Consider the following 144,179-nt stretch of genomic DNA (forward strand, 5'->3'; position numbering starts at 1 on the left):
TGCTGACACACTCCAGCCACATGAGGTCTAGCATGGTCTTGCATTAGGAGGAACCCAGGGCCAGCATATGGTCTCACAAGGGGTCTGAGGATCTCATGTTGGTACCTAATGGCAGTCAGGCAGCCTCTGGCAAGCACATGGAGGGCTGTGCGGCCCCCTCAAAGAAATGCAACCCCCCACCATTACTGACCCACCGCCAAACCAGTCATGCTGGAGGATGTTGCAGGCAGCAGAACGTTCTCCATGGCGTCTCCAGACTCTGTCACATCTGTCACATGTGGTCAGAGTGAACCTGCTTTCATCTGTGAAGAGCACAGAGCGCCAGTGGAGAATTTGCCATTCTTGGTTTTCTCTGGCAAATGCCAAACGTCCTGCACGGTGCTGGGCTGTAAGCACATCCCCCACCTGTGGACGTCGGGGCCCTCATACCACCCCCATGGAGTCTGTTTCTGACCATTTGAGTGGACACATGCACATTTGTGGCCAGCTGGAGGTCATTTTGCAGGGCTCTGGCAGTGCTCCTCCTTGCACAAAGGCAGAGGTAGCGGTCCTGCTGCTGGGGTGTTGCCATCCTACGGCCTCCTCCACGTCTCCTGGTAGCGCCTCCATGCTCTTGACAGTACGCTGACAGACACAGCAAATCTTCCTGCCACAGCTCACATTGATGTGCCATCCTGGATGAGCTGCACTAACTGAGCCACTTATGTGGGTTGTAGACTCTGTCTCATACTACCACTAGAGTGAAAGCACCGCCAGCATTCAAAAGTGACCAAAACATCAGCCAGGAAGCATAGGAACTAAGAAGTGGTCTGTGGTCACCACCTACAGAACCACTCCTTTATTGGGGGATGTCTTGTTAATTGTCTATAATATCCACCTGTTGTCTGTTCCATTTGCACAACAGCATGTGAAATTGATTGTCAATCAGTGTTGCTTCCTGAGTGGACAGTGTGATTTCACTGAAGTGTGATTGACTTGGAGATACATTGTGTTGTTTACGTGTTCCCTTTATTTTTTTGAGCAGTGTACATTGTGCATTGGCTTTTCTGACCTATACAAAAATTTGGACAATGGAATAAGGACAGTGATACACGTCCACGTACGTCAACTGTCACCAACCATTGTGGATTTTAGACATTGGCTCCTTGAAGAGAGATAGAAAGATATAACCTAGATAAAGATCTTATGAAGAACACATTGCCCTTTGTTTACCTACAATCACAACGACAATGCACACAGGGCCGATGGATTTCCAGCTGCCTCCACAAACAGCTATGTGATTGATATGAATATTTATGAATGTTACTCTCTCCACAACAAAGGAACCCATTGGAGAAAATGTTACCCCAAAACTAATGTCCACATTCTGAGCACAATGACTGTCTGTGTATTGCTATAAACAGAGTTATAAGTTATAAACGCATTTTATTAATGTATGTATTGTCGTGCCGCTCCAGCTTTACCGGCAGAGGAGTAGCTGAAACTGGAGGTTTGAGACTAAAACTTTTTCTAGACCCCCAACTAATAGGAGAAAATGTGCTTACCTATGCATATAAGTACAATGGGGGAGATTCATCAAAACCGGTGAAAAGGAACAGTTGCCCAGTTGCCCATAACAACCAATCAGATCGCTTCTTTCATTTTGCAGAGGCCTTGTTAAAAATGAAAGAAGTGATCCGATTGGTTGCTATGGGCAACTTTTTCTCTGGACAGGTTTTGATAAATCTCCCCCCATTATGTCATAAGGGATCTATAAACAATGGGGGAGATTTATCAAAACCTGTGCAGAGGAAAACTTGCCCAGTTGCCCATAGCAACCAATCAGATTGCTTCTTTCATTTTTATGAAGGCCTGTGAAAAATGAAAGAAGCAATCCGATTGGTTGCCATGGGCAACTGGGCAACTTTTCCTTTGCACAGGTTTTGATAAATCTCCCCCCCAATATAGACATCAAGTATTCGGTCTTATAGCAGAATTACATAGCTGGGCAGTTAGCACTGGAAATCCTATACTACCAGGGTGCCTCCAGATGTTGTAAAACAAACTCCCAGCATGCCTGGACAGCCTTTGGCAGCCTTTTGCTGTCCGGGCATGCTGGGAGTTGTAGTTTTGCAACACCTGGAGGCACCCTGGTTGGGAAACGGGGAGGAATTGCTCTGGAGGAATTTGTGGACCATGTACAGTGGTCCCTCAAGTTACAATATTAACTGGTTCTGGGACAACCATTGTATGTTGAAATCATTGTATGTTGAGACCAGAACTCTATGGAAACCTGGTAATTTGTTCTAATGGCACCAAAATGTCATCCAAAAATAGGAAAAAGTCAAGAAAAATAAGTAGATAACTAATACAGATAAAGCAAGTTCTTCCATATAAAAGAAAGAAAGAGCTGCTAGGAGCTGTAATCACTGTCTATGTCAGCGTTTCCCAAGCAGGGAGCCTCCAGCTGTTGCAAAACTATAACTACCATCATGCCCGGACAGCCAAAGGCTGTCCGGGCATGCTGGGAGTTGTAGTTTTGCAACAGCTGGGGGCACCCTGCTTGGGAAACACTGGTCTATGTAGAGGACAGGAGCTTCTTCGGGGTCCTGTACAGTACAGGCAATGTCCTAAAAAAGTAATGGAGTCTCCCTCACCTGGTGTCCAAAGGAGAAGCTAACCCTGGTACAGGTAAAGTGTACAGAACATGTAATACCTCCCTGTACTGTAGGGGGCACTACCAGACATCAGTCAGTGCATACGCTTCAGTAATACAGGGGTTTTACCAGTGAATGTCCATTCTGATTGGTCGGTTCTTCCAGCCATTGACAAGTTTCACAGATCTGGACTGTCTGTACATTGTATGTTGAGTCTGGTTTCAACTTACACTGGTCCAGAAAAGACTATCGTATGTTGAAACTATTGTATGTTGAGGCCATTGTAAGTGGAGGGATCACTGTATTTGTATAAGAACCAGATACTACCACATTTCTACTGTAGTGGTCACTCACAACTATGGGACCCATGGTGGTCAGCTGATAACTAAAAGGTCATCATTTAGAGAATGTAATACAAAAGGGGGTAAGAACAGTATCACCCCTGACCACCGGTTATGTGTTACATTGAAGCCAAACTCTATTGAATGACACTAACCTGCAATAACTCACAGCCTGTGGACAGATGTAGCACAATTAATAACATTTGCAGTGGATTTTCTTTTTTCCGCAGAGTAATCTCTTCTTCTGAATGGACTGAAATGATAAAGAGCGTCTCTCACTCTAGAGGTCCTGTTCTGTCTTGGACTACACAGACATCCCATTGGAAACCGTGTGATGCTTAAAGGGGTACTCCGGGGGAAAACATTTTTATTTTTTTAAATCAACTGGTGCCAGAAAGTTAAACAGATTTGTAAATTATTTCTATTAAAAAATATATACCCTGCCAGTATGTTTTAGCAGCTTTATGCTAGAGAGGAAATTCTTTTCATTTTGAATTTCTTTTTTGTCTTGTCCACAGTGCTCTCTGCTGACACCTGATGCCCGTATCAGGAACTGTTCAGAGCAGGAGAAAATCCTCATAGCAAACCTATGCTGCTCTGGACAGTTCCTGACACTGACAGGAGGTGTCAACAGAGAGCACTACGGACAAGACAAAAAAGAAATTCAAAAAGATAAGAATTTCCTCTGTAGCATACAGCAGCTAAAAAGTACTGGAAGGGTAAAGATTTAATTGAAGTCATTTACAAATCTGTTTAACTTTCTGGCACTAGTTGATTTAAAAAAAAAAAATAAAAAATAAAAAGTTTTCCACCAGAGTACCCCTTTAACTTCTACAGTGGCAAAGCTGCCAAGAAAATGTACTTTTACTGCCAGGTCTTTCAAGATTGGATGGTCCAAAGATTAGATAAACTCGCAGCGAGTTTTGTTGCCATTCACTTCAATGAGTCCACATGAATCTGCACTAGCAGCAGATATGCATATTGATGGCAGACCAATTGAAGTGAATAGTGGTAAAACTCGAAACGGATCTCCCGCAGTGGGAAACCTGCTGGGAGTTATCAACATGTGCAAGGACTTCAAACAGAAATCAATTGAAAGGCATTGCACATGGTTGTTTCATTTTTTTTGTCAGGCCTGTCCACAGGTTGGGTGTGGTATTGCAACTCAGTCCTATTCACTGCAACAGAACGGAGCTGCAACACCAGAAATAACTCAGCCAGCTGCTTTTAGAAGAAAGTGGCCATGTCTTTTTATGGCTGGTTTGTGAATTTGCTCAGGATAAATGGATTGGTAAGAAGTGATCATATTTGGTTGTTAAAGGGGTACTCCGCTGCTCAGCGTTTGGAACAAACTGTTCCCAACACTGGAGCCGGTAGCGCTTGATGTCATAGCCCCGCCCCCTCATTACGTCGCACCCCACCCAGTCAATGCAAGTCTATGGGGGGTCCTTACGGCTGTCACGCCCCCTCCCATAGACTTGCATTGAGGGGGCGTAGCTATGAAGTCACAAGCTCCCGGCTCCAGTCTTGGGAACAGTTTGTTCCAAACACTGAGCAGCGGAGTACTCCTTTTAACAACCAAATATGGAGTACCCCTTTAACAACCAAATATGGAGTACCCCTTTAAGGAATAGTTTAGGTGCGGGACAATGAACTCGTGTCGTTTCTATTTATCTGCATTGGTTCCTCTAACACATTGGTCTTCAAACTGTGGCCCTCCAGATGTTACAAAACTACAATTCCCAGCATGCCCGGACAGCCGTTGGCTGTCCGGGCATGCTGGGAGTTGTAGTTTTGCAGCATCTGGAGGGCCACAGTTTGAAGACTGCTGCTCTAACACAATTTTATATGGGTTTTGTGTGGTCAGTATTACAGTCAGGTGAATATTTGTGCTATCAACCTCTCAGAGTGACTGATGCACTTAAACAATAAAACTGTAAGTGAATAAGCAAACTTAATATAGTTCTATAGATATAAATGATGTAACTGCTGGGAGATCAATACCTACCTAGAGTGTTCTGCCAATGTAACAACAAGCCAATACAAACAGATTGTGTCACAACTGTGATGGTAGGTTACATTATAGTCCGTAAGAGGTCAGTTGTGGGATTCCCCAGAAAACATGAGTTCTGATCTCCCACCTATTTGGCCAATGAACGTAGAGAGGGGCTACTACACATTGGGTGGCACAGTTGCCTGAAGAGACCGTACAACACCTACATGGTATTGTGCATGTGTCCTATTAATTACAATATGACCTGTGCACAATACTCTCTGGGCATCATATGGTTACCTTGGCATTGGTGATGCCCTGTGTGTAGTAGCATCTTTCAATGCTCAACATCAGATCATGCCAGGGATTGGAATTGAAACAGAAAAAAGGGCAGTCCTCGGGTGTTCTATTCTGGGATAGTCTGGAAGAGTACAGTGACCCCTCGACCTACGATGGCCCCGACATACGATAATTTCAACGTGCGATGGCTTCTCAGAGGCCATCGCATGGTGAAGGCAGCATCAACATACGATGCTTTTGTATGTTGGGGCCATCGCATAAACGGCTATCCGGCAGTGCAGACTGCTTCAGCTGCCACAGGATAGCCGTTTACAGTGCCCCGTGTGGTCCGCTGACGATCACTTACTTGTCCTCGGGGCTCCGGCGCATTCCTCTTCGGGATCCCCTCCATCATAGGCCCTCTCCATCGTCGTCATCACGTTGCTGCGCACGCCGTCCCGTCATCCAATAGGAGCGGCGTGCGTAACGACGTGATGGCGGCAACGGAGAGCGAGGATGCCGGGGAAGCAGAGGCCTTGCCAGAGCGTCGGGGACGTGGCGACATCCCGGGCAGTGGTGACGGTCCGGAGCGGCGGGGACAGGTGAGTACAACTTCCTCTAACAGTGGTCTACACCCTGCGGACCCCCAGATGTTGCAAAACTACAACACCCAGCATGCCCGGACAGCCAACGGCTGTCCGGGCATGCTGGGTGTTGTAGTTTTGCAACATCTGGAGGTCCGCAGGGTGTAGACCACTGTCCTATACTTTACATTGCACGGATCCCTCAACATACAATGGTTTCAACAAACGATGGTCCATTTGGAACGGATTACCATCGTATGTTGAGGGACCACTGTATAGGAGGGGGGGGGGGGGGAGTAAGGAAGGGGTGGGGACAGTAAGGAAGTGGGCGGGGCAAAATGACAGAGAAGGAGAGAGAAGAAAAGGGGGAGAGAAAAGGATAGGGTGTAAATGAACAAAATAAAAAGGGTAGATAAGACTATGTGTAAAATATTAACAAAATGTATTAAACAGAAGTGGAGGAGGTCAAGTAATGAGGTACGCTGGGCCCTAGAAACCACCTACCTAAAAACATATAGGTTGAACTTGATGGACACTTGATGTTACTATGTAGGTACATGTGCTCCATATCATGTACATCAGATATTAGTAATGGAGTAAAGGAGTCTTGCTGCTATTTGTAGCCTGGATCTTTCTGGCTTCATAGAATAAATTGGATAAAGGAGGATAAACTCCCCTATCTAGAGATCATGCAGTTACCTCATGTAATCCTGATACTCAAAAGAGTTCACCTTAGGAAGAAAAGACTATTAATAGCATGTTATTTTCTGACCTGTTATTGCACTACAACACACAGACATCACAGTGCAGGGTAAAGACTCTACATATCCTGGTTTCATGGTCTGAATGAATCCGGTGGGATGATTCTCAGTGGCTCTTACATAACCTGCAGCATTACACTCACCCGCTTGTCTTCTGCCTTCACGTACTAATTCTGATCGGTACATACCACCCCTACAGTAATCTAAGACCTGTAAAATAATATATCTTTAGTGTTTGTTATACCTTCACCAGAAGCTGTACCATAATGACAGTTGCAATAGTATATATAAAAAAAACCCCTATTGTTTAGAGTCTACAGCTCCTAAATGCAGAACGAATTAAGCGTACTTCAACAATTTTACAAAATCGCAGTAAAAAATAAAAAAATAGCATAATCTTACTGCAAAATTACAGTAAATGTGTGTTGTTTTTACAGTTATTTCGGAAAATATTGTAAAATACTGCTACGTGTGAAATTTTTTTTTTTTTAATTCAGTTCGGAAATTCGGTTCTATTTCTCCATGGGATTCTGCTGCACCACGCATATGGCAAAACTTCTGCATCCGAAACATTGATACGGAAATTTCAGCCTCTGCAGAAAGATTTGATAACCGACATTGTCCGTTCTTTCTGTAGAATCAACTGGAAAATGTATTGGCATCTTTGAGACAGCGCATTTTTAAGTCCTAGTACCAGCTTGTTTTTCCGGTGCCTCCTGAAAATGTCCTCCTGAAAAGTTGGGGCCTTAAGACTTTTTTTTAAAGAGTACTTGTCACTAAATAAAACTTTTAATCTAGTGTTCATTGTGTAATTAGCAGACACTTTCCCATTCACTTGCTTTTAAAATTAAACTCACTTAAATATGTTTAAAATAGAAAATAGAAAAAAAAAACTTCCACTAGGTGGCTCTGTTCTGTTTCCTGCTGCAATTAATACAGTGAGTTTGGTCTCCTCCTGGCCTGGCAGGAGTCCAAACTCAGGAAGTGTTTCTCTGCACTGAGATTGATTGACAGCTGCACAGAGCCTCACTGAAAGCTGCAGAGCTTGAGGTCTTCTATTCATCACAGCACTGCAACAATGTGAGGGTGGTAGTGGTCCCCCAGCAGGCTTCAGTGATGTCATGACTGCTTGGAAATGCCCACTTTCTCCTGTTTGGAGATTGCACTATGTGAGAAAGAATAAAGGTAAGCTACACAGCTTTTTAAAGTTCTGAATTTTTAAGGGTGGGAAGAGTGTTAGGAGTAGTTAGGGAACATAGACTGAGTTAGTTTAGAAAGTTTACTCTTTACCTTATTTATATTTGGGATTCTTGCTTTTCGTACTTAATCATCTATTGGGAGGGTGGGGGCAGGGCATTCTTTTGCTCCCTATGTTCTAAAATGTTTCCCCTATTCACAGGATAGGGGGATAAGTGTCTTATTGCATCTCCCCTCGCCCAATCTCCTGTATAGGGCCCCACTCTCACAGCTATACTTACCAGTCCTTGGAGTGCTACGTCTCCCTCCTTCTATGACAAGAAGGAGTGACACCCTCTCAGCCAATTACCTATATAGCCGGTGAGTGGATGATCAGTCAGGCATTCCTGCTCATCTCGTGAGGGGGCCGGAGAACTTTGGGCACTGATAAGTAGGGCCTTATAAAGGCAATCGCAGGGGGTCCCAGTAGTCAAGCCCCCTGTGATCCCCTGGAGTATCTCTTCCAACATCTGCAGAACCCAAAAAACCCTTCAACAATAATCCACATTTTTGCAATTTTTAATAAAAAGCGGTTTCTTTTTAATGTGTTCAGTAACAGCAAATTATAATACAAAAACAGTTATTTACAGTTGCATACAATTGATATGAATGATGCAAACAATGCAGATCTCTCTACACAGGACAGCTGCAACCTCTGATACTCCAAGGAAAAACGTACACGTAGATGAATATGTAGAGAATAAATTAAAGGTCCCTTACTTCATGTTTGAGGGAGGGCAAAATAAACTGTACAGATTTTTGGCTTAAACTCAATGTGCCATACAGTAGGGATTGTATAATATTACAAAATGGTTGAATATGTCTGAGCTGCAATACCAGGTATAGCCTATAGGCAAGTGTGGTGCTTGTCCGTACCTGTACCTGTAAAACTGGCTGAAAATAATGAAAAATGTACACATGCTTCTAAAAGACTACCAGAATTAGCTTAACTAATAACAGTGTACCACAAAGGCCAGGATTTGTGGACGGTAGAAAACCAGGCATGCATATGTACTAGTTCAAACGCAATGCAACATGTAGGTGGCCACAAACTACCAGAGCCAAACGTCTATGAGATTGCTGCCAATAGCAGGCAAAGTGCCTAAAAGATGGCACCTAAAAGTGCAGCCCTCCCCATTAATGACATCTAGCTTTTAAAGGGATATTCCAGAGACAAAATGTATCCCCTATCCATGGAATAAGCGTTTAGGAGGTGGGGAGACTGAGCATACAATCTTCCAGCTGAATGAAGTGGTGGGTCAGCATTTGCACCCAGCTGCTCCATTCATTCTCTATGGAGCTGCTGGAGATAGCCAAGCGCAGTGTTCAGCTATGTCTGGTAGCTTTGTAGAAAATAAATGGAGTCTGAGTAATTTTCCCCACAGCAACCAATCACAGCTCATCTTTCACTTTACCAGAGCTTGTTAGCTGAGCTGTGATTGGTTGCTATGGGAAAGGCAGAGGTAAAAAACAAAAACAAAGGGGCGCTCTCTGGGAAGATAGTAGGAGGAACGAAGGGGCCCAAGTCACCTCCCCGTCTTGGGTTTCGTCATGGTCCGCCAGGGGATTCCAGCAGAGCAAAACAAAAACCCTCTGCGGGGAGAAGGATGAGTGGGATCTATGCAGTGTGCGGCTTACTTTCCCCTCTTCCGTATCTCCAAGGGTACAGAAATGTGGATGTGAAGTAAACAGGTAAAAATAGGGGATTTTGGGTGGAGCGCTTCTGCTTGTAAAGAACAGGACTCAACAGCCGCGGTTGCACAGGACAAAAGAATTTATAGAATAGAAAATGATAGGACAACGCGTTTTGGCGCTAACAAGTGCCTTCCTCAGGTCCACAGAGATCAAATGAGCTCAGCAAACACCTACAGGATGCACTCATTTGATCTCTGTGGACCTGAGGAAGGCGCTTGTTAGCGCCGAAACGCATTGTCCTATCATTTTCTATTCTTTAAATTCTTTTGTCCTGTGCAACCGCGGCTGTTGAGTCCTGTTCTTTACAAGCAGAAGGGCTCCACCCAAAATCCCGTTTTTTCCTGTTTACTTTGCTATGGGAAAGTCACTCCATTTTTTTTTCTCCCACACAGTTTGATGAATCTGGGCCTCTGGGCGCACATGCCCACCCACTGCTCCATCCAGCCCGAAGAGTAGGGGACCGAGTTTTTCAAAATTTCAGGGGCCCCAAGAAGTAAAACCCCCCACAATCAGACACTTATCCCCCATCTTCTATATTTTGGTGACTTTTGTGACTAGAATACCCCTTTTAACCAATAATAGAGGCTAGGCTGATTACTACAAACAACGTAAGCAGCTATTTTGTGACAACGGGCTTTATGCAGAAAAACTAACACAAACAAGGAACTGTTGCCAATAGCAACCAATTTTCAAGTGTTTGAAAAATTACATTTGTAACTTGATAGATTGCTATGGACAACAGCTGTTTGCCACATACGCAAAACTTTGTTTCCCAAGCATTAGCTTAATTTCCTTTTCATCAATGGGAAAAGGGTTGGACGAAACAAAACCTAGTAAATATAATTCCTTGCATTATCTTTTACCAATTTTTTTTTTTATATGCTCATCAGATTTTTATTCCATTTAATGCATATATTGAACACAATGATATGACCGATTCAGTAAACTCCTATAGTGCTCGTAGCGGCAGCCGCAGGTAGCTGTCAAATTATCTTTTGAATCAATGTCTATGCAGAGGACTAGGAACACTATCAACAAACCAAAGCCCATTCAGCTATTAAGATGTAAAAAGAAATTCAGCAGAGAATGTTTGATATAATCTTATAAATAAAAATCTGGTGGGAATATTCACTTTAAAATACATGTGGTTAAGTGGGAATTGAGCTTTCTGTAGGAGAGCAAACAACCCAGTTTAGTAGTTTATATACTGCAAAAGCTTATCAAGCTTAAAGGGGTACTCCGGCGGAAAACTTTTTTCTTTCCTTTATCAACTGGTGCTAGAAAGAAGATTTGTAAATTACTTCTATTGAAAAAGCTTAATCCTTCCAGTACACTACAGAGGAAATTCTTTTCTTTTTGGAACACAGAGCTTTCTGCTGAATCACGAGCACAGTGCTCTCTGCTGACATCTCTGTCCATTTTAGGAACTGTCCAGAGCAGCATGTTTGCTGTGGGGATTTTCTCCTACTCTGACTGTAGTACAAGTACATTTTAAGAACTGTCCAATCTGATGAAGGGGTAGTTTCACCCCGAAACGCGTCATTGTTTTATTGCTGTACATCAAATAAAGTTGCTGCACTTTGCCACTTTATGACCTGAGTGTGAACACTTCCTTTGGGATCCCGGGCCCCTGCTGCCAAGGTCGTTTTTTTTCTTATTTGTATCCAGTTCTTAAAATGGACAGAGATGTCAGCAGAGAGCTCTGTGTTCCAAAAAGAAAAGAATTTCTTCTGTAGTATTCAGCAGCTAATAAGTACTGGAAGGATTAAGATTTTTTTTAATAGAAGTAATGTACAAATCTGTTTAATTTTCTGGCACCAGTTGATAAAAAATAAAGTTTTCCACCAGAGTACCCCTTTCATTCGAGGAGAAAAATCCATTAAACCAACCTACTAAAGTTTCACTTTTGGCAACAACAAAGAGGAGCATTTTCAGTATTTGGAGCCATGAAAATGAAACACATTCAGCAGTTTCCGTCCTTCGGTTTGCACTAGTCTTCAGTGTGCAATAAAGTTTGCTCCACTTGTATACACTACCTAAATAAAATGCAACAAAGCAAAAACCACCAAGCTCAGGTACAGCAATCGCTAGAGGTCATGGGGTTTTTGCCCAATTAGGACAAGGAATCCTTTGTTTCTCCGTATTTTACACACACAAGTGAAATGTCAAACTCCACAGCTTTGTTGTTGTAGTAAAGCGGAGGCTAAATTAGCCAAACCCTGGATTCTACAGTAAAGTATTGTAGTCTCCTGCACTTTGCATGAAGGAATTGTTCGATCCTTTTCTGGTCTTTTTGGTGCCACATGGGTAAGTTAAGTTCTTGGCAAACTCACAAGACAAAGGCTGCATTGGGCAAATGTACTGATACTTTCCCTCTCAGATATGCAACTATGGATATTGTGAAATAAGATTCAACAATTTTAGAGTTGTGTATGATTAGGAGCTTGGAAGGTGCGAGTCCAAGATGGTGTAGAGTAAAGCTGGTGCTAGATAGCTGTTGGTTGAATGCTCAGACACCCCGAACGCTGGAGCAGACGCCGGGAGCTCGGGACGTCATAGCCCCCCCCCCCCCATAACGTCACACCAAGCCCCCTCAATGCAAGTCTATGGGAGGGGGCGTGACGGCTGTCACGCCCCCTCCCATAGACTTGCATTGAGGGGGTGGGGCGTGACATCATGAGGGGGTGGGGCTATGACATCCCGAGCTCCCAACACCAATATATGCATTCAGAACAGTTTGTTCCAAACGCTGAACAGCAGAGTACCCCTTAAAAAAAAAAAAATTTAAGTGCAAGTGAGGCTTTGTTCGCACAGTGGATTTCAATGGAATTCTGCTTTACCGTACACATGACGGAATTTCCCAATTTTGGCTTCCACAGAAACCATGAACATGTTCGTTATTTCTGCGGATTCTGCACGGATATGCAAATAAAAAGTGCCAGAGGACACTGTATAGAGTAGCTGTATGACAATTTGCTGCTGTATGATAAAAGATATTTCAGGGGCATATACAGATGTAGCAAACCTAAATTTGATATTTTATGCATCACATGCCATCAAAAATAAATATCAAATTCAGAATTTACTATAATTGCATATGAATATGCACAAACAAAAAAAACAGATTTCCCCTTTAACAATAAGGTACATTTAAATAGGAAGGTGCTGCTACAACCTACTATAATTATATATATATATATATATATATATATATATATATATATATACATACATACATACATATACACACACACACACACACACACACACACACAGTGGTCCCTCAAGTTACAATATTAATTGGTTCTAGGACGACCATTGTATGTTGAGACCAGAACTCTATGGAAACCTGGTAATTGGTTCTAAAGGCACCAAAATGACATCCAAAAAATAGGAAAAGGTGAGCATTAAATAAAAATAAGTAGATAACTAATATAGATAAAGCAAATCCCTACATATAAAAGTAAGAAAGATCTGCTGGGAGCTGTAATCACTGTCTATGTCAGTGTTTCCCAAGCCGGGAGCCTCCAGCTGTTGCAAAACTACAACTCCCAGCATGCCCGGACAGCCAAAGGCTGTCCGGGCATGCTGGAAGTTGTAGTTTTGCAACAGCTGGGGGCACCCTGCTTGGGAAGCACTGGTCTATGTAGAGGACAGGAGCTTCTTCGGGGTCCTGTACAGTACACACCGTGTACTCACCTGGTGTCCAAAAGAGCAGGTAACCCTGATACAGGTAAAGAGTACAGAACATGTACTGTAGGGGGCTCTACCAGACACCAGTCAGTGCAAACACTTCAGTAATACAGGAGTTTTACCAGTAAATGCCCATTCTGATTGGTCAGTTCATTGACATGTTTCACAGATCTGGATTGTCTGTACATTGTATATTGAGTCTGGTTTAAACTTACAATGGTCCAGAAAAGACCATTGTATGTTGAGGCCATTGTAAGTTGAGGGATCACTGTATATATATATATATTTATTTTTATTTTTTTTATTATTATTATTATTTTTTTTTTTTAATAAACATTCATTTTGGGGCATGGTTTTTTGCAAACCTCACCCAAAGGTTTTTGGGGGAATTCCTGGGACTTTTGGGATAGGGGCTTAAATGTACCAGATTTTTACGTACGTGGGCATACCAGCATAAGGAATAAAACTATTCCTGTATTTCCTATGCAGATATGAATGAAATTATGCCTGGATGTATCTGAAGTGAACATGTTTTTTTTTTTACTACTATTGACGGAGGAGAGTTCCAGATGAAAGTTATGGCAACTATGGTAAAGTCTATTCCTTGGCCATACTACATGGTGCCCTAGGTAGGAATGTCTTTACTGTACAGTATTGTCCCCTAACCTGTGACACTAGAACCATGATTTTCAGGACATAGTGAATCAGAGTTGTCGTTCTGCAACATTTGGAGAGATGATTGGAGAACACTTATGTGCCTCAACAAAAAGGGATCGGCCAGCATTTATAAAACAGATTGGGAGAGATTCTGAAAAACTACTGTAATTTCTGTCCCAGCAATATTATTCACAACATTTTTTCCTCCACTCATTTTCAAAGGTCTGTTGTGCAGCTTAAAAAATATGTGAAAACTAATTTTCGCGCCACTATTGATTTTTTCGCGCCAATTTTTTTTTCCGCGCACATCGGCAATTTTTCCATCTAAATTGCAGATTTTTGTTCCAAATTGTACATCCCAGAAAATTCTGGTGGAAACATCTCACAAAATATTCCATTGTTACTAGTGCCCAGACAAGCGATAACTGTATATATAAAACATTTCTGAGCTTAAAGGGGTATTCCAGGCCAAAACTTTTTTTATGTATCAACTGGCTCCGGAAAGTTAAACAGATTTGTAAATTACTTCTATCAAAAAATCTTAATCCTTCCAATAGTTATTAGCTTCTGAAGTTGAGTTGTTGTTTTCTGTCTAACTGCTCTCTGATGACTCACGTCCCGGGAGCTGTGCAGTTCCTATGGGGATATTCTCCCATCATGCACAGCTCCTGGGACGTGACATCATCAATGAGCAGTTAGACAGAAAACTTAAGAAGCTAATAACTATTGGAAGGATTAAGATTTTTTTTAATAGAAGTCATTTACAAATCTGTTTAACTTTCCGGAGCCAGTTGATATAAAAAAAAAAATGTTTTGCCTGGAATACCCCTTTAAATGTGAGTGCAGGTGCAGTGACAAAGAAAAATAAAATAAAAAATATTTATTTTTTATAACATTTTTCAATAATTATTATTTTTTTTTATAATTACTTAAACACCCCCCCCCCCCCCAAAAAAAAAACTAAGGAATAAAAAAAAAAAAAAAAAAAAAAGCAACAACATTAACTACAACCAGATCAAAAACCTGGTGTGAAATTTTTGAAGTAAATTGGACTCTCACCCCTTTGAAAATATCATGTAAAGCAGACAATATACTTGGACACTCCCACATTTACAAAACTGACGTGAACAGTGTAAACCGCAAAATTCTTTGAGAATCTCCCCCATTGTGTTTGTGTTTTTTTACTTAGATCAAAGATTTTAAATTACCGAAATTTTTTTTAAATAAAAAATTTGCCCTGTATAGGAAACTTATCTAACATACTTTCATATTTGTGATCCATTACATTCAGGCCTGATGCAGAGTACCATCTGGGAAGTAAACAAACAATGTAATACTGTGAAAAGTAGTCAGGATATGTGAAATGGAGAGTTGGGTTTTAATCCATGCCCTTATGGAGAATCTGATTAATAAAAAATAAATAAATGAAACACCAATTCACAAAAAAGCTAAAGAAACATTATATAGTGTTTTCTACCAATATCTCTGCATATGTAGAATATTACTTAATATGGGTGGCAGTTACATACGTTGTTCAGGTGTGCAAGAAGTTTAAGTGTTTTAGGAGAATAGGCGCTGGTTAAAATAAAAAAAACTAAAATCACAAAAAAATTCTGACATTAATTAGGGGTGGTATATGGCTAGAAGGAACGAAGCGCAGAATTCCTATATGAATCACACTACAATCTACTAGGCCTAAAGTAAAAGAATCACAAAAAATAAAACACATTATACACAATAAAAACAGATTACCAGTGATATTTTCCGAATGGTCAAATAAAACATGCATAAAACATGTAAAGCAACCCAATAAAATAGTAATATACTTACAAATAACATTGGCATACCTATCACAACACTTCTGTCCTCCTCTACCATTCTATTAAACCCTACACTTCTATTGCTATAGAGGAGATCCCATTCAGTTATTCAGAATATTGAGCGTGTATCTTTCCCTATGCATGATATACAGTGTGACTATTGACATGATGCAAACCCACTCATTTGCCTGAAAGTGAACCAACTTGATGTGCCCATAGCGCCAGATTTTCTGTATTTTACTTTTCTGAACTAGTTCTCATGAACTAATGATTAAGGGTTTACATGTATGTATTTCACAATACAGTTTCAGCTGCCTACTTTATCAATAAAGGGGTACTCCGCTGCTGGAGCCGGGAGCTCGTGATGTCATAGCCCCACCCCCTCACAACATCATGCCCCGGCCCCTCCCATAGACTTGCATTGAGGGAGCAAGGTGTCACGACACGAGGGAGCAGGGCGTGAAGACATGAGGGGGCGGACAATGACGTCACAAGCTCCCGGAACAGGCTTCAGCATTCGGAACAGTTTGTTCCAAACGCTGAGCAGTGGAGTACCCCTTTAACTTAGGCTGAGTTTACATTTGCACTAAATCTCCATTTGGGAGTTCAGTTGCAGAATCCGTTCCAGTGAAAAACAATTGACCTGATGGTCCATTTCACAACTAACCCCAACAGGTCAAGATGACTGACTGTGCATTCACACGCTAGTAACTAGCAGCAGGTTTCCCACTGCGAGTTAGGCTACCATTCATTTGAATGGGTCATTGGACAGTCTGCAATAACCTGCTACTAGTTACTAGCGTGTGAACGCACCCTGAATGGGGTCAGTCAGGTGGCCACTAGGGTTCCCTATACCATCCAGAACATAATCCTGTCTGGCTGCAGCATCATCCTTGTCCCAGCTGAAGCACAAACATGGACAAAGCCCAATACAGATACAGAGCATCATGTAGTGATTGGGTGACGAGACCCAGTACAGCAGAGAAAGGGTGGGCTTATTGCTTGCCTCTGACTCACCCCTCCTGAACAGTGGATGTCAGAATGGGTGAGCAGCATAAGGGATTGATTTGTGGGCCAAATACAGAAGCTAGGCACACCAACAAAAAAAAAAAAAAAAACACGACATTAAAATAATCTGCATGACCTGGTAAGTATTGTTTTTTTTCTGTGATGACCGGTACGCTTTAAAGCTCGAACCAGACATAGTGGAGACTTCGCACCTCAAGTCCTACATGGCAAAACCTACAAAGTTCTCAGCAAAAGAATGTATGGCACTGTTAACTGATGCAGGTCAGCACTGTGGAAAAGATTCCCAAATCTTCAGAATTTCTACTACATCTGAACATGACCTTATCCAGTATATGACAATATTTTACAGAAGATATGGCGTACTTAAATTGTATAAATCCACTAGACCAGTGTTTCTTAACCAGCCTTTGGCTGTCTAGGCATGCTAGGAGTTGTAGTTTGACAACAGCTGTAGGCACCTTTGTTGGGAAACTGTGCACTTGACAGAATGGCTGTCTCCATTGAATGTAGGAAAGACCCAACAATCAGTAGTGTTCTAATAACAGACACTTTACCTAAATTTAGAGCACATACATGGTTTCATTTTAAGGGTACGTTCATGAACTGATCCGCAGCATACTTAACGCTGCCGATTGGCCGACAATGCACTTGCGTCCATTGTGGCTTCTCTCGGCCTAGCTCACTGAGCAGGGGGAGCGGCCGCGATGTGTGCGAGTACACTGCGCATGAGCGTCTGCTCGTAGCACGTCTGCTCGTAGCGGTAGATTGACGATATGAGCAGGCACAATTTAGGGGTCCATCACCGGCGGATCCACATCGTAAAATACGCTGCAGATCTGTCCATATGAATCTACCCTAAGGGTAACTCTCACAAGGACAGATCTTTTAAGCCTGGGCATCTAGTTGAGCCAAAGGAATCTAGATGCGACTCTTGGCAATGCAATGTGTGAAGGAAAAAAAGCAGGTGTTTTCAATAGAGCATCTTATTTGTAATCCTATGGCTTGTCCTGGTGACAGATTTTATTTAACAAGTCTATGCACACCTTTCCATCCTATTGCAGGTGTTTCCCAAGCCCAATAGTGAAGTGTTTAGTATCTTCTTAATCTTTCCGATGTGATATAATTATGGTCAGTGCATCAGGCATCACCACAATTGTCATTTGTATGGGATATCCTCAAATCCTGACCTGTTAGGGATACTTTTAGAGATGAGCGAACTTACAGTAAATTCGATTCGTCACGAACTTCTCAGCTTGGCAGTTGATGACTTTTCCTGCGTAAATTAGTTCAGCCTTCAGGTGCTCCGGTGGGCTGGAAAAGGTGGATACAGTCCTAGGAAAGAGTCTCCTAGGACTGTATCCACCTTTTCCAGCCCACCGGAGCACCTGAAAGCTGAACTAATTTATGCAGGAAAAGTCATCAGCTGCCGAGCCGAGAAGTTCGTGACGAATCGAATTTACTGTAAATTCGCTCATCTCTAGATACTTTAGGACTGTGCTTGGCAAACACTACTTTGAATTAAACTGCATAAGAATTTTGATTAGACTTTTCCAACCTTTTGGTACTGTAGCTTTCATGCATTTAAATACATTGCAAGCTGCTTAATGCCATTCAGTGTCAATGCTATCAGATGAGCTCTTGGCCCAGTCTCCGGTCCCACCTAAATTCTTATCTAAGCTGATATAATCAGATTTTCACTCTGTCTGTAGTTACACCTATCTTCTCCTTAATCTGAGCTGACAGAGAGCCTGGCTGCTGGGATTGTCAATGAACTGCATTAAGCAGCTTGCAATGCATTGCAAAATCTGCAAACTGCAGAAGCAAAACTGTCGAAAATGTGTGTTCTTTAAAATCAAAACAGACATGTTTTTGTTTCAAATAATACATACCAAAATAAAAAAAATCTCTCTTTCTTCACTTACATTAACTGGTGCCCTAGAGGCATATATAACCTTCTGAAAATGCACGTCCCAATTCTGGTGCATGTTACATGCACGGTCTGCAAGGGACAGCACTGGAGCTTTAAAAGAGCATGTTCTAAATGGTCAAAAAAAGTACCAGATATAAAACTAGTGCATAAGTGAATAGAGAATTTTTCAGAAACTACACAATTGGCACAGAATGGGGAGAAAGTGGCTCCTTCAAGACTTAATAAACCATTTTTCAACGTTTTGTATACTTCTACATTCAGCATGTGGCACAATTACATGGAGAAAGAAGGTTATGTATGTTATAAAAAAATAAAAAGAAAAAGAAATAAAAGAACACATTTGGCAATCAAGGCTCCACTGATCAAATACATGTTAAGTAAGTCATTTATTTCCAAGGATCAGAAAATTGGTTGCATTGTCTACATTGTAAAAACTATAGTAACCCGCTATACATTTTGCCGGTTAAAACTGCAGCTAACATCTAGGTGGGAGGAGGGGAAAGGAGGGGAGAGAAGCATTGCTTAAGATATATTGCATACAATATGTGAAATCAACATGTAAATGAAAGGGATTTACTGAAAGGAAGAACAAAAACAAAAAAAAAAGGGAGGTGTATTATTACAAAGACCCAGGAAACAGAATTATAACCACAATATTTTCTCTGTGAAAAATACAACTATTCGTGAGATAAAATGTACAATTGATTTTTTTTTTTTTGTAAAGAAAAAACAGTATAAAGGAAAATAGTTTTCTTCAAAACAGGGAAAATAGTTAATGTCATTTTTATCCATTATAATATAATTTGACACAAAAAGCAGTCAAAGGATTGCACCAACTCCGCGTTCAGTCTCCTGAACCAAAAGAAACTTGTAAAAGGAGTCCGTAAAGCATAACATTTTTTTCTACCATTTTTTTTTTTCAGTATTTTTTTTCTTTTTTTTTTTATCACGGTGGCTATCATAAAGTGATGTATCGCAAAACTCTGTTTTACAAAATGTACAATATTTCTAAATGCAGTGGACTGGAAAATAAAAATGCAAGTATTGTTTCTGTACCTCCACCTTATACGTTCTTGTCTTTTTAGGATGGGAGAAAAATCGGGCAAGGGAGAAGAGTAAGGATTCCCCCCCCCCCCTCCCCCAATTATAGTTTGTTTTTTTACAGAGGAAAAAAATTTAGTAAAGCAGTTTAAGTGTTAACGCTACAGGTAATAAAGTAATTCATTCTATAGTTTAGTGCATGCTGTATAATTTTGCCTGGAAACAAAAATATGCAATAGGCAAAGAGTTTACGAAATGAATGGGCAGGAGAAACGTGCTGCTCGTCTCCAAGGAGTTGGGTGGATATTACCGTAATTCCCAGCGTACTCTATGTAGATGTGAGACATAGCTGTATAGTCACCAGAGATCAGCCAGTCATGTATACGCCACATAAGTGTCTCTTGGCTCCTTTCTGGATGTTAATGCTGTTTGAGGGGAGGGAATATACTAGGAGGAGAGCTGTGAGAGATGTAAATAAGGTGGTGGGGTATCCAGAAAGTAGAAGAAAAAAAAAATTAAAATAATAAAAAAAAAATTAAAATAAAAAAAAATTTGCCAGGCTTTAAGAACATGTCTGTTGCACCCGGCTCAAAAGTTCACCAAATTTTTCAAAGAGATCCTCCACCCACTTCATGTTTTTCAGACAGTGGTTAACAAGCTCCGCTTGCTGTAGGTCCCGATTTGATTTCTGAACAGAGGTAACCTGAAACGGGAGGGGGAGAAAAAAAAAAGAAATTGCGAACTGTAAGAATGTAATGTGCACAGCATATGTAGGAGATAAACACTAAATAAGCTCAAAGCTGCCCCCTAATGTTTAAAGTTAAAACTGAACACACTAATATATATATATATCTATCTAAACGGGATGAGTATTTAACTCAGGGAGAGTTCACCACTCCTGGTGTGACGGAGCTTTCAAGGGCCACTAAGCACTCCGCAGGCATTCTGGGTAGGGGAATATGCAAATCAGCTCATTACATCACCTTTTCAGGCGATGTTCCCTGGTATCAGCTTAGCTCCAGTTACGGAATATAAAAAGCTAATCGGGATTAATGCCAATTAGCTTTTTATATTCCGTAACTGGATGTAAGCTGATACCAGGGAACATTGCCTGAAAAGGTGATGTAATGAGCTGATTTGCATATTCCCATATATATATATATATATATATATATATATATATATATATATATATATTTATTTATTTATAATTATTTTTATTTTTTTTAATCGGTATTCCCATTTGATGTGACTGCATATCACTAGAATGCACACACATTCACAATTAACCTCCTACATAACCAAAATGAAAATAAGAAGCTGTAATGTTGCTGCTTCGCCATTTTTCTATGCCTTGATGTGCAGGAAACTTAAGTTGGCCAAATCCACTTTAATAGAGCTGTGCTGTGCTGCTGTTTAACCCCTTAAGGACTCAGACAATTTTGGCCTTAAGGACTCAGACAATTTAATTTTTACGTTTTCATTTTTTACTCCTCGCCTTCTAAAAATCATAACTCTTTTATATTTTCATCCACAGACTAGTATGAGGGCTTGTTTTTTGCGCGACCAGTTGTCCTTTGTAATGACATCACTCATTATATCATAAAATGTATGGTACAACCAAAAAACACTATTTTTGTGGGGAAATTAAAATGAAAAACGCAATTTTGCTAATTTTGGAAGGTTTCGTTTTCACGCCGTACAATTTATGGTAAAAATGACGTGTGTTCTTTTTTCTGAGGGTCTATACGATTAAAATTATACCCATTATTATATACTTTTATATTATTGTTGTGCTTAAAAAAAAAATCACAAACTTTTTAACCAAATTAGTACGTTTATAATCCCTTTATTTTGATGACCTCTAACTTTTTATTTTTCCGTATAAGCGGCGGTATGGGGGCTCATTTTTTTGCGCCATGATCTGTACTTTTTTTTTGATACCACATTTGCATATAAAAAACTTTTAATAAATTTTTTATAATTATTTTTTTAATAAAATGTATTAAAAAAGCAGGAATTTTGGACTTTTTTTTTTTCGTTCACGCCGTTCACCGTACGGGATCAATAACATTTTATTTTAATAGTTCGGACATTTACGCACACGGCGATACCAAATATGTCTATAAAAAATTTTTTTTACGCTTTTTGGGGGTAAAATAGGAAAAAACGTACGTTTTACTTTTTTATTGGGGGAGGGGATTTTTCACTTTTTTCTTACTTTTACATTTTTTTTTACACTTGAATAGTCCCCATAGGGGACTATTCATAGCAATACCATGATTGCTAATACTGATCTGTTCTATGTATAGGACATAGAACAGATCAGTATTATCGGTCATCTTCTGCTCTGGTCTGCTCGATCACAGACCAGAGCAGGAGACGCCGGGAGCCGGACGGAGGAAGGAGAGGGGACCTCCGTGCGGCGTTCTGAATGATTGGATCCCCGCAGCAGCGCTGCGGGCGATTCGATCATTCATTCAAATCGCGCACTGCCGCAGATGCCGGGATCTGTATTGATCCCGGCACCTGAGGGGTTAATGGCGGACGCCCACGAGATCGCGGGCGTCGGCCATTGCCGGCGGGTCCCTGGCTGCGATCAGCAGCCGGGATCAGCCGCGCATGACACGGGCATCGCTCCGATGCCCGCGGTTATGCTTAGGACGTAAATGTACGTCCTGGTGAGTTAAGTACCACCGCACCAGGACGTACATTTACGTCCTGCGTCCTTAAGGGGTACTCCGGTGGAAAACTTTTTATTTTTTTTATTTTTATTTAAATCAACTGGTGCCAGAAAGTTAAACAGATTTGTAAATTACTTCTATTCAAAAATCTTAATCCTTCCAGTACTTATTAGCTGCTGAATACTACAGTGGAAATTATTTTCAATTTGAAACAGAGCTGTCTGCTGAATCACGAGCACAGTGCTCTCTCCTGACATCTCTGTCCATTTTAAGAACTGAACAGAGTAGGAGAAAATCCCCATAGCAAACATATGCTGCTCTGGACAGTTCCTAAAATGGACAGAGATGTCAGCAGAGAGCACTGTGCTCGTGATGTCAGCAGAGAGCTCTGTATTCCAAAAAGAAAAGAATTTCCTCTGTAGTATTCAGCAGCTAATAAGTAATGGAAGGATTAAGATTTTTGAATAGAAGTAATTTACAAATCTGTTTAACTTTCTGGCACCAGTTGATAAAAAAAAAAATTCAAAAAAATATAAAAAAAAAGTTTTCCACTGGAGTACCCTTTTAAGTGCTGTGACCCCTTCATTCTCAGGATTAGTAAGGATTCCAGAAACCAGATGCCCACCGATCATGGGATGACAGCATATTCTAGAGATGTTAACTTCATGAGATGGGAATATCCAAGCGTTTTTCAGGACTTTTATATGGGCAGCCTACCCTTAGAATAGGTCTTTAAAGGGGTACTCCGGCGCTTAGACATCTTATCCCCTAACCAAAGGATAGGGGATAAGATGCCTGATCGCGGGGGTCCCGCTAAAATCGCCGTTAAAATCACGTTCGCTCTGGGTCTGAATACTGTCAATCACGGGGCCGGAGCATTGTGACGTCATGGCTCCGCCCCCATGTGACATCCCACTCCACCCCTCAATGCAAGCCTATGGGAGGGGGCGTGACAGCTGTCGTGATGTCACGCTCTTCCGTTCCCGTGGTCGGGAGCCAGAACCTCCAGTGCTGCCGGAAGCAGATACAGGTGGGTGCTGCATGCTATATTGCGGGGGTCCCCAGCGATCAGACATCTTATCCCCTATCCTTTGGATAGGGGATAAGATGTCTAGGGGTGGAGTACCCCTTTAAAGGAGTTATCCAGGACCAGAAAAAAAGCCAATTTCCTCCCAAAACAGCACCACACATTCTCCATGTTGTATATGCTATTGCAGCTCAGTTCTATTTAAGTAAATGGTGCAAAGTTGTAATACCAAAGACAACATGTGGACAGGTGTGGTGCTGTTTTTGTTATCCTGGGTATTGTAGAGGTTGTGCATGGTATTGCAGCTCATCCTCATTCACAGCTGCAGAGAGCTACAATACAAGGCAGAGCCACAAAAAAAAAAGTATGGTGCTGTGTGTGGTAAACCATGCCGAATATGCAGCGCTCTCATGAACACTGCTGAACGTTCAGTCAGCTGACAGGTTTCCAACTCCCAGGACCCCACCAAAGAATAGGCCATCAATACTGAAATCACAAAACACACCTTTAAATTAATTATAGGCTATCAACCAGGTAAGTGCAGAGACCCCATATGTGTACGTGTTTATTCCTCAGTACAATCCCAACGTAGTTATTTTTAGAACAAAAAACAAATGCAAACAATCCAGAAAGTTCAGATCCTTAGTTCTCTCAAGGTCGTCCTGCCCTATCCTGCTGGAAGCAGCTGCACCAGGCGACTGTCAAGTAATATCTACACTTATATTTGCTGCCTCAAGTTTATGGTTAGACACAATAATAACAAACACCAGGGTAGGTGCAGATCAAGCATTTTCACTGCCATAAATCTGCAGCAAAGTTTGCATTGCCACAAATTCAGCTGTTTGCATTGCCACAAATTCAGCTGTTTGCATAGTTCAACAGAAAAGAACCAAAACAGTGGCACCGAAACCTATAGCCCTCACAGCCACGAGATGGAGATACTCACTTCAGGCAGGAAACCAGATCCAACCATACACGGCGGTGCTAGGACAATAAACAGGAATCAATGATGTGCAAATTGTAGAAAAGGACAGGCGTCCTGCGCTCACCGCGTAAGATCGGGTTATTCAACTCCCATCTTGGGCCGCTCCTCCGGTAGGGAAATCAGGACAGAGTGGGGCGCTCAGAGGCGACTGCCGGCGGTATCACGCATATGAATGCACTTCGTCCGGCCTCTTCCGGTAGGGAAATCAGGACAGCGTGGGGCGCTGAGAGGCGACTGCCGGCGGTTTCACGCATATGAATGCGCTTCTTCCGGCCTCCAGAGGAGGCCTGACGAAGCGCATTCATATGCGTGAAACCACCGGCAGTCGCCTCTGAGCGCCCCACGCTGTCCTGATTCCCCTACCGGAGGAGCAGCCTGAGATGGGAGCTGAATAACCAGCTCTTACGCGGTGAGTGCAGGACGCCTGTCCTTTTCTACAATTTGCACATCATAGTTCAGCAGAATCTCAAGGAGAATTTCCAAGTGGAATTTTTCCACCTGATTCTGCTCAGAAATTTTGGTCGGGTTGACTCTATGGAATTTAGGAATGGGATTCCACTGCACTGTTCACACTGCAGAGTCTTTGACTGGAAAATCCCTGTTAAAAATTCTGGCGAATTTCCGTTGCACAGACATTGCAGTCTATGGGGACAGCAATATCTGCGCGGTCCTCGCGCCGATTGATTCAGCTGGTGCTGGCCGTGCTCGGAAGCTCTGAATAGAAGTTTTCCTTCCAGAGCTTCTCAAGTGTTAATCCGGCCTTAAAGGGGTTTTACCATAATCCAATTTCCACAGCAAACTTACCGTATTTATCGGGGTATACCACGCACACCCGCCTAGAACACGCACCCTCATTTTACCAAGGATATTTGGTTAAAAAAAGTTTTTTACCCAAATATCCTTGGTAAAATGAGGGTCCGTGTGTGTGCATGCATGTGTATACCATGATACACTTTTTCTGACCCCGCAGAAGCCCCCAGGAAAGGCAGGGGGAGAGAGGCCGTCGCTGCCCGCTTCTCTCCCCCTGCCTTACCTGGGGTCTAGAGCCCTGCTGCCGCCACTTCTCTCCCCCTGGCTATCGGCGCCGCTGCCCCATTGCCTCCCCCATCCCCAGTTTTATAATTACCTGTTGCCGGGGTCGGGTCCGCGCTGCTTCTGGCTCTGGTGTGGCGTATCCTGTGTCGTTGCTATGACGACGTCACTCGTCATTGCGCAGCGCATAGCAACAACGCAGGATACACAACACCGGAGCCAGAAGCAGCGCGGACCCGACCCCGGCAACAGGTAATTATGAAACCGGGGATAGGGGAGGCAATGGGGCCGCGGCGCCAATAGCCAGGGGGAGAGAAGCGGCGGCAGAAGGGCTCTAGACCCCAGGTAAGGCAGGGGGAGAGAAGCGGGCAGCGACGGCCTCTCTCCCCCTGCCTTTGCTGGGGGCTTCTGCGGGGTCAGAAAAACCGGGGATGGGGGAGGCAATGGGGCAGCAGCGCCGGCAGTCTCTGGACCCCAGTATAGGCAGGGGCAGAGAATCGGGCAGCGACGGCAGGTCTCTGGACCTGCAAAACCCGCTGCAGTTCATTGATTTAAAGCACCTGCTTTAATTCATTGAACTGCAACAGCTTATCGGCGTATAACACGCAGATAGACTTTAGGCTATAAATTTTCGACCTACAGACCCAAGCAGGGTTTTTTTTTTTTTTTTTTGGACCACCAATTGTACTTTGTAATGACATAAAAGCAATCAAAAAGTTTAATCAAAAGAGGACCATTTTTTTTAAAATGAACTTTTCTCTGGTATACGAAGTGACCAAAAATCAGAAATTCAGTATTTTTTACCGTTTACACCATTGACTGCGCATCTTCATTAATAGTTCAGACATTGACATACCACTTTTTTTGTTTACATAATTTTATTTTATTACTTAAGTCAGCCAATGTCAATAAGCATATCACTACTTCTCTTATCAAAGGATGTCTAGTGTACTTTTTCTCCACCCATTTTTTTTTTTTGACAGTGGTTTTGACTTGCGCACAACAAATTTCTCAAAAAGTCACAAGGATAATAATTTTCATGTGTTATCAGTACTCTGTATATTTAAATGGTGTAGATGTGCGCCTAAATCTTGCTCTTTTTATTCCCTAAAAGGGAACCAATTTATCAGATTTTACCCTATATAACGCTTGACAATGTGTTATATAAGGTAAAATCTTAATCCTCCCCATCCCTGGGGGACGCTCCTGCCTGCAGGGATAGGGAGGATATGAACTTGCAAATTACTTCCTGACGTGCCCGTAAGTAGTCCCCTGGGTGGGGAGCTCCTCTCACCTAGTCGCTTGTCTTTGGCCGGCAGTGACGCCCCCACGGCTTGATTGATGGGCCACATCATCGCTCTGCTCATTGAACAGACTGAGCAGAGAGATGACGCAGCCTGTCAATCAAGCGGAACTTGTAAACTGCTCCCCACCGGCCCCGTAAGTAGTTAAGGGGCTGGCGGGGAGCAGTTTATAATTTCAAATCCTCACCATCCCCGCAGGCAGAAACGTCCCCCAGGGATGGTGAGTATAAAGATTTTACCCTATATTACGGTTTGACAAGCTTTATATAGCGTCAAATCTGATGATTGGTTCCCGGGCCATTTTTCATTTTAGCACTTTTGTTTTTTCCTACCCACCTTCTAAAAATCATTCACCTAAAAAAGTTCACTGCTCCTACCTCCACCTGCCACACCTGTGCCTGGACGTGATCAGCAGCGTTTATAATCTCCACAAGTCCAAGGCAAAAAGGATGTCCAGTAAAAACTTGGATCTTTATTGGAAAAACTTCATGTGGAAGTAGTAACGCCAACGCGTTTCGGACCTAGCAGTCCTTAACCATGGCAAGAGGACATGACAAAGGACCCTGCGAGGTCTGAAACGCATTGGCTTTACTACTTTCACATGATGTTTTCCCAATAAAGATCTCCAAGTTTTTACTGGACATCTTGTGCAGGACTTTGTCTTAAATATTAAAGTTCGGGTACCATCATGTTTGTCCAGGACCGTTTCATTATTTTGTTTTTCAAAATGATTCTGTTGAACCACAATTCAAAAGCAATGTCTGAGTTTTATCAGTTAATTTTAAATAAATTGTTATTTATTATCACTTTTGTCAGTTTCAAGTTCTCTCAGGGAGCATTGTGGGAATTTCTGTCTTTAACAGAAGGGTACCAACACATTGCCCATGGTTGTAGGTTAAAATTTTAAGTAATTCATCAGTTTATACCGATTTAGCTTCATGGTAAAACCCCTTTAAGTATGCCTACCCTTTTCAAAAACTTCTGTTATAGTGACATGCCAGATGTTTTAGGTCAGGGTGCTGAGATCAGCATTTATTGCTATGACATATCAGACGTTTGGTAAAAAAAAAAAAAGGATAGGAAGACATCAAAGGGTAGGTGTCCGCAGTTGTTCGAGGAATGAATACATTTAGGCCAAACATTTTTGTAAATGTGGTGCACATTTAAAGAATCCAGCAGTAAAGCATTTCTGAACGAAATCCGTAAAAAGAATAGACTTCTATTCTTTTTGCAAACGGCGGAATCAGGATCTCCATGGAAGAAACATCTGCTGTGAAAATTGCAGTGTGAACAGTGCACCAGAATCCAAATGAAATAAATGGGACTCTGCTGCAGTGAAATGTCCATGCAGACATTCTGCCATGTGAACATACCCCAAGAAGGATAATAGTTTAAAACAAATTGTGTGATTTTTGCACATTAAGAGAAAAACTGGAATGTGAGCACTTACCTCATCTTTGCATATAAGGTATATGTGGTACTTGTAATGGTGGAGTGCATGATAGAGGGAACATAACTGGGATTTTTCTGGATCTACAGTGAACTCCTGTTGAAAAATAGATTGATAATGGTGAAATGAAACATGGCTAGAAATGACATTCACATAGAGAACTAAATCAACACGAAAGAGACTTCTTTTTCTAAAAGCTACTGTATACTAGGGAAGTGGACTGGTCAGCAAGTCCTAGATGATAGATTGCAATAGGTCTTGAGTACACTCTCCCAGGCAGAATGCTGCTTATCCAAAAGATACATGCAGACAAATTACTACCTGAGAATGAGCAGAACTACAGAAGTAAGAGTACAAACACAAAAGTCGACAAGCCTACATAGGAGAAAAAAATTACAATCTAGGAGGAAGCAATGTGTCCAATTTCCTGCTTCCAAAACTATATATAATCAATGTGGAGGATCAACTCTTGGGACCCCACTGATACGGAGAAAAAGGGGCCGCCATATCAGTTTCACCAGCACAACAATGCTCATAACCCACTGGTGCAGGTAACTGCAGAAAGCTACATTCATTTGAATGGAACTGTTCTGCAGTTTAGTCCAGAGAAGGTAGGTAGATAAAACTGTAAAGGGTACAAATCACTGAATCAGTGCTGAGAGCCCTTAAGTCTCAGCACAGGTGTCAGAGGTCAGAACACCAGCAAACTATCGATATGCTATCAAAGCACAGGCAAGAGTGATAGCATCATAACATACCTGTGATTGCTTTGAAGGGTTTTTAGCAGGTCGCATGGTTTTCTTGTTGTACCACTTGCCATGTACTTTTATTTTACACACAGCTGCTCCTCCTGATTTTCCTTTTGTGTCACGATTGATCATGGTTATATCAGGATAATTTTCCAAGGCATTCTAAAAATCCAAAAGCGGAAGAGGAAAGACAAGTCAGTACAAACTATTTTATTATTTCCGATCACTACTTCTCTTCAATAACTGCCCATTGTTCCAATAAATTGCAGAATGATTTCAGGGGTTTTCCAGTTCCATATAGATTTTGAGCACTTTATAATAAAACTTTTTGTAACTACATTTTGTCAATCAATTTTAGAGTGACCAATGCATGTCAGGTAACCAGAAACACCCCCAGAGGACACCGGATGCACCTGTACACCCTGGTTGCCTGGTAATTGGCGCATCAGAATGTATATGTACTTCCTGAGTCTACCATGAAGCCACTGTGGGTAACGGTTGCTATCAGTAGCCAGGGATCCAGGACTTTACTTTCACTTTCGACATGGCGATCAACTTTGAATGCCATGTCTAAAGGGTTAATAGCATGCGGCACAGCCGTTGTTAGAGGCCGGGTCCGACCCGCTATGGCCCCGCGTTATAGAACGGGAGCGGACTCAGGGTGTACAGGTATGTCTTGAGTCCTTAAGTGGTTAATCATATTGTCCCAAAGAATAAAGAGAACATGTCATTTTTACGAATAAATGAAGGTCTCCTCTGTGCTGAGTCTCATCCACTGCAGAGAGCTATAAAAAGAGATATTAAAGGGGTACTCCGCTGCTCAGAGTTTGGAACAAACTGTTCCGAACGCTGGCGCCGGGAGCTAGTTACATCATAGTCCCACCCACTCGTTACATCACACCCCGCCCCCTCAATGCAAGTCTATGGGAGGGGGTGTGACAGCTGTCACGCCCCCTCCCATAGACTTGCATTGAAGAGGCGGGGCAAGACATCATGAGGGGGCGGGGCTATGATGTCACGAGCTCCCGGCGCCAGCTACAGCGTTCGGAACAGTTTGTTCCAAATGCTGAGCAGCGGAGTACCCCTTTAAGTGAAATCTCTTTGCTAGCAAGAGAGTTTTCACAGTGGAGGAGATGGGTCTAGTTGCAGAGTGGAGCACCATTCTGCAGCAGAGGAGGTTTTACTATGAAGAATCAAGCTGTGTGTGAAGATTCAATTGTGCACTCAGGGCTTAAGTCCCGCATCCACCAAGATCCTTCATTTTAGCATACCAAGAAAACTGAGAATATCGGCAAAGAGAGGCACACATTGGAAAAGTCCAATAGACAGGTAAAAGCTTTTGCACTCACCGTTCCTGTAGTGTAGGTTTATACGGACATTCCGTTCCAGCAGGGAGACTCCATTGCTGCGGGGTGCTCAGAGGCAAACAGCCGTTTTCGCACAGTAGGTGTGTGCTTCTTCCGGCCAGAAGCACACAGCTACTGTGCGAAAACGGCTGTTTGCCTCTGAGCACCCCCTCGCATCAATGGAGTCTCCCTGCTGGAACGGAATGTCCGTATAAACCTACACTACAGGAACGGTGAGTGCAAAAGCTTTTACCTGTCTATTGGATTTATTGCACTAGCGTCTACTTGTTGTAAACATTGCACCCCGTTCAGAAGTGATTCCATAGTATTATCCGGCTGTGGTCCTTGTTCATGCTTCAGTTGCTCTGGACCACTTATGCTATTAGGACTAGCTTTGACAGTGCCCTCTGTGTCTTTTTCTACAATTGCTGACACGTTGGAAAAGTACTTTTGTCATCATCATCTGCCTAATAGGTTAGTGCGGGTGATGCTGATGACAGACTCCTTTTAAAATACAGAGTGATAAAAAAAATGGTGGCACAGAAGTAAAGGCAGAGTAGTTAACATAACATCAGTGGTAGATGGTCAGTGACTGAAAAGCAAAGACAACGCTTACATAGTGTGACATAAGATGGCGGCATCAAAGCAAGAAACAGCGTGTTGTGAAAATACAGTGAAGCTGTAAGAATATTTTTTTTATTTATTTATTTTTTACTGCGCAGAGAAACTGCATTTTGCATTCGATAAAGCAATGGGTAACCACGGAGTGTTTGGGTCATGGGAAAAATACTGGGGCTATAATTTTGTACCATACATTGTGAATCACCCTGTATGTGTTTTATGCAAGAGACAAAAATGTGATCACACAAAGCCCCCGTAATGTCATACCTTTAATGGCTGATCCATCTGCAGTTTTGCAAGCAGTCTCCTCCTATTCTCATTTAACATTCCTTCGATCTTCTTCATGTGTGGCAGAAGAACATCATCTAAGAAACCCAAAAATATAAGTGAAGGCACTGCAATGTTTGTCAGAGACATGTGAAAAGTTTTTCGGTCAGGGTCTCCATGCTGAGACCCCACCATTCAGGAGAACAGGCAGGAGAAGTACACAGCACTTACAGAGGCCCTACAGGTCCATAATAGGGGCCCTTAGCTACTTCTGTTTCAATGCCTGCGGTATGACAGAGTATGAGTTATATCAGCATTTCTTCCCATTTGCTACAGTTTAGCAATAGTAAAACGTTTTTATATAAAATCAGGGGCACAAATACACAGAATATGCCATATAGTAAGGTATAAAACCATATTATCTGTGTAACAAATTAGACCGGGAAGTAAGCATCTGATACGATTAGTACCTGGTGTTACCCGGTCTTCCTACTTAAAACTTGTAGAAGAGGGAAAGCAACAATGATGCTCCTGACCTCTCTGTCTCCTGTTATACAGGCTGTGCACTCACTACTGTCATGTCTTCAGTGTTGACACATGAAAATATATAATACAATATTTACAAAAATGTGAGCGGTGTACTTATGTGAGATACTGTGTATATATACAGTCATGGCCGTAAATGTTGGCACCTCAAATTCTTCTAGAAAAAGGAGATTTTTTAACACTTACCGTAAAATCTCTTTCTCGAAGGATCAATTGGGGGACACAGATAGTGGGTGTATCTTTCTGTCTCTAGGAGGTGTGACACTATGGTAATTAAAAAAAGTCAGCTCCTCCCAGTAGGATATACCCGCCTTCAGGCTCTGAGCTAGTCCGTTTAAGTTCCAGAGCAATAGGAGGAGACCAATAGGTCAAGGAAAAACCCAAAACTGTCCGAGAACCAGAAGAAAAAACATAACTGAACACACCCTCGGAGAGAGAACCAAGGAAAAACCCAAAAAGGGCGGGAGCTGTGTCCCCCAATGGATCCTTCGAGAAAGATTTTACGGTAAGTGTTAAAAAATCTCCTTTTCTCTATCGGCTCCATTGGGGGACACAGACAGTGGGACGTACCAAAGCCGTCCCTTGGGTGGGCAGATAAGTAATTAGGCAGACGGCCAATCCAATGCAGCCTGCAACACTTTACGCCCCAGGTTAGCATCAGCCGAAGCGAAAGTATGAACCCGGTAAAACCTCGAGAAAGTGTGCAAAGACAACCAGGTAGCCGCCTTGAAAATCTCTATTCTGGAGAGCCCAGGATGCCCCAAAAGAACGTGTGGAATGAGCCACAACCCTGAAAGGAGGAATCTTCCCCTTACAGCAATAGGCTTCAGATATGGCAGACCGAATCCACCTAGAAATGGTGGCCTTGGAAGCAGATTGTCCCTTGCGATGACCTTCCGTAAGGACGAAAAAGGAATCACACTGACGAAACGAAGAAGTGATGGAGACATAAGACCGAACAGCCCGAACCATGTCCAGCTTGTGCAGTAAGCGCTCCTTAGGATGAGAAGGAGCCGGGCAAAATGACGGGAGGACAATATCCTCATTGAGATGAAAAGCCGAGACCACCTTAGGTAAAAAGGAAGGGTCTGCCCGGAAAACAACCTTGTCCTGGTGGATCACCAGAAACTGAGAACGTCAGGAAAGGGCTGCCAATTCAGACACCCTCCGAATGGAGGCGATAGCCACCAGAAATGCCACTTTCCAAGAAAGGAGGCGGAGAGGCACATCTCTAAGGGGCTCAAAGGGTGCACCCTGGAGGGCACTCAGAACCAAATTCAAGTCCCAAGGAGGAGAGGGTGACCGATAAGGAGGAACAGCGTGCGCCACTCCTTGCAGGAAGGTCCGGACATGAGGATTAGAAGCCAGGGGCCGCTGGAAAAGAACAGTAAGGGCCGAAACCTGACCCTTAAGTGAACTGAGAGACAACCCCAGTTTCAACCCCGACTGCAAAAAGGAGAGAAGTCGGGGAACAGAGAAGGTCACCGGGGAGAAGTCCTGTGCTTCACACCAATGAAAATAAGACCTCCAAGTACGGTGGTAAATCCTTGTGGAGGAGGGCTTATGAGCCTTGAACATGGTGCGAATGACTTGGGAAGAGAACCCGCAGGCCCTCAAAACCGCGGTCTCAACCGCCATGCCGTCAAATGCAGCGACTGTAAATTGGGGTGGCAAAGAGGACCCTGAAAGAGCAGGTCCAGACGGAGCGGAAGGCGCAGTGGAGTGTCGTCCAGGAGCCTGACTAAGTCGGCGTACCACGACCTTCAGGGCCAATCTGGAGCTACCAGAATGGCGGGGACGTCCTCTGCCTTGAGCTTCATCAGCACCCTGGGAAGGAGCGGAAGAGGAGGGAACAGATAGGGTAGGGCAAACCTCGCCCAAGGAATCACTAGGGCATTCACGGCCAGAGCCTGAGGGTCCCGGGACTTTGACACAAACGGAAGGATCTTCCGATTGTGCCGGGACGTGAAGAGGTCCATGTCCGGAATGCCCCAGAGGTCGCAGAGTTGCGCAAAGACCTCTGGATGTAGAGACCAGTCGCCGGGGTCGGGTGAGGACCGACTGAGGTAGTCCGCTTCCCAGTTGAGCACCCTCGGGATGTGAATCTCCGAAATGGCCGGAGCCTTGCTCTCCACCCAGGAGAGAGTCTTGGTCACCTCGGCCATGGCTGCCGAGCTGCGAGTGCCGCCCTGACGATTTATGTACGCCACAGCCGTGGCATTGTCCGACTGAACGCGGACAGGACGGGACTAAAGATGGGACTCCCAATGAAGAAGACAAAGAAGAAGAATCGCCCATAATTCCAATGTTTATCGGAAGAAGTGTCTCCTGGGGAGACCAGAGTCCCTGAACCGTCCAATCCCTGAACACGCCCGCCCCAGCCCGACAGACTGGCATCCGTTGTAACAACCTGCCAGTGAAGGGGAAGAAACGAACGCCCTAGGAGAAGAAAGGGGGGGGCGGAGCCACCAGAGCAGAGACTGATGGACCCTGCGAGGGAGAACAATCTGACGATCGAGGGACGGAGGAGACCTGTTCCATCGGGAGAGAATCGCCAGTTGAAGGGGGCGGTAATGAAACTGGGCAAAAAGGTACGGCCTCCATAGTTGCCATCATCCGACCCAGGACTTCCATACAAGTGCGGATGGAGACTGATACCTGGGTCCGAAGGGAGCGGACCCCGACCGGAGCGCCAGACGTTTGTCCGGCGGAAGACGAATTCGGGCAGAGGCCGTGTCGAAGTGAAGTCCCAGGAAGGTTAGAGACTAGGTAGGACGGAGTACTGACTTATCCTGGTTGACCATCCACCCGAAGAGAGTCAGAGTGTGGAGAGTGACGTCCAGATTCTCCAGATTCTGGGCTTTGGTTGGAGCCTTGATGAGAAGGTCGTCCAGATAGGATATCACAGAGATTCCCCTCGACTGTAACAGGCCCATCACTGGCGCAAGGACCTTTGTAAAGACCCGAGGAGCCGTGGCTAGACCGAAGGGGAGGGCTACAAATTGAAAGTGCCCCTCCAGGACTGCAAAGCGGAGGTACCGATATATTGGCACATGGAGGTAGGAATCCTTGATGTCCACCGATGAAAGGAATTCCCCTTGTTCCAGGGACGCCACCACCAAATGGAGAGATTCCATTCGGAAGTGGCGGATGAGAAGATGATGGTTGAGACGCTTGAGGTCCAAAATTGGGCACACAGAACCGTCCTTCTTGGGGACCACAAAAAGATTTGAATAGAAACCCCGAAACCGTTCCCCTGGAGGAACAGGAACAATAACCCCCTGGAGAAGCAGAGACTGGAGAGCTGCTCGAAACTGCTTCGCCAGAGGAGGAGACCGGGGAGCCCGGGAGCAAAAAAAGCGATCCCTCGGAAGGGATGCAAATTCGATCCGGTAACCTTTGGACACCACGTCCCTGACCCAAGAGTCTTGAATGTAAGAGGTCCAAATGTCTCGAAAAACCAAGGGACGACCTCCCACCCGAGAAGAAACTGCGGGTGGGCGCCTCACTTCATGCAGAAGTGGGCTTGTGGTTGCCTGATTAGGGCGCAAAACGCCCGGACTGGTTGGAGTCCGACTTCCAAGACTCGCGAGCCCGGAACAAGGGAGCCTTCTTGTCCCGCGAGGGCACCTGCCCGGACCCTTTGTTGGAGCCAGAGGACCGAAAGGAGAAGGACCTCCTTTGGGAAGTAGGGCGAGTCTTATTTTGAGGTAACAAGGAACTCTTACCACCTCGGAGATAATATCATCAAGGCGTTTGCCAAAAAGACGGCCACCCGTAAAGGGAAGCTCAGTGAGAGACCTTTTGGAAGCGGCATCCGCATTCCAAGCTTTAAGCCACATAGAGCGGCGGAGAGCCGCTAGGTGACCCACAGCAAAGGCAGAACAACGGGCTTCCTGCATGGAAGCTGCGCACAGAAAATCCCCAGCTGTAGAGCATTGGAGAGCCAGAGCAGATAGATCCTCCGGGGGGGGGGGGGGATCCCGCTAAGATATCCTGATGGAGCTTTTGGCCCCACTCCGACAGGCCCTTGGACACCCATGTTGAGGCGAAGACGGGGAGAAGAGCCAGCTGCTTCAGTGGCAAACTTCGCTAAGGATTCTACCTTCTTGTCTGTGGGATCCTTGAAGGCAGCGGCATCTGCCAGAGGCACTGTAGTCGCCTTAGAGATTCTGGAAATTGGTGGATCCACTGAGGAAGGAGAAACCACCTTAGTGACAAAGACCTTGTCAAATGGATAACGCTCTTGAATTGTCTTGATTCCCGGGAACATCTTGTCTGGATGTTTACAGAATGTCGTCAAAGTCAGCGTGAGAGCTGAACTTTTGAGGTGCTGGCTTAGCACGATGAAAGGATACTCCTGGATTGACATCCAAAGATCCTGGGTCCTCTAAGTGAAAGGTGTCTCTTAGGGCTGTCACCAAAGAGTTCACCGTTGCAACCGAGTCCGGGCGGTCCTCCGCGTCAGATGCCGGCTCGGAAGCCTCATCCACCAGGGGAATGAGAATGAGTAGAGGCAGTCCTGGAGGGGGGGCGACCCTGACAGAGTACGCGGCTCTGGCGTGGCAGAGCGGCGACTCCGGGAACGTCCTCTGGAGGAGCGATGTTTGTGTCCAGATGATGGGGGGGTGGGGGCGGGACCCACGAGGGGAACGCTCACGTCTATCTGAAGACTTATTGGAAGAGTCAGATGAGGCAACCCTAGGACGCTTGTGAGAGCGTGAAGTATGTGGAGACAAGGAGCGGGCCCTTCCAGAGGTCCTGTGCAGGGAAGACCCTTTCAAGGCGGGCACCACTTCCCGGGAGGCCTCAGCCACCGAGCGGGAGACTTGGGTCAAGTCAGCCATATACTGGGACAGGGAAGAAACCCAGGCTGGTGGAGCGGCTGAATCCACCGGGCCTGAAGGGGCATCTGGGGGAGCAGTGGAGCAGGCAGGGCAAGTGGGCTCAGCAGAGCCAGACATCTTGGTAATACAGTGCTTACAGAGATAGTAAGTCACTGAAGTTCCAGGTCTCTGTTTAGAGGGAGGAACATCTCTGGGTACGGACATAATGTGGGAGATAGGAACTTTCTCACCCTAGTCTGTGTCCCCTGTCAGCTGCAGTGAGGAAACTCGCTCTGTGCAGCTAGAGAGAGTGAAACAGGCCAGCTAATAGGAAGAGAGGGGCATGCCTGAAGCAAGGCACTAAGTAACTGACCCCTTCCTACTGAAAATCGCGCCCACTGCGCTGATTGGAGGCTGCTTCGCGCCTCTGAGCGCTACCAGCCCTGTGGGCGGAGCTACAGACCGGCCGAAGAGAACTGTCATGGCGCCCACTCCTTGTCCCGAGCGCACCTGTCGGCCGCTTGTGCGCTCGGGGGAATAGAGCGGGCGGCCAAGCGGCGGCAGAGCCTGCCGGAGAAAAGAAAGTAAGCCGGCGCAGAAGCGCCCGGCTCATAGCAGCGCTGCGGCTGTCAGCCGCGTATAAGGCGCTGCCGGCAAAGTGAAAGTAAGCCGGCGCTGAGAGCGCCCGGCCCGGGACAGCGCTGCGGCTGACAGCCGCATATAAGGCGCTGTGGACGAAGTAACACCAAGTACACACACACACACACACACACACACACACAAGTGAAGTGCCGGGAATAAGGCGCTGTGGACGTAGTCGCACCAAGCACACACACATAAGTGAAGTGCCCCATATAAGATGTCCCTTCAGGTGCCACTGCTCCCCCAAAATAAAGTGCAGCCCCTGTAAGCCAGTTCCAAAACCTGGAGTCTTCAGTCAGCTTTAGTTACCCGCATCACACCTGGCTGCTATGCGCGAGTATGGCGAGCAGGGAAATAGGGGGACCCGGACCCATGAGGTACCAACCCAAGCGCTGACCGTTGGCGAGGGGGGGGGGGGGGGGGGGTTAACAGCGCATATACGCAATGTCTGTGCCCCCTTACTCGCTATTGGGGAAATGGAGAACTGCAGTCCCCACCTGAAAACAGAAAAGAAAAGGAATAAAAAACTAACACGTCCCTAACTAGGAAAACAAAACAAAAAAATCAGAAGACCTGGTCTGGAGCAATCCAGACCACGTCCACCTCCTTCAGACACTAAGCTTAAACTGACTAGCTCAGAGCCTGAAAGCGGGTGTATCCTGCCGGGAGGAGCTGACTTTTTTTTTAATCACCATAGTGTCACACCTCCTAGAGACAGCAAGATACACCCATTGTCTGTGTCCCCCAATGGAGCCGATAGAGAAATTAAGTATTTCTCAGAAAAAGATTGTAGTATCACGTTTTGCTATACACATGTTTATTGCCTGTGTGTGTATTGGAACTAAACCAAACAGGGGAGGGCAAATTGGACATAATGTCACACCAAACTCCAAAAATGGTCTGGACAAAATTATTGGCACCCTTACTTTACCATTTGGTTGCACACCCTTTGGAAAAAATAACTGAAATCAGTCGCTTCCTATAAACATCAATAAGCTTCTTATACCTCTCAGCCGGAATGTTGGACCACTCTTCCTTTGCAAACTGCTCCAGGTCTCTATTATTAGGAGCTGCCTGATGAAGCTGCGCATGCGCAGCGAAACGCGTTGCATTTAATCCATTGATTTTACTTGGCTTCCTGATGGTTCCTCTCTGCGCCAGACAAACTCCTGAATCCATGGTCATTCGGTTTCTATTATTGGGAGGGCGCCTTTTCCCAACAGCAACTTTAAGATCCCTCCACAGGTGTTAAATGGGATTTAGATATGGACTCATTGCTGGCCACTTCAGAAATCTCCAGCGATTTGTTGCCATCCATTTCTAGGTGCTTTCTGACGTATGTTTGGGGTCATTGTCCTGCTGAAAGACCTAAGATCTCGAACGCAAACACAGCTTTCTGACACTGGGCTGTACAGTGTGACCCAAAATCCATTGGTAATCCTCAGATTTCATGATGCCTTGCACACATTCAAGGCACCCAAGTGCCAGAGGCAGCAAAACAACCCCAAAACATAATTGAACCTCCACCATATTTCACTGTGGGTACTGTGTTCTTTTCTTTGTAGGCCTCATTCCGTTTTCAGTAAACAGTAGAATCATATGTTTTATCAAAAAGCTCTATCTTGCTCTCTTCTGTCCACAAGACGTTTTCCCAGAAGGATTTTGGCTTACTCAAGTTCAAAATGTAGTCTTGCCTTTTTAGGTCTCTGTGTCAGCAGTGGGGTCCTCCTGGGTCTCCTGCAATAGCGTTTAATTTAATTTAAATGTTGACGGATAGTTCGCGCTGACATTGATGCTCCCTGAGCTTGCAGGACAGCTTGAATAGCTTTGGAACTTGTTTGGGGCTGCTTATCCACCATACGGACTATGCTGCGTTGACACCTTTCATCAATTTTTCTTTTCCGTCCACACCCAGGGAGATTAGCTACAGTGCTATGGATTGCAAACTTCTTGATAATGTTGCACACTGTGGACAAAGGCAAATCTAGATCTCTGGAAATGGACTTGTAACCTTGAGATTGTTGATATTTTTCCACAATTTTGGTTCTTAAGTCCTCAGACAGTTCTCTTCTTCTATTGTCCATGCTTAGTGTGGTGCACACACACACACAATGCAAAGACTAAGTGAACTTCTCTCCTTTTATCTGCTTTCAGGTGTGATTTTTTTTATATTGCCCACACCTGTTACTTGCCCCAGGTGAGTTTAAAGGAGCATCACATGCTTGAAACAATCTTATTTTTCATCAATTTTGAAATGGTGCCAATAATTTTGTCCAGACCATTTTTGGAGTTTGGTGTGACATTATGTCCAATTTGCTTTTTTTCCCTCCTTTTCCGATTTAGTTCCAATACACACAAAGGGCATAAACATGTGTATAGCAAAACATGTGTTACTGCAATCCTTTTCTGTGAGAAATACTTCATTATCTAGAAAAATTTGAGTCAACATTTACAGCCATGACTGTAGATCTATCCATCCATCTATCTCTAGGTCTCTCTCACTAGTAAAACTAAAATGTTTGGACTGTAGAATTTATGAATTTTTCTCTTTTGGATTAAGCAGTTATATAAAACATTTACCGTTATCTTTCTCCAGGTTTTGCATTACATCAGCATCCAATGCAATTCCTACAAGCAGCTCAATATATCCCTTGAATGTCTCTTTCATGGCTCTTGTATTCAAGAAGCGAGTAACAATTGGTGGGGGTGGGGGCTCAAACTCTGAAAAAGACACACAAATGACAAAAAAAAAATAAAAAGATAATGGTTAATGAAAATAATCTTAACTGTTACCCCAGAATGTGGCTTAGCAAAATGCATAATGTTTAATTTGTGAATATATTGATCAATGGACAAATACAGTAGTGCAGCTGAGGGGTATCCAGATTTCTGCCAAAAGCCTATAGGAAAATGATAAGTAGGGTCCAGAAAGCTAGCTTCATTAAAGAGGTACTACGGCCCTAAGACATCTTATCCCCTATCCAAAGGATAGGGGGATAGGATGTCTGATAGCGGGAGACCCGATGCTGGGGACCCCTGCAATCTCTCATGCAGCACCCACCTGTCTCAGCTGGGAGGGGGCAGTCACGCCCCCTCCCATAGACTTGTATTGAGGGGCTGGGTGTAACTTCACAAGGGGGCGGAGTCATGACATCATGATACTCCGGCCCCATGGTTGTGAGGATTCAGACACGGAGCCTCCAGTGCTGCGAGCAGCTGTGACAGGTGGGTACTGCATGAGAGATTGCGGGGGACCCCAGCAGCGGGACTCCCGCGATCAGACATCTTATCCCCTATCCTTTGGGTAGGGGATAAGATGTCTTATGGCCGGAGTACCCCTTTAACACCTCAGTAAAGGATTCCAATAACATCACTTCCTTTTATCAGAAACTACATCACTCATCTGTGGTTTATCATATGAAATTAATAAAACTGAGCTGCAATACCACTCACAGCCTAAAGACATGTGTTACACAGTTTGTTTGTTTTTTGCGCAAACCCAGACACGTTCTTCTAATTCTGTATAACACCTTTAAGGTCCATTCCCACATTAGAAATGTTAAACACGTCACCAACACATTCAGATTCTGTTCTAATATTACAGCAATTGCTTGTTTTTGAGAGGTGCTCATAGAACTTAGGACATCAACATCCAATGCAAGTATTGGGTATTAAAATTATCAAGGTGTGAATAAGCATTTAATATAGTTATTGAACTGTGCAACTCCCGATAAGAATCTTCAGAATCGACCTACGATGGCCCCGACATACGATAATTTCAACATAAGATGGCCTCTCAGAGGCCATCGCATGTTGAAGGCAGCATCAACATACGATGCTTTTTTATGTTTCAGTTGCCGCCGGATTCAGTTGCCGCCGGATAGCTGTTTACGGTGCCCCGTGAGCTCCGGTGATGTCACTTACCTGTCCTCGGGGCTCCGGCACGTCCTCTTCGGGATCCTCTGCATCGTCGGCGCTCTCCATCAACGTCATCACATCGCTGCGCACGCCATCCTGTCATCCAATAGGAGCGGTGTGCGTAACAACGTGATGGTGTCGACAGAGAGCGAGGATGCCGGGGAAGCAGAGGCCTTGCCGGAGCGTCGGGGACATCTCGGGAACGCGGCGACCGCGATGGACGGCGACATCCCGGGCAGCGGTGACGGTCCAGAGCGGCGGGGACAGGCGAGTACAACTTCCTCTACCAGTGGTCTTCAACCTGCGGACCTCCAGATGTTGCAAAACTACAAGACCCAGCATGCCCGGACAGTCAACGGCTGTCCGGGCATGCTGGGTGTTGTAGTTTTGCAACATCTGGAGGTTCGCAGGTTGAAGACCACTGTCCTATACTTTACATTGCACGGATCCCTCAACATACAATGGTTTCAACAAATGATGGTCCGTTTGGAACGGATTACCATCGTATGGGACCACTGTACTAGTAAACGGAAATTGTTTACATATTTACAAAGACTGTAAACGCTACAAGGTTTTTACTATTCTCTCTCATTACCTTCCTCGTCACTCTGCATGTCTGGGGAGGAGTCTGACTGAGAAGATGAGAACTCCTCTTTCCACTGTTTCCTCTTCTTTGGTGGAGGTTCAGCCTTCGTCTTTGGCTGTTTGGCTTTTGGTTTTGCAGACACGACTTTTGGTGGTGCATTTTTCTGCAGAGGAGTCTCGGTGGCTGCTTTGTTACTTGCATTGATCTTTGTATGAGAGTTTCTACTAAAATGAGAAGGATTACAAGGTAAAACGTCAGCATCAACGGGACAGAAAGCTACCAGCAGGAAAACCTTTATGAAATATTAGAGAGAATCTCTCCCTATGGGACTTATTATAGTATACAACTGCAGCCATAACAACTTATTTCCTATCCATAGGAGATAAGTGTTTGATTGGGGGGGGGTCCCAGTGAGAGACCGATGCAGGGTTTCTGACCTATATACGTACCTGAAGTCAAGCTCCCGGTCCCTCTGAAGTTCGGCTTCTTTCAGCGCTGAATTGAGCAATGGAGGCAGGCCGCCGGCTGGATTTGAATATTCATCGGCACTGGTCACAAGAGCTCAGTAGGCACAAGCGCTCATGTGACCAGCACCGATTAATATTCAAATCCAGCCAGCGGGCCCGCCTCCAGCGGGCAATTCGTCGCTGGAAGAAGCCAAACGTCAGAGGAACCGGGGGCTGGACTTCAGGTATGTATATAGGTCAGAAACCCTGCATCGGTCTTCTGTTCAATCACACTATAACCCTGTGTATTGGGTTTAGTGTGGGTGAACTGGAGACAGTTTTCCTTTAAAGGGGTTATCCCAAAATTTTAACTTCGGCTCTGGTCACACGACAGGGAATAACTAGAGAGAGAATGAAGGTCCCATGTCCCTTAAGTGACTATAGTGGAAGTAAACATGCTCAGATGCCACTTCATTCTCGCTCTACGCGACTTCTTAGGGTCGCCAAGAGTTGTATTCCAAGTAAATAGAGCGCGAACACATCATGGTGCCCAGTACTTTAATTTTAAGCACCTTTTGTGCCAGTTATTTAACACAAAAAAAAAAACTAAAAACAAACAAAAAAAAGTCTACAAAAAGGACTAAATTCTAAAATAAGATAAAATAGTCCGCTTCACAAATTTGTCACAAAATACTGGTTTTAAAGTAAGCCAACCAAGAGGTAAGAAAGCAAAATGTCTAACATGACTGGCAAGATGCAGATCTGTAACTCAGCACGTGCCACTGTGATACATTTGGATGTATACATGTAAAAGATTTTTTTGTTATATTTCTATGTAACCCTGTACATTTTGGGTGGTATTGTTATGGCTAGAGATGAGCGAACTTACAGTAAATTTGATTCGTCACGAACTTCTCAGCTCGGCAGTTGAAGACTTTTCCTGCATAAATTAGTTCAGCTTTCCGGTGCTCCCGTGGGCTGGAAAAGGTGTATACAGTCCTAGGAGACTCTTTCCTAGGACTGTATCCACCTTTTCCAGCCCACCGGAGCACCGGAAAGCTGAACTAATTTATGCAGGAAAAGTCAGCAACCGCCGAGCCGAGAAGTTAGTGACGAATCGAATTTACTGTAAGTTCGCTCATCTCTAGTTATGGCAGTACAGTATAATCTTCCATATTGGAACAGAAGAAAAGGGGTTTCGTACATTTCCAAGTTTCTACTAGGTAGCCTGCATATTCTACAAAAAGTACATTAATTTACATAACATAATACATTACAGGAAATGCTGGTACCTGGGGATGGGAGCAGCTTTGCTTTTGGGTTTCTTTGAGCAAACCCTGACATACTCCTTTTTGTTTGTGTTCTCCACAAACTTAACATATACTCGCTTATATTTTGTTTTGGCATCTCCAAAGTAGCCAAGATACTGTACAAGAGGGAAAAAAAAGCAGAAGTGTTAGTGTGAAAAGAAAAAGATTGTGAAATCTCTGCTTCAACTAGAACAAGGTTTCTTTAAGTATAGAAGAGACAGCTTAGTCCTGCTGATAGATTGGGCTTCCGGGGTTGGGACTGTCATTGATTATACATTTAAAAACATGAATTACATAAATACACATCTAAGCTTCACATCTATAGGTGTGAAAATTTATGACATTCATAAGTCACAGTAAAATCTTAGCATTATTACCCATCATGCATAACTTCACTGCTTTCCTATGGGAAAAAATTAAATCTTTCCAAGGACTAAGTTAGGTCAGTACGATTCTTGCAGGGTTGCTTGCAATGTTCCAAGAAGATGACACTGAAGCTTTGCACAAATTAGAAGGCACTAGCTAGTTGTGGGCAGGGCTGTGGAGTCGGTAGATAAATGTTCCGACTCCGGCTCCCCGACTCCTCTGTATTAATATGTGAATGTATTTTATACATTTCTTGAAGGAAAGAAAGGCAACATACCTGTCATTACCACAGGACTACTGTGTGCTGATCTGCTGCTGAAGATAGGGCAGTGGGAGGATCCAGGAAGGGACATTTATTATAAAACATGATTTCCCAAGTAGAATCCCATAGTCATGTTTAAAGTTTAAGCTAATAATCGAGTTTACAAGTTTTTATAGCATTAGCTGAATGACAGCAGTTTTTCCAATGGTTTACAGCTTCAGTCTTGAACTATTGACCCTTCAATCCCTTCACTTATACAAGTGTCTCTAGTTCTGCAAAAAACATATTTACTTAATCCCCTATCAGTGAGAGGTTAGGTTACCCATGGGTTCCCTGTAACAGCAGAACACAACACTATGGAAAGTATAAGTATTGCCGCTCCTAATTGTGTGTTGCGTTGCCACATAGTGAAGCACATGAAAAGCTTCTTCACGGTCACTTAACATGTTTGTTTTGCGGTTACGTGAGGCACTGTATGCATTGGTCTTTATTCTTACAGTAGAGAAGTCATTAATTATAACTTTTTGTGAATTGGGACATTTGAACTTGCTTTTTTTTTTTTTATTCCAATCTAAATTTAGTAGGGGTCGGTGCATTGTTTGCAGACTCAGACTCGAGGTACCCAAAATTTGGTCCGACTCAGACTCCTCGACTCCGACTCCACAGCACTGGTTGTGGGTCCTGGCCTTAAAGGTGTACTCAGGTGAAAAACAATTTTTTCAAATTAACTTTTGCCAGAAAGTTACATTTTACAGATTTGTAAATTCACAGATTTGTAAATTACTTCTATTGAAAAATCTTAATCCTCCCAGTATTATCAGCTGTCGTATGCTGCAGAGGAAGTTGTGTAGTTCTTTCCAGTCTAACCACATTGCTCTCTGCTGACACCTCTGTCCATGTCAGGAACTGTTCAGAGCAGGAGCGGTTTGCTATGGGGATTTGCTCTTACTCTACCTCGAGTGCCATTTTCTGGGTAAGCCTACTGTTCTTCGGTCTAAGATTAATAAAAGCACTAATAACAGAAAATATGTAGCTAATATAGAGGAAAAAAAGGGAAAAAAACATAAGCTGGCCCTACTGCTAACCATGTGTTTAAACATCTATCTTAATGAATACAAGTGTCCTATTTTACCATTTTATTTAAGGGGAATCTGGTACACACAGAAATGGATGGTGAATCATAGAAAGCATATTTTAGAGGTTTCAGATGCAAGATCACCAGGACAATACAACAACAGCACTTACGCTATTTGTGGCAGCAAACGACCTGTGCCCTTCTCGAAGATCAGGGATAAATTTCTGGAGCAGGGCCTTTTGGACTTTCCAAATGGCTGGAGGTTCTTTGCCAGTACGCAATGCTTCCTTCAATTAAAAAGAAGAAAAGGATAGGTTAATCCATGATTATACGGCCAGGGCTGCTGCTGGTGCAATCACATTCCCTCTGCAATATGTGTGCCTATGCTCATACCAAGCCCTCTGGAATAGGTGCTGTGGAGAGGTATAGTCTAGGGTCTTCTGTGCCACAGCAAGTCTTTCCCACCCATTGACAGACAGGTCAAGGTCAATCGCCAAGCCTTGCTGTGGTTTTACATGGTGGCACAGATGTGGTTGGGGCTATTGAAAATGATCCCTAACCTGTGACATTCACTACATCTGCACTGCCAGAGATACTTGCTTTAATCTCTCTTGTTGATGTCACTTTGGTGGTGCAGGACTACTGCAAGATTCGGAGGTGTCAGCAGAGTCCAGCCCGCCTCTCAGCATCAAATCAAGAAAACTATTGTTAAAATCTGCACAGCATAGCCACCCTGAATGGACATACCCTTAAGTTTGTACGTAAAATTGTTATGATGGAGGAAAACACCCTATTAACCCCTTCATGAGCAGAGTAAAATGTTACCTATGCCATAGTCTAAAAGGTGATTTTTTTTTTTCCAAAGTCTACCACAAATTAAAGTTTTTGGAAATCGGAATGAGAAGAAAATGCAATTTTTCCATGCTATCTTTTAATGCTGTTAATTCAATAAATAATATATACAGCACCATTTTAAATCCTCATCCTAGCTGTAAAGTGGTCCTGTCAGCATTACACAGGGATGTAGATAAACCCATAGCCACTTACAGATTTCATCTCCATAGTCCTTTCCTTTTTTTTAATAGGACTTTTCTATAATAGGCAAACAAAGTCAAAGTACCCAGGGGGCGCTCCACAGCACGACAAAAGCCCAGGAATAGCCAACCCATCTACTCTTACTCAACACATGCCTGCTGGAATACTAGGACAAGGTCTTTACAGAAACAATATTTTTTAGGTGTTTTATGACTTCAGTATTTAAGTAGTTTACTGGACTCAACATAGTAATATGCACACATTATAGATTTGCTGCAGATATCCCTAAGAATGTCCCAGTAATCCGAAGGGGGCCTGCAGAATAGAGATGAGCGACGCTACAGTGATTTGATTTGTCACAAATTTCTCAGCTCGGCGGTTGCTGACTTTATCCTGCATAAATGAGTTCAGCTTTCAGGTGCTCCGGTGGGCTGGAGACCCTCTCCTAGGACTGTATCCACCTTTTCCAGCCCACCGGAGCACCTGAAAGCTGAACTCATTTATGCAGGATAAGTCATCAACTGTCGAGCAGAGAAGTTCGTAACGAATCGAATTGCTGTAACTTCGTTCATCTCTACTGCAGAAAGCCACATGCTTGCTGCCAGAACAACGCCAATTTAATGAATGAAACTGATTTTTATTCCCAGAAATTTCTGTAACAAATCTGCAATGTGAATTTACCTTACAAGTAAAGGCCTATTACCATGTATCAGTTACGAACATGATTCATACATCTCCAGAATATTTTATTAATTAGTTGTCCTACATTTTCCTGCTAACCACACAGCTTCTACAATGGAATTTGCATTTCAAATGTTGTCATATGTATGAGATATGTAAGGTACTAAAAGTGACAAATTTGGTCCCCGATCTGGGACCTTGGGACTTAACAGGTTTGTAAACTAACTTTTAGCATTTCTATGTCTTCAATCTTGACCACAAATTCATCACGCTCCCGGTAAATCCCCTCTCCACCACTTTCTGCGCCTTCCTCATCTGTAAAACCTTCAAGGGCAATGCAGTCTTGTGACTTGGCCAGCTGGTCGGTCTGGGTGGGCTCACTTTTGGTGCTTTTCTGTGCCTCAACCACCTTCACCTTCTCCTGGGTGGCTCTTGGGGAAGAGACTGGAGGAGATTCCTGTTTCACTGAAGGTGTAACCTTTTCAGCTTTTCATAAGTGGAAGAAAAAAAAATTATACATAACACTTAAGTTCACACCCATAACACAGTAGCAACTTCTTTGAGGTTAATTTCTTGGCTCTGTTCCCAGGAAGGATTAACCTCACAGCTTACACTTAATTTATGGATACCACTGACAAGAGAGAGAAGTTATTGCTAGTATTAGTTTAATACTGCAGAAGTTATTAACCAGTGCTCAACAATAGAACGTGATAGTATTACGGCTATAAATCCAGACCACTGCAGTCTTGGAGTTGAGGGAAGACCCAGCCTATATGTTGGTAACAGAGTGTTGCTTGTTCTAGAAGAATCATCATATCTATACATTATATGGCAGCACGTTTCATTTAAACATGTAGGTTTAATTTCCCCTGTAGCTGCACTACAGGGGAGTTAGAACACTTGCTTCAAAGTTCACTAGCAGAATACAGATTATGTCTGGGGCCCCTGCATCGGGACATCCTGTAATCAATTTATGCCTTATAATTCCTGATAATTTTTAAAGAGAATCTGACACCCTGTTCACCCGCACTAAACCAAATATACTGGGTTATAGCGCGGGTGAACAGCTTTACGGAGAACATCCTGTTGCATTGCTATCCAGAGCGCAATGGAGGCAGGGAGCCGACTCACCCAGCTCCTCTGCTTCATATTCTCTGTCTGCCTTGCCCCACCTGTTATTATGCTAATGAAGGCCACAGGTGAGCACACAGAGCAGAGCACTCACCTGCTGCCTTCATAAGCATAATAATGAAGGAGGCGTAGCAATTAAAGGTTTGGCACAATGTGTGACGTAGGTAATGCTCATTAGGCTAACCACTACTTCTGCATTGATCCCACTCCCATTCTTGACATCAGAGTGATAATTCTACACCCATAGAAAAGTTCCGGCATTTACATTAAACTTATCTATAAGGCTCAAGCCCACTTCCAGAAACCAGGTTGGTATTCAATTCTATTGTATAGGAAACTACAGGTACCTGTACTTCACTAAAGTGGAGGGTAGACATGTCTTCCTCCTCTGATTAAACAAGATTGTATGAAATACATCTGCACTAGTTTTAAACCAAGTGGCTAAAATAAACTTTGTGCCCCTTTGTGCTAGCTAGACCTAAAAATGTCTTCTCTAACACCAGAGAAATGTGTTTGCAATTTCTGAGCACAAGCTGGGTCCTCAAATGACTAAAATGAAATTCCTGCAGACACTACAGGTTACCCAAGGTGATTAAATAACCTGACTGCAGGACACTCCAGTAATCCTCAGAATGCCACAGAAGTGAACGGCAACCCAGGGGTACAATAAATCAAAATATTCTTTACTGTTTGTATGGTGGGATTCCAGCATCTGATTTTCATTAAGAACCAAAACATATTGGGAACCCAGGAAATCCTGTGACCTCCATCAAGTGGCGGCAGTAAAAAGGAGAGCAGCAGATATCTAACTAATCTACAATGATCTAATGTATATAGAGAGAACAAAGACTGTCACTCAATGACATATCAGGGAACATGAAGGATTAGGCAAGCTTAACTTCAGCATTCCCAATCATTTGTTCCCAGGGAAGATATATACTTCAATGGGCAGCGATAAATCATCTATTGTCAGAAGAATATTCTTGTCTACCCATTAAAATAAACCTGCATGATCCGTCAAGGTGAGTATGCATATTTGAGTTAAGGAACAGCTTGTCAGACAAACAAGGTAAATTCACACCACGTTCAGGTTTTATGCCTCCGTGGTACAAATCAGGCTGGATAAGCTCCTATCCGCTTGCGGACATATATTCGTTGTGGACTCCACTCAACACAATGAACCCGAGAGTCACCTAGTGACTCTGTTTTGGCAATTTTCTGACTGAATCCAACTTTTGGCTTGGACTGAAAACCGCAGCAGACCCAGATTTTCAATCCAGACAAAAAGTCTAACAAAGACCCAAACAGAATAACCAGCTGACTCTGTTCATGTCATTGGATTAAATGGGTCCCAGCACTGATAAGTCAGTAGACTGTTTTGAGCTTCTCCTGCCGGATCTGTGCCACGGATGTGGTGGTGGTGGTGTGAATGCACCCTGAGTGCAAAATTGAGATCATTTTGTAGTAGCTTGGGACTGCTATTACAGTCAAATCACATTCACAAAGCTGCATTACCAGTCACTATACTATAAGATGGATGCCATAATAGCTGGCAAACAATGAAGAGGCGGCAGTGCTTACTACAGCACCATAACCAGCATTCGTGACTGGAATCAGACCAAAAATCTGATATTGATGACTTATCCTAAGTATTTGCTATATAAAACGTAGCTCAAGCTCTTGGGAACATAACACTTACCTGCTTTATTCTTTTTATCCCCGTTCTCATCTAATGCAGACAAGGCTGTGGTGATGCTCTTCTGAAGATCATTATTGCCTCCGACAGAATCATCATCATCAGAAGAAAAGGAAGGCAAAGCCTCCAGGTTCTTCTTAAACTCCTCCTCAGTCTTTTTAGGAGAGCTCCCCACCTCAGAACCTGCTGACTGAGGCTGAGGAAGCGGGCCAGGACAGGGGGTCTTTATCACTGGGGTACATGGCCTTCTGATTCGGTTAGGTACACGCACAGCAGGAGCTGAAAACTGCTGCTTTGGTCCAGTCTTTAAAAAGTCCAAGAAGGATGCAATAAAACCAGTTTTGACTTCTGGTTGTTTCTCCTCCACTTCCTTTATCTTCTGTCTCATCCTTTCTTGGTGCTGGTAGCTATCATAGTAACCCTCAGTGACGTGTGAGGAGTACTGTATCCCCACGTCAGGGCCTTTTGACAATGGCCGTTTCATCTGTACATTTCGCTTAGCTTGTTTGACGTTTGCATTTTCATCATCTGTAAAATGTTTCATTGGCATTTTATCCTTTCCCTTCATCTTTTGAAGGCCGTCTTGGCCTAGATCTTGGCAGTCTTCTTCCATTTGGCCACTAGAGCTGCTACCTGCTTGAGTATCACTTTTTGTCAAATGCTGAACTTGTCCAGCTACAGTGTCATCTGTGTTCATCATATAGTCTCCATCAGATGGCGAATTTTCATCATTGAGGTTTTTTGTACTGCCCAAGAATTCCGAATCTCCAATATCTCCCTCTATGTCATTAGTGTCCTTGGATTCATTCTTCTTAACCATCTCAGAATTCTTTTCATGGTCATCCTGACTGGTCCCTAGCACTGGTGAACCCATGCCGCTTGGCAAGTCTTGCTCTAAAGGCTGAATCTGGTTTTGATCAAGACCTGTATTTTTGGAATGAGTCGTAGAAATCGTAGAAAGGTTTATTGCTGTTTGGCCACCATTTAATGAAAGACTGTTTAGATTCTGCTGCTGCTTTGGGGGTGTATAATTTGCAGACGAGTTCCTTATATTTAGAGACTGGAAACGGGACTTTGAATCATCTGGTTTGACAGATAAATTGTCCTCGCCAGAAGACTTGGCAAACTCTTGGGCGGCTGTAGCTGCTAAAATGTCATCAACATGAGACAAAAAGTTCCTTTCATCACTGAGCAACATTGACTCTGTAAAACACATTGGGTTCAAAGATTCAAATTGGTTCTTTGAGTCTAGCCGTTGTCTCTGGCCAAAATCTTTAGTCTGCAAGTGTTGCTGCATATGCTTCCCATCAGAGGTGTCCATTTTGATGACATCTGAGCTTTGTTGGTGGAGATTTGGTTGAGGCTGGCCTCCATTGCTCTGGATAATGTGGCCATCCATTTGAAGGAATTGCGATGCTACCTGCTGAGGACTCTGAATACGCTGCATTGACGCAGGGGCCTTTGCTTGCCCCATGTTTGACTGTAAAATGGATTGCTGAAACATTTGTAAATCTGAATCTAGAAGTACCTGCGTACCTTGTAGTTGAAGATGCTGAGGATGCCTCAAAACTGCTTGGAGCTGTGGTGAGGTGCTTGGCTGCTCCGGAAGCTTTGTTTCGTGCACTTTGTGCAACATGTTATGCTGACTCAAGTCCTTAGCACTAACCTGTGCAGGCTGTATTAAGTCTGTTGAATTCTTAGCATCATGGCCAGATGAACTGTTCATATGACCTACGTGCTGAGACATATGACCTACAGGGCTCATCATTCGCTCATCTTTTTTTGACCCTTGAAGGCCAAGAACTTGGTCTTCCAGACGTGAATTACTCTTAATAACACTTTGAGAGTATCGGTCATCCGCCTTTGAAACACTGTAAGCCGTCTCCTGAGGAGTCATCTCCCCTTCATTCAGTCCTTGAGCAGAAGACTCGATACTGGTTTGCTGTTGTAATGCCTGTAAATCTGGCATCTGAAATTTCTCCTCTTGTTTTACGCTTGCATACAGGTTGTTTTCAGATTTCCTCTTCACATAGGATTTGGAGTCCGCAGTCCTACTATTTTGCAATGCTTGTGAATGAGGAGGGGATGAAAAGGAGGAGGGGGGGACAGTTGGCAAAAACTTTTGAGACTGTGGGGAAGTGGAGTCTTGCGCAGCCTGGGATGAATGCATAGAAATGTAATTTTGAGTAGGACTTGAGGCAGGTAAAGTCTGTCCACGAGAGGAAGCAGAAAATGGAAGAGATGGGGATGATAGTGGTAGGTTTTGTCCTGAATTATAACTGTCTGAAGGACTTACTGGTGACATCACTTGTGATTGAGATGAATAGCTAACTTGTGATTGACTGACCGGAGTTAAACCCTGAGTGTTACTGGAAGAATAACTTTGCGTCTGGTTAGCTGAAGACAAATCTCTTGTTTGATCGGAGTAGTTCTCGCTTGAGACTGAAGGCAGCGTAAGCGGCTGATCCGTTGAGTAACTTAGTGTCTGGCTGCCAGAGGTTATGGTTTGTGATTGGCTAGAGAATGCAGTCAGTGGTTTGTATAAAGGAGGCAGCTTTTCCGATTTGATTGTTGAGAACACTTGCGATTGGCTAGCAGATGGCAGGTTAGGGGACTGCGTTGAGACATAGCTAGGAGACTGACTTACGGGTAAAAGGCTACTAAGCTGTGCTGTGGAAAAAGCTTGTGCTTGGCTTGAAATGACAGAACTCTGGTTCTGAGAAGACTTTATATAACTTTGGGTCTGCCCAGGAGACGCTACACTCTGAGATTTGGGGGTCTTTGAGGACCTCGGAGGAGCCTTTGTAGGACAGTTTTTTGCTTTTGTAGAAGAGGGAGGAAAACCGGGGGATGGTATGACAGATGGGTAAGATTGAGATAATTCCACAGAAACTTGAGGGGTTTTTTGTACCGGTCCACCATTGCTCACCTGAGTAAGAGCTCCAAGAGGAGCACATAACAGAGCGGACTGTCTCGATGTGTCGTGCAAGGCAGCCCCAGTTGTACTTGTTAAATAATTCGGTAAGGAATGCTGAGTACCAGATAGCTGTGCCTGTACAGACTGAGTACTAGAAGGCCTCTGATGGTGTTTTATAACACTACATTCCCTCTGAAGTGCTCTTTCGATGGAGGCAGTAGAACCAGTAAACACTGATGTACTGTATGGCTGAGCAGTCTGCTGGGTCCCACCAAGTGCTGATGGCAACAAACTGAACTGGGGCTGTAACAGATGTGGTGCAGATTCCTGGGCAGACCGATATGTTGAGGACTGTGGTATGCCGGTACTTAGCACAGCACTGCCAAGACGTTCAAAGGTCAAGGCAGTAGGAGTCTGTGATGACTTGATCTGAAGCAAAGGGTCATGATGAGAAAGCAGACCATTTGTCGTAGCACTGAAAGTCCCATCTTGAAGAGTTAAAGATGGTGTTGTGGCAAAGTTTCTAGAGCTGAATGTATTCGGGTGCTGATAGGCCGAAAGCGCAGATGTTGGAAATGTTCCAGAGGTTTGTAAAGCTCCAGTAACAAACAGTTCTGTCGCTGTCGAGGAATGCATGCCTGGAAACAATGAGAAACAGTTAGACTGCAAAACAAGTTCCTTACTACTAAGTGGTTATAGTAAAAACAATGCACTCAAAACACATACCTAGAAAAGGCATCACATACTGTTGATGTAAACAGGTAGGTTATCAAATTAGAAGGGTTTAAACTTTTGTCTGCTTCTACCTTTACTGTTTAAATACTTTAAGTGCTTCCATGCACAGGAAGGGTTACGGTCATAATAAACAACAAAACATCAAAAGTTGTGGATCGCACCGGGCATCACTGCTGAGATTGTGATATATTAGCTGAGGAAGCAGGCAACATAAAGCTGCGCTCTCAAGTCAGACAGGGGTTCCGTCCATTTCTATGCATAGAAGTCTCTGCAGAGAAATTTAAGGATCACTGCAGCACTAAGAACCAAACTTGGCCAAATCCTTAGGGACTCTACTGCAGAAAATGAGCAGCTGACACTACAATGCAGCTGAAAACTGCACGAAACAGCATGTACCTGGGTTTTCAATTGCATCATAGATGCTTTGTTTCTAAACTTTAAGTCTCTAATCTTAAAGGGGTTTTCCGATCAGACAAGAAGTTATTCCCTATCCACAGGATAGTGGATAACTAGCTGATCCCAGAAGGTCTGGCTGCTGGGGGCCCCCTGGGATCTTGAAAATGGGGTTCCTAATCTCCGTTAGAATGGAGCTGCAGGTCACACATGCGTCACTGCTCTATTCATTCTTTATACGTGCCATGGAACAGTACAGAGTTCACCTGTTTCAGGCAGCTCCTGTAGAGAATGAATGGAGCAGCGGAGCACACGTGTGACTCGCTATTCCATTGTAGCGGGAGACTGGGGTCCCCTGCAAAAGGACCCCCAAACAAACCCCCCAAAATAACTGTCAGAAAGGAAAACCCTTTATGTCTCCGGACAACAATACTCACCTACCCATGTTTCCCCACAGCTGCTGGGCCAAAACTTTTAGCCCCCAATCATCAATATTCCTACATGGTGCTGTGTTATCCCAACAAGAACTGCCCTGCTCAACCAATCACTATAGAACTTTAAAAATAATAAAACTAGTAGATAACCTGTTCTCAATTAGACCTGTCCAGCATACTCTACTAAGAAGTATAGATCAGATACTACAAGTTCAGTAGATATAAAAGTAATGAGTTGCCATTACCAGTTTGCCATGATGGGGCCCTGAACTGTGGCAGAAGGGTGGTGCCTGATGACGCTGCCTGAGCGGTCCGAGACTCTATTGCAGATAAAAAGTTCATCACCGAAGTTTCTGTAGTGTTACTACCGGCCACATGGAGGCTGGTGTCAAAGAGGCCAGATAAACCTGTAACCAAGAAAAGATTTTTCAAAACAATATAAGAAAGTCAACTGAGCAACTCAAGAAAAGCATTTTATACCAAATTTTTCTTAATGAACAATGCTATTACGCCTGTCTGTCTGTTTGATCACGAAAAAGCTCTATTATCTCCCCTATATGAACTTGTAGGATACAGCCCCCTTCCGAAGGGTAAAAGATTGGGTCCAGAATATAAAGATAAGACACAGGGTCTGTGGTGATTATGTGACCACCACCACAATACCTTGCACCCCTTTCTATGTACAGTGATCCCTCAACTTACAATGGCCTCAACATACAATAGCTTCAACATACAATGGACTTTTCTGGGCCATTGTAAGTTGAAACCAGACTCAACATACAACGTACGGACAGTCCAGATCTGTGAAACGTGTCAATGGCCGGAAGAACCGACCAATCGGAATGGGCATGCACTGGTAAAACCCCTGTATTACTGAAGCGTATGCACTGACTGATGTTTGGTAGCGCCCCCCCCTACAGTACAGGGAGGTATTACATATTCTGTACTCTTTACCTGTACCAGGGTTACCTGCTCCTCTGGACACCAGGTAAGGGTGACTCCATGTTACTTTTTTTTTTAGGACACTTCATACTGTACAGGAGCCTAAAGAAGCTCCTGTCCTCTACATAGACCAGTGTTTCCCAAGCAGGGTGCCCCCAGCTGTTGCAAAACTACAACTCACAGCATGCCCGGACAGCCTTTGGCTGTCCGGGCATGCTGGGAGTTGTAGTTTTGCAACAGCTGGAGGCACCATGCTTGGGAAACACTGACATAGACAGTGATTTACAGCTCCCAGCAGCTCTTTCTTACTTTTATATGTAAGGATTTGCTTTATCTATATTAGTTATCTACTTATTTTTCTTTAATTCTCACTTTTTCCTATTTTTTGGAATACATTTTGGTGGCTTTAGAACCAATTGCCAGGTTTCCATAGAGTTCTGGTCTCAACATACAATGGTTTCAACATACAATGGTCGTCCCAGAGCCAATTAATATTGTAACCTGAGGGACCACTGTATCTAAATAACAGCATTTGCAAGCATGGCCCACAATAAAAGCAGTTATCGCATAAACACCTTGGGAACAAAATTTGTGGGGTGGTAGGCATCATTACTCATGATCGCAGAAGGTCTCAGGACTGAGACCTGATGCCATCTAAGCCTTTGACACATCTGACCTACAAAAAAAATTATATTAAATGACATTAATGCTTTAAAAGGCGAGATACACCACTTGTAGCATTCTAGGCACAGATATCACAAGGTCCCAAAATGCTTTACAAGTATCCAGAGGTCAGTACAAGGAGTCCTTCTGCGCTCCTCTTCTCAGCTCTGAGGGACAGCTCTAGTGTCCAATCCTTAAACTACAAGTTGATCAGGGAAGAAGCACTCCATGCTCTGCTCACTTATCAAGAAGGATCAATCGGCGTGATCAGAAATTAAGGTATGTACAGGAGTAACTAAAAGTACTCTATATGGAACAGTCAGCATTTTCAGGGCTCAAAACTACAGTGTAGCATAAGAGATCTGACATACGATATAAATAAAATATATCTAAAAGTGGCACAGGATACAGCAACAGTTACTATGTTTAGAGACCGTTTTCTATGAGTGAATTTGGTCATTTCCAACCATCATGTACACGACTTGCTCTACCTGTAGGATGATGTGTGGTGGCATATCCAGGGAGCTGATGAGTGGCTGCATAGGTCTGTCGGTGCAGGAGCTCCGTTTCTGAATGAGAAGGATGTCCAGTTCCATAGCTCAGACTGTACAAATAAACAAATTATAGTAGTTAGATAGACTCTGGGACGAAGACTATTGAAGCATTACATTTCTGCCTTTCATAAAACCAAATTCGGGGGGGAATAGAGTTAATGTTTTAGTCCATGATCCCAAAACTAAGTTGCACAGAAAATACAGGACTTTTTGTAAAGTTCACAATAAAGTAATGTTGCAAGAGGATGTGAAAGAGCAAGTTATTATATCAAAACACTTTCTGCAACCAAATAAAATCATTATTCTAATACAAAGTATACAATCTGCAGTGTTTCTTTAGCATGCTGACAGGTTTGCATGGAATGTAAATGATGCTTTCTAAACCCCCATTCTAGGGATCGACCGATATCGTTTTTTTAGGGCCGATACCGATAATCGGTGCAGGTTAGGGCCGATAGCCGATAACTTATACAGATATTCCGGTATAAGTTATCGGCTATTTAACTCCCTGCGACACCGCTGCAGATCATTGATTTAAAGCGGGCGCTTTAAATCAATGATCTGCAGTGGCTTTTGCGGGGCCATAGACCGCCGCCGCCACCCGCTTCTCTCCCCTACCTGCCAGGGTGGTCCGGGCCATCCATCCATCGTTCATGTAGTGTCCGGGGGCGTTCTGGGTGGAGGGTGGTCCGGTCCGGGCTGTCCTTCTCCGGCAGTCATCTTCTCCACTCCGGGCAGGCTCCGGCCTAGTACGCTGCATAGACGTCGCTGCGCAGTGACGCCCGTGCGCAGCGACGCACCTGACGTCACGGCGTAGCGGCGTCTATGCAGCGTACTAGGCCGGAGCCTGCCCGGAGTGGAGAAGAAGACCGTGGGAGAAGAAGGACAGCCCGGACCGGACCACCCTCCACCCGGAACGCCCCCGGACACTACATGAAGGAAGGATGGCCTGGACCACCCCCATTACGGGTAAGTTTCATTTTTTTATTGACTCGGAGGGTGGGGGAGGGGCCCGACCGGTATACCGCCTAGCATCACGGTGGGGGGTGCGGTGCGGCGGGTCGAGGGGGTGGCGGTCGCGGTGGGGGCGGTGCGGGGGCGGGGCATTATCAGCTTATCGGCAAGATAATTGCCGATACCGATAATGCCCAAAATCGTGATTATCGGCCGATAATATCGGCCATACCGATAATCGGTCGATCCCTACCCCATTCACATGCATTATGCTGCATTTTGATGCTGTTTCCTGCAATTAACAATAACACAACACATAAATAGCAGCAAAACAGTGCAGGGCATTTTAATAGTTAAAATCCAGCTTCACTTATTTCTATAAAAAGGGACAGACACCTGTCCTGCACTCTGGTGTCTTTGGCGCGCCCCACTGCTCCATGAAGTAGGGAGAGTCAGGGCCCCGTCCTGGAAACCCAGAAGGGGTCCCAGAGGTTGGACCCCCCCAAAAAGTCAGGTGAGCAGCAAATTAACCACCGTGAGGAGAAAAAGGACCTGGCTGGAGTCTTCACCCCTAGAGGGGAATTTTAAGTGCGGCCACTGCAAGTTCTTCATCACAGGAAAAACCTCACAATCGGTGGAGTGGAAATCCATGTCAAGGACCTCACCACCTGTCGTACTACAAGTCATCTACTGCCTGACATGCCAGTCATTTTTTTTTTGAGGGGTCAACCATACGCCCTCTTTTCAATCGACTAAGAGTAGGGCTGGGCAGTATGACCAGAAACACATATCACGGTATTTTTGCAAGTTATGGCGATTTCACGGTATTTAACGGTATTCCCCCCTCCCCCCCCAGGAACTAATCATATATGACCCTCTAAATACCTCAACCCCCCCCCCCCCTCCCCTGCAGGCCGCGGCGCTTTAAATTCATGAAGTGCGGGCCGCCGGCACTTTAAATGAATGAGATGCGGCCGCGGTGCGGCCCCCCCCCCCCCCCCCTCGAATGAATTATCATCTGCAGGTGGGGGGCCCAACCGGTATTGCGGTATGGGAAAAATTCATATCGTGCAGGGAAAAAATTTCAGTATGAACTGGTATACCGCCCAGCCCTATTAGAGAGCACATCCATCTTACTAGCAAATGGCTAGGAGTCCTGAGGATCGCTCAGCACATCGGTGAAGCCCATGGAGGCTCTGCAGATGTGCTTAGATGCTTCGGCACAGCAGTCATGAGGGACCCACGCCCGGGACTTGATTCCAATACCAGATTACGGCAAGAAGATGAAGCACGCTGGATTTCCAAGCTAAGAGCAACTGGTGCTCTCAGACTTAGTGATCAAACAAAATTATTCAGTTCATTTTGTTCATTGAGTTTTCATACTTTTGATACATCACTTGCTATCTGTATGTGTTCTCTTTCTCTTTTCCAGATCCCGATCCTCCCCTTTTGCTTCCCAGATTGGATACTGTCTAAAGCCCCCCTTGTCGGGTTGAGCCGCCTACTGCAGGCTTGGTGAACGGCATTGTACCGTTTACCTGTTGCTATGACTTCGTTGCCCGTCAGCTGTCTGCACCGTGTGCAATAGCAGGTGACCAAGTGGGATTCTGCCACGAAACGATTTTCTGCCACGAAACGATTTTCCGCATCTATGAAGAGTGCTACGTCTCATTTCTTTATATAGCATTTCTGCTTACCATATTCTCGGGACATTGTTACAACGCCCCCCCAGTGCACCCGATACAGCCATAATACATACATTACACTTCCTGCCACCGACCCACCTACAGGAGCCCTGGTGCCGAGCAGCTTGCATTCTCTGCTTCCACATTCCCCCCAAAAATCAGACAACTGATAGGGGAAAAGTTTGAGGGCTGGAATAGCAAGTTCACCAATAATGACAGCACATGGTCTCTGCTGGTCTTTTAGACTACAGAGAGGTCTTTTGGCTTCACTGCACTGGCAGGGTTTGCAGCCCTTTGTACAAGCCCTTTTTGACCTTAACCCCTTAAAGAGTAGCTCCCACCATCCTCTTTTTTTTTTCTGTCCCTGCTTATTGCCCATCTATCCCTAACCCCCTCCCTGCCTTTATTTTTTTTTATTTTTTATTATCTTAAAAATGGCATTTTGTCTGCCTGGTAGTGTGCTCACTACCAGGCAGACTTCCCCAGCAGGCACCACGTCACTGATGCCTGCTGGGGGCCGAGTTCCGCCCATAATTCTGACAGGGTGCCTCCAGCTGTTTCACCACTACAACTCCCAGCATGCCCTGACATCTATTTGCTGTCAGGGCATGCTGGGAGTTGTAGTGGGGAAACAACTGGAGGCACCCTGTGTTGGAAGACACCCAGCCCCCGACCAATATCGTACCCCCCCTCCCCCTCACCTGTGCCGGACCATGAGCGGGGGTCCGTAGCAAGCAACAAGTGTATGCCCGGCTTCCTGTCATGCCCGTACACTCTGGAAACTGTCTCTATGTTTCTGGAGGATTGAAAGTCCTCCAGAACCATAGAGAGAGTTACCAGAGTGTAGGAGCATGACAGGAAGCCGGGCATACACTTGTTGCTCCATATAACGCGCTCCCCCGGCAATGACAGGACACAGCTGCAAGGAGCAGTGAGGAGGCGGCGTATCCCCACTGGAGCCGGGGCTGTAAGCAGAGGTAAGAGCCATGTTCCTACCTGCTGCAGGGAGAATATGCAGCAGGGAGGCGGCCAGTGTGTGAGTCCAGGGAGCCAATGCGCAGCCCTGGATTTCACTGTGCTCACTCTCCCCTGTTTGATTGACAGGCGGGAGCGAGCACCGCAGTGACTGGAATTTCGACTCATTGCCGGGCTCAAATGAGACGAAATTCTGTAGTGACGTCACTGCCGAATGCATTCGGCCACTAGGAGGGCGACCCCTAGTGGCCGAATTTAAAAGTGATTTTAAACTGGTTTAAAATCACTTTTTTTAATTAAACTATATTAGAGATATGTTGTAGTACTTAAGTACTACAACATATCAATTTTTTTATTTCGTGACAGTGCCCATTTAAGGACCAAGGTCGTACACTTACGCCCCGAGTCTGCTCGCTTTCTATAACGCGGGGTTAAAGTGTGACCCTGCGTCATAGCGGGTCGGGCCCGGCCTCTAACAACGGTCGAAACCCGTGATTAATAACGCGCGTCACTGATTGCCGCACGTTATTAACCGTTTAGACACGGCGTTCAAAGTTGATAGACGCATCTAAAGTTGTTAAAATGCATCCCCGGCAGCTCAGTCTGGCTGATCGGGACCATCGCAGTGTACACCTTCATGTAATTATGGTTTTTGTCAGAAGTACGACAAAATCAAACCTATATAAAGTAGGGTATCATTTTAACCATATGGACCTACAGAATGATGATAAGGTGTCATTTTTTACCGAAAACAATGATTTTTTTTTTTCCGTCTCACCGTAGATTTTTGGGTAAAATGACTGATCTCTGCAAAGTAGAATTGGTGGCGCAAAAAATAAGCCATTATATGTATATTTAAGTGCAAAATTGAAAGGGTTATGATTTTTAAAAGGTGATGAGGAAAAAACAAAAGTGCAAAAACTGAAAAACGGTAGGTCCTGACCAGGCCAATTAGATATACAGGCCATAGTGTGTGGCAGTAATATATACAGGGTTATAGTATATGGCAGTAATATATGCAGGGGTATAGTATGTGGCAGTATTATATTCAGGGTGTACAGTGTGTGGCAGTAATATATTTAGGGGTACAGTGTGTGACCAATATATTTAAGGGCACAGTGTGTGGCAGCATTATATTCAGGGGTACAGTATGTGGCAGACTTTTCAGGGGTACAGCTTGCAACAGTTTTATATTCGGGGGTACACAATTTATTTAGAGGTACAGTGCGGCAGTATTACATTCAGGGGCAGTATTTTATTGTCTGTGGCAGCATTATTTTCATGGGTACAGTATGTGGTAGTATTTTCAGGGGCACAGTATGCAGCAGTATTATTTTCAGGGGTACAGTATGCAGCAGTATTATTTTCAGGGGCACAGTATGCAGCAGTATTATTTTCAGGGGCACAGTATGCGGCAGTATTATTTTCAGGGGCACAGTATGCAGCAGTATTATTTTCAGGGGCACAGTATGCAGCAGTATTATTTTCAGGGGTACAGTAGGCAGTGGTATTTAGGGGTACAGTATGCAGCAGTATTATTTTCAGGGGTACAGTATGCGGCAGTATTCAGAAAATATGGGAAACAGTACATTTACATCCTGCAGAGTTCAGTCATTTTACCTATATCATTCATGGCACTGCGGCCCCCAGGCTTTAGTGCTTAGCCTGGACCTTTATCAGTGAAAGACCTGGATGAGTGAACCCTCACTAAAAATAGTTGAGTACCCCTGATCTATATCAATCACTTGATTGCTAATACTGTTCAGTGCTATGCATAGGGCATAGCACTGATCAGTGTTATCAGCGATCTTCTGCTCTGGTCTGCTCAATCTCAGACCAGAGCAAAAGACGGACGGAGGCAGGTGAGGGGACCTCTGTCCGCCATTTTAGACGATTGCTGCAGGCAATGGCGATAGAGGATGTCTGCCATTATCGGCGGGTCCCGGACCTACCGGTAATGGCGGGTCCCAGACCTGAAGTGTATGACGCGAGCACTGCTCCAATGCTCGCGGGCATGTACAGGACATAAATGTACATTTTGTTCTCCTTTGTGCAGGTAAGTCCAGTCTATATAATCTAATACCAACCACTGGCCCACCTACTCCGTGTGACTGACAGAAGATATGACAAGATAAGCTGGATTGCCCTGGACTTTTGCCATTCTGAGCAATTGAAGAAAAAAAAAAGAAAAAAAAAAAAAGAAGAAGAAGAAAAGTATTCTCTCTCACCAATGGAGAGAACTATAGAAATGTAAAATGTATGCACCAAATTCTAATGACTATCCATATCTAACCATGTTCCTATTTATTCCCCTATTTAGGGGTCCACTTTAGGGCAGCTGACTGACTACAGCCAGGACAGGAGAAACCACTGATCCCAGAAAGTTGACCCCTTAACAGCAGCAAGATCAACAGGGACTCCCTATTTTGATTAGGATGCAGGAAAGCCTGGAACTTTGATGCTGGAGCATCTGGAATTTATCAGTTAAACAGTTAAACTGTTCCAAATGCTGGAGCCGACAGCACGTGACGTCATAGCCCCGCCCCCTCAATGCAAGTCTATGGGAGGGGGCGTGACAGCCGTCACGCCCCCTCGCATAGACTTGCATTGAGGGGGCTTGGCCTGACATCATGAGGGACGGGGCTATGACATCACGAGCTCCCGGCACCGACTCCAGCGTTCGGAACGGTTTGTTCCAAACGCTGAGCAGCGGAGTACCCCTTTAAGGATTGGTTTCATTTCCTACCATATTTGCTACAAAATGATTATACACTGCTCATCCTTTTTACCAAGTGTCTCCACATCAATGCTATGGTTTTGTTTCCTGTACAAAAATAAGGGGTACAGTAGCAGCAGTGTGACCAACTTTGGATAGCGTACAACACTGAAGACATCCAACGTAGAGGCCGTGCACGGTACAGACAATGGTTCCTGAGATGATTGTGTGAATTGCTGAGTGCAAGGCATAACTGGTTTCTGAAGACCTCCATCTGGAAGAGATGAGGCATAAACACTGAAAATAGCACCAGCGCACACAATTCTGGCTGGGCTTGAAATGCGCTGCACAATAAAACTGAAAAGTATAGCTCATTATAGGCAATAAAGAAAAAAAATCCCTGACTGCTTATGACAGTGAATGTGGATGGTCATGAGCTCATACTGTGTGGCAGGCTTCCAAGGCTTATAAAATACAGACAGCCATTCTCGCAGGAAGCCTTCACAAGCCTGGGCTTTTCAATGATTCACAAAGACACTTGGAGGCAGGGAATATATAGTGTAAACGGTCTTTACAGACTTCTACAGTGTCGTTACTTTATTATAGTGATTGCTTTCAGAACCTCTAAAATGAGACCTCGAGAAACATTCGAGATCCCAGACAGATAGATTAAAGTGTTACCTTAGTAATGGAGGCCTAACCAAGATATGGAAGTGTGAGCTCATGCATTTTGTAGTTTAATAGGAAAAAACAAGCAGGGATAGGGGGGAAGTTTATTCTAGCTTATGTGGAAAAATTTGTCTTTAGTCAAAAAGAAGTTTTATTGTGTTAAAGAAAAGCCATGACCACATGATCTGGTAACTTTAAAAAGGGTTCTCCAGGATTTAACGGCAGCTCAGATAATCCTTGACCGCAGCGATGTGCTGCCTAGGCTAGTGATTGGCTGAGCAGCAGTCTGAGGTATTGAGCCACAGTACCAGGTAAAAGACTGACGCCAGGGCTCCATTCATCACACGATTGCTCAGCCAATCACTGGCCGAGGGGGACATCGCTGTGGCCAGCAATTAGTCGAGCTGGCCAGCAGCTGGTCCACCAAAAGGAACCAGAAAACCGCAACGGAGAACAGGAGCAGGATACTGGAAGCCCGGCACGACACAAATCCAGGTTTTTGGTTTTTAAAACGCCAGCATATACCTGTAGTGTACAAACAAATTTAGACTGTGATCACACTGTAATTTAGTGGTTATTCCGGCACCCAAAGACAAAACCAAAACAGACACCATTAAAGACAAGGGGCGTGAACAGAGGCTAAGGGATACAGGGATTTGGTACTTTACTAGTGATGGCTTATCTTTGGGATAGGTCATCAGAATCAGATTGGCAGGGGTCTGACTCGTAAAAAATACTATTAACCCCTTCAGGACGGAGCCCATTTTGGCCTTAAGGACCGGAGCGTTTTTTGCACATCTGACCACTGTCACTTTAAACATTAATAACTCTGGAATGCTTTTAGTTATCATTCTGATTCCGAGATTGTTTTTTCGTGACATATTCTACTTTAACATAGTGGTAAATTTTTGTCGATACTTGCATCCTTTCTTGGTGAAAAATCCGTAAATTTGATGAAAAATTTGAAAATTTAGCATTTTTCTAACTTTGAAGCTTTCTGCTTGTAAGGAAAATGGATATTACGAATACATTTTTTTTTGGTTCACATATACAATATGTCTACTTTATGTTTGCATCATAAAATTGACGTGTTTTTACTTTTGGAAGACACCAGAGGGCTTCAACGTTCAGCAGCAATTTTCCGATTTTTCACAAAATTTTCAAACTCAGTATTTTTCAGGGACCAGTTCAGGTTTGAAGTGGATTTGAAGGGTCTTCATATTAGAAATACCCCATAAATGACCCCATTATAAAAACTACACCCCCCAAAGTATTCAAAAATGACATTCAGTCAGCGTTTTAACCCTTTAGGTGTTTCACACGAATAGCAGCAAAGTGAAGGAGAAAATTCACAATCTTCATTTTTTACACTCACATGTTCTTGTAGACCCAATTTTTGAATTTTTACAAGGGGTAAAAGGACAAAATTTTTACTTGTATTTGTAGCCCAATTTCTCTCGAGTAAGCAGATACCTCATATGTCTATGTAAAGTGTTCAGCGGGCGCAGTAGAGGGCTCAGAAGGGAAGGAGCGACAAGGGGATTTTGGAGAGTACGTTTTTCTGAAATGGTTTTTGGGGGGCATGTTACCTTTAGGTAGCCCTTATGGTGCCAGAACAGCAAAAAAAAAACACATGGCATACCATTTTGGAAACTAGACCCCTCGGGGAATGTAACATGGGATAAAGTGAACCTTAATACCCCACAGGTGTTTCACGACTTTTGCAAATGTAAAAAAAAAAAAAAAATGCTTGTTTTCCCCCAAAAAATTTATTTTTAAAAAGGGTAATAGCAGAAAATACCCCTAAAAATTTGAAGCCCAATTTCTCCCGATTCAGAAAACACCCCATATGGGGGTGAAAAGTGCTCTGTTGGCGCACTACAGGTCTCAGAAGAGAAGGAGTCACATTTGGCTTTTTGAACGCAAATTTTGCTCTGGGGGCAGGCCGCATTTAGGAAGCCCCTATGGTGCCAGGATAGCAAAAAAAAAACACATGGCATACCATTCTGGAAACTAGACCCCTCGGGGAACGTAACAAGGGGTTAAGTGAACCTTTATACCCCACAGGTGTTTCACGACTTTTGCATATGTAAAAAAATTTTTTTTTTTTTACCTAAAATGCTTGTTTTCCCAAAAATTTTACATTTTTAAAAAGGGTAAAAGCAGAAAATACCCCCCAAAATTTGTAACACAAATTCTCCCGAGTACGGCGATACCCCATATGTGACCCTAAACTGTTGCCTTGAAATACGACAGGGCTCCAAAGTGAGAGCGCCATGCGCATTTGAGGCCTAAATGAGGGATTGCATAGGGGTGGACATTGGGAATCACTGGCGTAGAATACCCCTAACAGGGTGCCTCCAGCTGTTGCAAAACTCCCAGCATGCCTGGACAGTCAACGGCTGTCCGACAATACTGGGAGTTGTTTTGCAACAGCTGGAGGCTCCGTTCTGGAAACAGTGGCGTACCAGACGTTTTTCATTTTTATTGGGGAGGGGGGCTGTGTAGGGGTATGTGTATATGTAGTGTTTTTTACTTTTTATTTTATTTTTTGTGTTAGTGTAGTGTAGTGTTTTTAGGGTACAGTCGCACGGGCGGGGGTTCACAGTAGTTTCTCGCTGGCAATTTGAGCTGCAGCAGAAAGTTTGCGGCAGCTCAAATTTGCAGTCAGATACTTACTGTAATCCTCCGCCCATGTGAGTGTACCCTGTACGTTCACATTGGGGGGGGGGGGGGACGGGGACATCCAGCTGTTGCATAACTACAACTCCCAGCATGCCCGTTGGCTGTCGGTGACTGCTGAGAGTTGCAGTTTTGCAACAACTGTAGGCACACTGGTTATGTATCACTGAGTTTGTGACCTAACTCAGTGTTTCACAACCAGTGTGCCTCCAGCTGTTGCAAAACTACAACTCCCAGCATGTACGGTGCATGGTGTACGGTGACTGCTGAGAGTTGTAGTTTGCAACAGCTGGAGGCACACCGGTCGTGAAACACTGAGTTAGGTAAAAAAAAAACTCTGAGTTTCACAACCAGTGTGCCTTCAGCTGTTGCAAAACTACAACTCTCAGCAGTCACCGACAGCCAACGGGCATGCTGGGAGTTGTAGTTATGCAACCAGCAGATGCACCACTACAACTCCCAGCATGCACTTTAGCTGTTTGTGCAAGCTGGGAGTTGTAGTTAGACAACAGCTGAAGGTACACTTTTCCATAGAAAGAATGTGCCTCCAGCTGTTGCAAAACCATAAGTCCCAGCATGCCCATAAGGGAATGCTGGGAGTTGTGGTGGTCTGCCTCCTGCTGTTGCATAACTACAGCTCCCAGCATGCCCTTGTTGCATGCTGGGAGCTGTTGCTAAGCAACAGCAGGAGGCTGTCACTCACCTCCAACGATACAGCCGCACAGGTCAGTCCCTCGTCGTCTCCGCCGCCGCAGCTGCTCCTGGGGCCCCGATCCCAACAGGGGCGCCGGGGATCGGGGTCCCCAGCACCGGGGGTCGTCTTCCCGCACCCGCTCACGTCCTCCAGAAGAGGGGCGGAGCGGGTGCGGGAGTGACACCCGCAGCAGGCGCCCTGATTGGTCGGCCGGTAATCCGGCCGACGAATCAGGGCGATCGTGAGGTGGCACCAGTGCCACCTCACCCCTGCAGGCTCTGGCTGTTCGGGGCCGTCTCTGACGGCCCCGAACAGCCAGTAATTCCGGGTCATCGGGTCACTGGAGACCCGATTGACCCGGAATCGCCACAGATCGCTGGACTGAATTGTCCAGCGATCTGCTGCGATCGCCGACATGGGGGGGCATAATGACCCCCCTGGGCGATATGCCGGGATGCCTGCTGAACGATTTCAGCAGGCATCCGGCTCCGGTCCCCAACCGGCTAGCGGTGGGGGCCGGAATTCCCACGGGCGTATGGATACGCCCTCGGTCCTTAAGGACTCGGGATTCAGGGCGTATCCATACGCCCTATGTCCTGAAGAGGTTAATCAGCTAATTAAAAGGGACTGAAGCCTTTTTATTGTTTACCAGGCACAGTTCCATGCATTATGCAGTGGTCATTCCTGGTACTACAGCTAAGTCCAATTCAAGTGACTATAGACATTGCCTCTACAATACGTATGGAGCTGTGCCTAGTAAACAAAGAAGAAGCTACTGCTTCATCTTGCTGTGTATGGTGTGATACCGTCCGGCCCCAAGCTGATTCTTGTAGCTGGGGGCTGCTGTTAATAGCAGGCATGCGGCGATCATCGCAGGCGGCTATTAACCCTTTAGATTGCCGCTGTCAAAGCTGACAGCGGCATCTAAAAGGGACCTTTCAACACTCCCTGCTGGTCCAGTAGGGTGGATCGCCCCCCCGTAGCATGATCGTGGGAGGCGGAGGGCGATCCACTGCTGAGGTAGCTGGAGGGCTTACCTCTCCACAGGCGCTGGTCCTGGCTCTGAGATTGATAAAGCCTGGCAGGACCAGGCTTTATCAATCAAGTGCAGAGCACACAGATCAATGTAGTTCTATGGAACCACATTGATCTGTATGAGGAATCTAATGATTCCTCCTAAAAGTCCCAATAAAGTATTAAAAACAAAAGTTAAATAAAAGTTTAAAAAAAACACCCATTAACCCCTTCCATATTAAAAGTTTGAATCGCCCTTATCCCAAATTCCATATAAGAAAAAAATTAAACTAAAAAAAATTATATATATATATATATATATATATATATATATATATATATATATATATATATATACATACACACACACACACACACACATAAAAACAAACATGTGGTCCGAACTACAACAATATGCTAATGAAACCACACGGTCAATGGTGTAAACGTAAAAAAAAAATAATAATAATAATCACTTTTTGGTCACTTTGTATACCCCCCCCCCCCCCCCCAAAAAAAAAAAAAAAATTATAAAAGCGCTTTTAAAAAGCCCCATCAAAAAATGTACCAATAAAAACTTCAGATCACAGCACAAAAAATGAGCCTTCACACATCCCTGTATATGGAAAAAAAATAAAATAAATAAAAGTTAGAGGTCAGAAAATGACCATTTTAACCCCTTAAACGGAGGGTTTTTCAGCTTTTGCATTTTCGTTTTTTCTTCATCACCTTCTAAAAATAATAACACTTAATATTGCACCTAAAAATCCATATGATGGCTTCTTTTTTTTACCAATTCTACTTTGTAATGACATCAGTCATTTTACCCAAAAATCTACGGCGAAACGGAAAAAAAAAATCATTGTGCGACAAAATGAAAGAAAAACGCCATTTTGTAATTTTGGCAGCTTCTGTAGTGTATTTTTCAGTAAAAATTACACCTTATTATTCTGTAGGTCCATACGATTAAAATGATACCCTACTTATATAGGTTGGATTTTGTCTTACTTCTGGAAAAAATCATAACTACATGCAGGAAAATTTATATGTTTAAAATTGTCATCTTTTGACCCCTATAACTTTTATTTTTCCATGAACGGGGCGGTATGAGGGCTAATTTTTTTGCGCCGTGATCTGAAGTTTTTATCGGTGCCATTTTTGTTTTGATCAGACTTTTTGAACACTTTCTATTAATTTTTTTATGGTATAAAAAGTGACAAAAAAAAACGCTATTTTGGACTTTGGATTTTTTTTGCGTGTACACCATTGACCGTGCGGTTTAATTAACAATATATTTTTATAGTCGGACATTTATGCACCCGGCGACACCACATATATGTCTATTTTTACATACAGTTTTTTTTTTTTTATGGGAAAAGGGGGGTGATTCAAACTTATTAGGGAAGGGGTTAAATGATCTTTATTCACTTTTTTTTGCAATGTAATAGCTCCCATAGGGGACTATAACATGCAGTACATTGAATCAATACACTGATCACTGCCATTGCATTGCAATGCATTGATCAGTGTTATCGGCAGTCGATTGTTCAAGCCTGGATTTCAGGCTTGGGGCAATCAATCGCCAATCGGACGGACAGAAGACAGGTAATGCACGCTTCTGTTGCGTTCTAGCTGATCGGCAGATTGCGATTTTACCACGATGGTCCCGATCAGCCTGACTGAGCTGCCGGGAAGCTGATACTTTCACTTTAGACGCAGCGATCAACTTTGATCGCAGCGTCTAAAGAGTTGATGCCAGACATCATCCAGAACGGTGATGTCCGGCATTAGCAACCGGGACCCACCGGGTATGATGTGCGCTCACCTGCTGAGCGAGCATCATACCTCAGGAGACTCTTATGGACGTTTATAGTCAAGGGAAAAAAAAAATCCTTAGACGGGCCCCGGAGGTTAAGTGCATGGTTAGATGGCCCAATCCAACCATAAGTAACCGTAAGGTAGGTCAGGAACCATTTCTACACATATATTGCTCTACAATGAATGATACAATCCAATCCTTGGCTTGCTATGAGTATTGTGGACTCTTACAGATGATGGGAAGAGACAAAATGCAAAGATCAAATACAGTGAACAAACCTATGACAAATGTTCTATTGTATGGAAGGATAAAAACTGTTCTTTTTCCTTTATTTTTCAATCCCTGGTGTAGGGAGTATTAGAAGAAAATGGAGAGAGATGGCAGGATAATTATAGAAACTGGATCAGGCCGGCTTTAAGTAAATCCATACGGCAGAGGAATGGAAATATTTTACTGCTCCAATGTATGTGATATATGGACATTAGCATTCAGGTCATTAGCATTCAGTTCTACTTTCCCAAGTAATGTGAAATAAGCCCCCTGCCTACTATATTACACAGTGGGGGTATATAAACATATTCTATATTCATACACACGCACACCACAACTGTCAGCCTACAAGATCAGCATAAGCCCCTAAAACAAGAATCGGAGAGGTGCCACTTTCTGTGCGGGTTGTCAATTCCAGAAAAACATACCTACTGCCACAGTCGCCCTCTAGGATCACACATTCATATGCATCACAGACTTTGACTCACCCACTTGCCTGCTACTGTAATCCTCCACCGATATTAAATGTTAACGCGTAGCCAAGAGTCCGCTTAGTGTAACCGCGTAGCCAAGAGTCCGCTTAGTGTAACCGCGTAGCCAAGAGTCCGCTTAGTGTAACCGCGTAGCCAAGAGTCCGCTTAGTGTAACCGCGTAGCCAAGAGTCCGCTTAGTGTAACCGCGTAGCCAAGAGTCCGCTTAGTGTAACCGCGTAGGCAAAAGTCCGCTTACTGTAACCGCGTAGCCAAGAGTCCGCTTACTGTAACCGCGTAGCCAAGAGTCCGCTTACTGTAACCGCGTAGCCAAGAGTCCGCTTACTGTAACCGCGTAGCCAAGAGTCCGCTTACTGTAACCGCGTAGCCAAGAGTCCGCTTACTGTAACCGCGTAGCCAAGAGTCCGCTTACTGTAACCGCGTAGCCAAGAGTCAAAATCACAGCTCAGCTTTGGTTTTTCAAAACGAGCTGTGATTGGTTGTTCTCTGTCTACGACAAACATCAGATACATTTTTGTCTAAGACAGATTGACAAATCTTGGCCTATAACTGTGTTGTGTATATGAATCCTATGTTACAGCCTAAGCAGTGATCTATTATGTCCCTGCAGTACACGATTTCAGCTGTCGGGGGCGTGTTTGTCAAAAAGCTTCCTGACTGTTTCTATTAACAACCAGCAGAATTGTAAACAGCTCTTGACTTTTATATAGGGTTTAATTTAGAACCAGAATAATCTAAGGCAAAATATAACGGATTGTTTTACTGTCCAATTCTGAGTACATTTTACAAACCTTTAGGTTGTCTGACAATGTAAAGGGAGCACAGACACCCTTAAAGGGGTACTCCACTGGCTAGTGTGGAACTAAATGTTCCAAATGCTGTTTTCGTGCAGCGGGGGATCAGCCACGCCCACTCGTGACTTCACGGCCACTCCCCCCTCAATGCAAGTCTATGGGAGGGGGCGTGACAGCCGTCACGCCCCCTCCCATAGACTTGCATTGAGGGGGCGTAGTCAACCCCCTCAGCACGAAAACAGCGATCGGAACATTTAGTTCCACACTAGCCAGTGGGGTACCCCTTTAATAAAGGTACGGCCAAACAAGATATTGCTCTTATCACCGAATGAACATGTCCACTCTGAATGGGAAGAGGTAGGAAAGATGCTGCCAGGAACCTCTTGTGGCTGCTTGTGGTCATGCTGACATGCTCCATGACCAACAGTTGGCACCATACACATGATGATCTCCCAGAATCAGTGGATTTAGCCAATATTAATGTATATTGGAATTTCAGACACAGGATAACAATAATTAACAATCCAGCCATGTATGGTAAAACAATTACCCAACCGTTACAGGGTTGTGGAAATCCAATTGCCCGACATCTGGGACATGCAGGTGAGTTTATCAGGCAATTTAGCCCTCCTTCAGGCAATCAGAACTGCCCAAAACATCCCCCCCCCCCCCCCCCAGACTAGTACGGCAGTGCTCCGGGTGTATGGAGTGGGCTCATACCTTAAGCCTGCTCAATACCCAGCAGCCCCCCTGTATATTGCTGTAGCAGAGGGCTGCTGCTAATTGTCGGCAAGCAGCGCCTGCCGCGCCTGACTATTAACCCTTTAGATCGGCGCTGTCAAAGCTGACGGCAGCATCTAAAGGGACTTGTGAATGCTCCCTAGTGGTCTAGTGTGGTGGATACTGGGATTTGTAGGTTTTGCAACATCTGGAGGTCCAGAGTTTGGAGACCACTGTAAGCGCATGTACAAAACCTCCCCTTTTATATGCATTCAGGAATATTTAAAAATTACAAAAATGTTGTACTTAAAAGGGGTCCTCCGGTGCGTACACATCTTATCCCCTATCCAAAGGATAGGGGATAAGATGCCTGATAGCGGGAGTCCCGCAGCTGGGGACCCCCAGGATCATGCACGCGGAACCCCGTTTGTAATCAGTGCCCGGAGCATGTTTGCTCCGGGTCTGATTAAGGTCAACCGCAGGGCCAGCGGCGTGTGACGTCAATCCTCCGCCCTCGTGTGACGTCACGCTCCGCCCCTCAATGCAAGCCTACGGGAGGAGGCGTGACAGCTATCGTCACACGCCACCGGCCCTGCGGTCGAGCGTAATCAGACCCGGAGCGAACACGGTCCGGGGACTGATTACAAACGGGGTGCCGCGTGCATGATCACAGCGGCAGGACTCCCGCGATCAGGCATCTTGTCCCCTATCCTTTGGATAGGGGATAAGATGTGTAAGCACCGGAGTACACCTTTAAGGCCCATTCACACCACAGGCATATTGCTTTGAATTTCCAAGCGGATTCCACTTGAAGTAGCCCCCTGCTGATCTTAATGGGAGGCTGCTGCAGAGTTCACTCATCAGAAGTTACATAGCAGAACATCCAACAAGGAAGTTTATTTCGCCGAAGAAACTACCTACAGGGAGACCGTACATACAGAATATGCGGGGTAGTGATAGAGTTATACTAGCTGTGCAAAATATATCTGAGAACAAAGTTAAATGTGTTTAAACAACCACAAAATTCTCCAAACCCTACCTTAAGGTTAGTGCTACATGATATCCTCTGGCTGCTGACACTGCAACTAGGTAAGGATTTCTGGAGACTGTCATGTTGCGGACACTTGAGTCATTCACTATAATCAGTGTTGTCCTTAAAACGGTGTACTCCACCCTTAAACATCTTATCCCCTATCCCAGGCATAGGCAACCTTCGGCACTGCAGATGTTTTGGACTACATCTCCCATGATGCTTTTGCAGCATTTTGGTTTTAAGAGCATCATGGGAGATGTAGTTCAAAAACTCTGCAGTGCCAACGTTTGCCTATGCCTGGCTGTTGGGACCCCTGAAGATCTCCAGAGGGGCACCCCAGTCATCTGGTGCAATCTGTGCTGGATCACAGGCAACCAGAGCAGTCATGCCCCCTCTACTCATGTCAATGGGAGGAGGCGTGATTGCTATGTACTGGCTGTCACACCCTCTCCCATAGACATGAATGGAGGGGGCATGGAGTGACGCCATGAACACGAAAGCTCCAAGCTTGTGTTCAGAACACTGCAATGCTGGCCTGGAGATCTTGGTGGGTCCCAGCAGCTGGGCCCCCGCACTCAGACATCTAATCCTTTGAATATGGGATAAGTAATTTAGGGGCGGAATATCCCTTTAAACTAGAGGTACATTTCGTAGCCCTCCCTTTGTTTCGTGCAACCCATCAATAGAGTTTACAGTCTCTCTTTAAATTACTAGGGAAAAATAAGTAATGTTTCTAAGACAAACAAAGCTTTAAAAAAATATAAAATAAAAATGAAAAAAGCAGCACTCTATACAGTGGTTTACGATTGCTAAATAAGCCACCTGCTTTACAAACACCCTCTATAACTGCGCGAGTCTCTGCAAAGTTCATCCAGGTCAAACACCTTGTTTAGAAAAATGGTGAGATAATTGAAACGCTAAAGAGATTCCCTGGTGGAAAGCATAGGACATTATCATGAAGGGGTGCTGGAAGGCGGCCAACATCTCGCACACACTGGCAGCGCTGCCGGCTTGAAAGCTGACGTGTCAAACAGCGAGCCACTCATTGTCCCCAGAATGTCACCGACAACCGTGGATGACTTGATATGGAAACAGCAGGCTCCCTCCCGATACCACAGAGTCATTTATACAGAGCCGTCCGGAGACTTCATGACAAGACGAGTAGAGACTAAAGCTGCTGCGTACAACACACAATAAGATTGGACCGGTTTAGAAAAAGGTCCTACACAAGTAGAAGTCATATTCACGGGTATGACGTATGAGGTTGCCATAGAGTCGAGCTCCCTAAATATGATCGAACTTTATCGTAAGACAGAATGGCACCAATGTAGCATAACATTTTTCTTAAAGAAGTATTCCAGCCAAAAACATTCAATCAACATCCAAACTATCCCACAGACTGCTAGAACAAGGTCCAAGGAAATCCACTATGCAGGTTCATTTCTACTGTGAGATGGAGAGATCTACTGAAAAGTTCCACACTAGAAATCTCCTGAAAAGTCAGTTTACTGCGCGCGTTTCCCTTAATGGGCCGACCACAAGGCCTCCGCAGAGAGATGACAGAAATAGAACTGCGGCAACTAATCTACCAATAATGAGGTCACCTCATATGTATCAAATTGTGACATGACCCTTATTCCAACCCCTTTGTATAGTTCATTCAGGCAACACAGGTCACTTGTCCGCAAGTGGCTGCAGCCGTGACCCAGCCGCTGCCAGAAATCCATTAAAGATCTTCTGGGATACACACGACCCTATTAACTTTTATTCTAAACATGTAAATTGTAGGGAACATCCTCTGGCACAGTAAACATATTTCCCCCCCACATTTTGGACAGAATGAATTCTCCCTGCACATCAGAGAATTTGGAGAGTAGAATAATTGATATACAACTCTAAACTAAATAAACTAATGTATCTTGAGCACAGTGGTACTTTATCTTAAGGGTCTATTCACATGTACAGTATTCTGCGCAGATATCATGTGCAGGATTTCAAGCTGTGTTCAGTCATTTAATTTACATTGACATCTGAGATGAGATGAGCGAACTTACAGTAAATTCAATTCGTCACAAACTTCTCGGCTCGGCAGTTGATGACTTATCCTGCATAAATTAGTTCAGCTTTCCGGTGCTCCTGTGGGCTGGAAAAGGTGGATACAGTCCTAGGAGAATCTTTCCTAGAATGTATCCACCTTTTCCAGCCCACGGGAGCACCTGAAAGCTGAACTAATTTACGCAGGATAAGTCAACTGCAGAGGCGAGAAGTTTGTGACGAATCGAATTTACTGTAAGTTCGCTCATCTCTAGAAATAACTAACCTAAGTAGGTAACTATATAGAAAGTGCAATGTGCATAGCAGTGTAGTATTACAATAACAGCAGGAACAAGGCAAACCTGCAACTACTCTATGAAAACCTCAATATACATTGCACACAGCCCACACAACTACTTGCCTTCAGTGACCCCTTCACACCCAAACACCGTTTCGGCGTAGAATAAAGCCGTTCCTATCAAATCCATCATGTGCACATAAAGCTACAAAAAAAAAAATAATAATCTCTTCCCAGAGCGTTTGCTTTTACAGTCTTTGTATGAAATGAAGATGCAAATGTCAACCGTACCATGAGCACAGGCTCTCCCAATGTTGATCCAATGACAGATTGTTTGTCTGGCGTCTCCATAAATGCAAATAGTTAACAGGTAACTTTGGCATTAAAGGGGTACTCCACTGGAAAACATTTTTTTTTTTAATCAACTGGTGCCAGAAAGTTAAACATATTTGTAAATTACTTCTATTAAAAATGTTTAATCCTTCCAGCTGCAGTATGCTCAACAGGAAGTTCTTTTCTTTTTGAATTTCCTTTCTGTTTGACCACAGTGCTCTCTGCTGACACCTCTGTCTGTGTCAGAAACTGTCCAGAGCAGCAGAGGTTTGCTATGGGGATTTGCTCCTACTCTGGACAGAGGTGTCAGCAGAGAGCATTGTGATCAGGTAGAAAGGAAATTCAAAAAGAAAAGAACTTCCTGTGGATCATACAGCAGCTGATAAGTACTGGAGGGAATAATAGAAGACATTTACAAATCTGTTTAACTTTCTGGCACCAGTTCATAAAAAAAAAAAATAATAATAATATACATTTTTATTAATAATAAGCGCTGCGGAATCTCTGTAGGCGCTATATAAATGAAATAAATAATAATAATATAATGTTTTCCAGAGGAGCCCACATCAGACACACTGCCTTGGTTTAAGGGTTTTGCCATTTTAAAGAGGTACTACACTGCCCCAGTGTTCAGAACATTTTGTTCCCAATGCTGGGTGAGGGCTGAGGAGGTCGTGACCTTACAACACACCCCCTCAATGCAAGTCTATGGGAGGGGGAGAGTTTTATTTCCATCATTTACACTTTCAAAATAACAGAAAACCAAAAAATGGCAGCTGAAAAAGTTTGGGCACCCTGCGTAGTTAATATCTTGTACTGCCCCCTTCGGCAAGTATCACAGCTTATAAACGCTTTTTGTAGCCAGCCAAGAGTCTTTCAATTCTTGTTTGAGGTATATTTGCCCATTCTTCCTTACAAAAGTCTTCCAGTTCTTTGAGATTTCTGGGCTGTCTGTCACGCACTGCTCTTTTAAGGTCTATCCATGGATTTTCAATTCTATTGAGGTCAGGAGAGTGTGAGGGCCATGGCAAAACCTTCAGTTTACGTCTCTTGACTTAATCCCCGTGAATTTCGAGGTGTGTTTAGGATCATTATCCATTTGTAGAAGCCATCCTCTCTTTAACTTCAGCTTTTTCACAGATGGCATCAAGTTACCATCCAAAATTTGCTGAAATTTTATTGAATCAATTTTTCCTTCTACTCGTGAGATGCTCCTTGTGCCACTGGCTGCAATACAACCCCAAAGCATGATTGATCCACCCCCATGCTTAACAGTTGGACAGAGGTTCTTTTCATTAAATTCCCCTTCATCTCCAAATGTACCTCTGCTCATTCCGGCCAAAAAGTTCAATTTTAACCTCATCTGTCCACACAACTTGTTTCCAAAATGCATCAGGCTTGTCTATAAGTTAATTTGCAAAGTTCAAACGCTGCTTTTTGTGGTGAGGACGTAGAAGAGGTTTTCTTCTGATGACTCTTCCATGAAGACCATATTTGTACAAGTATCTCTTTATAGTGGAATAGTGTACCACAACTCCAGTGTCTGCCAGATCTTTCTGGAGGGATTGTGCAGTCAAACGTGGGTTTTGAATTGTTTTTCTCACAACCCTATGAGCTGTTCTGATATTTTTCTTGGTCTTCAAGATCTTGCATTAACTTCCACTTTTCCTGATGACAGCCATTTCTTAATTACATTCCGAACAGAGGATATTGACATCTGAAAACGTTTTGCTATCTTCTTATAGCCTTCTCCAGCTTTGTGAGAGTCAACTATTTTCAGTTTCAGATTTTAGACAACTGCTTAGAAGAACCCATGGTGCTGATTGTTGGGGCAAGGTCAGATGAGTCTGGGCATTTAAAACCTTTGAGATTGACACCTGGTCTTCCCAGGTGATGATTGAGAACAATCCATGACACTGGCAGGTCTCAGCTTTGCAAAGGGGGCAGTGCATGCTATAAATTCTGCAGGGTGCCCAAACTTTTGCAGACGCCATTTTTTTGTTTTCTGTAATTTTGAAAGTGTAAATGATGGAAATAAAATCTAACTTTTTTTTGACATATTATAATAGTGTCTAATCTGTAATTTGATGCATTTTGGAGATTTTTCCATCTTTCCTTGGCTTCTTTATGCACATTAATACAAATTTTTACCTGGGGTGCCCAAACTTTTGATCCCCACTGTAGATGTCACCTACAAATCTGAACCTCAACTTCCTTACATCCACAACTACTGCGGCTATTCTAGGTTTGTTGGTTATCTAATCTGTAGCAGTGTTATTACTAGCTGTACCCAAGCATAAGGCTACGCAGTACTGGGCTAATGCAAAGGAAATCATGCATTTATAGTAGAAAAGCTGCTTAAAATCTATATTTCCTGCCTTGATCACTGAGGCGATGCCAGTGCTGAGTCGCTAATCCTGGCCTCACCTGCTTCCAGTCCATCTATTTTGCCTACAAAAGTCCCAGAGGTAAGAAATGCTGAAAAAATGGCTCAGCTGGACAGAATGAACATTTTCCATGAGCAACATCTGGAGCGCATTGGCACATTTTACTATCCATGTCATACAATTTTGCAATAATTTCATTTTGTAAATTCTGATCCGAGCAGAGACCTGAATGGCTATGGGACACAGAACGGAAACTTTACATACAAACTAACAACGTTACCCAGTCCACCTGAACCAGAACCAACAAGAGAAAGAGGAGCAGAGGTGTCCAGTTGATATAGATCAGAATACTCAATCCCAACACAATCTCACACACAACCAGAGGCCAAGAGTGGTGCAGATTTTTGTTAAAAAAAATAAAATAAGCTCTATTTTACTAATCCTAGATAACCCCTTTAAAGGGGTACTCCGCTGCTCAGCGTTTGGAACAAACTGTTACGAACGCTGGAGCTGGCAGCTCGTGACATCATAGCCCCGCCCCATCATTATGCCATTCCCCGTCCCCTCAATGCAAGTCTATGGGAGGGGGCGTGACAGCAGTCACGCCCCCTCCCATAGACTTGCACTGAGGGGGCAGGGGTGTGTAGTCATGAGGGGGCAGGGGTGTGTAACGTCATGAGGGGGCAGGGGTGTGTAACGTCATGAGGGGGCAGGGGTGTGTAACGTCATGAGGGGGCAGGGGTGTGTAACGTCATGAGGGGGCAGGGGTGTGTAACGTCATGAGGGGGCAGGGGTGTGTAACGTCATGAGGGGGCAGGGGTGTGTAACGTCATGAGGGGGCAGGGGTGTGTAACGTCATGAGGGGGCAGGGGTGTGTAACGTCATGAGGGGGCAGGGGTGTGTAACGTCATGAGGGGGCAGGGGTGTGTAACGTCATGAGGGGGCAGGGGTGTGTAACGTCATGAGGGGGCAGGGGTGTGGCGTCATGAGGGGGCAGGGGTGTGACGTCATGAGGGGGCAGGGGTGTGACGTCATGAGGGGGCAGGGGTGTGACGTCATGAGGGGGCAGGGGTGTGACGTCATGAGGGGGCAGGGGTGTGACGTCATGAGGGGGCAGGGGTGTGACGTCATGAGGGGGCAGGGGTGTGACGTCATGAGGGGGCAGGGGTGTGACGTCATGAGGGGGCAGGGGTGTGACGTCATGAGGGGGCAGGGGTGTGACGTCATGAGGGGGCAGGGGTGTGACGTCATGAGGGGGCAGGGGTGTGACGTCATGAGGGGGCAGGGGTGTGACGTCATGAGGGGGCAGGGGTGTGACATCATGAGGGGGCAGGGGTGTGACGTCACAAGCTCCCGGTGCCGTCTCCAGCGTTCGGAACGTGTGAACGTACCCTAAATGACAAGTGGATTGCAGCTGCAGGGACCATTCACTTAGTAGCAAAAAAAGCCAAAGCCTATTGCTGCGGATTTTAACATGGAAAAGCTGCGGATTATCTCCATCAAAAGAGAAATGGGGTTAATCTGTGACAGAAAACTGAGATTCAGTTTAAGAAAACCTTAGTTGGGTTCTTTACAAAATCTGCAGCCGAGATCCGAAGGCAAAGCCATCACATATGAACATAGCCTGGCTCTTGATGTGGAGTTTACAGCAATGGGATAATCCGAGAACAGGATGGGTATGAGGCCAAAAGGATAATAAACATGGACGCTCAGCAAGTGAAATAAGTGTCTCAAATATTTAGAATCCAGCCCAATAAACATACAGGAGAATGGAAAGGGGGGGGGGGGCACTATTATATTACAGGTCTGGCGAGAGGATATATTTGTATAAAAGCTTTTATATACTCTGAAGAAAACTTGTAACAAGGCAAAATTTATACAAAAGGAAACCCAAGCTGGTGATCTGTCAGGAAGACTCTCAAAGGGAAGTGTGCGTGTGGTCTGCTGTGGTACAGCTTGTAGGCTGGGGTCACATCTGCACTAATATTTCTACTTCAATGGTGCCAGGTCCATTACATGCCGGACGTATGCCACCGACTTCAATAGGGCCAATCAGGTGCCCATCCTGGTGTTCGGTATTTCAGTGGATATAACACTGCAGACCTGCTATTTTGTCCTGCATTTTAACAGGATATGCAATGGAGCCAACGCTTCTTCCATATGTGAACATCTATCACACATTTATACCATATCTTATAGACAGATTATAGAGATTGCTTGCGCTAATACATTTTTATCAATACATAATAAAAAGCTCTACATTTCTAATACCTTTGCTTGCTGTTAGTGAACATTTCACATCCAACACCGATTTCAAGGGAACCTGTCAGGAGCGCTAAGCCCTATGAGCCCTCCCCAATACCTTGTAGATGAAGGGCACCATGGACAAATACCCGCGCCTGATTGACACACAAATGCCAGGCTTTGCAGGGTTCAAGCATGAGTGGCCAGGAGGAAGGCAAAGCAGCGCGACTACATGCACTATGGCTCCGCCTCCAGGACTTCTTACTGTGCAGCAGGGAACAATGATTAAAAGGGTACCTTTCATCGAAAAAACTAGATATATTATAGATTAATGTATGCAGAATAACTTTCCAATTGCAGGTTATTAAAAAAATATATGCTTCTTTCTCTTAAATTTTCTACTCTAAAAAATGACCACTAGGGGTCTCCCTACCAGTCCTGGCTGCAAGCACTTTTTATAGATTTCAGACTCATGCCAAGTCCTAAATCTCAGACTGCAGCTGGGACACAGACAAGCTCAGCACTGCTCCCTGCCTGTCAGATAGGCAGGAGCCGGTACTGTGCTCATAGCACAGCAGGGCATACTACTGACTCTGCCTTACTGCATGCCCTCATTCATTTTACTATCTGAGCTCCGATCTTTTTTCTCTCTGCACATGCAGTTGAAAACAGAGAGGAGAAGATTCAGAGCTGCTGGCTGCGGTGTTCATATTTCATAGCCTCTATGCTGGGCCACGCCCCCCTTCCTCCCTCACTAGGACAGCTGAATGAGCAGCCAAGAAGACAATAAATCAGGTAGAAAATAGGGGTTTTGAATGAAAAGAAAAACAGGAATATCATCAGCGAGAGTCAGGAGAGTGAGCGAGGATTAGGGAGAGTTTAGATCATGATAGGTACTCTAAAGTAGTTTTCCACCTTCTCTAGTGCAATGTATGAGGCCATGTTCACACGATGAATAGACATGACTATCTTTCTGCGGACACCGAAACCAGTGCAGCAGAAACCCATTGAAACCAATGGGACTGCTCCTGCGGAATACCACACGGACAATTTGCCATGTGAACATATCATTATAGGACCTGACAGGCTCCCTTTAACTGAATGAAATTTGGAGTGATGCAGCAAGCATACACCTAGGCCTCATGTACACGAGAGTGTGCAACTTATTCGAACAGTGTGCAAAAATTAGCCGCTAGTATCAAACAAGGTTCCTTTTCTAGATTTTTTTTCATCGAGAAGCAAAAAATGTTGTCCTACGAAAAGACTAAGTAATGATGAATATAAAAGTATTCCATGTTTTCATTCCATGCTTGTATGTGTACTACTTTTGCATGTACCCCTGTATGTTTATATCGTAGTATGGTTGCTTACATTGACATGTCTGTAACACTGTGCAGTAGAATAGTTTGCAGGCCTTACAGGCATAAGGCTTCTTCAGGTCAGCAGGCTGTCTCCTAGCACAGAAGAAAAAAAGAGAACCGAAAGCAAAGACCCAGCCTCTTATTCTCACTAGTAATGATGTGTAACAATTGTAGGGGTAAGACATAGATCAAGGAAATATGCTTAAAAAAGGTAGGGTCCCATGTAGTGTATATGCTGCTGCAGATTTTCCTACCCACTGAAGTCAATGGGTAGCAAAATCAGCTGCAGAAAATACACAGCAAAATATGCAGTGTTCATACTGTGTGTGAGCCCACCCTAAGGGTGTGTTCATGGGCGGATTTTCTTTCAAACTCGCAGCGTGTTTCCCGCTGTGAGTTTGAAAGGGGGCGGGCTCTCTGCAGCAAATTTTCGGCAGTGAAATATCCGCTGCGAAAAATCCACCGCAGACTCCATTGAAGTCAACAGGATCAGCAGCGGATTTTCAACAGAATTCCCCTGCCAAAAATCTGCAGTGGAGTGCCCGCCCGCTTTCAAACTCACAGCGGAAAACACGCTGCAGGTTTGAAAGAAAATCTGCTTGTGTGAATGTACCCTAAGAGTGTTTCTATGGAAAACCGGGTGTGTAAACTTTACATAGACACACATCAGCATGCTCCAAAACAGCTGCAATATGTACATGGAGATTCATACGTCTAGACCCTTGTTTCCCAACCAGGGTGCCTCCAGCTGTTGTAAAACTACAACTCCCAGCATGCCCAGACAGCCAAAGGCTGTCTGGGCATGCTGGGAGTTGTAGTTTTGCAACAGCTGGAGGCACCCTGGTTGGGAAACACTGATCTAGACACTGATAAAATACCAAAACTTCACGTACGAGAATCAATAGACTAAAGGTTCTGTTCAGGGAATCCTGGCTCATATGGATATTTTTTTGCAGCTCCTGATCCTTCCCATTTTCTGCTGAGATGACTGAGGGTTCAGGCTTCTCCTTCTCCTCACAGATAATGGGTGAGCTTGTGCTCCTTCCAGACAGAGGAGGGACTAATAGACAATTTCATATATTAAAGTGGTACTTACCGTACATTTTTTTTTAATTAACTGGTGCCAGAAAGTTAAACAGATTTGTAAATTACTTCTATTAAAAAATCTTAATCCTTCCAGTACTTATCAGCTGCTGTATGATCCACAGGAAGTTCTTTTCTTTTTTTATTTCCTTTCTGCCTGACCACACAGCTCTCTGCTGACACCTCTGTCGGTTTTAAGAACTGTCCAGAGTAGGAGCAAATCCCCATAGAAAACCTATCCTACTCTGGACAGTTCCTAAAATGGACAGAGGTGTCAGCAGAGAGCACTGTGGTCAGGCAGAAAGGAAATTCAAAAAGAAAAGAACTTCCTGTGGATCATAACAGCTGCTGATAAATACTGGAAGGATTAATATATATTTTTTTAATAGAAGTAATTTACAAATCTCTAACTTTTTGGCACCAGTTAATAAAAAAAAAATAATGTTTTCCAGTGGAGTACCCCTTTAAAGTTACCTGTATTAAAATCTTTGAGTGAAGTAAGGCTAGGTTTCCACACAGGCTTTTTTTTTCCCTGGCAATTTATTTGAAAACTGCCAAAGGCAGAAGTGTATTCAAAAGGAATTGAAATATAAAGGACGGACTTCTACTACTTCTTCCTGCAGTGGCAGTTTTCCAAAGAAAATGCCCAAAAAAAAACCTGTGTGAAAAGATGGCCAAAAAGTGTTATGCTGGATTAAAAGCCAGATTCAACCCAGAACCTTCAATGCAACAAGCTAAAAAGTGTTGTACCTGGTGTTCCATAATGTGGATGTTCCATACATACGATGAAATGGGTCACAGCCCCAAACTATTGATGTTCCTGCCTGGTTGTCCTCCAGTGTGAAAAATGCTGCATGCCATCATGCCAGGTGGAAACTATACTGGTCCAGATCTGCTGCCCGCAACGCCATCACGGATAGCAGATCCACGGCAGGCCAAGGCTTTTACTAGGCTTAGGCAGCTGGTGGGACTCGGCTATTGATAGAGCCTGACATAAGTACTGCATTGATCAGAGCAAGTAATTCTGATCACCCACTATCCCAAAAAAAAAAAAAATATAAATTATATATATATATATATATTTTACACAAAACAATAAGACAAAAAGGGATAACAAAAATTAATAAATGAAAAAACCGCAACACATTTCGCGAGGTGGCCCCCGCTTCATCAGGCTAGCCTGACGAAGCGGGGACCATCTCGCGAAACGCGTTGCTTTGTTTTATCCCAATTGTTTTATTTGTATCCACTTTGAATAAACAAGTATCCGATACCAGAAGGGCACTTGTATTCTTGTCGAAACGAATCTTGATCCTTGAGGCGCCGCAGAAGCCATCCTCCATTTTTCCTGGTAACCGCTGGAGCAGCTAATTCCAGGACCAGCTTTCCTATTGCAAAGACCGACATCAACTGATGATCGGGTTCGGATGCCGGGCTGACAGGACCATTTGAGAAGTGTAATACCACTCAACATACGCGCTCAACAGTGTTGTACCTGAAGCGCTACCCAAATAGGTGAGTGAATTACCATCTCCCACCTATCGTATCTAACATCTGCATAACCCCAAATTGTGCAAACAGTGGTACACTGCTCCACATATAAATTTATTTATATCATTTTTGTCATCATATCTTTTATCGATTTACCATCCTTTACGGCACTTAGCGCCATTTTTTCTGTTCCTGCCTTTTTTTTCTTTTACATATGAATAACTCCATTAAAATGCAAACAAGCAATTTGGTATCACCGCATACAGAATTACCTGAACTATTCTAGATAACCAATATGCAACTCTGTAATAAATGCATCTGCTTCCATACTTTCTGCTTCCAAGTGTGTGAACATACAGTGATCCCTCAACTTACAATGGCGTCAACATACAATGGTCTTTTCTGGACCATTGTAACTTGAAAGCCAGACTCAACATACAATGCTATGGAATCTGCGAAACATGTCAATGACTGGAAGAACCGACCAATCAGAATGGATATTTCACTGGTAAAACCAGTGTATTCCTAAAGTGCATGCACTGACTGGTGTCTGGTAGCGCCCCCTACAGTACAGAGAGGTATTACATGTTCTGTACACTTTACCTGTACCAGGGTTACCTGCTCCTTTGGACACCAGGTGAGGGCGGCTTCATTTTCCTTTTTTTTATTTTTTTATTTTTTTTTTTAGGACATTGCGTGTTCTGTACGGGACCCTGAACAAGCTTCTGTCCTCTACATAGACCAGTGTTTCCCAAAGAGGGTGCCTCCAGCTGTTGCAAAACTACAACTCCCAGCATGCCCGGACAGCCTTCGGCTGTCCGGGCATGCTGGGAGTTGTAGTTTTGCAACAACTGGAGGCACTCTGGTTGGGAAACACTGACATAGACAGTGATTACAGCTCCCAGCAGATCTCTATTACTCTTATATGTAAGGACTTGCTTCATCTGTATCAATTATCTACTTATTTTTCTTTAATCCTCACTTTTTCCTATTTTTGGATGACATTTTGGTGGCTTCAGAACCAATTACCAGGTTTCCATAGAGTTCTGGTCTCAACTAGAGATGAGCGAACTTACAGTAAATTCAATTCGTCACAAACTTCTCAGCTCGGCAGTTGATGACTTTTCCTGCATAAAATTAGTTCAGCTTTCCGGTGGGCTGGAAAAGGTGGATACAGTCATAGGAAAGAGTCTCCTAGGACTGTATCCACCTTTTCCAGCCCACGGGAGCACCTGAAAGCTGAACTCATTTATGCAGGAAAAGCCAGCAACCACTGAGCCGAGAAGTTCGTAACGAATCGAAGTTCGCTCATCTCTAGTTTCAACATACAATGGTTGTCCTGGAACCAATTAATATTGTAACTTGAGGGACCACTGTATTAATAACTGATAAGCAAAGTACTAAAATTAAAAGCAGATTAGAAAGGCTCTCAGGGTACTGTGCCCGCCCAGGATCAGTGTAAATTATTAATACAGCCGTATAGGAGCGCTCTGGGGGTATGGTGCATGCATGGGAGCCATCCTGTGCCCTTCCATACAAATGCCGCTGTATAGGATTGTTCCAGGGGTACTGTGTATATTGAAGAGGAGATGTGGCTGGGTGGTACATGCATGCGCCCGCTAACCCGGCCAGCAACATAATAAACAATATAAGTGGCATCTATACAAGTCCCACAGCTGCAGGATCGTAGTGATGGCCATTACCAATGGAAACAAAAGGTATACTGTACAAAGAGGACATGGGATGGCGGAGCAGAAATATCATGGAAATACAACAATCCAAAAATGGTAATTGAAAACATAAGGGAATAGGGTAGATGAGAAGACGTCAGGCACAATGAATGTAGAGGCTGGCGTGCCTCCGGGCCCATTGCAGGTTGGGATTTTACTGGTAATGCATTTACATTTGTATTTACTTTTGTGACTTTCTGCACTTGCACTATATACTTTCTTACAATTACAGTATTGTGGAATAGTTTAGCCATGTACAGCTGATCAGAATCTGCCAAACCACTTTGCCGACATGTCACTTTACTGCTTGGAGTAGCCATGTGAACAGCTCATCTCATCTGTTGCTGATGCTTGGCTATTATTATTATTATTATTATTATTATTATTAAATTGTGGTTTTAATACTTTCTGTCCAAGTATATTTATATTCAACATATGTTTTGTGATCCATTGCAACATTTTTGTAGGTTTGGGATAGTTAAGAATACAGTGATCCCTCAACTTACAATGGCCTCAACATAATAGTTTCAACATACAATGGCATTTTCTGGACCATTGTAAGTTGAAACCAGACTCAACATACAATGTTACGGACAGTCCAGATCTGTGAAAAGTGTCAATGGCTGGAAGAACCGACCAATCAGAATGGGCAATTTACTGGTAAAACCCCGGTATTACTGAAGCGTATACACTGACTGATGTCTGGTAGCGCCCCCTACAGTACAGGGAGCTATTACATGTTCTGTACACTTTACCTGTACCAGGGTTACCTGCTCTTTTGGACACCAGGTGAGGGCGACTCCATGTTACTTTTTTAGGACATTGCCTGTACTGTACAGGACTCAGAAGAAGCTCCTGTCCTCTACATAGACCAGTGTTTCCCAAACAGGGTGCCCCCAGCTGTTGCAAAACTACAACTCCCAGTATGCCCGGACAGCCTTTGGCTGTCCAGGCATGCTGGGAGATGTAGTTTTGCAACAGCTGGAGGCTCCCTGCTTGGGAAACACTGACAGACAGTGATTACAGCTCCCAGCAGATCTTTCTTACTTTTATATGTAAGGATTTGCTTTATCTATATTAGTTATCTACTTATTTTTCTTTAATTTTCACTTTTTCCTATTTTTGGATGACAATTTGGTGCCTTTAGACCCAATTACCAGGTTTCCATAGAGTTCTGGTCTCAACATACAATGGTCTCAACATACAATGGTCGTCCTGGAACCAATTAATATTGTAACTTGAGGGACCACTGTACTCCTTTAATCTATACATCCAAGCACAGAGAGTGCTCCTTGCATAGCATTATAGAAGCTGCCTGGGATTTATTATGATGACATAATAGTTGTCAGGAGTCATTAATGGATTTTAGCAGAAATGGGAAGGGGAAGAAGAGAAGTGCAGTTAAATGTAATAGAGGGACATAAAATACATTGCATTGTATGCAGCAGAACTGTGGAATAAGTGACAGAAAGATCTTTATCATCCATTACAAAAACCAGTTCTGCTTCTCGATTACCAGGTTACGGTCTGGTCTCTTCTGGGATGTGAAAATTAGAGATGAGCGAGCTTACAGTAAATTCGATTCGTCACAAACTTCTCGGCTCGGCAGTTGATGACTTTTCCTGCATAAATTAGTTCAGCTTTCAGGTGCTCCGGTGGGCTGGAAAAGGTGGATACAGTCCTAAGAGACTCTTTCCTAGGAATGTATCCACCTTTTCCAGCCCACCGGAGCACCGGAAAGCTGAACTAATTCATGCAGGAAAAGTCATCAACTGCCGAGCCGAGAAGTTCGTAACGAATCGAATTTACTGTAAGTTCGCTCATCTCTAGTGAAAATGATGGGTACACGGTCTCTAGGAGAATTGTATAAAGCTACCCCTTCCCAATTGTGGGAAGTATATAATTAATAACCGATTATAGATACAGACGACTACACAGCTCCTGGAAAGGAATCCCTGGAAGGTTCCGGGAGAAGGGCTACGAATGACACAACGCAGAACCACACTTGGTAAATTACTCCCTTCCCAGTGATAGAGATCAGGAACCATTACAGGCTTCTAGGAAATAGATACATTGATGTATAATCCATACGGTGCTGCTAAATCGCTCGCTTTCAGCTACAGGAACAGTAAAAATGGTTGGTCACAGCCGGATTTGCTGCAGACAATCCACAGAAGATTACAGTGATAACCATATGGATTAGAATAGAAATAGATTGTCAGAAGAACAATGTGTCAATCTGTGCTGTAATATAAGTGCACAGATGGTTTCCCAGATACCCTGGACCCTCCGTACAACCGGCCTAGAACTGACGCAACACGTGTCTGCTACATCGCTGATGTGTCAACAGGGCAAGAGGACACATAGATTTCCCTGCAGATTATGATTTGATCTGGTTGGTTGCTATGGGCAACCTCTCCACTTTTTCCCTGCAAATGTTCTAAGAAATCTCCCCCTTGGTGATTACATGCAATGTCCTTGTATAAAATACACAGCATACACTATACAATGTGTACACTCCCCTAGGAGATCACTACAGTTGTGAGTCCTGTAGTCCGGGCTACAGAGGACATACTGCTGTTTGGCCTTTAAAACGGTGTTGTCCGCAATGTTGTTAGAATTGATCCCTGATGATAACCCAATGACAACAACCAGCTGTAAGATATGGAGTAATGTGGCCAAAAGTATTTAAGGGGTATTCTAACTCCACACGCTTGTCTCCTATCCACAGGATAAGATGATGCATACAAGCCACTTTATTCAATGTCCATGAAACTGACCAAGAAAGCTAAATAGTGTTTGACTATAAGCGGTAGAGATGAGCGAACTTACAGTAAACTCGATTCGTCACGAACTTCTCAGCTCGGCGGTTGATGACTTTTCCTGCATAAATTTAGTTCAGCTTTCCGGTGCTCCGGTGGGCTGGAAAAGGTGGATACAGTCCTAGGAAAGAGTCACCTAGGAATGTATCCACCTTTTCCAGCCCACGGGAGCACCGGAAAGCTGAACTAATTTATGCAGGAAAAGTCAGCAACTGCCGAGCCGAATAGTTTGTGACGAATCGAATTTACTGTAAGTTCGCTCATCTCTAATAAGCGGTATAGACAATGAATGGAATGGCAATGCTCCATTTGCTGTCTATGGAGCTATGGTCCCCTGCTTTTGAGACCAGCCCCCAGACCACCCCCACCCCACGATTTGACACTGGACTCGACGACTTTTTTTTGAATCGATTGGTGCCAGAAGGGTTAGACAGATTTGTAAATTACTTCTATTAAAAAATCTTAATCCTTTCAATAATTATCAGCTGCTGAAGTTGAGTTGTTGTTTTCTGTCTAGCAACAATGCTCTCTGCTGACATCTCTGCTTGTCTCAGGAACTGCACAGAGTAGAAGAGGTTTGCTATGGGGATTTGCTTCTAAACTGGGCGGTTCCCGAGACACGTGTCATCAGAGAGCACTTAGACAGAAAAGAACAACTCAACTTCAGCAGCTCATAAGTACTGAAAGGATTAAGATTTTTTAATAGAAGTAATTTACAAATCTGTTTAACTTTCTGGAGCCAGTTGATATATAAAGAAAATTTTTTTCCTGGATAACCCCTTTAATTCTTCCAGTACTTATCAGCTGTTGTATGCTCCACAGGAAGTTCTTTTCTTTTTGAATTTCCTTTCTGTCTGACCACAGTGCTCTCTGCTGACACCTCTGTCCATTTTAGGAACTGTCCAGAGTAGGAGCAAATCCCCATAGCAAATCTCTCCTGCTCAGGACCGGTCCTAAAATGGGCAGAGGTGTCAGCAGAGAGCACTGTGGTCAGCCAGAAAGGAAATTCAAAAAGAAAAAAAACTTCCTGTGGATCATACAGCAGCTGATAAGTACTGGAAGGATTAAGATTTTAATAGAAGTAATTTACAAATCCGTTTAACCTTCTGACACCAGTTGATTAAAAAAATAAAAATATTTACCAGGGGAGTACCCCTTTAACGCTTCTGCTGCAGCATCACCACTAGGGAAAAGTTTCCCATGATGCCCTTTGTAACCAAGGGGCTTTCTGTCGTGGTACGTCACATGTTGACAACTGACCATAACTAAAGCTATTATTATTATTATTATTATTATTATTGTTATTATGAAATGTCCTCAAAAGTATTTGCAGACATGGATAAAAGCTCCACGGTCCTGAAGTGTAAACAAAACTTTTCAGTGATAATACCGATATAAAGTATCAGGCATGTGAAATTCATGCTGCCCAAGTCCAATCCATCCTCTGCCATTAGTGGCCTGCTGTGGGGTTTCCTGCATTTGGTCAACTATTATTAACTAATTTATTATTAACTATTATTATTATTATCATCATCATTATCATTAATAGACCAATATCGATTTTTTAGGGCCAATAATCTGTGACCTTTCAGGCCGATAGCCGATAATTTATACCGGAATATCGGTATAAGTTATCGGCTATTTTCCCCCACCTGACCCTGCAGAAGCCGCTGCAGATCAGTGATTTAAAGCGACCGCTTTAAATCAATGAAATGCAGCGGCTTTTGCGGAGCCAGAGACCACCGCCGCCACCCGCTTCTCTCCCCTGCCGGTCCTGGGGTCCTCCCTAGTCCAACCACCACCACTGCTCCATTGCCTCCCCCATCCCCGATTTTATAATTACCTGTTCCCGGGGTCCGTGCTACTTCAGAACAGTGACTCAGCACTTTCATCAGCTGTTCGGGACACAGAACGCTTCAAGACACAGTTTTCTTCACTACACTGGCGGCGTCCTGAGCTGTCACTGTGCGCACTGACGGTGACGTCGTGTTGAGGACGTCACTCGTCATTGCGCTGCGCAGAGCGCAGGAGCCAGAAGTAGCGTGGACCCCGGGAACAGGTAATTATAAAACCGGATGGGGGAGGCAATGGGGCAGCGGTGGCGGTCTCTGGCCGGGGAGGCGGGACAGGTATTATCGGCATGGTAATTGACCAATAATCTCCAAAATCGTGAATATCGGCTGATATCTTCGGCCAAACCGATAATCGGTCGATCCCTAATTATTATTATTTGTATTACGGTATTTAATAATTATTATTTATGCTCAGCATAAGGGTAAAAAAAACAAATAATATACATAGGGGGAGATCAAAACCTGTCTAGAGGAAAAGTTGTTGAGTTGCCCATAGCAACCAGATTGCTTCTTTTAATTCTGAAAAGGCTTCTGAAAAGTGAAAGAAGCGATCTGATTGGTTGCTATGGGCAACTCAGCAAGATTTCCTCTGGATAGGTTTTGATAAATCTCCCCCCATATAATCTACCAAATGTACCAATACAAGGAGTCAGACATTACATCACAGCTAAATAAACACTAGACACAACTTCACGTCTGCCATCTTACTAAGAAACCCCTATATCACCTGCAGAATCCATATAATCCATCACATAAAATCCATCTATAAACACAAGGACAAACCCAATACAGACATTAGGTCTGCCTGGTTACACAGAGCAGCGTCCCCTCTAGGAATACAAATGCTGCTGATGTTACATCTGATGGATACAAATTAACTGAAGATGTGTATATTTAGACTGACCAGAGGTGGCGCCATAGAGAAACTCTACAACAGGACAAGGCAGAAAAATACTGCTGTGAATATGAAGCAGCAGATTAAGGCTCCTTTCACACTATAAAGTCGCGCCGTTTTAAAGATCTGTTATAATGTTCCGTTACAAAAAACGTCCGTTACAAAATCCTATTCAAGTCTATGGGATTTTGTGATTAGCCGTTATCGCCTGTTATGAATAACGGACGTTATTTGTGACGGGAGAAAAAGGATGCAGGTTACGTTTTTTTTTTTCCTGTCACAAATGACGTCCGTTATTCATAACGGGTGATAACGGCTAATTACAAAATCCCATAGACTTGAATAGGATTTTGTAACGGACGGTTTTTTTAAGGGTTTCCGGTGGAAAACTTTTTTTTTTTTTAATCAACTGGTGCCAGAATGTGAAACAGATTTATAAAATTACTTCTATTAAAAAAAAAATCTTACTCCTTCCAGTAATTATTAGCTGCTGAATACTACAGAGGAAATGCTTTTCTTTTTGTAACACAGTGCACTCTGCTGACATCATGACCACAGTGCTCTCTGCTGACACCTCTGTCCATTTTAGGAACTGTCCAGAGCAGCATATGTCTGCTATGAGGATTTTCTCCTACTCCGGACAGTTCCTAAAATGGACAGAGGTGTCAGCAGAGAGCACTGTGGTCATGATGTCAGCAGAGAGCACTGTGTTCCAAAAATAAAAGCATTTCTGCTGCAGTATTGAGTAGCTAATAAGTACTGGAAGGATTAAGATTTTTTTTATAGAAGTAATTTACAAATCTGTTTAACTTTCCTGCACCAGTTGATTAAAAAATAATAATAAATAAATAAAAGTTTTCCACCGGAGTACCCCTTTAAATCGGAGCAACTTTATAGTGTGAAAGCAGCCTAACAGGCAGGGTCATAGATGCAACCTGTGGCTGTCGGTGACATCAAGCTCAGCATGCTGGGAGTTGCAGTTTCACAACAGCTGGGGGAGCGATCCAGGTTGTAAAGAATAGCAGCTGGTAGTTTCTGAATCAAACACAGAGATGAGATCTTTGGTGACAGCTTCTAGCAGCCACCATCATGGTCCCCATATGGACTGCTATTCAGCTTTCCAAAGATGCTGCATCAGATCGAAATCTACATTATTATGTAGAGCAGTGTTTCCCAACCAGGGTGCCTCCAGCTGTTGCAAAACTACAGCTCCCAGCATGCCCGGACAGCCTTCGGCTGTCCGGGCATGCTGGGAGTTGTAGTTTTGCAACAGCTGGAGGCACCCTGGTTGGGAAACACTGATGTAGAGAGTTATTTTTCTTATTGTGCAGTCAGTAGAGTTGAGCGAACTTACAGTACATTGGCTCATAGAGAACCTCGCAGCTCGGCTGTTGAACTAATTTACGCAGACTAAAGTAATCAAGGGCTCCAGTTGCCTGGGAAAGGTGGATACAGACCTAGGAGACCTAAGACATTCTGGGACTTTTCCAGGCAACCAGAGCCCTTGGAAAGCTGAACTAATTTACGCAGACTAAAAACGTAATCAACAGCCGAGCTGTGCGGTTCTCTACGAGCCAATTTACTGTAAGTTCGCTCAACTCTAGCAGTCAGTGTTGGTGTCCGTCTGTACTGCACCTCTAGCATTATTTACATCAATACCATATATAAAAAGGACATAGGCAGTAGAGATGAGCGAACTTACAGTAAATTCGATTCGTCACAAACTTCTCGGCTCGGCGGTTGCTGACTATTCCTGCATAAATTAGTTCAGCATTCAGGTGCTCCCGTGGGCTGGAAAAGGTGGATACAGTCCTAGGAGACTCTTTCCTAGGACTGTATCCACCTTTTCCAGCCCACCGGAGCACCGGAAAGCTGAACTAATTTATGCAGGAAAAGTGAGCAACCGCCGAGCTGAGAAGTTTGTGACAAATCGAATTTACTGTAAGTTCGCTCATCTCTAATAGGAAGGTTTATTAAATCTTGTGCAAAGAGACCAGGTTTAATCCTTTTTAAAAGGCATCTGGAGAAAAAGAAAAAACCTCTCCCCCCACCAAAGAGTCCTAAAGGTTTGATCAGACTTGGTTCACACTGTGGAATGGCTGGATGGAATTTCTGCCAGAAATCATACGGGAAGGCGCTAGGACAGCGCAGACTGCATTGCCATCCCCATAGACAGCAATGCATTTCTGAGCTGATCCGCCGAAAGAGCCACTGAGCCGAATCTTAAAGGGGTATTCCAGGAAAAGTTTCTGAAGTTAAGGTTGTTCTTTTCCGTCTAAGTGCTCTCTGATGACACCTGTCTCGGGAAACGCCCAGTTTAGAATAGGTTTGCTATGGGAATTTGCTTCTAAACTGGGCGTTTCCCGAGACAGGTGTCATCAGAGAGCACTTAGACAGAAAACAACAACCTTAACTTCAGCAGCTCATAAGTACTGAAAGGATTAAGATTTTTTAATAGAAGTAATTTACAAATCTGCTTAACTTTCTGGAGCCAGTTGATATATATATATAAAAAAAAGTTTTTTTCCTGGATAACCCCTTTAAATGTGCAGGGTCCCTGAAACACCTTAAGGGGTCCTGCCCAAAACAAAACTTGATCAATGGGAGTCTCAGCAGTTATTCCCCTATCAGACACATACTGTGGGCAGATAGAAAACAGAAGAAGAAGGACAAAAGAACTCGTATGCTCTCTCGTATGCTGTCGTTAGGTGGAAACGGGGGACCCACCACCTCACCTAATGTGCTGTACCGACCTGCTGAGAGGATGCCACAGTGCAAGCCTAACACTATTGGGAGGTGTGGGTGATGATGAGTGGATGCAGCTCTATCTCCCCTATCCGTGTCCCTTAGGGTACAGAATAATGGAGGAAGAATAGGTGGGGAATTATGTAGAGCACTCCTGCTGTCAAAGGATGGACTCAAAACTCCACGGTTGCACTGGACAATTTATTTAAATATTTTTGGACAACGCGTTTCGGCACTCACATGCGCCTTCTTCAGGTCCACAAAAAGATACTAAAATGATGGTAAGATAAATATAAACATACATCTCAAACATGATGAAAATGAAAATATAGTTTATATAAAAACTTTAAATAAAAACTTTATATGAAGTTAAAAAAAAAAAAAAAAAAAAAGAAGAGTAGCCCATATATCAAGTGTGTTTAGTAATAACATTTATATCAATAATATAGTCACTGTCCCTGCAGAAAATATGCCCAGATATATACAAACAGGGACACAAGCATAGAAGTGTTGTTCATCTGTTCATCGGGTTTCAAAGTCCACATAGAGATTAGGGCAAAAACCTGATTTACAGATGAACAACACTTCTATGCTTGTGTCCCTGTTTGTATATATCTGGGCATATTTTCTGCAGGGACAGTGACTATATTATTGATATTACTATTAATTTTATTACTAAAGACACTTGATATATGGGCTACTCTTTTTTACTTCATATAAAGTTTATTTTTCAAGTTTTAATATCAAACCATTTTAATTTTCAGCATGTTCGACATGTATGTTTATATTTAGTTATCTTACCATCATTTTAGTATCTTTTTGTGGACCTGATGAAGGCGCATGTGAGTGCCGAAACGCGTTGTCCAAAAATATTTCAATAAATTGTCCTGTGCAACCGTGGCGTCTTGAGTCCATCCTTTCACAGTAGGAGCGTTCTACAAAATTCCCCACCTTTATCCACCGATTCTTCCATACTGTGGGCAGGTGATAGTTTCTCCCAAAATTATAACCTCTTCTAAAAAAAAAAAAAAAAAAAAAATGGCCACCTGGGCGTTCAACGGTTAGTGTCATTTCCCCACAGGAAAATATGGTATGCCACCATTCAGGACAGATTAGGTCAGAAAGGAATCCACTCATTGAGATCAGCTCCACCATTCCGGTTCACAGAGATGGGTTGTGAGCAGAGGACCCCCCCCCTCTACAATGTACATGTGCCCAAACCAAAAGGTTAGGGGTTATGGTCTTGAGACGAACCTAAACTATCGCAGCTAAGACAAATATACCAATGTCAATTCCACAGATTCTCTAGCATCTTCATATGGATTGACATCTAGGTATTCTCTGGATTAAAAGTCCGCAAAGCCTAGAGAACCACGCACCACACCCCAATAAACACCTAAAACCCTCCATAAATACGGCCATTGTTCTCGCACACTGCTGAAGACGTTCCCTGCACTCCGGAATCCTCAGGAATGAAGCCTTATTCACACACGTCAGATTGGACACAAACTTTAGGGCAGATTCCACACAGAGATCCACATCAATCTTGACACCAATCCAAACCGCATACTTGTGTTTGTTGTTTCTGCCACTATCCACATGCAACATTGCATGGATTGTGTGTGTAAGTATTGAAATAAGTAGCAAGCAATTGTTTCTACATATTCCCTGTGTAAAGGCCAAGGATTAGGCTGGGTTCACATCACGTTTTTACCAATACGGGACCACATATGGCTTGGGGGAGCTAAAACCTTGCGCTCCAGTATCCCTGCCGTATGTCGCCCGTATGTAATTCATTTCAATTACCCGACCGGAGTGAGACACTGACTCCGGTTGGCTCATTTTTGCCCCGTATGCGGTTTTCCATCGGACCTCAAACCGTGGTCCACTACGGTTTTAGGTGCAGTGGGAAAACTGCCTACGGGGCAAAAATGAGCCAACCGGAGTCAGTGTCTCACTCCGGTCGGGTAATTGAAATGAATTACATACGGGCGACATACGGCAGGGATACTGGAGCGCAAGGTTTTAGCTCCCCCAAGCCATATGTGGTCCCGTATTGGTAAAAACGTGATGTGAACCCAGCCTTAGTCCTGTGGAACGATACAAGTGTTAATCCTTAAAGAGGTACTACACTGGAAAACATTTTTTTTTTTTTTTTTTTTTTTTTTTAACCAACTGGTTCCATAAAGTTAAAACAGATTTGTAAATTACTTCTATTAAAAAAAAATTAAGAATAAAAACTTAATCCTTCCAGTACTTATCAGCTGCGGTATACTACAGAGGAAGTTCTTTTCTTTTTGAATTTCCTTTCTGTCTGACCGCAGTGCTCTCTGCTGACACCTCTGTCTATTTCAGGAACTGTCCGGAGAAGGAGAGGTTTACTATGGGGATTTGCTCCTACTCTGGACACTTCCTAAAATGGACAGAGGCGTCAGCAGAGAGCACTGTGGGCAGACAAAAGAAAATTAAAAAAAGAAAAAGAACTTTCTGTGGATCATAACAGAAGCTGATAAGTACTGAAAGGATTAAGATGTTTTAATAGAAGCAATTTACAAATGTGTTTGACTTTCTGGTACCAGTTAATAAAATAATACTAATAAAATATTCTAATACAATAAATAAAATACTAATAAAATAATAAAATATAATAATAATAAAATAAATAATAATAATAATAATAATAATATATATATTTTCCAGTGGAGTACCTCTTTAAGTGGATCCACAGCAAACTGCAAATAAGCAGCAGACATCTATGGATCAGCCAGAGAAATACACAAAATTGATCAGTAACAAGTGACCATACCCTAGCACGCTGCTCAGTCTTGCAGATCGTTTTCTGTAGTATATATTGATATATATATATATATAGCTCTGTTTATATACATGAAATGTAGAACATCATAGGGATCCACAGCTAAATTCATGTGAGATTCAAATGTGAACAAGGCCTTAAACTGATAATTGGCAGCTGCTTATACTTTTCTATAAAGCAGAATATGGGATAACTCGCTTTCTGGGAGGAACAGATCATCTTTCTAAACTCCTGTGGCCCAAACCTGAACTATTGAACTATGGAGAAATCCTGCCAAAACCCTTTTACTATTTTTAGCACAAGTGTAGAAAAAAAATAATATGGATTGCCTCTCTCCGTTACCAATTTCCTCCTCTGATCCAGAATGTTACAGGGATTACAGATGGTACATAATGCACAAACTAGGACTGAACGCTCAAGATGCCATCCAGGTACCAGCTCCACGCCTTATAGTATTAGGACATCAACCTCCAACTCTCCAAAGTGCAGATCCTGGGCACATGCCCAAATAAGCCTGTACAGCCACATGGTACTACATTACAGCAGCGCTCTCCAGCTGTCACAAATACAACTCCCAAAATGCTTGGATCTGTCAGGGCATGCTGAGAATTGTAGTGTAGATTAAAAGCCACTGCTCTATGGATAAACGTGACTAGAAAAAGCAGACTGTTCTTTGGGGTCCAACGAAGAAAAAGTATGGGGAGTATTTATCAAGGGTGGTGTAGGAGAACTATTTTTTTTTTTACAGCTTTAAAGGGGTACTCCCGTGGAAAACTGCTATGGGGATTTTCTCCTGCTCTGGACAGTTCCTAAAATGGACAGCAGAGGTCAGCAGAGAGCACTGTGGTCATGACATCAGAGGAAATGCATTTGTTTTTTGGATTTCTCTGTAGTATACAGCCCCTAAAAAGTACTGGAAGGGTTGAGATTTTTTAATAGAAGTGATTTACAAATCTGTTTAACTTTCTGACACCAGTTGATTTAAAATAAATAAATAAAGTTTTCCACAGGAGTACCCCTGTACTTAAGGCAGTGGTGTCCAAACTGCGGGCCTCTAGATTTAGCAAAACTACGACTCCCAGCATGCCCGGACAGCCGTAGGCTGTCCGGGCATGCTGGGAGTCGTAGTTTTGCAACATCTGGAGGGCCACAGTTTGGACACCACTGCCTTAAGGACCAATTTTGGCCTTAAAAGGAGTACTCCACTGGATAATATTTTCCTTTAAAATCAACTGGTGCCAGAAGTTATTTACAAATCTGTTTAAATTTTCTATTAAAAAAATCTTAAAGGGATAATCCAGGAAAAAACTTTTTTGACACGTGTCTTGGGAACCGCCCAGATTAGAAGCAAATCCCCATAGCAAACCTCTTCTAAACTGGGCAGTTCCCGAGACAGGTGTAATCAGAGAGCACTTAGACAGATAAGAACAACCTTTACTTCAGAAGCTCATAAGTACTGAAAGGATTACGATTTTTTAATAGAAGTAATTTACAAATCTGTTTAACTTTCTGGAGCCAGTTGATATAGAGAGATATATATAAAAAAAAGTTTTCCTGGATAACCCCTTTAATCCTTAGAGTACCTATCAGCTGCTATGTACTACAGAGGAAGTTCTTTTCTTTTCGAATTTCCTTTCTGTCTGACCACAGTGCTCTCTGCTGACACCTCTGTCTATTTCAGGAACTGTCCGGAGCAGGATAGGTTTGCTATGGGGATTTTCTCCTACTTTAAACAGTTCCTGAAATAGACAGAGGTGTCAGCAGAGAGCACTGTGGTCAGACAGATAGGAAATTCAAAAAGAAAAGAACTTCCTCTGTAGTATACAGCAGCTGATAAGTGCTGGAAGGGTTAAGATTTTTTTTTTAATAGAAGTAAATTCCACATCTGTTTTACTTTCTGACACCAGTTTATTTAAAAGAAAATCCGATCAACTATTCAAACGCCCGCAATGCCGCAGATGGCGTGAACTGTATTGATCATGACATCTGAGGGGTTAATGGCGGACTTCAGCACGATCACTGACGTCCGCCATTACCGGCGGGTCCCTGGCTGCTGATAGCTGCCGGGACCTGCTGTGCATGATGCGAGCACCACTCTGGTGCTCGTGTACCAGGTCGTACATTTATGTCCTGTGTTCTTGAGCGGTTAATTTATGTGGTAGTAATGTGTATGTGCGCCAAATTTTTTAATATATAGAAAAGTATCCAGCACCAGGAAGGCAGGTAAAATTCCTCTTTTATTGTGGCATCAATAAAAATAGGATACACAGGAACGTAGTAGCCAATCGTTTCGGGCTATGGTGCCCTTAGTCATTGCATGCCATGACTAAGGGCGCCATAGCCCGAAACTCGTAGGCTACTACGTTCCTGTGTATCCTATTTTTATTGATGCCACAATAAAAGAGGAATTTTATCTGCCTTCCTGGTGCTGGACATTTTTCTATATTGCTGTTCGTTTACGGAAGGGCATGCCACCCTCCAGTCCGAGCACGGGAACCAGGGGCGAGGATTCGAGCAGAACTACACCATACCAGAAATTTTTAAATATGGCTGTAGTGCACTTTTTTTTTTTTATTACACCGCAGTACACCACTTTGTATGGTTCCTCTGCTGCATCTTTTTCTGCAACAATTTGTAGGCTGGGTTCACACTATGTTTGTAGTGTACGGGTGCCATTTCAGGTTGGGAGGAGCGAAAATGTACCCCAGCCAGATCCGGCCGCTCCTGTACCCCAGCCAGATCCGGCTGGAACCCCATTCATCGAAATGAGCCGACTGGAGTCAAACACTGACTACGGTCCACTAATTTTTGCCCCGTTTACGTTTTTTCCACCACACCTAAAACCTTGGTATACCAGTTAAAGGGGTACTACGGTGCTTAGACATCTTATCCCCTATCCAAAGGATAGGGGATAAGATGCCTGATCGCAGGAGTCCCGCCGCTGGGGACCCCTGTAATCTTGCACGCGGCACCCCGTTTGTAATCAGTCCCCGGAGCGTGTTTGCTCCGGGTCTGATTACCGGCGACCACAGGGCCGGCGGCGTGTGACGTCACGCCTCCGCCCCAGTGTGACCTCACGCTCCGCCCCTCAATGCAAGCCTACGGGAGGGGCATTGAGATGAATGGGGTTCCAGCCGGCTGGGGTACGGGAGCGGCCAGTTTTCGCTCCTCCCAACCAGATCCGTCACCCGTACACTACAAACGTAGTGTTAACCCAGACTTAGAAATGCTTTCCACAGCTAGTTTTGTAAGCCAGGTCAGGGCAGCTGTAGATTTGCAACAAATTGAGGCCTTTGAAATTTGTTTACTAAGTCCTACATGATGAATTCTTAACCACTCAGAACACAACATGAGGTTGACATACCTACGCAATCATAAGGAAATAAAACGTTTTTAAAAAGTAACTGCAACAAATTTTGAGAAAAAAAAATTATATATAGTATGAGGACAATGAAATTTCCAACTATACATTCAAGAAATAAATCTAGGTTAGGGCTGTCAATTTGGAAAAACTCCGGGGGTGGGCGAGACGTCACGAGGGGGCGGGCGAGACGTCACGAGGGGGCGGGCGAGACGTCACGAGGGGGCGGGCGAGACGTCACGAGGGGGCGGGCGAGACGTCACGAGGGGGCGGGAGAGACGTCACGAGGGGGCGGGAAAGACGTCACGAGGGGGCGGGAAAGACGTCACGAGGGGGCGGGAAAGACGTCACGAGGGGGCGGGAAAGACGTCACGAGGGGGCGGGCGAGACGTCACGAGGGGGCGGGCGAGACGTCACACCTGGTGGCCGCTAACACAGAAGCCCGCACACCGCGTTCGGAGTAATGAACTTCCGGATGCTGTGAGCGGAGCTCCGAAAGTCAGGGCAGCGCACAACCCCTTTAATCACATGGTATTAGAAAGATTATTTTCTTCAGCCACCAATCTAAGGAGGCTTTTACCTGATGTGGAATTTGAAATCTCTTCTCTAAAGACAGTTGGAATCTGTCCCATACTTTCAAAATCAAGGATCGAAGGGATCTCGAATGGCTTTGAGCCCATGGTACTGCCAGTATACAGGATGTCATTGCCCCCAAGACTGACATGGCTGTTCTTATAGGACAAGAAATTTTCCGTATCAGATTTTTTTATTTTCAGCTGAAGGAAGTGAATCTTATCTTCTGGGAGAAAGGTCTTGTTTCTCCGAATTTAGGATCATGCCCAGAAATGTCTTCTTCTTGCTGGAATTAAGTCTGACTTCTGGCAGTTTACGATCCAGCCGAGGTTCTGAAGACCAGACAGAGTAAGGGTACGTTCAGACGAGCGGATTTGCAGTGTATTTTACGCTGCAGATCCGCCGATGAAGGACCTCTATATGCTGGCTTTACATGTGCCTGCTTGGAGCGGCAATACGCTACTACGTGCAGACACACTGAAACGATGTGAGTCGCCACGCATGAGCGGTGTACTCGCACACATTGCGGCCGCTCCCCCTACTCAATGAGCTGCGGCGATGTGCGAGTATACTGCGCATGCGCGCGGCGACTCACACATCACAGTGTACATGTAAAGCACATGTAAAGCCAGCATATAGAGGTCCTTCAGCGGCAGATCCGCTGCGAAATACGCTGCGAAAATCCGCTTGTCTGAACATACCCTTAGAAGGAGTACTGATGAAGTGTCTCCTCTGACGGAGCAATAATCAGTAAATCGCTAGGTAAGAAAATATTAAAATTCCTTTTTGTCTCAGATGAGCAATCACCTCTACCATTACTTTGCATAAATATCCTCGGGGCGGAGAATATTCCGAAAGGAAGGGCCTAAAATTGAGAATGGAGGGTAGAGCGATTGTGTTGAATTGCAAACCTGAGGTATTTTTGATGAGAGGGATGAATTGGTAGGTGGAAGAATCTTTTAGATCGATGATGCACATCCAGGCGTCTGTGAATCAGAGGTTTGGCTGTATTCAGTGTATCCATCTCTAACCTTTTGTATGAAATAAACTGGTTTAGATTTATAATAGTTCTGAACTTGCCGTTTGGCTTGGGCACCAAAAATAGATGGGAGTAGTGACCCAGAGCTTGTTCCAAGATGGGGACCGGAATGACAGACCCTAGAGAGAAGAGATCCTTTATGCCTGAAAAGAGACGTTTGTTTAAAATGTCTGATCCAAGATTTGTAGAACAAAATCTTGGAGGAGGTAGGCTGATAAACCCTTCTGTATCTCAGATATGGAATTTAGAATTAAGTGATTTTTTGTGATCTGGGGCCACTGGTGACTGAATAGAGAGAGCGTTCCTCCCACAAGATTGTCATTGCTTTTTGTTATCAGAATTGGGATTGAGGATAAAGTCTTTGCTTTTCCCTCCTTTGGGATAGCTCCAGCAGCCTCCTTTACCTTTCCCCTTTATATTATTTGTTCCTATTAAAGGAACACATTTTTTTAAATTTGTTTAGGTTTTTCTGGATAGGAAAACCTTTTTTCCTGTCAGCTGCCTGTTCTAGAATTTTTTCAAGGACCGGGCCAAAGATAAGATTACCATGGAAGGGGATGGCACAAAGCTTAAAGGACATCTGTAGTGCAATATAACTTATCCCCTATCCGAAGTTATAGATCGCGGGGGGTCCGAGCACTGAGGCCCCCCGGGATCTCCTGGATGGAGCCACAGCAGTATGCTGGAAATGGGGCATTCCGTCCCCGCATGAGGCGGTGGACGACACGCCCCCTCCATGTACCCCAGAGAGATACATGGTGGGGGGAGTGTCTGCCGCGGCTTTCTGCTGGGGACGAAACTTCACTTCCTGCAGACTGCGCGGCCCCGTCCAGGAGATCCCGGGGGGCCCCAGCGCTCGGACCCACCGTGATCTATAACTTATCCCCTATCCTTTGCATAGCGGATAAGTTATTTTGCGCTGGAATGCTCCTTTAACCTTAGAGGTAGAGTCCACTTGTCAATTTTAACCCATAGGGCCCTTCTAGCAGTGCTAGATAAGGGGGTGACTTTTGCCGCAAACGGAAATTGATTCTGCTGACGCATCCACCAAAAATGCTGTGGCTGTGCTATGTTTTACCATTGTAATGGAAGATCAAATATTTTCTCTAGATGTTTTATTGAGCAAATGGCTCTAACCATATAAAGAGACCTGGCTACAGTAGTAGCTGCAATATTGGGGTTGATTAGAGCCGAAGAGGCTTCCCAGGATCTTTTTAGAAGACCATCCATTTTGCGGGTGTCTTTAAGCTGAGCCGCATCCTCAAATGGAAGCGCTGTACTTTTAACAACTTTAGAAAGCTGCACATCCATTTTTGGAGGTTCACTCCACATATTTACTTCATTGGAGGTCAAAGGGGAAACGGTTGCGTAATACTTTAGTAATCTGCAAGCGCCTCTGCGGAACCTGCCAATCATCTGTGATAAGCGTTTTTATGCTATCCTGAACTGAAAAAATCTTTAGTTTTTTTGAGGTTTCAGACCGGCAAACATCCTGTCCTGAACAGACGTAGGTTCTGGAGTATCTATTATATTCATGGCATTTCTTACAGCAGTAAGTTAGGCATCTGTATCTTCAGAAGATAAATTATATTTGTTATCATCCCTCTTAGGAGGAGTCTCTAATTTCACCCTCTTCTTCAGAGAAAGTAACACCAGAATTCAAATCTTCACTAGACCCTGAGTCGGAGTCCAAAACAATAGAAGTTTGCTATTTTGGTGGAGGAGGTTCAGCGACAGTAGCGGGAGCGGAGGTACTAGGCAGTGCTGTAGCTATGGCAGATTGTACTTGCTGACTAATAAGTGAATGAAGCTCATCCATAAAGAATGGAGATTCTTGGAAAACAATTCGGTCAGTGCCAGCCTTATAAAGGGGTTTAGGATGGGTATCCAGTAGTACCACAGCAGATTCCACATTTAGATTCCTTAACAGTTTCTTTAGAGGATTCTCTTTCTTTTGATTTATACTTTATGACTGAGAGGGATGTAGGATGGAACAGAGGAGCAATTTATACTCCTCTGTCCAAATTTGGTGCCCCTCCAGGCTTCTCCAGCATTCCCGGTGGGCACCGCCATCTTGGGGGAGGGACTTCGGGTCCCCAGCCAATGCCTGAGCACACGCATCCGTGCGCCCGGCAGCATGGAGCCCAGAACAGCCAGGGAGCTTCAAGGAGAACAGAGACCGGCCGGAACAGGATTCCTGCTGCATAAACCCGGGCAACAACCAGGAACCAGGAGACAACAACCCAGAGGAAGCACGACCCGGTGCAGCACAGGGGGAGGGAGATGCCAGCATGACCGAATCCCTCACTGCCTGGCAGCCCCGTCTGGAGCAGAAGCCAGCCCACCAGAGGAAAGAACCTCACTCTCCGTGTATACTCCTAGGAACAGGAAACACTGAGGGGTGGATGGGGCGGGGCCTATTTAACCTCTCTGTGTGTCCTGTCCCTATTAGAGATACAGGGGAGAATCTCATGGTGGTGCTGTCATGATGAGGACATGAAAAGCTGACAAAACCTATGTATTTTAATGCTCAATGCGTTTTGCATGGAGTGCAATGTTAAGGAAGAAAGATCCCAAAAATGGGAAGCACCGTACCCAAAACCGTAGACGGCCACGGTTTTGCGCACGGGAAAAAAAACAAAAAAACCTACAAGATCAAAACTGTACACAACTAGATGTACCCGGTTGTGTACAGGATGTTAATGAATACGTTTGTTGATATGGTTGCATACGGTTTTCACAATGAAAATGGCAACGGTATGTGTGTGTGTATATATATATATATATATATATATATATATATATATATAAACATGATGTAAATGCACCCTTAGCCTAAATCTGTCACTAAATATGTATGTGTCACCTTCATCCTATGTTCTCATGGCCAAAATTCTGCTATTCCACAAAAATTCCATTCTGCAAAGCTTGCTGTGAAATATCTGCAGTTTTGCTGAATTTCGGCAGAGTTTCTGTGCTCAAAACAAAATTCTTTAAATTTTACAGAATTCCTGGTGGAATCCCATTGAACTCAATGCGGCTTGAACTTTCGGCAGAACTGTGTTTTGAGCACACAGAAACTGTGCCGAAAGTTCAAGCCGCATTGAGTTCAATGGGATTCCACCAGGAATTCTGTAAAATTTAAAGACACGTTCAATGTCCGGAAAGCAGCATCCCTGCAGCCAAAATTCTTCCGTGTGAATGGGACTGCGAAATTCCCATTTAATTCCACGTGCCGCTTTACCCTTATTATGACATTACTGGAGAAGGCCTCAAGGAGGTTAAAAAAAATAAAAAATAAAAATAAAAAACATTTGCACAATCAAGCAAAGAGTTTCAGAAAATAAACGCCCCGCGCTATCGATCTCTGCCCAAACCGGGTGTTCAATATGAGCCACGTGATCACACCGATTGGTTAATAAGATCAATCCCAATACATATTTCTACCTGCAATTTTATCACGTCACCCTTCTGCCCTTTTAAAATACCTTTCTCTGCATAAAACTAAATTTTTATTTAAGTTTTTAATTTACTTCTTTTTTTTTATTATTATTATTTTTTATTAATGACCGCAAAATGAAAGATATCCCCACCTAGGCTTCCTTCACACTGCCGTTGTGACACAGTAGTGTGACGTCTGTCAGGGAACCCAGGGAGAATAGCGGGAGGAAATAATACATCATTACACGTTTTTACCTTCCGCTACTACCGTCAAAAAACAATGGCGCCAGACGGACCCCACCCCATAATAGCAAATGGGATCTGTCGGAACCTGTTGTTTCCAGTTGTGCCCTGTCAAAAATTATGTCTGTTAAGGCAAAGAAATTAAAAATAAAAAGTGCCTGACGGATGTTAACGACACAACGTCAGTGTGAAAGGGGCCTTAGTTATACCAAGGAAAAGTTGTATCAGTTAAAGGGGTTCTCCGGTGCTTACACATCTTTTCCCCTATCCAAAGGATAGGGGATAAGATGCCTGATCGTGGGAGTCCCGCCGCTGGGGACCCCCGGGATCATGCACACGGCACCCCGTTTGTAATCAGTCCCCGGAGCGTGTTCGCTCCGGGTCTGATTACGGTCGACCGCAGGGCCGGCGGCGTGTGATGTCACGCCTCTGCCCCCGTGTGACGTCACGCTCCGCCCCTCAATGCAAGCCTATGGGAGGGTGCATGATAGCTGTCACGCCCCCTCCCGTAGGCTTGCATTGAGGGGCGGAGCGTGACATCACACGGGGGGGGGGGGGAGGCGTGACGTCACATGCTCCGGGGACTGATTACAAACTGGGTGCCGCGTGCATGATTCCGGGGGTCCCCAGCTGCAGGACTCCCGCGATCAGGCATCTTATCCCCTATCCTTTGGATAGGGGAAAAGATGTGTAAGCACCGGAGAACCCCTTTAAGACTATGGGACATGTTATATACAAACTGTATTCCTACAAAGGTTGGCAAAAGTTATTCTGATAAATAAAAGCAGTGCATCCTGTATTAGTCTGTATCTGAAGCTGGCCATACATATAAGATCAGCGTTGCTCAACTAGGGTGCCTCCAGCTATTGCAAAACTACAACTTCAAGCATGCCCGGACAGCCAAAGGCTGTCCGGGCATGCTTAAAGTTGTAGTTTTGCAACAGCTGGAGGCACCCTAGTCGGCAATCACGAAGATTAAATGAGCAGAACTCGCCAGGCCCGGCCACCCTTTTGGTCTTAGGAAGATAAGTTGCCACAAAAGGGATTTCCCAGGTGATTGCCTTCTTCTTGTTGAGAACACATGCACGCTTTGCTGACTCGAACGTGCATGTGTAATCGGGGGAGAGGAATAAGTATTACCTGAAGAAGCATTCAGCTGACAGCCCTAGAGTGCCCGTCTTGGTGCCAAATGCACCACACAAAACCATGGCAGCAGTAATCAAGACCAGGGACTAGAACCGTACCACAGGTAAGAACGACATCACATTTCACTACCCGATGGAGGGGTGAAGCCAGATCTCTGTTTTATCCTCCATTATCACAAATGGGGGGACTAGGCAAAAATAAAAATCTTTTTTTGCTTTCTATAATTAGATGAGAGTGCTATGCATGATTAAAGGGGTACTCCGGTGGAAAACCTTTTTTTATGAACTGGTGCCAGAATGTTAAACAGATTTTTAAATGACTTCTATTTAAAAATCTTAATCCTTCCAGTAGTTATTAGCAGCTGTTTGCTACAGAGGAAGTGCTTTTCTTTTTTCATTTATTTTTTGTCTTGTCCACAGTGCTCTCTCTGCTGACACCTCTGTCCATGTCAGGAACTGTCCAGAGGCGCATAGGTTTGCAATAGGGATTTTCTCCTGCTCTGGACAGTTCTCGACATGGACAGAGGTGTCAGCAGAGAGCACTGTGGGCAACACAAAAAAGAAATTCAAAGAGAAAAGAATTTCCTATGTAGTATTCAGCTGCTAATAAGTACTGGAAGGGTAAAGATTTTTTAATAGAAGTAATTTACAAATCTGTTTAACTTTCTGGCACCAGTTCATTTACAAAAAAAAAAAAGTTTACCACTGGAGTACCCCTTAAATGTCAGGATGGCACTGCCAGGACTACATAGAGAAGTGGTCTCCAAACTGTGGGCCTCTAGTTGTTGCAAAACTACAACTCCCTGCATGCTGGGAGTTGTAGTTTTACAACAGCTGGAGATCCCCAGTTTGAAAACTACTGGCACAGAGCCTTAAACTGTCCGAGCATTATGGGAGTTGTAGTTTTGCAACAGCTGTAGGTTCACAGTTTGGAGACTGGTGACATAGGATGATCAGGATATGATGGGAGTTGTAGTTTTGCAGCAGCTGGAGGTTCAGTTTGGAGACTGGTGACATAGGATGATCAGGATATGATGGGAGTTGTAGTTTTGCAGCAGCTGCAGGTTCACAGTTTGGAGACTGGTGACATAGGATGATCAGGATATGATGGGAGTTGTAGTTTTGCAGCAGCTGGAGGTTCAGTTTGGAGACTGGTGACATAGGATGATCAGGATATGATGGGAGTTGTAGTTTTGCAGCAGCTGCAGGTTCACAGTTTGGAGACTGGTGACATAGGATGATCAGGATATGATGGGAGTTGTAGTTTTGCAGCAGCTGGAGGTTCTCTGACTTGGACGCCCTGGATTTTATAGGAATTCCTCAATGTACATATAGGTTGTATAAAACCCCTAGTCCATAGGGGAAAGTGGAAACCATCATATTGTGGGCAGAAAAGTTGAAATGTCCTGCCAGGGTCACCAGCTGTTAGGGGCACCATGTGTGGTGAGCATAAAGCGACCTGTAACACTCCAGCTGTTGTGGAACTACAACTCCCAGCAACCCCGGAGGGTCACAGGCTGCCAGGGCCCGCTGGGAGTTGTAGTTTCTCAGCAGTCGGGAGAGCCACAGGTTGCAGATCATACAGGTAGGTGAAGGAGTCCGGCCGGAGCACATGTGTCACCCTCGGGTCACAGCCTCCATACACGCCCGGATCGTGTGTCAGGCCTGCTGCTGGGGAGGATTCCCGGGCTGTGCTATCTGACCTCCCCAGCTATGGCTCCTCAGATCGGGCCCCTCCCTCACTCCCATCTCCGCTCGCTTGGTGATAGGGAATCCCGGCCTAGAGCACTAGGCCTCTCATCCCCGGACTTTCCTGCGACATCTCCCCGCCGGGGTCGCTCCTCTTACCTGGGTTTGATCCCGGCCGCGCTCCGATCGTAGGCCCAGGCGGCGGGGGAGGCTGGGGCCAGCGGGTCGGTGAAGGTGGGAGTCGGGTAGTTCCTGTCCATCATCCGGGAGAGGCTGCGGTTCTTCGCTGGCAGCCCCCTCACATCGTCCCCGGGAGGCGGTGACGCAGTGGGCCGTGTTATGGCGGCGGGGGGGTCACGTCAGGCTCTCACTCCGTGGGATTGAAGTGCATGCTGAGCCCGGAGCTGCTCCCCATGTTGGTTTATTTCCCAGGATGCATCGGTCATGGCGCCTCCTCCCTCTCCCCCTTCTGGTAGCAGCGGCCTAGTGCAGGCCAAACTGAGCTCCACGGCCCCCTCCATGGGGGACAGCGGGGGACGTCATCACCTCAGCCCCCGGCGTGGTGTGCGGGACAGGCGGCTACACAGGCCGACACATCCGTACACAACGTATATACACAGCGTACAAACAAAAACATAATATACCCATCATACATACTGTATACATATAAACATACATACTGTACACAACGTGTATACATATAAACATCATACCTACTGTACACAACGTGTATACATATAAACATCATACATACTGTACACAACGTGTATACATATAAACATCATACATACTGTACACAACGTGTATACATATAAACATCATACATACTGTACACAACATCTATACATATAAACATCATACATACTGTACACAACGTGTATACATATAAACATCATACATACTGTACACAACGTGTATACATATAAACATCATACATACTGTACACAACGTGTATACATATAAACATCATACATACTGTACACAACGTGTATACATATAAACATCATACATACTGTACACAACGTGTATACATATAAACATCATACATACTGTACACAACGTGTATACATATAAACATCATACATACTGTACACAACGTGTATACATATAAACATCATACATACTGTACACAACGTGTATACATATAAACATCATACATACTGTACACAACGTGTATACATATAAACATCATACATACTGTACACAACGTGTATACATATAAACATCATACATACTGTACACAACGTGTATACATATAAACATCATACATACTGTACACAACATCTATACATATAAACATACATACTGTACACAACGTGTATACATATAAACATCATACATACTGTACACAACGTGTATACATATAAACATCATACATACTGTACACAACGTGTATACATATAAACATCATACATACTGTACACAACGTGTATACATATAAACATCATACATACTGTACACAACGTGTATACATATAAACATCATACATACTGTACACAACGTGTATACATATAAACATCATACATACTGTACACAACATCTATACATATAAACATACATACTGTACACAACGTGTATACATATAAACATCATACATACTGTACACAACGTGTATACATATAAACATCATACATACTGTACACAACGTGTATACATATAAACATCATACATACTGTACACAACGTGTATACATATAAACATCATACATACTGTACACATATAAACATCATACATACTGTACACAACGTGTATAAACCACGTACATACATATAAACATCATACATACTGTACACAACATGTATAAACCATGTATATACATATAAACATCATACATACTGTACACAACGTGTATACATATAAACATCATACATACTGTACACAACGTGTATACATATAAACATCATACATACTGTACACAACGTGTATACATATAAACATCATACATACTGTACACAACGTGTATACATATAAACATCATACATACTGTACACAACGTGTATACATATAAACATCATACATACTATACACAACGTGTATAAACCACGTACATACATATAAACATCATACATACTGTACACAACATGTATAAACCATGTATATACATATAAACATCATACATACTGTACACAACGTGTATACATATAAACATCATACATACTGTACACAACGTGTATACATATAAACATCATACATACTGTACACAACGTCTATACATATAAACATCCTACATACTGTATACAACGTGTATAAACCACGTACATGCATATAAACATCATACATACTGTACACAACGTCTGTACATATAAACATCATACATACTGTACACAACGTGTATACATATAAACATCATACATACTGTACACAACGTGTATACATATAAACATCATACATACTGTACACAACGTGTATACATATAAACATCATACATACTGTACACAACGTGTATACATATAAACATCATACATACTGTACACAACGTGTATACATATAAACATCATACATACTATACACAACGTGTATAAACCACGTACATACATATAAACATCATACATACTGTACACAACATGTATAAACCATGTATATACATATAAACATCATACATACTGTACACAACGTGTATACATATAAACATCATACATACTGTACACAACGTGTATACATATAAACATCATACATACTGTACACAACGTCTATACATATAAACATCCTACATACTGTATACAACGTGTATAAACCACGTACATGCATATAAACATCATACATACTGTACACAACGTCTGTACATATAAACATCATACATACTGTACACAACGTCTATACATATAAACATCATACATACTGTACACAACGTGTATAAACCACGTACATGCATATAAACATCATACATACTGTACACAACGTGTATACATATAAACATCATACATACTGTATACATATAAACATCATACATACTGTACACAACGTGTATACATATAAACATCATACATACTGTACACAACGTGCATAAACCACATACATATAATCATCATACATACTGTACACAACATATATACACAGCGTACAAACAAAAACATAATATACCCATCATACATACTGTATACATATAAACATCATACATACTGTACACAACGTGTATACATATAAACATACATACTGTACACAACGTGCATACATATAAACATCATACATACTATACACAACGTGTATACATATAAACATCATACATACTGTACACAACGTGTATACATCTAAACATCATACATACTGTACACAACGTGTATACATATAAACATCATACATACTGTACACATATAAACATCATACATACTGTACACAACGTGTATAAACCACGTACATACATATAAACATCATACATACTGTACACAACATGTATAAACCATGTATATACATATAAACATCTTAAATACTGTACACAACGTGTATACATATAAACATCATACATACTGTACACAACGTGTATACATATAAACATCATACATACTGTACCCAACGTGTATACATATAAACATCATACATACTGTACACAACGTGTATACATATAAACATCATACATACTGTACACAACGTGTATACATATAAACATCATACATACTATACACAACGTGTATAAACCACGTACATACATATAAACATCATACATACTGTACACAACATGTATATACATATAAACATCATACATACTGTACACAACGTGTATACATATAAACATCATACATACTGTACACAACGTGTATACATATAAACATCATACATACTGTACACAACGTCTATACATATAAACATCATGCATACTGTACACAACGTGTATAAACCACGTACATGCATATAAACATCATACATACTGTACACAACGTGTATACATATAAACATCATACATACTGTACACAACGTCTATACATATAAACATCATACATACTGTACACAACGTGTATAAACCACGTACATGCATATAAACATCATACATACTGTACACAACGTGTATACATATAAACATCATACATACTGTATACATATAAACATCATACATATTGTACACAACGTATATATATACAGAGTACAAACAAAAACATAATATACACATCATACATACTGTACACAACGTGTATAAACCACGTACATACATATACACATCATACATGCTGTACACAACGTGTATAAACCACGTACATACATATACACATCATACATACTGTACACAACGTGTATAAACCACGTACATACATATACACATCATACATACTGTACACAACGTGTATAAACCACGTACATACATATACACATCATACATACTGTACACAATGTGTATAAACAACGTACATACATATACACATCATACATACTGTACACTGTGTATAAACCACGTACATACATATACACATCATACATACTGTACACAACGTGTATATACCACGTACATACATATAAACATCATACATACTGTACACAACGTGTATAAACCACGTACATACATATAAACATCATACATACTGTACACAACGTGTATAAACCACGTACATACATATAAACATACATACTGTACACAACGTGAATAAACCATGTATATACATATAAACATCATACATACTGTACACAACGTGTATAAACCACGTATATACATATAAACATCATACATACTGTACACAACGTGTATACATATAAACATCATACATACTGTACACAACGTGTATAAATATAAACATCATACATACTGTACACAACGTGTATAAATATACACATACATACTGTACACAACGTGTATAAACCATGTATATACATATACACATCATACATACTGTACACAACGTGTATAAACCACGTACATATAAACATTATACATACTGTACACGTGTATAAACCACGTATATATATATATATATATATATATAAACATCATACATACTGTACACAACGTGTATAAACTATGTACATACATATAAACATCATACATACTGTACACAACGTGTAAAAATAGCTTACATACATATAAACATCATACATACTGTACACAGCGTGTATAAACCACGTATATACGTATAAACATCATACATAATGTACACAATGTGTATAAACCACGTACGTACATACATATAAACATCATACATACTGTACACAACGTGTATAAACCACGTACGTACATACATATAAACTTCATACATACTGTACACAACATGTATAAACCATGTATATACATATAAACATCATACATACTGTACACAACGTGTATAAACCACGTACATATAAATATCAGACATACTGTACACAACGTGTATAAACCACGTACATATAAATATCATACATACTGTACACAACGTGTATAAACCACATATATACATATAAACATCATACATACTGTACACAACATGTATAAACCACATAATATAATCATCATACATACTGTACACAACATGTATAAACCACATACACACATATAAACATCATACATACTGTACACAACGTATATACACAGCGTAGAAACAAAACCATAATATACCCATCATACATACTGTACACAACGTGTATAAACCACGTACATACATATAAAATCATACATACTGTACACAACGTGTATAAACCACATACATACATATAAACATCATACATACTGTACACAACGTGTATAAACCACATACATACATATAAACATCATACATACTGTATACAACGTGTGTAGGCCACGTACATACATATAAACATCATACATACTGTACACAATGTGTAAACATAGCTTACATACATATACATGTTATACCCATCATACATACCGTACACAACGTGTAAACATAGCTTACATAGATATGAATGTTATATCCATCATACATACCGTACACAACATGAATACACCGCTTACATATTATACCCATCATACATACTGTACACAACGTGTAAACATAGCTTACATAGATATGAATGTTATACCCATCATACATACCGTACACAACATGAATACACCGCTTACATATTATACCCATCATACATACTGTACACAACGTGTAAACATAGCTTACATACATGTACACGTTATACCCATCATACATACCGTACACAACATGTAAACACCGCTTACATATATACATATTATTCTCATCATACAGACTGTACACAACACATATAAACCACTTACATACATATACACATCATACATACTGTACACAACACGTATAATCCGCTTACATACATACATATACATATTATTCTCATCATACATACTGTACACAATGTGTATAAACCACGTACGTACATACATATACACATCATACATACTGTACACAACACGTATAATCCGCTTACATACATACATATACATATTATTCTCATCATACAGACTGTACACAACACATATAAACCACTTACATACATATACACATCATACATACTGTACACAACACGTATAATCCGCTTACATACATACATATACATATTATTCTCATCATACATACTGTACACAACACATATAAACCGCTTACATACATATACACATCATACATACTGTACACAACACGTATAATCCGCTTACATACATACATATACATATTATTCTCATCATACATACTGTACACAACACATATAAACCGCTTACATACATATACACATCATACATACTGTACACAATGTGTAGACATAGCTTACATAATATACATGTTATACCCATCATACATACCCTATACAATGTGTATACACCACCTATATATTATACCCATCATAAAACAGTCATGGCCGTAAATGTTGGCACCCCTGAAATTTTTCTAGAAAGTGAAGTATTTCTCACAGGAAAGGATTGTAGTAACACATTTTGCTATACACATGTTTATTTCCTTTGTGTGTATTGGAACTAAACCAAAAAAGGGAGGGAAAAAAGCAAATTGGACATAATGTCACCAAACTCCAAAAATGGGGCGGACAAAATTGTTGACACCCTTTCAATATTGTGGGAAAATAAGATTGTTTCAAGCATGTGTTGCTCCTTTAAACTCACCTGGGGCAAGTAACAGGTGTGGGCAATATAAAAATCACACCTGAAAGCAGGTAAAAAGGAGAGAAGTTCACTTAGTCTTTGCATTGTGTGTCTGTGTGTGCAACACTAAGCATGGACAACAGAAAGAGGAGAAGAGAACTGTCTGAGGACTTGAGAACCAAAACTGGAAAATATCAACAATCTCAAGGTTACAAGTCCATGTCCAGAGATCTAGATTTGCCTTTGTCCACAGTACGCAACATTATCAAGAAGTTTGCAACCCATGGCACTGTAGCTAATCTCCCTGGACATAGACGGAAGAGAGAAATTGATGAAAGGTGTCAACGCAGGATAGTTCGGATGGTGGATAAGCAGCCCCAAACAAGTTCCAAAGATATTCAAGCTGTCCTGCAGGCTCAGGGAGCATCAGTGTCATCACGAACTATCCATCGACATTTAAATGAAATTAAACACTATGGTAGGAGACCCAGGAGGACCCCACTGCTGACACAGAGACATAAAAAAGAAAGACTACATTTTGCCAAAATGATCTTGAGTAAACCAAAATCCTTCTGGGAGAATGTTTTGTGGACAGATGAGACCAAGATAGAGCTTTTTGGTAAAGCACATCATTCTATTGTTTACCGAAAATGGAATGAGACCTACAAAGAAAAGAACACAGTACCTACAGTGAAATATGGTGGAGGTTAATTGAAGCAGACAGGCTCCCTGTCATCAGCTGACTAGTGAGGTCAGGTCTCGGCCGCTTTGTAACCTGGGAAAGATCTGAGACAACAGTAATTTTGTATGCTGTTAAAAATAAATATTGGGATGAAAATCACAGAAGAATTGTGAGAAAACCGTCACACACAGGTACAGACACTATATTATGAACTACACTAACTTTACAGCCCCTGTAGCAAAGTCAAATAAAAAAAAATCCTGGAATACCCCTTTAAGGACCGACCCATTCTTTACCGCTATGACCAGGCTCTTTTTTTTTTTCTTTTTTGACATGTATCTCTTTAAATGGTAATAACCTTAGAACACTTTTTCTGAGCAGAGCGATTCTGTGATTGTTTTTCGTGACATATTGTACTTTATATAACTGGTGCATTTTTGTTGACGCGTGAAGCATTTTTTGTGAAAAACTTCAAATATTGTGAAAAACGAAAATTTCTGGCTTTTTTTCTAATGGTGTACACTGTGCGGTAAAAGTGATGTTCTATTTATTCTGTGGGTCAGTACGATTATGGTGATATCCATTTTATATAGCTTTCTATGTTCTTTTTCCTTTTCTGAGCAAAATTCTTTTTCCAACAGCCATAACTTTTTTATTTTTCGTCTGACGCCATTGAGTAAGGGCTTATTTTTTGCAGGATGAGCTGTATTGGCATCATTTTTGTGCTACGTGCTACCTTGTAATCAAAATTGGTGAATTTTGCGCTTTTTTTGATGTTTTTTTTTTTTTACAGCGTTCACCGTGCGGGATAATTTACATTAGAGTTTTATAGTGCACATCATTACAGACGTGGCAATACCTATAATGTATATGATTTGTGTTTTTGATCTTTTTTGGTGATAATACAGGGCTTTTATTGGGAAAGGGGCATTTTTTTATTTATTTTTTACACTTCATACTTTTATTAAAGAACTTCTTATACATTTTTTTTACAGGTTATACTATGGTGCAAAACATTTGTACTGCAGCACAGTATAACCTGATGAGCTGCAGACACTACAGCCTCTGGCTGGATCTCACAGGCTTCTGTAGCAGGCATGCAGGTGGTCATGATCTGACCTCCTGCTGCCATAGCAACCAACAGCGACCCATGATTGTATCGCGGCGCCACCGTTGGAGAACAGGGGGAGAACGCTCCCCTTGTCAACACTATAGATGCTGTGATCAGGATTGATCGCGGCATCTATGGTGTTAATGCTGCCGGGACCAGCGTGATCGTGGCTCCGGCAGCTGCGGCGGGACTCCGGCTGTGATTAACAGCAGGGTTGTGTCGCCGATCTCCTGCGCTGCCCGCGGCCGTGCCGGAGATCTCTATGACGTATGCATACGTCCAATTGCGCAAATGTGTCGGATGATTGGACGTATGCATACGTCCTATAGCGGCAAGGGGTTAGGGATGCCAATAATTTTGTCCAGCCCATTTTTGGAGTTTGGGGTGACATTATGTCCAATTTGCTTTTTTTTCCTCCTTTTTAGGTTCAGTTCCAATACACACAAAGGGAATAAACATGTATATAGCAAAACATGTGTTACTGCAATCCTTTTCTGTGAGAAATACTTGATTTTCTTGAAAATTGTCAGGGGTGCCAACATTTACGGCCATGACTGTACATGTACTAGGTGTATGCACAGCATACATACATATAGCAGGTGTATACACAACATACATACTGTACACAACATTTATTCACAACATAGGATGGGTTCACATAATTATTTTTCATTTCCGTTACACAATTCTGTTAGAGAATCTCAGAAGTGGAGATGAAAATGAAGGTAACAGATCCCATTCGTGTCTAGGTTTTTTTTTTTAAATCTCTTATACTAAGTTGTCATCAGTTCCATTTAATTTCAGTTATTTTAACAGAAAAAACGGACATGCACTATTTATTTTCTGTCATAAATAAACATTCTAATGTACATTAGTACGGTAATTAAAATTGAAGTCTATGGTGACGGAAGTAATCTCCACTAGTTTCCCTTATATATATATATATATATATATATATATATATTATTATTATTATTATTTTTTAAACAATGTTTTATTAAAGATATATAAAGGATAACAAATACAATGAAACAATGTACTGTACAGAAAAATAGCATACAGGTGCAATAAATGTTATCCATACAGCACAACAAACAGAGTCAGAGATCGGTCAAAGGTGTAACAGAAAACCGAACATAAAAGATAACATGAGAGATAGCTGAGGTTCTCTCCGGACTTCATCATTTCTAGAGTTGATATCTAGGCAAAGTCCAGTGCTGTATCATGTGATAATATAGGGCCTAGATCAGGGGTCTCAAACTCAAATTATCTGGGGGCCACTGGAGGAAGTGGCTGGGTGAGGCTGGGCCGCATGCGCCCCTCGCATGTAATGCCCCCATCATGCGCTTCTCACATATAATGCCCCCATCATGCACTTCTCACATATAATGCCCCATCATGCGCCCCTCACATATAATGCCCCCATTATGCACCCTTCATCATCCATCAGCGGTAGCACCACCAGTAACACCCCCATTTCCCACATTAGGTAGCCGTAGCAAAGATTTCCCACATTAGGTAACCGTATCACAGATTCCCCACCTTAGGTAGCCTTAGCCTAAATTTCCCACATTAAGTAGTCGTAGCACAGTTTCCCCACATTAGGTAGCGCAGCACAGTTTCCCCTCATTAGGTAGTGCAGCATAGTTTCCCCACATTAGGTATTGCAGCACAGTTTCCCCACATTAGGTAGCACAGCACAGTTTCCCCATATTAGGTAGCACAGCACAGTTTCCCAAATTAGGTATCCTTAGCACAGATTCCCCACATTAGGTAGCCTTAGCACAGATTCCCCACATTAGGTAGCCTTAGCACAGATTCCCCACATTAGGTAGCCTTAGCACAGATTCCCCACATTAGGTAGCGTTAATACAGATTCCCCACATTAGGTAGCCTTAGCACAGATTCCCCACATTAGGTAGCTTTAGCACAGATTCCCCACATTAGGTAGCGTTAACACAGAGTCCCCACATTAGGTAGCCGTAGCACAGATTCCCCACATTAGGTAGCCTTAGCACATATTCCCCACATTAGGTAGCCTTAGCACAGATTCCCCACATTAGGTAGTGTTTATACAGATTCCCAACATTAGGTAGCCTTAGCACAGATTCCCCACATTAGGTAGCCTTAGCACAGATTCCCCACATTAGGTAGCGTTAACACAGATTCCCCACATTAGGTAGCCGTAGAACAGATTCTCCACATTAGGTAGCCTTAGCACAGATTCCCCATATTAGGTAGCCTTAGCACAGATTCCCCACATTAGGTAGCCTTAGCACAGAGTCACCACATTAGGTAGCCCTAACACAGATTCCCCACATTAGGTAGCCTTAGCACAGATTCCCCACATTAGGTAGCCTTAGCACAGATTCCCCATATTAGGTAGCCTTAGCACAGATTCCCCACATTAGGTAGCCTTAGCACAGAGTCACCACATTAGGTAGCCTTAGCACAGAGTCACCACATTAGGTAGCCTTAACACAGATTCCCCACATTAGGTAGCCGTAGCACAGATTCCCCACTTGGACTGCGCTACTTCTGGCAGAGGTGCGCGCTATAAGTGACGTCATCGCACGTCCCTGCGCGGCACTTGCGATGATGTCACTCAACGTGCGCACCTCCGCCAGGAAGTTCCCACAGGCAGATGTAAGTAGCAGTTTAGTGACGGGGCAAGACTGGTTGCCCCATCAAATGTGCACCAGGTCCTATTTAGCAGTGTTTGCCGAAGTGTGTGAAGTCTTCCAGCAGTTAGCCCTGCTTGCCCAAAGAAATCACCTGGCCAGTGCCCGGAACTGCATATCCCAGGCATAAGGAGATACAAATTCCAGATCCCTGGTGCAGGCCACAAAATTTTGTTCCGTGGGCCGCGAGTTTGAGACCCCTGGCCTAGATAAAGGTTGCACGCATTAGTGGCGTATAATGAATTCACGGTCACCTTCCAATACTACCACAATACTTAGAAAACAACAGAAAAAACATCAGGTCTCTATCCCATAGACCCCTATCCCCCTTCGGCTATTCTAAAGAGGACCAGAACACATCCCCAAAAATACTCACAGATGAAGCACAGACACACAACAAAGACAACAAGCACTGACACAGGAGACAAGAAACAGAAGAGGAGAAAGGAAAGAAAGAAAGAACAGAGGAAAAGAAAAGAGTCAAAGGAAAGAAGAAGAGAAGGTCAAAAGACCCACTGTGTCCCCCCCCCCCCTCCCATACTTAGTTCACTCTTAACCCACCGAATGAACCACTAAGTCTAGCTTTGCAGTACCAAGAAGAGTCGCAAAACTCCTTAATTAAGTCAAACAGCTCAATGGGTAAGTATGCATGCTCCATAGACAACCTCCAGGTACGAAAGAATTTACTGGTCCTCCATTCCGTGTCTCTTAACCCCTTAAGGACCCAGCCAATTTTCCCTGTAGGACCCGGCCATTTTTTGCACATCTGACCACTGTCACTTTAAGCATTAATAACTCTGGGATGCTTTTACCTTTCATTCTAATTCCGAGATTGTTTTTCATGACCTATTCTACTTTATGTTAGTGGTAAAATTTTGTCGATACTTGCATCATTTGTTGGGGAAAAATTCCAACATTTTATGAAAAAATTGAAAATTTAGCATTTTTATTTTTTATTTGAAGCTCTCTGCTAATAAGGAAAATGAATATTCCAAATAAATTCTATATTGATTCACATAAACAATATGTCTACTTTATGTTTGCATCATAAAGTTGACATGTTTTTACTTTTGGAAGACATCAGAGGGCTTCAAAGTATATCAGCAATTTTCCAATTTTTCACAAAATTTTCAAAATCTAAATTTTTGAGGGACCAGTTCAGTTTTGAAGTGGATTTGAAGGGCTTTCATATTAGAAATACCCCAAAAATGACCCGATTATCAAAACTGTATTGTACTCAAAGTATTCAAAATGACATTCAAAAGGTTTGTTAACCCTTTAGGTGTTTCACAGGAATAGGAGCAAATTGAAGGAGAAAATTCAAAATCTTCATTTTTTTACACTGGCATGTTCTTGTAGACCCAGTTATTGAATTTTTAGAACGGGTAAAAGGAGAGAAATCTTCCTAAAATGTATAACCCAATTTCTCTCGAGTAAGAAAATACCTCATATGTGTATGTCAAGTGTTCGGCAGGCGCAGTAGAGGGCTCAGAAGGGAAGGAGTGACAGTGGTTTTTTGGAGAGTGAGTTTTTCTGAAATGGTTTTTGGGGGCATGTCACATTTTGGAAGGCCCTATGGTTCCAGAACAACAAAAAAACAAACAAACACATGGCATACTATTTTGGAAACTACACACCTCAAGGCACATAACAAGGGGTACAGTGATCCTTAACACCCCACAGGTGTTTGAAGACTTTTCATTAAATTTGGATGTGTAAATTATTTTTATTTTTTTTCACTAAAATGCTAGTTTTCCCTCAAATGTAAAATTTTTACAAAGCATAATAGGACAAAATGCCCCCCCAAAATTTGTAACCCCATCTCTTCTGAGTATGAAAATATCCCATGTGTGGACATCAAGTGCTCTGCTGGTGCACTACAATGCTCAGAAGAGGTGGAGTCACATTTGGCTTTTGAAAAACAAATTTTGCTGAAATGGTTTTTGGGGGGCATGTCACATTTAAGAAGCCCCTATGGTGCCAGAGCAGCAAAAAAAAAAAAAAAAAAAACACATGGCATACTATTTTGGAAACTACACCCCTCAAGGCACGTAACAAGGGGTCCAGTGAGCCTTAACACCCCACAGGTGTTTGACGACTTTTCGTTAAATTTGGATGTGTAAATGATTTTTTTTGTTCACTAAAATGCTAGTTTTCCCTCAAATTTAAAATGTTTACAAGGGAAAATAGGACAAAATGCCCCCCAAAATTTGTAACCCCATCTCTTCTGAGTATGGAAATACCCCATGTTCGGACGTAAAATGCTCTGCGGGCGAACTACAATGCTCAGAAGAGAAGGAGTCACATTTGGCTTTTGAAAAGCAAATTTTGCTGAAATGGTTTTTGGGGGGCATGTCCCATTTAGGAAGCCCCTATGGTGACAGGACAGCAAAAAAAAAAAAAAAAAACACATGGCATACTATTTTGGAAACTACACCCCTCAAGGCACGTAACAAGGGGTCCAGTGAGCCTTAACACTCCACAGGAGTTTGACGACTTTTTGTTAAAGTTGGATGTGTAAATGATTTTTTTTTGTTCACTAAAATGCTAGTTTTCCCTCAAATTTAAAATGTTTACAAGTATAATAGGACAAAATGCCCCCCAAAATTTGTAACCCCATTTCTTCTGAGTATGGAAATATCCCATGTGTGGACGTCAAGTGCTCTGCTGGCGCACTAAAATGCTCAGAAGAGAAGGAGCGCCATTGAGCTTTTTGAAAGAGAATTTGTTTGGAAGTCGGGGGCCATGTGTGTTTACAAAGCCCCCCGTGGTGCCAGAACAGTGGACCCCCCCCCACATATGACCCCATTTTGAAAAGTACACCCCTCACAGAATTTAATAAAGGGTGCAGTGAGTATTAACACCCCACTGGCGTTTGACAGATCTTTGGAACAGTGGGCTGTGCAAATGAAAAATTACATTTTTCATTTTCACTAATCACTGTTCCAAAAATCTGTCAGACACCTGTGGGGCGTAAATGCTCACTGTACCCCTTATTACATTACGTGAGAGGTGTAGTTACCATAATGGGGTAACATGGGGGGGGGGTCCATTGTTCTGGCACTATGGGGGCTTTGTAAACACACGTGGCCTTCAATTCCGGACAAATTTTCTCTTCAAAATCCCAATGGCGCTCCTTCTCTTCTGAGCATTGTAGTTCGCCTGCAGAGCACTTTACATCGACATATGGGGTATGTTCTTACTCAGAAGAGATGGGGTTGCAAATTTTGGGGGGATTTTTTCCTATTTTCCCTTGTGAAAATGAAAAATTTAGGGTAACACCAGCATTTTAGTGATAAAATTTTTTTTTTCACTTTCCCATGCAATTTTAATGAAAATTCGTCAAACACCTGTGGGGTGTTAAGGCTCACTATACCTCTTGTTACGTTCTGGCCAATACCAATTACCGATACTTTTTTCAGTGGCATTTTTTTTCCCCTTAAGGGTACATTCACACGGGTGGATCCACAGCATATTGTATGCTGTGGATCCGCCGCTGAAGTACTGCTATGTGGTGCTTTTAGATGTGCCGGCAGTACTCGCATATCGCGGCCACTCTCGGCCTAACTCATGGAGCGGGGGGAGCGACCACGATGTGTGCGAGTACACACCGGCGACTCACACGTCGCTTCAGTGTGTCTGCTTGTAGCAGCGTATTGCCTCTCCGAGCAGGCACATCTATAAGCAGCATGTAGCGGTCCTTTAGCGGCATAAAATACACTGTGGATCCGCCCGTGTGAACATACCCTTAATGGGAAAAATGGGTGTGTTTTTTTTTTATTTTTATAAGAGAAAGGGATTTTTTATATTAAAAATTATATATATATATATATATATATATATATATATATATATATTATTTTTTTTTTTTATTTAAACTTTTTTGAAAAGGGGGATGATTCAATTTTTTATTGGGAAGAGGTTAATTCACATACATTTTTTTCACTTTTTTTAGTCCCATAGTGGACTAATACATGCAATCTGTAGACTGCATACACTGATCAATGCTATGCCACAGCATAGCAGTGATCAGCATTATCGGCGCTCCATTACTAAAGCCTGTCATGGCTAGCAGCAGCAAAGGAGAGACGATTGGGGACATTTGCACGAGTACAGGTAAGGGACCTCCGGCCATCCTCACAGCTGATTGGGACACAGCGATTACACCAGGGTGATTCCGATCAGCATCCCTGAGCTAACCGGCAGTTAACTTCAGGACTTTTATACGCAGCAATCAACTTTGCTATCTCAGGAGCGGAGAGTGGAAGCAGTTACAGCACCTCTGTGATACCTGCCGGTGGGACTCCCGCCGGCAGGTATCGGGTTGGGTATCGGGGACGTCTGCACGAGTTCAAGTACTCGTGCAAATGTCCAGTATTGGTCCCCATATCAGTATCGGTATCGGGACATCCCTAGAAAAGTGCAAAATGTAGGGAAACCCTAGTAAATACTGTGGAAAAAAATTGTAGGGAATTAAAACCCACAAAAGAGAACTACACAACACTCTTAGTAAATCAGGGCCAATGTGTATCTAAGCATACATACATACAGTATACCAGGTGTATACACAACGTACATACTGTTCACAACATACATATACCAGGTGTATACACGTACATAATGGGGGAGATTTATCAAAACCTGTAATGAGGAAAAGTTGACCAGTTGCCCATAGCAACCACTCAGATGGCTTCTTTCATTTTTCACAGGCCTATTTAAAAATGAAAGAAACAGTATTATTATTTGCTATGGGCAATTGGTTAACTTTTCTTTTGCACAGGTTTTGATGAATCTACCTAAATGTGTCACACAATGCAAGAACGATAGCATGCACTCACTACTAGGATAGTGTCTAGGTGTCCGAAGGCCCGGGATCATGGGACAGCATATCGGGATGTGCAGAAGTGCTCAGAAAATGTGTAGACACAGCATTCATACATATACTAGGTGTATACACAGCATTCATACATATGTACATCATACATACTGTACACAATGTGCATACATATACAGCGTGCATACCAATCATATATATGCATCATACATACTCTATACAATATGTATACACAGCTTACATACATACACCAGGTGTATATCCATCATATGTGCATGGTGTTTAATCATTATATGTACATCATGGACATAAATACATATGTGCATACATATACAATGGACCTGGTTTCCTAAAATGTGTGAGAAAAACTGGAGAGATTTTCCCACAGCAACCAATCACAGCTCAGCTTTCACTATACCAGAGCCCATTAGCTGAGCTGTGATTGGTGGCTGGGGGAAATCACTCCACTTTTTCTTTCATACAGTGTGATAAATATGGGTCTATGCCCCTCATATATACAATATACATACATATATACACACACAAAGCATACTGTATATGTATTCATACTCCACATATATATTTATATATATTGTGTATATATATATATATATATATATATATATATATATATATACAGTGACCCCTCGACCTACGATGACCCTAACATACGATAATTTCAACATGCGATGGCCTCTCAGAGGCCATCGCATGTTGAAGGCAGCATCAACATACGATGCTTTTTATGTCGGGGCCATCGCATAAACGGCTATCCGGCAGCGTTGACTGCTTCAGCTGCCACCGGATAGCCGTTTACAGTGCCGTGAGCTCCGGTGATGGTCACACACCTGTCCTCGGGCCTCCAGAGCGTCCTCTTCGGGATCCTCTGCATCGTCGGCGCTCTCCATCATCACGCCGCTGCGCACGCCGTCCCGTCATCCAATAGGAGCGGTGTGCGTAGCGACGTGATGGCGGCGACGGAGAGCACGGTTGCCGGGGAAGCAGAGGCCTTGCCAGAGCTTCGGGAACACGGCGACAGCGATGGACGGCGACATCCCGGGCAGCGGTGACGGTCCGGAGCGGCGGGGACAGGTGAGTACAACTGTCTCTTACAGTGGTCTACAACCTGCTGACCTCCAGATGTTGCAAAACTACAACACCCAGCATGCCCGGACAGCCGTTGGCTGTCCGGGCATGCTGGGTGTTGTAGTTTTGCAACATCTGGAGGTCAGCAGGTTGTAGACCACTGTCCTATACTTTACATTGCACGGATCCCTCAACATGCGATGGTTTCAACAAACGATGGTCCGTTTGGAACGGATTACCATCGTATGTTGAGGGACCACTGTATGTGTGTGTGTGTATATATATATGTGTGTGTATATACTGTGCGATGCGCTGCAGGAGATCGGCAGCGAGACCTAGCTGTCAATTACAACCAGGATCCAGTCACAGCTGCTGAGACCAAGATCAGCACCCATTACCTGTCATGTACAGCCTGCCACCATTGAATTTGTTTGCAGTGTTGTTGTGAACAGGAAAACAAGACTGCTATCGCCTGGAATCGAATCTTTTTTTTCAAGCAGAAGCGAACCAAGGTTGTTTTTGAGATCCAACGATAGCAGGTTCCAGTATGGAGGCCTTGTGGTGAACGCTTCTGCTTTTGCTGTGGATTGACACAATGCCCTAACTGTGTGATTAGAATTAGCCTTCTATAAGATTGCTACAGGAACCACATGCACTTGGGTTTAATTTAATTCTCTTCTCGGATGAAGTAACTACAGAGACAGGTGTTGCCTCTATACTGGGAGTTTTTCCATTCCATGGGGCTTTTATGTTACGCCTGCCATATACTGGGAGTTTTTCCATTCCATGGGGCTTTTATGTTACGCCTGCCATATACTGGGAGTTTTTCCATTCCATGGGGCTTTTATGTTACGCCTGCCATATACTGGGAGTTTTTCCATTCCATGGGGCTTTTATGTTACGCCTGCCATATACTGGGAGTTTTTCCATTCCATGGGGCTTTTATGTTACGCCTGCCATATACTGGGAGTTTTTCCATTCCATGGGGCTTTTATGTTACGCCTGCCATATACTGGGAGTTTTTCCATTCCATGGGGCTTTTATGTTACGCCTGCCATATACTGGGAGTTTTTCCATTCCATGGGGCTTTTATGTTACACCTGCCATATACTGGGAGTTTATCTGGTCCCTTGGCTGTGCCTTCACCGATGCCAGACTTATCTGATGCACTTGGGACGTTGTCATCTAATGCTGGCGGTGAAAAGGATGGCAGTAATCTGTAGTAAGCCTAGCTATAGCCCCCTTAGCCGAGGTAAGAATCTCTGTACAGTTTTTGTATACCTGCTCCGTTGCTACCTGGCTGTTTACTGTGAAACCATCCTTCCATTTTCCTTTATTTATTTATTTATTTTTTACCAGGGAGAAGCAGTGAAGACTCAAGATGGCCACTGCCTCAGGATGCCATGCTGGCGCAAGGACACTCAGTGGCACTGGCTGAAACTCCATTTGCCCATGCACGGGATCTCTGTTCTCATGGGTACTCCTTAAAAAAATGTGCTGTCAGTCCAAGATCGTGCTCAGGCTGGGAAAGCAGGTCCTTCAGTGAGTAATAGGTATTTTGTGTGGTATAAGGGGCCTCTGCTCCTCCTTCACCTATGTATATATTATTGCTCAATTTTGTCTCCTCTGTGTCTTAGATGTCAAGTTCACGAGGAAGAGAAATTCCAGCCATAATGTTTGCTCCTGTTGCCATCAGCCATTGCCTGAATCATGGGCGTACGATGTATGCGCAGCTTGCTTATCTTCTGAAAACTCTCAGCAAACAGATACAAGACACTTTCTAACATTGTTTACAGAGCTGGAAAAGGTGGATACAGTCCTAGGAGACTCTTTCCTAGGACTGTATCCACCTTTTCCAGCCCACCGGAGCACCGGAAAGCTGAACTAATTTATGCAGGAAAAGTTAGCAACCGCCGAGCCGAGAAGTTCGTGACGAATCGAATTTACTGTAAGTTCGCTCATCTCTAGTACTGATACATTTCATGAAATGAAATCAGCCTTTACATTTCCAAACCACAGCCACACTGGGTCCAGCCGTATCTCTACATCTCCCTCCAGTTCCTCTGCTAGGGTACAGTTTTTCGCTGATAGCAGCATGTCTGATGACTCTGATGTACAAGCTAAAGATGATCTTGGAGGAGATTTATTAAACCTTGTGCAGAGGAACAGTGTAATAGTTGCTTATAGCAACCAATCAGATTCCTTCTTTCATTTTAAAATCGCCCCTGAAAAATAGAAGCTGGAATCTGATTGGATGCGCTGGGCAACTACTCCACTGTTCCTTTGCACAAGGCTTGATAAATTTCGCCTTAAGTCTCTAATTGATTTCCACAGTAAAAAATCTAGAATCAAATAAAGATGTGTTCCACAAGCCTAAAAGGAACAATTGTTTTTATTTTCCTCCCTGTAAAGGTGCGTCCACTAATGTCGAAGTGGTTTCAGAAGACAAAGGAATGCCTGAGAGGAAGACAGATCCTGGTACAAGATTTAAAACCACATATACACATTCTGCAATAGTAGGGCTACGCACTAAGGTGGACTTGGTCGCAGCACGTCTTTCAAAAAAATCAGTTTTTCCATCTGATGAGCTATCCCTACTATCTGACCCTATGGTGAGGATAGCTGATTCTCCAGGCAAGAAAGCCTATACCACTGCAGACTCATCCAACGTGGCTGCAGTTTTACTACTTATTGCAGCCTTAGTCATGTGGCCTTTCTCAGGATATTGAGGATGGGTCGCTAGGGATCTGCTTGAAAGTGTGTCAGTCTTTAAAACTGCAACAACAAAGACATGGTCTCAAATGGCTGGAGGTGCTCAACCCCAAATGCAGTTGTGCATATATACTGGGGGAGCAGATCCTGCCCTTGTGGTCTGTTGCTAGGGGCGATCCCCAGCATAAAAATGCATACAATGGAGGATGCCTGCAGCAGACTACAAGTGCCACAATGGCATCCTACACCAGATAGACAGTGTGGATGTATAATAATTAGAATAATACAGGAATTTAGGTGCAATACTGTGGTAGATGTAAACAATGACATTGGCTAACCCTCAATACTGATGTTAAAATTGAGACATTAAACAGTATATCCTTGTATGAAGGACATACCTGAGCCCGCACACCAACGCCAAGGTTTCTCAAGTGGCACGGGACCTAACACTAACCTACCTGTGCATGATAAGCAAAACCAGGGGCCAGTGGGCAATGTCGGCCTAATGCTGCTGTAATTGCCCACTGGCCCCTGGTTTTTGCTTATCACACACAGATAGGTTAGTGTTAGGTCCCGTGCCACATGAGAAACCTTGGTGTTGGTGTGCGGGCTCAGGTATGTCCTTCATACAAAGATATACTGGCTAATGTCTCAATTTTAACATCAGTATTGAGGGTTAGCCAATGTCATTATTTACATCTACCACAGTAGTGCACCCATATTCCTGTATTATTCTAATTGTTACACATCCACACCGTCTATCTGGTGTAGGATCTTATTGTGGCACTTGTAGTCCGCTGCAGGCATCCTCCATTGTATGCATTTTATGCTGGGGATTGCCCTTAGCAACGGACTACAAGGGCAGGATCTGCTCCCCCAGTATAAATGCACAACTGCATTTGGGGTTGAGCACCTCCAGCCATTTGAGACCACGTCTTTGTTGTTTTTTACATTTTATACTTGGAGGTGTGTAAACTCCATATGTAATGCGCCTTGAACATCTTCCAGGCAGCATTAAGGTTCACCTGTGAGGCCGGCAACTATATCCGCCAACTTGGGTGGGGCTTATATCTGCCCCTCTCATCCCATTGTATGTGTGCTCAGTCTTTAAAACTGCCTCAGAATTCCTTTGTGATAGTCCTCTAGATGTCCTGCAGTTCTCTTCTAGGTGTATGGCTCTATCTAATGTGGCACAAAGATCCCTATAGATAAAACATGGGGCAGGAGGGGAGTCTTCTAGGAATAACTTTGTCTCACTCCGTCCTCACTCTTTGGTCCACTTCACCCAGAAGTTTTTTGTTGTTTTTTTTTTGCCAATTTAAGTGAAGAAGACAGTACAGGAACAAGCAAGTAGCAGGTTGTTAGTTCTTATAGGAAAAAGTATATTTGTTCAATAGGACATGAATTATGATGCCATGCCCCAATCTCCTTCAGTAGAGGCCAGACTTTCAAACACTTGGTCAAAAACATCATCAGATGCTTTAGGTCATGTCCACTCTAGATGAAGGCTATTCCCTGGAGCTAAAACATTTTCCTCCAGACAAATTGATCATCAGCAAGAATTCCAATTCAGTGGTTACTCAAATAATTCACTAGTTTATCCAGAAAATGTTGTGGAAGAAGTTCCAATTCAAGAAAGAGGCAGAGGTGTCTATTCTCTGATGTTTGCAGTCCCCAAAGCAAGAGCAGACTGGAGGCTGTGTAATGTCGGCAGTTTGCAGCATGTCCAGCTACTACCTTGGCAGAGTTGCTTGCTGAGGTCTCCCTCCTCGCAGCAGGCTCTAGACTTCTGCTGTACTGTCTCAAGCAACAACAGTTTCTGGTACTACCCTAGGGGCTGTGTGCATGCACAAACCATCTCTTTAAGGGTTTGTGCAAATCCCTGATTCCATTTCTCCTCCTCTTTGTAGTTTACTACAGTGAAGGTTCCTATCTTCATTGTTCTTGTGTTCCTGACCTAAGCCTGTTTCCTGACTTTGTCTCTGTCTGATCCTCCTGTACTTCATTGCCCTCCTGTTTATTCTCTGCACTGTCGACCATGTCTCTGTATTATGAGCTAGCTAACACCAACTCGCTGCTTCTGACCTACTCATCTCTGCTAAAACACCAACTCTGTTACATTATACTCTGTTTGCTGCGCTATTATTATCTAGAACATCAGCGTGCCCCTACTGCCTATATTTGTGGAGAGTTCTGGCCTGCCTGGCCAGCTGCCACTTAATATCATGACCACTTTTTCTGTAGCAACTTGGTATGTCCCCTATGAAATCCAGCTTCAGCACCTTGGTGCAATATAAACTGTGAAAACCAGGGAAATACTTAGACTCCACTCTCACGATTAGCCCAAAGTCAAACCAGTAAGTGGCACATACATGTTGGGGCTGCTTATCTTTCCTAATCAAATTTTTCATAGAGAAAGAAAAAAGTTCAAAAGGGAATCCAAGCAGAAGGATTATCAGGCTTATTTAGATCTCCATGACATGCACCTCCATATTCCAGTTCCCAAAGCCCATTGGAGATTTTTACAAGTAAGTGTTCCAGGTCATTGGCACATTCATCATCTCCAGTTTACCTGTCTCCAGTTCGTCATCACATCAGCTCCACAAGTATTCAACAAGATGGTGGTTCTCACAGCTGCCCTCAGTTTGCAGAGCATCTACAGTACTCTGTACCTGAATGACTGGCTGGTTAGGGCTCTGTCAAGATCTCTGCTCCTTCCCCACCTGACGATTACTCTGAAGGTTTTGGAGACCCATGGATTTCTAGTGACTCACAAGTCACATAAATTACTTACCTGAAGTTTGTCATAGATCCTCAACGAATGCTTTTGCATATCTCCAATGACATGATCATGAACATCCAGAAGCATTGCCACATCCAGAAGCATTGAAACATACCTCCGAAAGACTTACTAATTTGTTCCTGACTCCTTGTAAGTAAAGAATGATTTGAAGTGGTGGCTGACGCCTAAGCTTTTTCTCCAGTGAAAGCTTGTGTCCTCTATCCTACCTGTAGTTCTCACTGCAGATATCTCTGCTTCAGCTGGGATGCCCATGTGTGGGATTGTCCAATTAGACAAACTTGCATCAGTCTATTATCTGGACAAGCAGAGTGCAATAAAGAGGATAACAGCTTTAAAGAGTGCTCTCAGCTGATAGACTGGGCAAAGAACAATGGCGGAGATTTATCAAAACATGTCTAGAGGAAGAGTGGTGCAGTTGCCCATAGCAACCAATCAGATTGTTTCTTTCATTTTCCCCAGGCCTCTTTAAAAATTAAAGAAGCGATCTGATTGGTTTCTATGGGGAAATGAGCCACTTTTTCTCGGCACGGGTTATGATTAATCTCCCCCAATCTACTTTCCATCTCAGCAGTCCATATCAGAGGTTCAGTGAACACCATAGCAGATTGGCTCAGCAGGAACATCCTTCTTCCCAGCGAGTTGGAACTGAATTCAGTAATATTCTCCAAAATAATCAAAAGATGCGACCTTCTGTTCCTGGATGTGATGACAAGATGTCATAATTGGAAACTACCTTGACTTTGCTCCCTGTCGAGGTCAGATCATCCTCTAATTGTGGACAAACTAACAATTAGTTGGAAAGGTATACGTGTGTATATTTTTTCTCCTGTGTCTGTGGAAGGGTACTCCAGGATTTTTTTTATTTGACTATGATACAGGGGCTGAAAGGTTAGTGTAGTTCATAATATAGTGTCTGTACCTGTGTGTGACGGTTTTCTCCCAATTTTGTGATTTTCACCCCAAAATTAATTTTTAACAGCATACAAAATGACTGTTGTCTCAACTGACTGTTGTTCTTTAAAATTCGGACAATGGGATTTTATGGATTTTTTTTCTCATTCTGTCTCTCATAGTTGAGGTATACCTATGATGAAAATTACAGGCCTCTCTCATCTTTTTTAGTGGGAGAACTTGCACAATTAGTGGCTGACGAAATACTTTTCCCCCACTGTAGCTATCTTATAAAAGACACACATTCTATAAACACATGCATACTATATATGCTAAACCTTTCAAAACTGTCTCTCATAGAAATAGATTGGGAAGTCACACATGTACATTATTGTTCCATTCATTGTCTACGAAGCCACCAGAGATAGATGAACTAACCCTTGAAGTTTTTATTTAATTAAACGGAGAAGCTGCCTACTTTCTTTCTTTACTTTTATTAATATGACACCAAAGCCATGTCCAAGGGTAAAAGTAAATTTTTAATCTGTTAGTCATACCCAAGGTTTATTTAATTAATTGTATACTGCTGATGGGGGATCTGTGATAGCCTGTAACATAATTTGACTATAAAGCTATCTTGTATTTTGGTTGTCAAGGCCATGTCCAGTAATCATCTTTTGGGAAAGATTTGCCACTTGCCTCTATAAACATAAAAGTGGTGTTCCTGGAAGGGTAATACTGAGTCGAGCAGCATGAATAGTGGGCAGCATAACAATATAGCAGATAAACAATTTTATTCTTTCTTGGCTATGACCGTTTCTCCGGGTGGTCTGCCGAGCAGCAGTTTACAGCAACAGAGAAGAGCAGAAAGACTAAAAAACATTTGGTGCGATCATCACAAATATGCAATTAGTCAGCGCTCCCGAGAGCTTGTAATCTAATTCTGGAGCCGCAGGCACAAAGAGATTGTTTCTTGCAGAATGTCAGGTTCTGTTGTTATCTGGAATCTGACAGCTAACACCCATCATCAACCTGAGGAGCACACCACCCTGCAGGATCAATAATGCCTGTTAGCGGCTCTTATGTAGACAAGTGTCTGTGTAATGTGATTATCATGATCTCTCACTTTCCATGTTTAGGCGTTCTTGTTATTTCAGATAACACATGACTTTGTAAAGGAGTTGTAACACAGACAATACAGGACAAAGGGGATGAATGGTTTAGAAAATACACTATTAAGGGTATATGCACACTGAGCAAAATGACAAGGAAAAATGTCTTAGCTGAAATCCTCTATTTGCTTTATGCTGAAATAAAGCAGAGGTGCACACTAAGGGCCCATTCACCTGGAGAATTTCCAGGGGGACATTTTATGTGTAGTGGGCACTGCTAAAATCCATCAGCGCTAGGACAGCACAGATATTCTGTAATGTAAACGGTGAAGCAATATCCCATTGAAGACAATGGGAGGCTGCTGAAGCGGAAAGGTTAAACGGAATTACTCTTGGAAATTCTGTAGTGTAAATGGGCCCTTAGTAATTTGAGGCAAATTCTGCCTCAAGATCTGCTTGCAGTCAAAGCCCAATTGATTTCAATGGGAAGTCTCGATGAGAAAACCTAACCCTTTGACTTACATCCACAGACCTCTCACCAGCTAAGACAGAACACACAGCTCTGTACTTATCATGGGCAAAAACCCTGAAACAGTTGTTTGCAGTTGGGGAGATTTCTGGCTTGGCAAAAAATCCCAGTTCCTCTCTGTAGTTGGAGTGGAAAACTGATGTTTAGGGAAAGCTAGATGAAAAAGGGGGGTGATGGAGCAGCCTTGCATATCCTCCCCTTCTAGAATTCCCAGTGGAGTGCTAATGGCCTATGATTGTCCACACGCCTTTATAGTGTTCTTCTCAAGGAAAAATCTTACCCTTTGACTTGTTGCCCTGGTGGACTTGAGCTATCCATGCATAACATGGTGGGCTCTTCCACTGAATGGCCTTTATATATTGAGCTGCTTTGCAGATCCTTCCTTCCCAGGGCATCAGGCACTCCTAAGCTGGCCATACTCATTAGATATATGTTGGCTCAATGCACCAATTTCACCAGTACTCACTGACCATCTGATGTGCAGGGTGGCCTCATTACTGCCTCTATGGCAGAAGGAAGAGTGGTCAGGCATGTTGGATTATATTTGCTGATCCTTTTGCTCTTGGGGAGATAAGCAATTACCAGAAGTGAGCTGAGATTGTGTCTTGGGGGATAGGAAGAAATACATATTCAGCCGATCTTATGTGTTTTATAGAATGGTTCTACACACTAACTAGGGCCATGTGTACACACTGTACATTCATATTTGTAGCCGGAAAAAAACACTAAAGTTTTTCTAAAACTTTTTTATACAATGTGTGCACTGCTTTTCTATAGACTTTCATACAATAAATTATTTTGCTCAAATACATCTGTAATTTTAACCGTAATTGTAATTAATGAAAAAATCTGGCTTGTTTTAGATTGTGTGAACACAGCCTTATATTGGAGAGTGGGGTACCTTCCCCTATAACATCTAGGTGACCAAATAAGCTATATAAACAATAATTGTCTTCATGAGTCAACTTCTACTCAAAGCAATTAAAAAACGAATGATGGTAATAATGTTATAAAGGGAATACTGATTATTATGTTTATTATTATTGTTTCCAAACAAATCCAGTACAACTACAGCCTAACACACTGGCCTAGATAGGGTTAATTTATACATAATGTAAGAAACCATTCGCATATGTTTTGGATCCCCCTTCCCTCCAGCAACAATAACAGACAAATGCAGTAGAAAAAGATTATGCGCTGTTCTCGCGGAGCGGGTTGTGTGGCAAGTCTGTGCCTGCTATTTGTTTAAGAACAAAAACATTCCAGATCATTGAGCAGTTTCTGCTTTTTCAATAGGCTGACAAATACCGACTGTGAACACACATAACACAATATACCACATAATCTGGCCGAGAGATTTATTAATACCTCCCTCCGTGAAATGAGAACATTACATTTGGAGTTCATAATAATATACTCCAATCAGCCATAACATTAAAACCTAATATTGTGTCACCCCCTCAGGTGTATGTAAATAGGTAAATAGCACTAAAGGCATTAGCAGCAAATCCATTTAGTCCTGTAAGTTGTAAGATGTTGCATCCATGCATCAGGCTTGTTTTTCCAGCACAATTCATATGTTTGCTTGGATGGAGATGCAGAGAATTTGGGGGCCAAGTCAACACTGTGTACTCTTTGTCATATTCCTCAAATCATTGCTGAACAGTTTTGCAGTGTAAGGGTACGTTCACACTGCGGAATTCCCGTGGAAGAGTAGAATTCTGCACAGTGAACTGTACCATTAGTGTGAATGGGTCTTCTTCATTTTTTGTACTGCTTAGCCATCAATGGTGACGGCACAGTGCCCCACGGTCCTATTGCCGAAGTATCTTCGGCGGTGGTCGCGTGATGGAATCTTCGCTTGCAGGATTCCACGAGCGGAGATTCCGCAGTGGGAACGTACCCTGACAGAGCACATTATCCTGCTGAAACAAAACATTGCCAATAGGTAAAACCGCTGCCATAAAGTGGAGTACCAAGACCCAGGTAAAAGGTTTTTCAGCATCTTCTCCACTGGCTAGCCTTTTCCCCATAGTGCATCCTGGTGCCAAATTTTCCCAAGGTAAATGACAAAACCACCTCCATATACAGGGTGATTCAAAAATTATGGTGCATAACTATAACCTTAGTATTCATAACTGAAAGAACATAACACAAATAATTAGAAAAAACACACTATCAATCCAAGTTTTTTCTATCCATTGATGACACGGCAGATGTCTAGGCAGTAGGCCAGTTCTGTCCAGACGCGTACCAGCATATCCTCAAATATGGACTCTGGACTGTTTGAGTAATTCATTGTCTCATGTCATTTAGCTCCTATGGCTGAAGGGGTAGATACACTGAGTCCTTGATGTAGCCCCAAAGAAAGAAGTCGCAGGGTGTTAGATCAGGTGATTGTGGAGGCCAGTTGGTGAATTGTTGTTTTTGGCACGGCTGATCCAATGTTCTGGTAGAGTTTCATTCAGGTACTGGCAAACATGCAATTTGAAATGTGGAGGTGCACCATCCTGCTGATGTTTGGCAGATTTACCTCTACATCTGTGACAAAGGCCATTCCTTTACAGGAGCATCCACTTCACAATCTTTACATCCATCAAATGTTTTGTTGAAATGAATGGCTTTCATATGCTTGAAAGTAAAATTGGATGTGTCTACAAATATCAGTCACACATATCGCATATCAGTCACACATATGATACGTTTCATACGTATGGTAAATTTTTTCATGTTTTTGTAGTTATTACTACAGTTAGTATTATAATTTTTAGATGTTTCTCAATATTTCTAGACTAGTTCAAAGCTACTGCACATGCGAAAAACAATCATGTACAATTAAACAGATCAAAACATACAGTGATATGAATCAATAAAAAATTAGCTTAACAGAAATGTTTAAAAAAAACTGATACAATTTAAATTCATTTTTGAATAGGAACAAAAAAAAATCTAAGGAAAAAATTACTAAAAAAAAGAATACATAAGCAAACATTGATAAATGTCCCTCATAGAGGGACATTTATCAATGTTTGCTTATGTATTCTTTTTTTTTAGTAATTTTTCCCTTACTTTTTTTTTGCTTATATGTGACTTATTTATCAACTGTTTTCAGCCTGTTGATAATTTTCTTTCACGTAAGCAATTTTTCCTTTTTTACTTTGGTAGTAGCTTTTTCTGCTCCATGTTTGAGCTGGAGTAAATTTAGTCAATTTTTAACGCTGTTGCAACTTTTTTTTGCGCAGTTGCGACTGTCGCAGTTAATAAATACCTGACTACCCGTAGTCCATTTTAAAATTATTACTACATAGTAAATTTTAGGAAAACTTGCTTTTCTCGCCTTCCAGTCAAAATGTCGCACGAAAAATCGTGTAGTCGCAGTTGCGACAATTTTGCGACAATTATAGTAAAGAAAACCTTACTAAACCCGTTGATAAATGTCCATAATAGTGCAGAAGTAGAGAATTAAAATTGTCCATGATACAAATACCTCTCTGGTGCTGAGTTAGCTTGCCTCTATTTGCATTGATATTATAAGGTTTGGACACAGGTAAAGTGGAAATGCCATATTGAGGAAGTTTGGATTCACCCCAATATGGGGGAATCACAGGTTGAGTGAATTTAATAAAGGCTTATATAAAGCCTTTTGCAAGAACAAGGGGGTTAGTTTAGTTAATATAATTCGAAGCAGTTAAAAAAGAGTATGGGTTGGATAACACTATGTGATTTTGGTATATTCAAGTTAAAGGGGTACTCCGGTGGAAAACTTTATTTTATTTATGTTTTTTTAGATCAACTGGTGCCAGAAAGTTAAACAGATTTGTAAATTACTTCTATTAAAAATTCTTAATCCTTCCAGTACTTATTAGCAGCTGTATACTACAGAGGAAATTCTTTTCTTTTGGGATTTCTTTTCTGTCATGACCACAGTGCTCTCTTGCTGACACCTCTATTCACATATTTGAAGAAGGAAAGTGCAAGCACGAAAATTGTAAGTATCATTTAAAAGAATTTAATTGAAGAAATAGAGAGGGGATTTCAGGATAAGATTAGAAGGAAGTGGATGAGAGATATGGGGAATATTGATATTGAGGACGTAGAATGGAGAGGAATACTAAGGAACGGATCTAAATGCACTAGAAATAAAAGATTCCAATTTTCACAGTTGAGATTGATATATAGGCTATACTACTCCCTGCTTTTCCTCTGGAAAGTTGGATGTAGGGAAGAGGCCTCATGCCCAAAATGTAAAGAACAAATGGCAAATCTGAGCCATATGGTGTGGAACTGCGTGACAGTGAATTTGGGGAGATTTTGGGGAGGAATAGAGCGATTTTTAGAAGCCAAATTTAAGAGTAAGTTAGAATGTGTTCTGTGACATCTCCCAGAATAGCCAAAGTATTAAATAGATTGTTGATGACATTATTTATATTGCCTAAACGACTGATCTTAAAAACATGGTTAACACCCAAGGTCCCTACTTTACAACAATGGACTTGGTTAGTAAACAGGGTTAAGAAAAAGTTAAATGTCAGGAGGCAGTTTAATTGGTCGTTGGGTTTATGGTATATAATTTATTTTATTTTTTTTCTGGTCCAGGGGATGCGGAGGAGAAGAAATAAGAATAGTTTGGTCTAGTTTCTTTCTGTAATATATTTTGTATTATAAAATGAAAAATAATGGGGAAAAAAGCATCAAAAGCTAAACGCTAATAAATTAAATGATATCAAGAAAAAACTAAGAATACACAGGGCACTTAACACAAACAAGACACATGTCTAACAATACAAAACACAAGGGGGAAAAAAAACCAGAAAGAAAAAAAAAAAGGGGAGGGGGAGCAAAGGTAACTCAACCAATGTCCAGATCTACCATATAAGTATCCCATGGGTCCCATATTAAAAGAAATAGATCAACCTTATTAATCAAGGAGGTCGTGAAATACTGAAGAGATCTAATCTCACAAATGCGGCCTGTTAAACAGGGGAATGAGCCCGACATTTCCAAAATTTGGCAATCGAGGTCTTAGCAGCCAAAATAATGTGTAATAGAAGCTTTATAAGCTTTTTCCCTAAAGTCTGAGGGGAGAGAGGAAGGAGATATACTAGGGGTCAAGAGGTATCGATACACCAAAAACATTAAGATGCAAGCTTCTAACCTAAGTCCAAAACCCAACTATGGTCAGGCAAGTCCAAAAAATATGGAACACTGTCCCAACAGCCAAGGTAGAGAACACAAAGGGCCAATCTAGCAAAGGCCTTTTCAGTGTCCAAACTCAGCACTTGGGCCTGGTTCAACTGACAGTTCACAATCAATAAAGTCAATGATTCTTTTTGTGTTATCACCCCCCTGACAACAAGGAACAATGCCCACCTGATCTTTGTGTATGAGGGTACATTCACACGGGTGGATTTATTTGGCGGTTTCCCACTGCATATTTGAAAGGGGGCTGGCTTTTCTCGGCTGTCCACAGCAGATTTTCGGTGGCGGATTTTCCGCAGCGGAAATTCCGCCATGGAGAATCTCCTGCGTACAGCCGAGAAGAGCCCGCCCCCTTTCAAATACGCAGTGGGAAACCCGCAAATAAATCCGCCTGTGTGAAAATACCCTAAGGGTAGAGAGGAGTTAACACAATCTAGTGTCAATTCAGGTCAGAGTTGAGAAAGGCAATAGGTTTGTAATTGAAACACTCAAGAACATCCTTGCCAGGCTTAAAGATCAGGGTGTTGTGAGAGTGAAAAATAGAATTCAGAAGTCCAGCACTATCTAAGAAAGAATTAAAGAGAAGAGAGAGTTTAGGAGCCAATAAAGCAGATAAAGTTTTAATGTACAGGTAAATAAACCCATCTGGTCTGGGTGAGCAACCCGAAGGCAGAGATTTGCTTGTATCCAGAATTTCATCCACCATAAATGGGGGAGTTGAGGGTATCTGTTTATTTCCTAGAAGGTGGAAATCAAATAAAAAGACTGTAACAGCTGGTTAGGCTCAACCCATTTTTCCTGCTCAATATAGCCCACCATATAATCCAATGTTATTTGCTGTTACTTTAACTTTTAATGTTATGGCCAATCTATTAAGCTGTATATACAGTATATATTTATTAACTGTATATAAGACATTTGTATCACAAGTAGTCTATAGTAGTTTGATCACACCTCCTAAATAAATCCATAATTCAGATTTGACCCCTAAACAACAAAAGACCCCCGAAATACAAAACCCAGACCCTGTAACAGACACCACAGACCAGACCTCTAAAGCAATTCAGATTCAGAACATACTCTGCAGATAGTCACGTCTCTTTGTTTCTATATCCTCTCTTTGCTCCCAGAGAGCAGCAATAGAATACTGTCTATGAAGGGGCCTAGAATTGAGGAGGACTGCAGAAAGGAGAAGAATTGAGTATTATGTTAGGATGCCGTGACCTGGACGTTTGCCTGCTGATTTATGAGGTCTACAGCAATCTTATAAAGACATTGGGGGGCATTATCAAGGCATTTACACAGGTTTTCTGAGAATATTTGTTGCAGAAATGTCGCAAGTGCGACAAATTGTGTGACTTTTTGATGTACACCGGCCTGCACAATTTCTCCCAGAATAGATGTTTTACACAGGTTCTTACTTTTACTGCAGTGGTCAGTGATTTATGATGTGCGACTTTTCTAAAAATAAGTTGCAAATTTGTCACACAGCCTTCAACTACACAAAAAACCTACACCAACCTTGACCTGGTTTACAAATCTGGCTGGAGACAGCAGTCTCAAAAAGTCGCAAAGAGGTGTTCTGAAATGAAAATGTGTACTAGCACCATATTTATTAAAAGCCCTGCACCATTTAATACATTTGCTGCCTATTCACACCAACGACATCATCAAAACCTGTGTATAAACTCAGTGCACCTACACTGACTTTGAAAAATGTCCCCCCATTGAGTCATTCATATGTAGTGACTATCACTGGATACAAGTATTTATTTTCATTTGGCAATGATCATTGATTATGGAGAAAACAGCGAAGTGGAAGAACAAACATGGCCCTAGGCAGATGAAAATAAAGATAAGATATAAGAGAAAACAAAGCCATGAGTGGAAAGGATTGCTTGTAGAGCTTAGAGACAGGATTTTATAAGCAGATGGAAGAATCATGTCTGGTAGAAACCATCACCTGCCCAATACTATCCCCAAAGTAAAGCATAGCGGTGGCAGCATAATGTTAGTGTCCCTTCCACCCAGAATGGGGTTGGGGGAACACGGAAACAGGGCCCCCAGGGCTCTTTCATTACCTTTCAGGTGCCGGAGTACAGCTGGAGTGTACTATTTGGCCCCTCAGGCTGGGGTGGGATCTGGAGCCCTGACTTCTTCCAGCTGTTCCACTCTGTTCCTCTTCCTCATCAAGGCTAGCGTGGAGCATCGTTCCTCCCTTCTGCTCTAATTTTTGTCACGGTCCTTTATTAGAGGGGGTTAAGTTGCCCAGGGCAAACACCGTTTCAGTGATCGGTTCCTTAACCCCTTAAGGAACAGGCCTATTTTGGTGGTGCCAGAAAGTTAAACAGATTTGTAAATCACTTCTATTAAAAAATCTTTCCTTCCAGTACTTTTTTGGGGCTTTATACTAAAGAGAAATCCAAAAAAGAAATGCATTTCCTCTGATGTCATGACCACAGTGCTCTCTGCTGACCTCTGTTCTCCATTTTAGGAACTGTCCAGAGCAGCATATGTTTGCTATGAGGATTTTCTCCTGCTCTGGACAGTTCCTAAAATGGACAGCAGAGGTCAGCAGAGAGCACTGTGGTCATGACATCAGAGGAAATGCATTTCTTTTTGGAATTCTTCTTTTTTAATAGAAGTGATTTACAAATCTGTTTAACTTTCTGGCACCAGTTGATTAAAAAAACAACAAAGTTTTCCATGGGAGTACCCCTTTAAGGACTCAGCTTTTTTTAGTTTTTGCATTTTCGTTTTTTCCTCCTTACATTAAAAATCATAACCCTTTCAATTTTCTACCTAAAAATCCCTATTATGGCTTATTTTTTGCACCACCAATTCTACTTTGCAGTCATTTTACCCAAAAATCCACGGCGAAACAGAAAAAAAAAACATTGTGCGACAAAATTGAAGAAAATACGCCATTTTGTACATTTTGGGGGCTTCCATTTCTACGCAGTACATTTTTCGGTAAAAATTACACGTTATCATTATTCTGTAGGTCCATGCGGTTAAAATGATACCCTACTGACAGTGGGGCAAAAAAGTATTTAGTAAGGCCCCAATTGTGCAAGTTCTCCCACTTAAAAAGCTGAGAGAGGCTGTAATTTTCATCATATGTATACCTCAACTATGAGAGACAGAATGGGGGGGGAAGAATACAGGAAATCACATTGCAGGATTTCTAATGAATTAATTGGTAAATTTCTCGGTAAAATAAGTATTTGGTCACCTACAAAAAAAGCAAGATTTCTGGCTCTCACAGACCTGTAACTTCTTTTTTAAGAGTCTCCTCTGTCCCCCACTCGTTACCTGTATTAATGGCACCTGTTTGAACTTGTTATCAGTATAAAAGACACCTGTCCACAACCTCAAACAGTCACACTCCAAACTCCCCCATGGCCAAGACCAAAGAGCTGTTGAAGGACACCAGAAACAAAATTGTAGACCTGCACCAGGCTGGGAAGACTGAATCTGCAATAGGCAAGCAGCTTGGTATGAAGAAATCAACTGTGGGAACAATTTTTAGAAAATGGAAGACATGCAAGACCACTGATAATCTCGATCTGGGGCTCCACGCAAGATCTCAACCCATGGGGTCAAAATGATCACAAGAACGGTGAGCAAAAATACCAGAACCACACAGGTGGACCTAGTGAATGACCTGCAGAGAGCTGAGACCAAAGTAACAAAGGCTTCCATCAGTAACACACTAAGCCACCAGGGACTCATATCATGCAGTGCCAGACATATCCCCCTGCTTAAGTCAGTAAATGTCCGGGCCCACCTGAAGTTTGCTAGAGAGCATTTGGATGATCCAGAAGAATATTGGGAGAATGTCCTATGATCAGATGAAACTGAAGTAGAACTTTATGGTAAAAACTCAACTCGTCGTGTTTGGAGGAGAAAGAATGCTGAGTTGCATCCAAAGAACACCATACCTACTGTGAAGCATTGGGGTGGAAACATCATGCTTTGGGGGTGTTTTTCAGCAAAGGGACCAGGACCACTGATCAGTGTAAAGGAAAGAATGAATGGGGCCATGTATCGTGAGATTTTGAGTGAAAACCTCCTTCATCAGCAAGGGCATTGAAGATGAAACGTGGCTGGGTCTTTCAGCATGACAGTGATCCCAAACATACCACCCAGGCAACGAAGGAGTGGCTTCGTAAGAAGCATTTCAAGGTCCTGGAGTGGCCTAGTCAGTCTCCAGATCTCAACCCCGTAGAAAACCTTTGGAGGGAGTTGAAAGTCCGTGTTGCCCAGCGACAGCCCCAAAATATCACTGCTCTAGAGGAGATCTGCATGGAGGAATGGGCCAAAATACCAGCAGCAGTGTGCGACAACCTTGTGAAGGCTTACAGAAAATGTTTGACCTCTGTCATTGCCAACAAAGGGTATATAACAAAGTATTGAGATGAACTTTTGTTATTGACCAAATACTTATTTTCCACCATAATTTGCAAATAAATTATTTAAAAATCAGACAATGTTATTTTATGGATTTTTTTTCTCATTCTGTCTCTCATAGTAGAGTTATATCTATGATGAAATTACAGTACTCTCTCGTCTTTTTAAGTGGGAGAACTTGCAGAATTGGTGGCTGACTTAATGCTTTTTTGTATATAGGTTTGATTTTGTCGTACTTCTGGAAAAAAATCATAACTACATGCAGGAAAATTTATACGTTTAAAAATGTCCTCTTCTGACCCCTATAACTTTTTTATTTTTCCGCATATGGGGCGCTATGAGGGCCCTTTTTTTGCGCCATAATCCAAAGATTTTATCGGTACCATATTTGTTTTGATCTGATTTTTTGATCGCTTTTTGTTCATTCTTTCATGATATGAAAAGTGACCAAAAATACGTTATTTTGGATTTAGGAATTTTTTCATGTGTACGCCATTGACCATGTGGTTTAATTAATGATATATTTTTATAGTGTGGACATTTACACACGCGGCGATACCACATATGTTTATATTTATTTTTATTTACATGTTTGTTTGTTTTTATGGGAAAAGGGGGGTTATTTGGACTTATTAGGGAAAGGGTTAAAGGGGTTATCGAGGCAAAACCTTTTTTTATATATATCAACTGGCTCCGGAAAGTTAAACAGATTTGTAAATTACTTCTATTAAAAAATC

The 144,179-nt window shown here is 43.0% G+C and overlaps 2 protein-coding genes across 2 annotated transcripts in view; both read right to left on the reverse strand.

Moving 5' to 3' along the window:
• DEPDC7 (DEP domain containing 7) overlaps positions 1–1,659 on the reverse strand; it is a 67,766-nt gene extending 66,107 nt beyond the window's left edge. The window contains exon 1 of the mRNA XM_056528422.1: positions 1,545–1,659. The gene's annotated coding sequence lies outside the window, so the exon portion shown is untranslated. The remainder of the gene's footprint in view (positions 1–1,544) is intronic.
• Positions 1,660–18,203: 16,544 nt separating this feature from the next.
• On the reverse strand, positions 18,204–108,952 carry QSER1 (glutamine and serine rich 1). The gene is made up of 13 exons (XM_056526608.1): positions 108,576–108,952; positions 56,256–56,368; positions 54,405–54,566; positions 49,684–53,235; positions 47,080–47,339; positions 45,308–45,424; positions 43,417–43,550; positions 41,688–41,902; positions 39,755–39,895; positions 31,161–31,258; positions 28,936–29,088; positions 28,178–28,273; positions 18,204–20,398 (listed from the first exon to the last, which is right to left on the reverse strand). Exons 1-13 carry the CDS (start codon positions 108,677–108,679, stop codon positions 20,258–20,260), a joined length of 5,286 nt encoding a protein of 1,761 aa, XP_056382583.1. The 5' UTR covers positions 108,680–108,952; the 3' UTR covers positions 18,204–20,257.
• Between the last annotated feature and the right edge of the window lie 35,227 nt (positions 108,953–144,179).

Source organism: Hyla sarda, chromosome 6, assembly GCF_029499605.1.
Source record: "Hyla sarda isolate aHylSar1 chromosome 6, aHylSar1.hap1, whole genome shotgun sequence".
In the NCBI taxonomy this organism is placed as follows: Eukaryota; Metazoa; Chordata; class Amphibia; order Anura; family Hylidae; genus Hyla; species Hyla sarda.

Excerpts from the sequence above, each read along its gene's own strand:
- QSER1 (XM_056526608.1), bottom strand. The coding sequence starts at position 108,679 with ATGATGGACAGGAACTACCCGACTCCCACCTTCACCGACCCGCTGGCC. Across the intron at positions 45,425-47,079 it reads AAGACATAGAAATGCTAAAA|GAAGCATTGCGTACTGGCAA; the intron begins GTTAGTTTACAA and ends TTTTAATTGAAG. Across the intron at positions 39,896-41,687 it reads CATGCAGAGTGACGAGGAAG|AGTTTGAGCCCCCACCCCCA; the intron begins GTAATGAGAGAG and ends TGTCTTTTTCAG.